The sequence below is a fragment of the Ornithorhynchus anatinus genome, chromosome 16, assembly GCF_004115215.2.
Source record: "Ornithorhynchus anatinus isolate Pmale09 chromosome 16, mOrnAna1.pri.v4, whole genome shotgun sequence".
Lineage (NCBI taxonomy): Eukaryota > Metazoa > Chordata > Mammalia > Monotremata > Ornithorhynchidae > Ornithorhynchus > Ornithorhynchus anatinus.
Genome location: NC_041743.1, coordinates 18,349,651 through 18,463,819, shown reverse-complemented (window position 1 = coordinate 18,463,819; position 114,169 = coordinate 18,349,651). Strand labels below are relative to the sequence as shown.

Below are 114,169 nucleotides of genomic sequence, written 5' to 3'. Positions count from 1 at the left end.
TATGTCAATTTAGCAGGTGTGAAACCCTTAAGGGGTTATGTTTTCAGTTTCTGACCAGTATGAAGAATTCAACTTAGAATGTTAGATTTTAGCAAGAATCAAAATGCCTACCTGAAGAGAAATTTGAATCAGTTCCTTGGGATCTCTAGAAAACCCATCAAATGCAGCCTGAATTAATAAATATTTTTATTCATTTGAGTAAAAATAAGACTTCTCAGAAAAGTAGTAATATTATTGGTCTGAGAGCCCGATAATTTATTTTTTAGCTAATGAGGTTTTACTTTGGGTATTTCTTGGATCACAAGTAATTACAGTAAAAATTAATATGATTTCTTTCAGGGATTCTGAAATTTATCTACTGTAAATCTATGGGAAAATGTACTACTGGAGGCCTCCACACCAGCCTCCAAACTCAGGATGGGGTGGAAGAACTTTGAAGGAGATGGACTCTTTTCATGTGCCCCCTCCCTGAAAGTAGTTCAACTGAACAGATACTAATGCCTTATTTCAATCAATCGATAATATTTATAAAGCACTTACTGTGTGCAGAGCACTGTACTATGTGCTTGGGAGAGTATGGAATAACAGAGTTGACAAACATGTTCCCTGCCCAAAATGAGCTTACAGACTAATACCTAATTTGGCATTAATACTAGGAAGGGAAGGATTGGGAATAATGTAGGGTGAATCAGGTAGTTGGGGAAGGGGATATTTTGAAAGAGAAAGTGTTGGGCTGTGTTCATGGGAAGACCCATAGATACGACCCTGGTGAGGGATCAGAGATGATCCCGGAGGATTAGGGTAGCAAGAAGGTATAGAGGTCCAGAGGTTAGGACTCTGGAGGAAGGAGTAGGAGGAGAAATGACACTGAGAAACGCTGTCATATGAAGGATTCAGAGAGGGTGAGACTGGAATCTGGGATACCTCGGGAAAAGAAAAGACCAGAAGAACGTGAGCCTAAAGGAAAGTTCAGAGAGGCCTAAGGGGAAAATATTGGATTAGAGAAAGGCAGTTTAGATTGGAATTCCATTTGTTTCTTACTAAGGATTCCCGCAAGGTGCTTATTAAAACATTATTAATAATGTTGGTATTTGTTAAACGCTTACTATGTGCTGAGCACTGTTCTAAGCGCTGGGGTAGACACAGGTTGTCCCACGTGGGGCTCACAGTCTTAATCCCCATTTTACAGATGAGGTCACTGAGGCACAGAGAAGTTAAGTGACTTGCCCAAAGTCACACAGCTGACAAGTGGCCGAGCCGGGATTCGAACCCATGACCTCTGACTCCAAAGCCCAGACTCTTTCCATTGAGCCACGCTGCTTCTCTATCATGCAATTCATTCAATCATATTCATTGAGCACTTACCATGTGAAGAGCACTGTACTAAGCTCTTGGGAGAGAAGCAGCGTGGGTCTGGAAGTCGGAGGACGTGGATTCTAATCCCAGCTCTGCCACATGTCTACTGTGTGACTTTGGGCAGATCACTTCACTTCTTTGGGTCTCAGTTCCCTCATCTGTAAAAGGGGTTGAAGACTGAGAGTCCCTTGTGGGACAGGCACTGTGTCTGATCTGATGACCTTGTATCTACCCCAGTGCTTAGAACAGTGCTTGGCACATAGGACTTAACAGATGCCATTAGTATTATTATTATTACAATATAAAACTATTATCAAGATCCCTGATTTTCCCCGCTAAATTGTAAGCTTGCTAATAATAATAATAATAATAATAATGATGTTGGTATTTGTTAAGCACTTACTATGTGCAGAGCGCTGTTCTAAGTGCTGGGGTAGATACAGGGTAATCAGGTTGTCCCACGTAAGGCTCACAGTTAATCCCCATTTTACAGATGAGGTAACTGAGGCCCAGAGAAGTTAAGTGACTTGCCCACAGTCACACAGCTGACAAGTGGCAGAGCCAGGATTCGAACCCAACATGTCTGCTAATTCTGTTGAATTGTTCTCTCCCAGGTGCTTAGTATAGTGCTCTGCACATAGTAAGTGCTCAATAAATACAATTGATTGATTGCTCTTGGTGCCTGTCTGCAGTAGGGCTGGAGGAGAAGCGTGGGGGGCCAGGGAGACACATGGAGCTAGAAAGCAACGGAAGGCAGTGTGTTCTCCATCCTTTCCTCACCACCCTAACTGCAACCACATTAATCCAAGCACTATTCCTTTCCTGGCTTGATTACTAAATCAGCCCCCTTGCTGACCTCCCTGCATCCCGTCTCTCCCCACTCCAGTCCATACTTCACTCTGTTGCTGGGATCTTTTTTCAAAAAAAGTGTTCAGGCCATGTTGCCCCACTCCTCAAGAACCACCAGTGGTTACCCATCCATCTCCGCATCAAATACAAACTCCTTCCCAACGACTTTAAAGCAGTCAATCTCCTTACTCCTATCTCACCTCACTACTCGCCTACTATAACCTAAACTGCAGGCTCTGCTCCTCTAAGGCCAACCTACTCACTGTACTTCAATCTTGTCTACCTCCCCATTGACCTCTTGTCCCCGTCCTGCCTCTGGCCTGGAACACCCTCCCTCTTCATAACAGACAATTATTCTCCCCACCTTCAAAGCCTTATTGAGGGCCCATCTCCGCCAAGAGGCCTTCCCTGACTAAGCCCTCATTTCCTTTTTCCCTCTCCCTCCTGCATCACCCTAACTTGCCTCCTTTATTCATCACCTCTCCCAATCCCACAGCACTTATGTACATATCTGTAATTTATTTATTTAAATCAGTGCCTGTCTCCCCGTCTAGACTGTAAGCTGATTGTGGGCAGAGAATGTGCCTGTTTATTATTGTCTTTTACTGTCCAAGCTCTTAGTACAGTTCCCTGCACACAGTAAGTGCTCAATAAATACGACTGATCGATTGATTGTTTAACTGAGATTCCTGTAGCCAGTCCTGGGCGGGGAGTAGTAGGCTAATCCTTCAGTGGTCTCCTTGCCTTCATGGGGATGTCTGGGCTTGAAACAGGAGGTGGTGGCACATTAAGTATGCAAAGACCAAACTTGCCTTTCCAGGAAGGGTATAACTGGAAGGTTTTAGGACTCAACAGAGGATAATGGGGGTCTTGCCACTCCTAAAGTGACTCTGGGAGCTGTTTCAGTCAGGATTTAAAGCTGAGAAAACCCTGAAGCTTCACAGCACCGAGATTAAAAAGTTCAGGATGCAATGACATTTTCAAGGAAAATAACAGGTATGTCTGTACTTCCTTTTTTTAGCAACATAGAGCTGAGTTAATAAAAACACTTTTATTATTTATCTGTCAACTTGAAGGGAGACAGTTATGACGCAGGATGATGAATTTTCCACTAGTAGTAAAATAAAAGTTAATAAAAAGAAACTCCCCAAAACCTGAAAAAAAGCATCCTTACCTACTGATTTCCCTCAGAGTTTCTACTGCAGTCTAGTGCAATAAAACGGCTATGGAAATAAAGGATACAGACCCAAAGAGCTTCTCAAGTAAAATCAAACCAAAACAAAGTGATTTTTTCATGAAACATTATACGAAATTGAGGAAATCAAAGCCGAAGTATTCCAACCAAAGGAAATGCCTTTGTGGCACAACTGCAAAAGATACAGGTCAGAACTGGAATAATGCACAGTAAAATTCAGCAATTCTCTATAAAAACTAGAAAATTACTTGTCACAGAAGGAAAAGATATTTACCTCCTAAGAGACCCAGTAATAGTTGACCAAATGCTTTTAAAGAGAAAAGAGCGAAGAATATCTACAAATTATTTTGGGGTATTTTGGCCTCAATCGTCAAATACGGTAGTATAAATAATAGTAATAAATAATAGTAATAATAAGAGTAATAGCAGCAGCACCAGAAGCAGCAATAGCAATAAAGTAAGAATAATAATAATAATGTTGATATTTGTTAAACGCTTACTATGTGCCGAACACCGTTTTAAGTGTTGGGGTAGATACAGGGTAATCAGGTTGTCCCACAGGTTGTCTCACAGTCTTAATCCCCCTTTTTCAGATGAGGTAACTGAGGCACCAAGAAGTTAAGTGACTTGCCCAAAGTCACGCAGCTGACAAGTGGCGGAGCCAGGATTAGAACTCATGACTTCTGACTCCTAAGCCCGGCTCTTTCCACTGAGCCACGTTGCTTCTCTACTGGGTATTTGGGAAGTATGGAATAACAAAATGATATATTCCTTGCTCACAACAAGCTTATACTCCAGTGAGGGAGGCCAACATAAAAACATAACTAGAGTGTTATTTTTAAAAGGGTGAAGCCCCGTGCCATGTCATACTGTACTGAGGTTTTAGTAGGAACTTTCCCTCAGGTTGGTCTCTTAGTTGCAAAGATTATTGAAGCAGGAACCAGAATTTTTGTGGGGACTGTGCTTCTGTGATGTGTAATATTTCATAGCTCCCTCACAAAATGTATTCCGATGACCAACGCCAGCCTCAGCCAGAAATTCAGTAAACACTAAACGAACATCTCCGCCGCCGTATAACTCTCCTCCCCTAAGAGACTTTTCGGGCCAGAAAGTAGTGATCGTTGCATGAATTTGAACAAGTTCTTTAAGACACCCGATGGCTACCTTGTTTAGAGAGAAAAATGTGTAGTAGTAATGGACTACAAAATCACTCCATTTGAAATCCACAAAACCCTCCACTTGCTTTTTATGGAATTATTGAAACAACAGTGGGGAGCTTTTATTCCCTGTTTTGTCTTCTCTGAGGTACTCTAGATTTGAGAAAACAAACTCCCAAATTTTCAGGATGGGCCTATTTATCAGTGAATCCATTCGGAGCTCCATCTTGCTGCGTGTGAACCCAGCTCGGCTCCATATTGAGCCCAGCTCCTGTCAGTCAGTCAGTCGATTGTATTTATTGAGTGCTTGCTGTGTGCAGAGCACTCTACTAAGTGCTTGGGAGAGTACAGTGCAACAATAAACAGACACATTCCCTGCTCATAACGAGCTTACAGTCTAGCTCCTGGTGTTCAGCTTTACCCCAGATACTCTATCCATTGTTATCAGAGGAAGCAGACAGAGGACTGACCAAAGTTATGCAAGCTTATTGTGAAGGCAAATGAAAATGATTGTTAATTGCTAGGAATGCCAAATAAATGCTCAATTGTGTGACGACGATGATAATCCACCGAAATAGCTTGATGATGATGATCATCAAACAACTAAAATCAGCAGAGTTTTTGATCACCAACTGTGTGCCGAGCATTGTGCTAAACCCGTGGGAGAGTATTAATCGGCCTGGTCCCTGATGATGATGGAGTCTCCCACTGAGAATAAGGGATAAGCTTTGGTACTAATGAGAACATAGGTGAAGGAATTGATTTTTAATGTTAGTGATTTATGCAGTCCCACTCACACTCTCTCTTGTCTGATTACAATGTTGAGAAACAGCATGGCTTAGTGGATAAATCAAGGGCCTGGCAGTCAGATGGACCTGGATTCTAATCTCGCTCCACCACTTTTTTGCTGTGTGACCTTGGACAAGTCACTTCACTTTTCTGTGCCTCAGTTACCTCATCTGTAAAATAGGAATTAAGACTGTGAGCTCCATGCGGCACATGGACTGTGTCCACTTGACTGATTTATACCTACTCCAGCGCTTGTAAGGTAAGGACTTAAATACGATTTCAAAAAGACATTTGAAAAAAATGCAAGGGCATGTAAAGAGTGATTCCTGAAAAAAGCTTCCATCCTGCTTTTCTCACAGTTCCAGTCTATTGCTTTCAGTTAAATGATCCCTGACTGTTCTCAGATGAAAACCCAAAGGGAAAGGCCCATGCCTGTGTACCTGCTTTGGGCAGCAGGTAAGCGGAGTCAGGAAATGAGGGAGCAATACTCTTCAGCAGTGACGGATTAATCAGGGAGAGGTCGATGTGCCCTCTGAGTACTTTGAAGAGAATCACTGTGATTTCTGGCCTTCAAATCCAGAGTTAGCCAGGAGTGCAGTCGAGGGGGCTAATCACCTAGAAGTGTGGGGGAAATCTTCTGAGTTTGCCAAACTCACTGGATGCTTCCTAATGGAAATGAATCACCCTTTCATGAAGCCAAATCCATACTCAGGCTTTCCTCTGTCCCGTCCCCAGTGAAATATTTCTTCCTCATTAGTGTCAATTCACAGACAGCAGCAAACATGGCATGATTACACCAGTCCAAAGTGGCAGGCTTGCTACTGGTGGGTCCGAGCTACTCGTACGCTGTGAAGATCCCACATCAAATCCTGGTCAGTTCGGGTCTGACTCTTCATAGGACTGAATTTAAGGGTCCCCCGACCCAGAATCTGTTCTTCGCTACCATCCGAACTGGCCTCATGCAGGCCTTTGGGGTGTTTTGGGGTTGCTAGCTCCCCGTCCCATTTTCTGCTTTAAAAAAATATTTCCTTAAAAAATTTGGCAGTTTGAATTTTACATAAATCCACTGTTAGTATTGGCAAGGGGAAAGATGTGCAAATATTAAAGGTGAACTGGTCAAAAAAACCTAGTGAAGAAGTAGCGAGGCCTAGTGGAAAGCGCAAGGGCCTGGGAGTCAGTGGATCTGGGTTCTGATTACAACTCTGCAACTTGTCTGCTGTGTGACCTTTGGCAAGTCACTTAACTTCTCTGTGCCACAGTTACCTTGTCTGTAAAATAGGGATTAAGCGTGTGAGCCCCATGTTGGACAGGTACCTGTCCAACCTGATTAGCTCGCATCTCCCCCAGTGCTTAACAAGCAATGTAATAATTATTATTATTATTATTACTGAGCACTTAATATGGACAGAGGACTGTTTCCTCATCTAATAATAATAATAATAATGTTGGTATTTGTTAAGCGCTTACTATGTGCAGAGCACTGTTCTAAGCACTGGGGGAGATACAGGGTAATCAGGTTGTCCCACGTGAGGCTCACAGTCTTCATCCCCATTTTACAGATGAGGAAACTGAGGTCCAGAGAAGTGAAGTGACTTGCCCACAGTCACACAGCTGACAAGTGGCAGAGCAGGGATTCAAACCCATGACCTCTGATTCCCAAGCCAGGGCTCTTTCCACCAAGCCACGCTGCTCACCCTGTAAAATAGGGATTGAGACTGTGACCCCCATGTGGGAAAGAGACTATGTCCAACCTGATTAGCTTGTATCTACCCCAGCGCTTAGTGCAGTGTCTGACCTAAAGTAAACGCTAACAAATACCATGATTAAAAAAGAAAGAAAAAAGAAAGAAAGAGCAAAGGGGAAAAATTATATTTAGGGAGTATTTGCAATCTGCAATTTGTGTAATGGCCTGTAGGTGGTGCTACTCGCCCACGACCACACGGTCCTCAGTGAGATGCCTAGAATTTGCCATTCTCACTAATGACTAGCCACAAATTCCAACTTCAATAAGCAGAGAAGGGCAGAGCACAGCTAGGATCAGGCCCGCTGGAAATCCAGATCCACTTCTTTGCTTCGTCCTCCTTTAATTACGGTGCTTGTTAATTATGCTAATAATTATGGTGGCATTTGTTAAGCACTTACTGCATGCAAAGCACTGTTTGAAGAGCTGGGGGGGTGGCGGATAGAAGGTGATCAGGCTGTCCCACGTGGGGCTCACAGTCTTAATCCCCATTTTTCAGTTGAGGTAACTGAGGCCCAGAGAAGTGCAGCGACTTGCCCAAAGTCACACAGCTGGCAAGCGGCGGCGCTGGCATTAGAACCCATGAGCTCTGACTCCCAAGCCCAGGCTCTTTCCACTGAGCCATGCTGCTTCTCAAATAATAATGATGGCATTTGTTAAGCGCTTACTGTGTGCAAAGTACTGTTCTAAGCTCTGTGGGGGCGGTAGAAGGTGATCAGTCTGTCCCACGTTGGGCTCACAGTCTTAATCCCCATTTTCCAGCTGAGGTAACTGAGGCCCAGAGAAGTGCAGCAACTTGCCCAAAGTCACACAGCTGGCAAGCGGCGGAGCCAGGATTAGAACCCATGACCTCTGACTCCCAAGCCTGGGCTCTTCCCGCTGAACCATGCTGCTTCTCTATGGTACTTGTTAAGTGCCAAGCACTGGGGTAAATACCAAGATAATCAGGTTGGACATAGTCCCTGTCCCACATTGGACTCACAGTCCAAGTACGAGGGAGAAGGAGCTAATCCTCATTTTTCAGATGAGGAAATTGAGGCCCAGAGAAGTTAAGTGACATGCCTAAGATCACCCAGCAGGTAAGTTGGACGATGGGGGCTTGAACCCAGACCCGCTCCCAGGCCCTTGCTATTTCCACTAGGTCACGCTGCTTCTGAAAAAACAAACCAAAGCTGATTGATAGTAATAATAATAATAATGTTGGTATTTGTTAAGCACTGGCAATGTGCCGAGCACTGTTCTAAGCGCTGGGGCAGATACAGGGTGATCAGGTTGTTCCTCTTGAGGCTCACACTCTTCATCCCCATTTTACAGATGAGGGAACTGAGGCACAGAGAAGCTAAGTGACTTGCCCAAGGTCACACAGCTGACAAGTGGCAGATCCGGGATTAGAACCCATGACCTCTGACTCCCAAGCCCGGGCTCTTTCCACTGAGCCACGCTGCTTCTCATACTGTAGGATTGTTCTTCACCTCACCTGGAGGCAGGTGAAACAACCAGAAGTAGGGGGAGTCCTGCTGGGACAACCCCAGAAGTTGTCCAAAACGTGGCTTGGGAGCCATCGGCTGCTCTTCTTCGATTGCAGTTCAAGTTGTTTGCAAGTGCTCTCTTCCTTAACATTCCACCATGGCTGCTGGTGCTCCAGTTCTTATGGTGAGGACAACCGCTCCCCTGCCCACAGAGAACTTGGCCGGGGTGGGGGCTGGCAAGAGGGGCAGAACCCACCCACAGCCCTTGCTCCCGGTGTCCCGTTTGCCACTCTCACTGCTCAGCTTCCCCACCCCCAGGAACACACGTTCTCTGCCACACTCCTCCACCGCCTCCTGCTCGCCATTCCAGCCCCTCTGGCTCTTGGCCGGACTGGGTTTACAGCTGGCAGCTCATCAATTCACAAGTCTTGATTGCCCTTGTCCTAGATGAACTAGCTCGAAGAAGCCTGAAAATGACTCGCTGTATCAAATAGCGCCGAGGGAGATGCATTTGGCTAATGAGTCCATCTTGATCGATACCTTGCAGGCGTAGGGTCATTTAGCAGGGTTAGGTGTGGGGACAGGGTTAATGACTTCCATGAGGGCAGGTTCCAAGTTGGAGGGAGAGAGGGGCAGTAAAGGGAGAGAGACCCAGAAAGTGACAGAGACAAGAGGAGGCGGATAAAAAAAGATGAGGTAAGACCTCACGCGTGCACATACTCACACGCACTTTCGCTCTTCCCTGTATGCTTTCGCACTGGGCATAATCAGCAGCAGCAGCAGCAGCAGCAGGAAATACAGAACAGGACCAGCCTTGCCACAAGGGCCTGGCAGGGGATTGTCTCTCTTTATTGCTGTATTGTACTTTCCCAAGCGCTTAGTACAGTGCTCTGCACACAGTAAGCGCTCAATAAATACGATCGAATGAATGAATGGGTCTGCGTGGAGGGTGGGCTCGGGGCTCCAGGAGACCCACACGGGTGCCACAGCCTCGACTCCTCCGTTCATTCATTCGATTGTATTTATTGAGCGCATACTGTGTGCAGAGCAATGTACTAAGCACTTGGAAAGTACAATCAGCAATAGAGACATTCCCTGCCCACAACAGCCCAGAGCAGGAATTAGCTCCGACGGTAAGGGCAACTTAGTGGCAAGAGCACGGGATTGGGAATCAGAGGCTGTAGGTACCAATCCTGGCTCCGCCACTTATCAGCTGTGTGACTTTGGGCAAATCACTTAACGTCTCTGTGCCTCGGTTACCACATCTGTAAAATGGGGATTAAGACTGTGAGCCCCACGTGGGACAACCTGATTACCTTGTACCTACCCCAGCGTTTAGAACAGCGCTTGGCACATACTAAGCACTTAAAAAAGAGATCATCATTATTATTATTTCAGCTCCTCATCCCAGTTTATTAGGCTGCCCATCAGCTACACCCAGCATAGAGGGACCCTAATGGGGCCCAGCAGACCCGGCCTAATTTATCTCCAGCCTCAGGGGCTCAGCCATACAAGGAACCACAGCCACAGTCCCTCTGAACCTCTGGAAAGAGAGCAGAGACCAGTCCCTTGGGAGCCCTAGACCAGGTCTGTGCAGAGTACAGGGAATTTGTTCCCACTCTCTCCACTGTGGGATCTAGTGGTGGGGAGGGAAAGAAGGAGGCAGAGAGGCAGAGAGGGCGGGTGGGCTGCTCGGTTGTGAGAGGCAGAACCTGGAATCTGACTGATAATAATAATAATAATGTTGGTATTTGTTAAGTGCTTACTATGTGCAGAGCACTGTTCTAAGCGCTGGGGTAGACACAGGGGAATGAGGTTGTCCCACATGGGGCTCACAGTCTTATTCCCCATTTTACAGATGAGGTAACTGAGGCACAGAGAAGTTAAGTGACTTGCCCACAGTCACACAGCTGAAGGTGGCAGAGCTGGGATTCGAACCCATGACCTCTGATTCCAAAGCCCATGCTCTTTCCACTGAGCCACGCTGCTTCTCATAGCAGCGACTATGAGAGACTATCATAGAGAGACTGATAACTCTCCCTTCGGCGGCCAGGGTAAGAAGCATTCATTGAACATAAAAGAAAGAAGACCCTGGACAGGTCCTGTACGCTTGCTCACTGGTGGTCCCGTTGTATTCCCAGCAGGTAGTAACCTCTCCCATCTCCACCGGCTTCCGTATTCCCTGAACGTAATTTTCCAAACATCCTATCGATGCTGCCAATGGATGTACCTTTGCTGGCCTAGTGGGTAGCGCATGGGCCTGGGAGTCAGACGGACCTGGGTTCTTTCTAATCCTGGATCTGCCACTTGTGACCTTGGGCAAATCACTTGCTTCTCCGAGCCTCAGTTCCCTCATCTGTGAAATGGGGATTAAGACTGAGACGTCATGTGGGACAGGGATTCTGTCCAACCCCAGTTGTTTGTATCCACCTCAGTACTTAGTACAGTGTCTGGCACATAGTAAGCACTTAACAAATTACGATCATTATTATTACTATTAATTATTAACAATCCAGATTGTTCTAAATTATTTTTATCTTGGCTTCAAATCCGAACAGCCCAACTCAAGGTTCCACAGACACTTGTTTCCCCTGAGGCAGTTGTACAAAGCATTCTATTGGCTTTCACAAATTGCCGAGATAATTCTAAGAGTCTCTCCTTACCAGAGCGATTCCTTCCTGAGACACTCAGGCACTTTTAATTAAAGTCTACTCACTCCATGAACATGTTTAAGAAATATTTAAAGTGAGTCTGAGTTCTTTTGGTTCATTTTAGAAGAGATGTCTTAGCGAATCTAGTCACGACTTTGAAATTGCCATTCCCAGCTCATTTGAGAGTTACATGTTTCCTTTGGCTGAATTAAATTCTCTTGCCCACGCTTCTTGACTGTCCAGTCAATGTTGCCCCATGTACCCATCTAACATATTTCTAAATCCCCGTAAGCCATATAGCATCATGTCAATTCTCTTTGGAACTTAAAGAGGCGGTTTCCAGTGAGTTCAAGGTCATTTCACTACACATTATGGTACCAAACCTAGTTCATTCATTCATTCAATAGTATTTATTGAGCACTTATTATGTGCAGAGCACTATACTAAGTGCTTGGAATGTACAAATCGGTAACAGATAGAGACAGTCCCTACCCTTTGATGGGCTTACAGTCTAATCGGGGGAGATGGACAGACAAGAACAATAGCAATAAATAGAATCAAGGGGATGAACATCTCATTAGAACAATAGCAAATAAATAGAATCAGGCGATGTACATTTCATTAACATGTTTTCCTTTTCCTTAAAAGTTTTCCTTTTATGTTTTCAGTTTAATCAGGATCCAGAGCCTGTAATTGTTTCAGTGAGTCATAGGGTTATGCATGCTTAATCCTAATGGAGACTACTTTCTCTGGACGTCAAAGATTCCATACACAGAGCAGCGGTGAACTTTTTTTTAGGGAGATGAACTTTATTAGAAGATGAAAGCCTCCATTAGGGTACGGTTTAGTCGGTGCTTAGTGAGCTAAAGTTGTTTTCTGTTTCCATTCAGGCCACGTTTACTTGACCGGCAAGAAGACAGTTGCCGCAGCAGCCAGTCTCTCCCGAAGGGGAGCCTCACCTTGCCCTAGTCTCCTCGGCTCCTGGGGACAGGGGTGGGGTGAGGGGAGAGTTGCCTTTGGTGGCACTTTGGCACCACCGGAATTATTTCTTCTTTAAAGCCCGTGTCATAATAATAATAATAATGATGGTATTGGTTAAGCACTTACTATGTGCCAAGCACTGGGTAATCAGATGGTCCCACGGGGGGCTCACACTTTAATCCCTAGTTTACAGATGAGGTAACTGAAGTACACAGAAGTTACGTGATTTAACCAAGGTAACACAGCAGACAAGTGGCAGCAGTGGGATTAGAACCCACATCCTCCGACTCCCAAACCCGGGCTTTCCACCAAACCACGCTGCTTCACATCCCCCTCTACCACCCACCTTCAACTTCCTCACCAACCCCAGCCACACTTCTGCTTTCCAGAGTAACTTTGTCCCCTTTCTCTCTTTTTCCTTTCCTCTCCTGATCTTCAGGAATGACACTATCCACTTGGGCATTCCCTTCGATACTCCAGCGGTCAGCTTCCTCTTACTTCTCAATTCTGTAGACAGCCCTCCTCCGCTGCACCCATCTCACCCACGCCTCTACTTGGATATTCACTAAATCCAACCCAGAGCCCATGAGGTTGTGATGCGAGTCATTTGGCCTGGAAGGAGGGGAAGTGGGGCAGAGGAAATTTTATTCCTAAACTGTTTTCCTTGCCCTGGTTCTAACTCTCAACTAGGAGGTAAAGTCAGAACCATGAAGTACGCTAAAATAAATACCTCTGCCTTACTCAGAAGCAGTATGACCTTGTAGAAAGAGTACAGGACTGGGATTCAGGCCTAGTGGAAAGAGCATGGACCTAAGGAATGAGAAGACCTGGGTTCTAATCCTGGCTCCACCGCTGCCTGTTTTGTGAACTTGGGCAAATCAGTTCTCTGTGCCTCAGTTTCCTCATCTGAAAAATGTTCTTCCCAGGCACTGCTGCCATCCCACACTGCCCCACTGCCCCACAGAAACAGTGTGGCTCAGTGGAAAGAACATGGGCTTGGGAGTCAGAGGTCATGGGTTCTAATCCCAGCTCTGCCACTTAAGACTGTGAGTCACATGTGGGACAACCTGATCATCTTTTATTCCCCCGCCCTCCCCCCCCCCAGCTCTTAGAACAGTGCTTCGCACATAGTAAGCATTTAACAAATACTGTCGTTATTATTCTTTATATCATACATAGCACATATATATGTACACACACACATATATTAGTGTTGGTATTTGTTAAGCGCTTACTATGAGCCAAGTACTCTTCTAAGCACTGGGGTAGATACAGGGTCATCAGGTTGTCCCACGTGAGCTCACAGTTAATCCCCATTTTACAGATGAGGTATCTGAGGCACAGAGAAGTTGTGACTTGCCCACAGTCACACAGGTAACAACTGGCAGAGCTGGGATTCAAACTCATGACCTCTGACTCCCAAGCCCATGCTCTTTTCACTGAGCCACGCTTTATATATATGTATATATGCCTTGCATCTTTCTCACATCTCCTCCCCAACCCATCCTTGTCAAGCCACCCCTCGTCCCCCTCTCCTTGCGGTGGTCCTGGTCAACTCACTCCCATCCAAACCTCCCCATCTCTCATGCCGTACTCTCCCCCCAAACTCCCCTCCACAGCCACCACCTAGTGTGGCCTGTTCCTAATAATAATAATAATGATGGCATTTAAGTGCTTACTATGTGCTAGGCACTGTACTAAGCGCTGGGGTGGATAAAAGCAAATCAAGTTGGACACAGGCCCTGTTCCTTGTGGGGTTCCCAGTCTCTATCCCCATTTAACAGATGAGGTAACTGAGGAACAGAGAAGTGAAGTTACTTGTCCAAGGTCACACAGCAGGCAAGTGGCAGAGCCAGTATTAGAACCCAGGAGCTTCTAGATCCCGGGCCTCTGCTCTATCCACTACACCATGCTGCTCTTCTTGACCCAAGCGTTACTGTTCCTCATCATCATTGAAACCTGACAACGGGGTCACCCCTGCTGGTTCTCTCCAGAGGGGGCCTCATCTTCTCCCACTCCCCCAGACTCACTGGGAAAGGAGATTCTCATTCCACAATGCTGCTTTCGCACCATTCTACCTCCCCCATCCCGTTCTTTCCCTTCCTTGGAATCATCCGTCACTACCACCCACACCAGATTCTAGTAATGGTTATTTCTGGCTGACTTTGTCCACTTCAAGTTTCTCCTTGCATGCATTTAACTCTGCCCTGTCCTCTGCCTGGAAAAATGATTTCCCCACCCTTATTGACTCCCAAGCCCATCACCCTCGCCAGTCGTTCCAGACCTTTAACTCCCTCTTCAGGTCCTGCTCCCCCAACCACCCCCACCCCAATCCTTTGCCCCCAGTGACCTGGCCACTGTATTAAGAAAATTGACAACATCAGGGTCTTCAACTCTCCCTCTTTCCTAGCAGCATAGATGTCCTTCTGTCTCTCAAAATCTACCCACTCCACCTACTCATCCAACCCCATCTTATTGAAACTCTCGCCCCCTCCCTTCTTCCCTCCCTAATATCCTGTTTGCTCTCCAATGGCTTTTTCCTCACTGCTTTCAAACATGTTCATGTCTACCCTAAAAAAAAACCTCCCTCAACCCCATGGCTCCCTCCGGTTATCACCTCATCTCCCTCCAACCATTTCTCTCCATGAGTTGTCTGCTCCCGCTGTCTCAAATTCCTGTCCTCCGATTCTTTCCTTGACCCCCTTCCAATCTGGCTTTCGCCCCCTTCACTTCACAGAAACCAACCTCTCAAAGGTCAATCTCTTTCTTGCCAAATGCAAAAGCCTCTGCTGCATCCTAATCCTCCTCGACATCTCAGCTGCCTTCGACACTGCCGACCACCCACTTCAAGTTCCATTTTCCTGTTGTGTGGTGGTTCTCTCGTTCGTTCGTTCATTCATTCAACACTACTTGACTGCCTAATGCTCAGTAGGTGCTTGGGAGAGTAGAGTGGATATAGAACATTTCTCCTGCTCTCAAGGATCTTACCCATATTGAATGGTGGAGACGGGTAATCAAACTGTATTTATACAGCAGGAGCAGGATTCAACTGGTACCACTTCAAGAGCATGTACAAGTGAATAAATGGAGTACGTAAATCAATATAGACCCAAGTGCAAAAACAGAGACCGTTGGGATGACGGGACCGGGGTAGTGGAAATTAGTTGGGAGTAGATGGGATTCTCAGACTTTGAAGATGTAAAAGGTGGAGGGTTTCAAAGGCCAGGGGGTTCTATGGAACCTGTTAGATGTAGTTTCCCCATTGAAGGAAGAAATCCAAGGATCAGTGTGGTACGGTCACGTACACAGGGAGTTAAAGGGATGTGGGAAGGTCGAGAGGCTGGAAGCAAGACAGATACTCTCATGCTTGAGCTTATGGAGTTCTGGGGAAGGTTGAGAGGCTGGAAGCAAGGAAGATGCTCTCATGGTTGAGCCTACGGAGTTCCGAAACATTCCTGCCACCTCACTCCAGCCCATCTCCCCTGAGCCACCAGAATAGTGGGTGCGTTCAAGGGTTTGGAAGTGGCTATGAGGTGGAATGGGTGTTCGTAGGGATGATGGGGCCAGTTGGAGGGTGGTGGAGGAGCCGGGGTGGGCAGAGGAACTGGGGAACGGAAACCCGCGTACTTGTTCTACATAAAATATACTCTTTCCATTTCGAAGGAAACAGGAACGACATCCCGAAAGAAAGCGGCCACTATTCGGGTATTCAAACTAATTTATTGACCATTCAAATGTGTTATATCTACAAGAAATGGCACAGGTTTGAAAATAATTTAACCATTTTCATAGATTTGAAAACCTAGTATTAGGTGACCCTGACAATTACCAACCACAAGAATACTTGTCCTATGCTACTGAACTACCAGAGCAGTTCTATTAGAAAGTCCCTAAATGGAGCTAAAAGCTTGGCCGCCACCCATTACGTTAAGCTGCCAATACCAAAATATACCAAGATGAACATGCAGTGTAAAAGCTGTACCAAAGAGAGTGAATTTCGGTTTTAAAAGTACAATAAAAACATTAATGCAAAATATCACATGCTCATGAAAAGGAGTATTTCAGAAGAGCTATTATTCTTTATCCAACATTTAAATCTGCTTTATTTAAAACTGGCTAAAAGGTTCCATTCTATGGTTAGTTTTCACATGTAGTTAACAAAGGACATTTTCTTTTAATTATAAATAGAACACAAAAAACAGGTTAGCTTATGATTATGACAACTGAATAGTTCTTCTGTAATCTGCTTTTTCAACTGAAGTTTAGTCTACCTTGGTTTTGGAAAGACTGCTTAACCTTTGGATCGCAGTCTTTTAGTAGACAACTTATGTCATAAGTCCAACTTAGAAAACGAAACTTTGGGACAGAAATCTATTAATTTCCAAAACAAGTCGTATTGCCAAACTAAAAAGTTTGAATCACAAAAAAAAGCAGCACATTAAATTCAAGATTTTGTTTGGTTTAGGCAGGCATCTTTCGAGATTGAACCACAAAATAGTACATGCTCAATCTAGACTTAAAATGATCCTATCTAATTAAACATTGTAATTCAAAGGTTCTTAAATGGAGTTGTTTGCATTTATGACACCCCCATGTGACATATAACCTGAATTATATCTGAAAAACATACATATTGCACAGCTAGCAGATGCAATGCCAGCATCCTGGAATTCCCCTAGCGGAAAAAAACAAAAACAAAAACATTAATACCTTAAATAGTCTTACACAAACTTTAACTTTCAAAAACAATTTAATCCCAAGGTTTAAAACCAGTAAAGTAGAACTGTACACACATCAATCTCAAAATGTAAAAAACAAAATGAGACGACACAGGCACTTGAATATAGATTATTAGTGCACAAAAATTACAGGCCACAATAGTAGGATTATGAACAAATGTTCATCATCTGTCATGTCACTCCAAAAAAATAAACTTGAGGTCTTTCACTGATCCAAATATAGAAAGAAGAAGTGTTCACAAAACATTGATAAGAAAATTAAAATCTCTCAGAAAACAGATACCAAACAATAGAATTTTTATTATTTCATAAGTAGTAACTTGCAAAGCCTGACAAAATACAATATAAAATCTAGTAGTAAGTTCAAATATCAAAGATGCAGTATTTTGATCTCCTTTAAACCCCAGGCCTCAACCCATTCCCCTCAATCAAAACACTTGGTGGTCCAATAGGATTCAATGTGCAAAAACTAAAAATCAAAGACAAAGAAGAGCTCACCGCGGGAGAGTGGTGCGCATCAAAAATATTTTTAAATATCGGAAATAGTAACGCTAGCTTCCTAACGCAAATTTTAAAGCACCTCTGGCAAAATTCTAAGTAATAGAGAAATCTTGGCCTGCCGATGCTTCCAGAGTAGAAACTAATCAGAACCTACATAATTTACTGTGTGTGGGAACACACACACAAAATAGTCAAGCCTATCTTTTTTTTTAAAAGGATTAAAAAAAAATCCCCAGGTGTGCTTTAACATTCTTATAATATATTTAGTGTTGAAACCGACTCATTTTTTCCACAGATTGAAACCTATAGTAAAAATGGTCAAAAATTGTAACTGCTCAAATGAGGCCAGAAAAGCTCTACAGATGTTGGTACCTAGACACACTCAAGAACTGTATGCACTGCATGAGTGAGGCTCCTCCCCCATTTTAAGGTGATTGATCACCAGGACAGGGAGAAAAATACAATGTCCATTCTCCATTCGAACCCACCAGAACCCATAAATGTATATATCTATATATCCACACAACATTGCATTTCCCCCCTTTTCTTTTTCTTATTCTTTGGCTAGAAACCCCTGGGCCCAGAAGTTATTGAAGGACCCTCGGGTAGATCAGTCTCTAAGCATTTCCTCCACTACACATCACTAACTGGAAGGCTCGCATCATCCAGATCCACTGGGCCGAAGTTCCGTTCCGGATCCCCGGGGTCAGAATCCTTTTCCTGAGGGCCATTTTCACTTGGCGGTTCCAAGGGGCCTTGCCCAGTCACTTTGGAAGCTGGTTCTCTTGGAGAGACAGTCTGGACCTTGACGTTCCCTGGCTTGGCCTTGGCAAGAGATTCGTAAAATCCTCGCTTCTCCACGGTAAAGCTTGAGACCAGAGAGTTGTTGCGAGAGGCTGCGGAATGTGAGGGGGCTGCTGTGGCACGGAAAGCAGAGGAGTCTGAAGGACAGCTGGAATGCTCCTGTAAAGAGGAGTGTTGATCAGACACACCATCAGTCAGTCACCAGTGACAGGTTAGTAACTCAGTGTGAGACTTTATTCTCTGAAAAACAACAACAAAAAACAGAGAACAAACACACTGCAAGCTTCAAGCCACGAAAGCAATAAAGCAGGGTGAGTGTGTAGCAGACAGCCAACACCCATTTCAGCCAAGAGACAGCTTTCCTCATTTGGAGGATCTAGAAAGCCCAAGCTGAGTTTTACTGAATCAAGGGTTCCATTGGCAGTTGAACTGTGCTTAAAGAGATGAGTTTTAAAGGATATTCACAGTCTTTTCATCTTATCTTAATCATCAACCACATTCTCATTCTACTGAAGCGTATGAGAGTATCCGATCGTCATGCTACGGGGAAAGACAGGGTACCTGCTTTCCCATTCTTCTTCCCCTCGCCCCCCGAAAAAAACATCGTAAAAAGTCTACAGAGGATTTCATCAGGTAGTTGAATGCCTCAGATGGAGCTTCTATTTCTTTTATTTCAACATCGACTTCAATTTGAGGTAAATTTTAAATTCTGATAGCACAAAATGAAATGACGCAATGATATAGGCCATTTTACTATAATTCTTAATTAAATCTCACCCAGTGATTTTTTTTAAGCATGATTATTCTAACTGGTTGTAATTTCACAGCTCAGGTAATTATGACAAGAATGGCTTTGAAAGCAAAAAAGCTACAAATGTCTATAAAACAAAAGCATTTGCCATTTGGAGGCTACCTTTCCACCTAAACTTTACAAATGCCAAGCAGGCTCTCGTACTGTGCAGTTTTTAAGGTAGATTTGCATAGCTGAATTTGCACCCATCTGGTCTCTAGTTTGGAAGTAGACTTGAATTACTTGCAACACTTTTCAGTAGGATGGATGAATGGAAATAGGAACTCCCAAAGGAACTAAATTCAATTGAAACTAGAGTCCAATTTCGTTTTACAGATGGGCAACTTTTACACCACATCAGATGGGGGAATCGTCTTACATCACAGAGCCAATTTGAAGGTTTTCGATGCGTACGTCAACCCGCTGACTGGTGTAAAACAGTGGATGAGTTAGTGTTAACAAAGGAGGTTATGGTAACTGCAAAAGAGGGTTGAGTTAACTCAACTTTATGTAAGTTGTTAAGTAGTGTTGTAAGTCCTAGCCCTCTCCTAAGAAGGCAAGTTTACATCAGACCCCACATACGTGCTGCATTCACCAGTTCTTGCTGTATACCTCTGTATACAAGGATTCGACAGCCTTCTGGCCTGCCGCATCTGGAACACAGTGCAAAGCTAAGATTAGAGTTGACCTATACTTGGGAAAGGGAGGAAGAGAGAGAGAGAAAGTGTTGCTGAGAGTCATGAGCTGGATTACCCAGTTTGCCCCCACCACAAAGCACAAACACGAATACCCTCGCCATCCTCTCTTCTCCCCAACAGTCACTGTTTTTGCAGAGAGTCTCATACTGGAATGTTGGAAAACGTTACACGGAGCACTAGTCAATTATACAGTTATCATCTGTAAAAGAAAGAGCTTAGGTAGTCAAAAGAACACAAGGATCAAATGATTTAATGTTGAGAAGAAGGTAAAAACAAGTCCACTGTGTTTCATGCACATCTGCTGCTTGCGAGGGTGGGGAGGGGAAAGAAAACCATCCCTGATGAAACTCTGACCTGAGAACATCCCATGGACAGAAAGAAGCAGGACACCACCTTACTGAACTCCCCAGATGAAGGTTCAGAAGTTCGTGATACTTGAGAATTTTCTCACCCTTCACTGGGGACAGATCACTAGAGGAATTAATTCCTCTAGGAGGAATTAAATAACCATTCTCCATCACAGATATGTGTGTGTTCTTCTCTCACCCTGATCTTTTCCTGCCTTTCTTATTTTCTTTTGAGCCTCACAGAATGATCATTCTCTGCTTCCTGCCCTAACAAAATGAAGTGTTATTCTCTCCTACTTGTATTCTGGCTTTTCTGATTTTTTTATTCCATTCACTTTGCCTGTTCTCTATTTTCTTGAAACCTCTAGAGCCTAACCCCCACAATCTATCTGTAGGCTCTTCCTTCTTTGCTGTCAACATCCTAATACTAACTACTGCCAGGAACAACTTCACTTTTATTAATGACAAGTTGTAAAATCATTCTCTTGCATTTTTCTCTTTCAGTCTGTCATTATTTCTGCTCTTTCCCTTTTCTGATTGCCTCACTATCCCTCTACCCCCACCCTCTCTGTGACTGCTTTTCAATTTGTCTCTTGGAGAGATTAAGCTGGTTAATGGGCAAGGAACATGTCTCCGAATTCTGTTGTATTGTACTCTCCGAGCTGTTAGTACAGTGCCCTGCATGCAGAAAGCACTCAAAAAATACAATCGATTGATTTTTGGCTTTCTTGGGAATTTTTCAGTTGTCTCCTCTTTTTCCCAATTCCTACTTTCATTTTCCCTTACTCTCCCTTCCCTCTAACTGCATTCTGATCCTCTGTCGTCAGAATGACAGAACAAGGACAACACATTGATGTTTGAGCTGCAACTATGCTCAGCATACACTGGACCCAGAATAGGAATCAAAGCTGCCATCGACCTTCAGTCTTCCTGCCAGATATTAGCCATTGGATGAACGCTGTGGTTCTCTGACACCCTTAACGCAAATGGCTACTTGGATGGAAACATACAATTAAATATATTTTCTAAGAGTTTTGTTAAAGCCCCCAGTGTATTGCTGTTATAATAGCACAACAAATTAACCCAAGCCCTTGGAATGAAAGGAATTAGGTCAAGATTAAAAATCAGGCTCTGAACAAAACTGAAAATAGCACAAGTACAAATTCTGTTATTCAACAGGTTCCTTTTGCTCAGAGCCTCTTTATTCTTGGTAAATATGGAAACAGTGAAAAAATGGTGAGCTTGGTTTTTTTCTTCAGTTTTTCTTAAAGGTCTTTTATATAGTCCACAAAGAAATTTACAACATTATTACAACTAATGCTCAACCCTGACATATTATTATTATTATTATTTTTACAGTGATTAAATCCTTATCTTCTATAATAAGCACTCTCGTCCCGTGCTCAGGTCCCGTTTGTGAATCTGTATGTTTCGAGGACCTGGAATAGCATAAAGGACCTCTCAAAAGCCACGGGGGTGGTGGCTGAAGGAGAGAGGAGGTAGAGGGGGGACTTTGCGGGGGGGGGGGGGAGGAAAGGAATACAGTGAGGGTGAATGGCTGTGGGAGAAGGTGTGGTCTGCAGGAACTTGAGGGGCAAAATATTAGAAGGGCCCAAGAGATGAGGCTTGAGAAGCTGGCCCTGATTTCCTGTTGAGCTAGGTTGGGAAGAGCTAGTCTCTTCCTTGCCCCTCATAGTGGAATTTTCTCCCAGCCACTCCTCCATAAGGCTCTTGTGGGCTAGCTCAAAACCTGATCTAAATGCCATCCCTCAAGAGATTGTGGCATGATTAATTTTGACGGGCTATCATCTCTTGACATATGCATGGCAGGTCGGGATAAACAAGAAGAAGATACCTGTCACAAATCGCTTGGGCATTAATCATGGTGCAGACTGCCCAAAATGAATCTTTTAGGCAGGCTCTGCTAAGCAGAAAATTTGGGTTTTTTCTACATATTTAATAACAGCTTTCTAATGAAAGCCTTCCTGCACCTGTAGGTCTTACTAAAGCCCTCTCCTTTTTAATCACAGTTCAAGACATGCCTCTTCCCAAAAATTTCTCTCATTAGCTCCACTCACTCTCCAACTTATTTTCACAACTTAAGGCCAAATCCTGGACGGAATTCAGTGGTTCTCTACAGAATAAGGCTTCTAATTCACCTTTTAATAAATAAATCCCACTTTTCTTTTGCAAGGAACATGAATATATAGCACCTCTACCTCACTGACTAAAAACTCTATTCAAGATGATAATTGATTCTAAGAATATTAAAATTATTTCCTGACAAAACTACATTTTCATTAATTTAGTTATGAATTTCAGTAACCTTTATAAGAATATTTAGAATTAGTGAGGTTGATTTTTTTCAAACCTAATGAAAGTTAGTTCCTACTCTTAACTAAGTTCCTACTCTTAACTAAGCCAGGAAAAATGTTCACACTCAGCAGTTGCCCTGCCTGTGCATTGAAGGCAAAACAATGCACAGCAGAAGGTAAATACAGATAACACTCAGAGGAAGTATTAAATCAGAAATGCATTAATTTTTTGCTAGTCCAATCGGTAAGAAAGACTTCATGCATATATACTTCACCACCAACGGAAAGGCAAGAAAGAATAGTTAGAGAGAAAGGAAAGAAAACCACTGGATTTAATGGGTAAGTGGGGAACCATCTAGAAGAGTATTAAAGGCTCAGGAGACAGAAAACATACAGAAGTTGCTGATCTTCCAGGTCCCCGCTGTGCTACAATAGCTCCAGAAATCGCTTTAATCCAGCTATGCATTTCTTCTGGACTGTCAGCCTAAAGGAGATTGAAGGAAAAAACAAAAAAACATTATAAAAGGCAAGAGATGCAGCTGATCACATAGTTCCTGTGACGATTTTTAAAAAGTAATACAGACAAGTGTAAAATAAAAATATATTCAGACCACTTCTGAATAATATTTTTGGAAGTACTATTAGTTTAGTTTCTTAATTTAAAGGTGAGAATGGTGCTACAGCCAAACTCTACAGATATCACTTAGTGACAATTCAAAGAAAAAGAGTCACAGAATCTGTGCGAGTCCAGTGATATCTAACTCATTAACCAGACACAATTTGACATCAGCACTCTTGAGGCAATTTAGTGTGGAAGAGCCGAAGAGGGTCGATCTGAGCTGGTGCACAGCCAATTGGCACTTGCTGCCGGCTGCTACGATAGTAGACCTACACTTTTTCCATCCCTTGCTAAAGCAATCAATCAATCAATGTTTTTTATTGAACACTTACTGTGTGCAGAGCACGGTATTAAGCACTTGGGAGAGAAAAATACAAGAGTTGGTAGACAAGTTCCCTGCCTACAAAGAGCTTACAGTCTGGAGGAAGAGGCAGACATTAAAATATATTAAAGATATGCAAGCTGTGGGGGTGAAACTGAGGTGATTATCAAATGCTTAAAGGATACAGAACGAAGATCGTAGGCAACGAAGAAGGGAGAGGGAGTATGGAGATGTGATTTTAATAAGGTTTAAAGGCGGTGAGAGTTGGTGATCTGTCATATACAAAGGAGGGAGTTCCAAGCCAGTGGGAGGACAAGGAATCAGTTAGAGGAGCAAACTGTGCAGACTTGGTTGTAGTAGGAAATCAGCAAGGTAAAGTAGGAGGGGATGAGCTGATAATGTCTGAAAGCTGATGGAAAGAGTTCTGCTTGATGCTGAGGGGGATGGGCAGCCTTTGGAGGCTCTTGAAAAGTGGGGGAAGATGGACTTAATTTTTTTTTTTAAATGATATGGACAGCAGAGTGAAGAATGGATTGGAGTGGGGAAAGAAAGGAGGCAGGGAGGTCAGTGAGGAGACTGATGCAATTGTCAGTGGGATATAAGTGGATCAGCAGTTTGGAAGGGAGAGGAAAGGGCAGATTTTAGTGATGTTGTGAAGGCAGAATCAACAGGGCTTGGTGACAGAATGAATACCTGGGCTGAATAAGAGAGAGGAATTGTGGATAATGTCAAGATTATAGGCTTGTGAAACAGGGAGGATGGTGTTGGCTTCAGTGACTTTCTCCTTCTAGACCTTAAGCTCACTGTGGGCAGGGAATATGTCTGTTTGTGGTTATATCATTCTCTCCCAAGCACTGAGAACAGTGCTCTGCACACAGTAAACGCTCAATAAATGATTGAATGAATGAATGATTGGAAAGATTGGGGAGGACAGGGATTGGGTGGGAAGATGAGTTCCCCTTCTTTTCCTTTGACACTTTACTTTCCTCTGTTTTTGTTGTAATTCACATTTCATCTCGCCTCTGTTTTTTAACTTCCTGGCAAGCCTCTCCTTATACATTTTTCTCCCCCTCTGCTGTTCATTCTCCACAGGACCGGTTTTCCCAGACTTTCGCTTTTTCTGCCTCCCACCCCTAACAGTGGGAGTCCCTCAAGGTTCATTTTTGGATCCCCTTCTATTCTCCATCTACACCCACTCCCATGGCTTCAACTACCACCTCTATTTAATAAATCCTAAATCTACATCTCTAGCCCTGATCTCTCGCTTTCTCTACAGCCTCTCATTTCCTCCATGGACATCTCTACATGGATGTCCTGTTGACAGCTCCAACTTAAGGTGTCCAAAACAAAACTCTTCATCTTCCTACACAACCCGCCCTCCGCATGACTTTCCCTGTCATTGTTGAGAGTACCACCATCCTTCCTGTCTCGCAAGCCCATAACCATCTTCGACCCATCTCTCTCATTCGACCCTCATAAGTTACTCTAATTGCCGTCAGTTCGACCTTCACAACGCTGCTAAATTCCACCCTTTCCTCTCCGTCTAAACTGCTACCTTGTTAATTCAAGCACTTACCCCATCCTGCCTGATTACTGCATCAGCTTCCTTGCTGACCTCCCTGCTTCCTGTCTCTCCCCACTCCAGTCCATATTTCACTCCGCTGTCCATATTAGTTTTCTAGAAAAACATTCAGTCCATGTTTCCCCACTTCTCCACAACCTCCAGTGGTTGCCCATCCCCCTCCACATCCAACAGAAACTCCTTATCATCGGCTTTAAAGTACTCAATCGCCTTGCCTCCTCCTACTTACCTTGTGCTTAGTACAGTGCTCCGCACACAGTAAGCGCTCAATAAATGATTGACTGACTGTTGCTTTCCTACTACAGCCCAGCCTGCACACTTTGCTCCTCTAATGCCAACCTACTCACTGTGCCTCAATCTCATCTATCTCACTGCCAATCTCTTGCAGCGAGATGACATTCTCCAGGCAGACGATCTCTCCCAACCTTCAAAGCCTTATTAAAGGGACATCTCCTCCAAGAAACCTTCACTAAGCTCTCATTTCCTCTTCTCCCTCTTCTTTTTGCACCATTTATGGGATTTGCATCCTTTATTCACCCTTCCCTCAACCACAGCACTTATATATATACCCATAATCTAGACTATAATCCCGTTTGGGGCAGGGAACATTTCTACCAACTCTGCTATACTATACTCTCCCAAGCGCTCAGTACAATGCTCTGCACAAAGTAAGCGCTCAGTAACTAAAACTGATGGATTTTTCTTTCCTTTTTTTGGTCAGCTACTCTGCTTGCAACTCATCACTCCTGATTTCTTCTTTTTCCTATCCCACCTTCTTTCCCTCTGCTCCGCTTTCCTCGCCATTCCCTGTCTCACATGTATCCCTCTTCCCCATCTATCTATATTTGTCTTATCCAATTGCAGTCTGTTCTTTTTCTGCAAAATGCAGATACGGTTAAGTCAAGAAGAGGAAGCGAATGAAAATTTGTGCCTGTCTTTTGCATGTTTCCCTGCCCTCTCCGCTCGGAATGAGAATCTGTACTGCCAAAGGACATGACCCGCCAGCCTGTAGCCTGTATACGCCATGCTGCTGGGGAAAGGCGTGGGGGTTGGGGAATATCTATGCTTAAGACTGTGAAACCCTGGTGGTCCCTGCCATGTGGCTTTGCCTTATTTGTTAAATGCACAGAGTTAATATTTAAAGGAAAAAGTCTTGCCTAGCTACTTTGATGGTTAGAGTCACCTGAAATAGTATTAAACAAAAAATGTTATTTTAAGCCCATAATTAAACCAAACCATACATTTTATTGAATGTTCCAGAAAGTATTGAGATACATCTTTGCCACAAACTGATCAAACTTGCATCACCAGGAAGAAAAAATACTTTCCTATTTTGAATGTTTCAAACATATCTCTTATTCTGTCAACTGCTGGTCTGTACTGTATGTTCTAGGAGCTCCTTCTTATGGAAAAAAATCAATAACTGATTAAGTTTTACCTGAACAAAGAAGGTGCGAGATGTTGTTACAATTTCAAAGAGATTGTCCCTCATCATAATATCACTGTGGACACAAAAAAATCCAGTTATTTTCACAGAGCAGTGAATTGCGAGTGTTATTCCTTTCACTTGTTCAATTCTGCATCAAATTAAAACTTAAAGCACATAGAACATTTTAAAAGAATCTCCTTCACAATAATTTATAATTTAAATTAAAAAAAATCAAATGCAGCAACCCCAAATCACACTATAACTCATTCTACTTTGTTCAACATCCAACTTGAGCCCAGTAGGTCTAAATACTCAGATTTGTCTTCAGAGAAATTTTCTGAGATAAATGTAAAGAAGGCTTTCAATATTTTAAAAAATGTATACTGATTAATCTGTTATTTTAAAATTTTCTGATTGAATTTTGGAGAAACACCAGCAGAGGTGAGAATCTATTATTTCTCCCCTATCTAGCATTTTTTTTTGATGGTATCTGTTAAAGGCTTACTATGTACCAGCCACTGTACTAAGTCCTAGGGTAAGTACAAGATAATTGGGTTGGACATGGTCCTACATAGAGCTTCCAGTCTTAATCTCCATTTTACAGATGGGGTAAGATGCAGAGAAGGTAAGTGACTTGCTCACGGTCACACAACAGACAAGTGGCAGACCCAGGATTAGAACCCAGATCCTGTGAGTCCCTGGCCCATGCCTTTTTACTAAGCCAAGCTGCTTCTGACCATACATAAATTTAATTAAAGGTAAAGCTTAGATTACCGTTGAAGCAACTTTAGGCAAGTTATACAATGAGTATTCCTCACCTTTGTTTACATTCCTGGACTTTATGAACCTCTTTAAGTGGTATTATCCGGAGAGGTTCTTTTTCCTGTGAAAAAGAAAAAAATACAACCAAACAAGAAACCCAAGATATTACTCTTTGAAAAAAATACATTTTAAGATTCAGATTCATTAACTGGCATTGTGTGTTCAAATTGTAATTTTGCTGTTAGTCATTCAGAATAACATGAGTAACATCCTTAAAAGGTCAGAACTAGAATACCCACTGTTTGTGGACCTAGATGAAGATACATTTTCTGGAATATTTGGGAGAGCTAACATGTAATATTCACAGCTCTAACATTTAATGAATTTGTAATCTATAAAATGTGCAAGTATCACAAAAAAAACCCCTCAGGAGGTAAACCTAGAACCTTTAATGCCTTTTGCTACCTCAGAAAATAAAAACTCACTTCTGGATTAAGGGAAGTGGGGCCTGAGCATTAGTGAAGCCTAATTGAAAAAACTAATGTTTTTATGCAGTTTTATTACCTGGTCTGTGGATCTGTTCCTCTGTGAGTGTACTTTCTGGCATATTTTTCTATCTTCAAATCAATTTATGAGGTACTCATAGATTTACACACTGCTCTTTTCCCCATGGGCTCTGCATATTCCCCTGTCAAGCAGGTGGCTTAACTATGGCTTTATTAACCACTGCAGTCAAAAGCTTCTGAATACAGAACACCACCTGCCAACCCTAGGGAATGTAGCAGGCCATGGTTTCCAAAGCCCTCCTTTTAGTCCAACTGGCTACTGGAGTTCTCGGGAGAAGGCTAGGATATCCAAAGCTATTTAATTAGGGCTTACTATGTGGCAAGCACTGGGGTAAGATATACTATGATCAGGTGGGACACAGTCCCTATCCCACATTGGGATCACAGCCCAAGGAGGAGGGAGAACAAGCATTAAATCCCCATTTTACATATGAGGAAAGCAGAGAAGTTGAGTGACTTGCCCAAAGTCTACCCAGCAGGCAGGTGGCAGAGCCAGGTTTAGAACCCAGGTGCTCTAACTCCCAGGTCCGGGCTCGAAGCCTAGGAGCTTGCAGGATCCTTAAAGCCCTCTGGGTTTTCCCTACCAGGAATGGGGACCTCTGTCAAGAAAACCCCAATCCTCCACCTGCTTAGGCCACTACTCCCACATAATGGGTCTCACACAGGCACTTTGAAATGGCAAGGGGATCATTTGGGTTCCAAACAACCGCCCTCCCTCACAAGATTAAGTTGTTGGAAGCTCAGAGAAGTCTTAGCTCCTTCCCCACAACCAGGACCCACCCAAATACTGACATGAAAGTCAAAATTTTCTGGATTTTTTTCACAAAAAACTAAACTCTCAAATAAATAAGGTATCAAAGATAAGAGAGCTCCAATCCAAAATTCCTTCCTCTTTCCTTTACCCCATTTTCTTCGGGAACTCCGCATTCTGTCCCCCATGATCCTTTCTACTTTTCTGCAAGCATTCTGGTGCTTATGTTCCTCTGGTCCAATCGCCTTAGGATCTCTTGGGGAATTCCAGGCTGACTTTTTCTTTTCTTTTTACAGTATTGGTTAAGCACTTACTATGTGCCAGGCACTGTATTAAATGCTGGGGTAGTTACAAACTAATCAGGTTGGATACAATCCACTGTCCCACATGGGGTTGGTTCATATTCTTAATCCCCATTGTACAGATGAAGTAACTGAGGCACAGAGAAGTTAAGTGACTTGTCCAAGTTCACAGAGAAGACAAGTGGTGGAGCTGGGATTAGAACCCAGGTCCTGACTCTTAGGCCTGTGCTCTTTCCACTAGGCCACATTGCTTCCCAATTGATATACTCTGTACTTGTTCTGTTGACAAATCATTATGTTAAAAAAAAAAAGACCATTTTCAAAGTGGTGACATATCTTCACTCCAGTAAAGCTGCCTTTTCTTAAACCTTGAATAACATATTTCCAGTTTGGAAAATGGACAACATATTTCCAGTTTGGAACGTGGGCCAGGGAGCTCAAAGGACATGGGTTCTAATCCCAGCTCCGCCACTGGTTTGCTCTGTAACCTTGAGCAGGTCACTTCACTTCTCTGGCCTTCAGTTATCTCATCTGTAAAATGGGGATTAGGATTGTTAGCCCCAAGTGGAACATGGACTGTGTCCAACATGATTACCTGTATCTATCCCAGTGTTTAGTATAGTGCTGGGAATATGGTAACCAATTAACACAAAATAAAATAAAAATGAATGAATGAATTTAAGAACTGGACAAGGTTCAGAGTGACTTAGATTTATGCCAATGGGAAAAATGGTATTTCAAAACAGGATGAAATTGAATAGGAACAAATGCAACATAGAACAATGGGGGGGGGGGGAACCCCAAAAACCCTCATAAATGGGATGGGGAAAGAATTACTAAACAAAAGTCCAGCAGAAAAAGATCTGGAATTCACCAGTCGATCAAAAATTAGATGAGTCAGCAATGAGATAACATAATATGATCTTACGATACATCAACAAGAATGATGGGCAAGAGTTGGGAAGCAATCCTTCAACTAAATCCAGTTGAAGGTTTATATGAAGGTTTATAATATAGGTTTAAATAAACTAATATTTATCTTCAAGTACACGAAGGGGCTTTATGCACCATTACAGTTACCCATTCCTACTGACAACAAAACTAGAAGAAATGTATTTGAATTAAAGCAAGAGAGATTCAACTGGATATCTGGAAGGAAAATTTGGAGAAAAATCTGAAATGGGTTATCTGAAAAGGTGACAATTCTTCTCAACAATAATTTGTTATTCACTTACAATGTGCAAACTATAATAAGCCCTTGGGTAGATGCAGATAATCAGGTTGGATACAGTCCCTGTCCCACATAAGGCTAATAGTCTAAATTAGAAGGAGATTATGGAACCCCTATTTTACAGATGTGGAAACAAACACAGAGAAGGTAAATAACTTGCCCAAGGACACACAACAGGTAAGTGGTGGATCCAGGGTCAGAAACCAGGTCCTCTGACTCTCGGGCCCATGTCCTTTCTATTAGGCCACACTGCATGGACATTATCCTTAAGAAAATACTAAACAATCTTTGGTACTGGATGGTTTAGTTGACTAGCATATCTCACAATACAGTGGGGTTATGTTCTTGGAGAATGAATTTGTATCATGAAAGGTTGTTGGTGGAGGTGTAGTTTCCACTGGAATTACAAATTAGGATCTGATCCAGAACCTCAGGAAAAATCATAAGAAATTCTTTTGTGTGCTATATACTGAAATAATAAACAGAGCTAGCCTACTGTTTAATTCGTCTAAGAGTAATTCAAAGCATACCACAATAATAGTAACTGAAAGAGTAGGTATAGGGTGGTTTTGAATCTGCAGAAGACCACAGAACTAGAAGCTAGTTCTGGTGACTGTTAGTGGCTTTTCAACTTTATCGTAGAATTTGTCCCTTTTAGTCTGAGCACTCTTCTTCTCTTCATGAAGTACCTTGTATCTTCCCCAGGGCTTAGTACAATGCTTAAACTCCATATGGTGTTAACATGGTAGTACAGAGGGCGATTTCTAAATTCAGTGGCCTCCCCAGAGCAACCCCTTCTTTGTTTATTGGTTTAGAGGTCTCTTCTACACTTTGAAACACTGCTCCAGACTCAGGCAAAGCTTCCTCCACGATTTATTAATGGCTGTTTAATTTCAGGACAGGTGTGGAAGAGGCAGGGGAGGGATTTACTTGCTGGTGGTACTCAGCTGAAACATCAGGACTGTCTACATCAAATAACACCAGTTGTATCTCTGGGAGTGCCTGAAACCTGGGTATGGCTTCAAACAATACTAGCTCTAGCTGTGGATTCAGTGGACTGGGGCACGGCTGTGACCCAAATAGAGTTGTTCACCGAATATTCTTCCCAGACTACACCGGAAGCTCCTTGGGGGCAGGTACGGCTCATACAACTCTATTCTCCTAAATACTTAGTACAGTGCTCTGCGATACCTACCACTGATTGACTGTATTTATTGAGTGCTTACTGGGTACAGAGCACTGTTCTAAGCACTTGGGAGAGGCGTCTCCTGGCCACAATGAGCTGACAGACCAGAGGGTCACTTCTAATACGATTTAAGGCTTGTACAATCTACCAGCTGCAAAAGAGCTCTGCCTGCCATCCTACTGATGACACTTACCTCTCTTACAGTGCTCTTACTTGAAAACTGTACCTTCTATTTTTAGGTGCACTCGTTCTGGGCTCCAAGGGGCCTTTGGGACAAGGGGAAATTGGGCGAGAGGCTTAAAGTTTGGGATAATATTCAATTTACCTACAGTGACGTATGCTGATCACACATATTTCAGTCTTACTGTATCGGGAAGCAGCATGGCTCAGTGAAAAGAGCTTGGGCTTCGGAGTCAGAGGTCATGGGTTCGACTCCCGGCTCTGCCACTTGTCAGCTGTGTGACTGTGGGCAAGTCACTTAACTTCTCTGTGCCTCAGTTACCTCATCTGTAAAATGGGGATTAACTGTGAGCCTCACGTGGGACAACCTGATGACCCTGTATCTCCCCCAGCATTTAGAACAGTGCTCTGCACATAGTAAGCGCTTAACAAATACCAACATTATTACTATAGTCCATCTTCAGGAAAATTCACCACAATGCAATTTATCAAGAGGAAAAATACAGTTTAAGACAAATGTATGTCTATAAAGCATACCAGTTCAGATTTGAAGTAGCCTATTGTATTTTCATCTAATTGAAAATATCTTCTCTTCCAGTTCTTCATCTATCAGAGAGAAAAACAGAAATGTCAATATTGAACTCTTTCATTCCTAATCTAACAAATAGAAATCAGAAATGCAGAATATCGGAAAAAAAATCTTATCTTTCAACAGATAACTAAACATGTTGAGTCAGGGGAATACATCTGATAACTAGAAGCAAGGGCAATAATATCCCTTCTCCACAAGCCCGGCATCTCAACGATCTTTTCAATATTTTGTCAAGATTGGCTTCATGCTAATCCAGAAATGTATACCAATAAATTTTAGGCATCTCTAATATTACATACATTTTAGAATGATTTTTTTTAACAACCAATTTAGAACAAGAATGCTGGAAAATCTAGTAATGGGCTGCCAGAATATTTAGAAATATTATGTATATCATATGGGTTATGAACAATCTAAGATGAGTGAAAGTGCTGAGGAGTAGTGAAGAATAGAGCTAGCTAGCATTTCCTATTAGGATGCTACAATATAAATATGACTGAGGAACTTAACTGTCAAACTTATTATTGTTATATTGTAATATCTTAGTGCTTAGTAGAGTGCTTTGCACACAGTAAGTGCTCAATAAATACAAGTGACTGACTGATTGAGTCACCTTAATAATGCAGAACACAGTATGAAAACATTGAGTTTACTCAGAAAATCACATGACATTTGTGAGTAGCAGGGGCTGGGAGTCGGGAGACCTAGATTCGAATCCCAGCTCCTCCACTGGCCTGTTATGTGACCCTGGGCAAATTCACTCAACTCCTCAGTTGCCTGTTTCCTCATCTGCAAAATGGGGATTCAATACTTGTCTGCCTCCCCCTTAGACTGTTAACCCCATCTGGTCAGGGACTATGTCTGACCTATCTTATATTTACCCCAGTGCTTGGGAGTCAGAGGATCTGGGTATTAATCACGGTTCCACCACCTGACTGCTGTGTGATCTTGGACAAACCACTTAACTTCTCTGTACCTCAGTTCCTCATCAGTAAAATGGGGATTTAGGACTGTGAGCCCCACAGGTTGGACTGTGTACAACCTGATTAACTTATGCCTACCTCCAGCATTTAGTACGGGGCCTGGCACATAGTAAGTGCTAACAAATACCATTAAAATACAAAACTAAACACATAGTAAGCACATACATCCTCTTATTATAATTATCCTTAATTGCAAAAAGATTGATTGGAATAGGAAATGCTTATTTTACAATACTTACCACTGCTCCTTGTTTAACGCAGTATCCAGCTTTGATAACTGCATTATCTGGGGGAGGTTTAGGAGTGAAGTACGGAAGATGACTTTGTGACCGTTTCAAATTGTTTCTGTCCATCCCATCTGCACACTCATTTAAATCTTCTTTCTAAAATTAAGCAAAGAGCAGATTCTTCATGTGTCTTCCTGTATCTTCGCCAAACAATCCCTTAACTCTTCCTGTTTCAGACATCGTCTGAATCAAACTAATAATAATAATTATAATAATAATTGTTGCCTTTGTTAAGTGCTTACTGTGTGCCAGGCATTGAACTAAGCACTGGGGTGGAGACGAGCAAATCGAGTTGGACACAGTCCCTGTGCCATGTGGGGCTCGCAGTTTCAATCCCCATTTTACAGATGAGGTTATGAGGCCCAGAGAAGTAAAGTGACTTGCCGAAGGTCACACAGCAGACAAGTAGCGGAGTGGGTTTGGAACCCATGACCTTCTGACTCTCACGCCTTTCTTTACCCATTACAACTAGGTGCTTCTCTAAGAGATTCTAATTGAAACTACATTACTACATCAATTTAACTCAAAGAAAAGTGAATCTCTTCAACTGAGAGTGGGTACATGCACATGCCAATATTCCCCCATTTTTTTTGCCATAATTTCCTCTGGCACATGTTTACAGACCATTTTAATTTTCTTAACATTTCCCTTTCAAGTTACACAGTTTTTAATCTTATAGTTTCAGATCTCTTTTCCTCCCAACTTTCCAATAAATAATGACCGGTCTTTGTTCCTTTCCGTTAGACTAACCCTTCCGGGACCTACTCCTTACAGTATCCGTCTCAACCATTTCCACAAACAGAATTCCATTTACTGAAATCCTTCCCTTGATACCTTAAGACCATCTTCAGGCTTTATAAGGTGCCCTCCCAAGTCCTAAAAGTTTCTAAGGGCTCTTGAACTTGTGATTCTTCCCTCTCCCCGCAAACCTTTTGTCTATCAAAGCCTGGGAATTAAGAATGGGCTTTGATAAAGCACAATGGCAGGGCAAAGGCACAGTCAGGAAAAGTGAGGGGCAGTTGTGGGGTGGGGGAGGGCTCAGGAGTGTAGCTATCTCTTGCAGTCCCTTCTGATTTTAAACTGCACAAGATTCATTCGTTCATTTCATTCAGTCGTATTTATCGCACGCTTATTGTGGGGAGAGCACTGTATTCAGTGCTTGGAAAGTACAATTCAGCAAATGAAGAAAGGCAATCCCTGCCCACAATGGGCTCACATTCTTGAGGCGGGGCACTGGAAGGTAGCAGATGAGAAGAGATGCTGTGCTGGAAGCTTTATCCCACCACGCAGGTGGACTAGTTATTGCACTTGTTCAAGATAATAATAATAATGATCTTGGCATTGTTAAGCACTTACATGTGCAAAGCATTGTTCTAAGCGCTGGGGTAGATACAAGATAATCAGGGTGTCCCAAGGAGGGCTCACAGGCTTCATCCCCATTTGACAGCTAAGGGAACTGAAACCCAGAGAAATTAAGTGACTTGGCCAAAGTCACACAGCTGACAAGTGATTAGACGGTAAGCCCGTCACTGGGCAGGTATTGTCTCTATCTGTGGCCGAATTGTATATTCCAAGCACTTAGTACAATGCTCTGCACATAGTAAGCGCTCGATAAATACTATTGAATGAACTGAATGAAAGTGGCAGAAGCGGAATTAGAACCCACAACCTCTGACTCCCAAGCCCAGGCTCTTTCCACTAAGCCAGGCTGCCTCTTCAAGATACAGAGTGTGTCTGCAAAGGACCAGATAAATGATTTATAAAATGGAGCTCAGAAATGCCCAGAAAAATCCAGAGAAATGGGAATCCTGCTGTGACCCAATTTGAGTAACAAGGGCTGAGTTCTTAAGCCCTTACTTAAGTAATTTGCATATATTTTCAGGGCCAGTCTTCTGGTCAGTCTCATGACAGTGTTCTAAACTGATGTTCAAAGTTTCAAAGTCTTTGGACGGAGCTCAAGTTTGAATCAATTCTTTAAAGTTATCGCTGAAGTGCCACTATTCTTAATAAGAGCCAGATGGCAATTTAAATGGCCACTGGAAACACAGAGGAGGTTTTTAGGCTTTAAATAGAACAGCCAGAAAGACCACTGAAGGAGAACACTTCTCTTAGACTGAGGTTTCATCTTTGTTACATGGACAACTTATAAGTGGATTGTACTAATAATTGTGGGACTTGTTAAGCACTTAATATACGTCAAGCCCTGTTCTAAGCACTGGGGCAGTAACAAGATGATGAGATTGGACACAATCCCTGTATCTGATGGGGTTCACAGTCTAAGAGGAAGGGGAACAGGTACTGACAGATTTTACAGATGGGGACATTGAGGCACAGAAAAATTTAAGTGGCTGGACCATGGGCACACAGCAGGCAAGTGGGACAGCCTGCATTAGAACCCAGGTTCTCTGCCATCGAAGACTGGGTTCTTTCCACTAGGCCGTGGTTCTTCTCTGTCTTCAAGGCTCAAAACTCCTCACAATTGGCTTCAAGGCTCTCCACCATTGTTATTGTTCTCTTTACCTATTTCCCACCTCGCTCTCTTGGTTCCTCCCAAACCAACCTTCTAGCTGTACCTTGCTCTCGCCTCACCCACCTCCATTACCTTGCTCCTGCTATACCCCTAGCTTGGAATTCTCTCAACCTCCCACCTCAGAGAGAACACAGTTCTCTACATATTCAAAGCCCTCCTTGAGTCCCACTTTCTACATCAAGTTTTTCCCAATTCATTTCTCAGCCACGTCATCCCTTCAGCAAACTCTAGCACTTGTGTAAATATTTATATTTTCCCTAGCATTCATTGTTCATAGGACCACTCTATTTATTTTGACCAAGTTGTAAATATTTTTATGCTTATCTCCTCCAGAGAGTAGGCTCCTTGTGGCCAGGGAATGTGTCACTTCGTTAATCTATTGCCTTTTTAAATGCCTACTAGAGAGCACCTCGCCAAATGAGCACTTAATCATTACTACTACCGAACACAATGTAGACATAGATATTTCCAACTCATATTTTAAAGTCTGAGACAGCACAAAGTGCTAGAAATTCAATCTAGCTACTGCTTTAATTATAAAATCACACTAGATAGCTGCCTCTGGAAAAGTTCTATAATCCTGGACTGTCTGGTTCCAGACACGGGAGGAGGGATGTAGGTTAAGAATTTTCTCTGCTATTCTCCCCGTCTTGCAAACAAAGCCTGAGAGATCCAGCGCAGAATGTAATTATGAGCTATTCTTCCTCCGTTTACTACATCGTTGGGAAGTTTGGAACATGTTAACTCATGACTGGCAAGGCCAAAACATGTCTTTTTATAACACTTTATGACACACGCATCGTCCAACAACAAACAGGGGTTTATGTTTTTTAATGCAAAACTTGAACAGCTTGATCTGATTATGTGTTTTTTAAAGTAAGAACACCTTGAAAATAATTTTGCAAACATGCTGTTCAAAATTCAGTGAGCAGCTGGCTCTTAGTATTACCTTCATTTTACAGAGAGAAACTGAAAAATAAAACAAAAAAACGACTTGCCTAAAAATAAAAGTTAAGCGATCTACAGCACAAAAGGCAAAGTACCTGTGTCAGTCTTTGCTGAGCAGGCAACCATAAAACTAATCAAAAGAGCATACTCCCAAAAGACTTTAATTGTGCAGCAAATGAAGTTGAAGATCAACTGGTTAACGACGTGGATACATTGCAAGGTGAAATCCAAAATTTAAGTCAGAGATAGTTATTTTTAAGTTACTACCTGAGTAGGCGTAATGATAGGTACTCCACCCACAATTTCAGTTCGATATGATACTTGCTTCTTTCCACCCGGATTTTCAACTTGGCGATTTACGTTATCTGAATGAGTTTGAGGATCTGGTTGCTTTGGTACCTGAAAAGTTAGGGTAACAGGATTACTCTGTGGGTCTTCATTTAGAGGTCACACCTCTAAATCCCGAAATCCCGAAATATGTAGGTAGCTAGGTTACTTGTCCAGGTTTGATACCTAGATTTCACTATCAAGTATGTAGTGATTCATCCACATTTATAAACCAAAACTTTTGGAGGGGAAAATTAAAAAATAAATTTGAAATACCATGCAACAAAAATGGTCACCCGGGATTTCATCAACGAGAACTTCTAAAAATGAGAGTTTCTGAGATCACCGATATATGAAGGGTGGCTCGGTGGAAAGAGCACGGGCTTGGAAGTGAGTTCTAATCCCGCTCCGCCACTTAGCAGCTGTGTGACTTTGGGCAGGTCACTTGACTTCTCTGTGCCACAGTGACCTCAATCAATAAAATGGGGATTAAGTCTGTAGGCCCCACGTGGGACAACCTGGTTACGTTGTATCTACCCCAGCGCTTAAGACAGCGTTTGGCGGACAGTAGCACTTAAATACCATTATCATTATTACTATTATGAACAATCTTTGCTGATAACTGCCTCTGCCCACCTGGAGACATGTGTAATCATCGGAATAAGTGTAAATCTTTCCCCAGAGGTAGGCATGGGGTGGAGAAGAATCAAAACCTACAAATTCTAGTGGCGTTGCCTTAGGAAATAGACAGTAGTAATAATAGTATGTATTAAGGGTTTGCTGTGGGTAGAACAATTTATTAGGCCCTGGGAGACAATACACAGGTGGTAATTAGACACGGTCCCTGTTCCTCAGGGAATTCACAAGGACAGGGGAGGCAAACCACATGTTCTCCAGAGGCAGCATCCCCACCAAACAGCTAAATCCTAATTCTGCTTAAATTAACCAGTTTCTGTAATCAACCAACTTCTAGACTGTGAGCCCGTTGTAGGCAGGGATTGTCTCTCTTTATTGCTGCATGGTACTTTCCAAGCACTTAGTATAGTGCTCTACATGCAGTAAGCACTTAATAAATATGATTGGATGAATGAATCAATGTCTTTTGCACTTACGGTATGCAGAGCACTGTGCTAAATGCTTGGGAGAGTACCATGAGTAAACAGACCTGTTTCCTGCCCTCAAGAAGCTTGCAGGAGGGAGAAGCAAACAAGTATAAATAATAATTGTCTATTTTATATTATTTATTATAATAATTATGGTATTTTTTAAGCCTTACTATGTGCCAGGCACTGTACTAAACTCTGGGGTGAATACAAGTCAGTCAGGTTGGGCACAGTCCCTGTCCCACATGGGGCTCTCAGTCTCAATCCCCATTTGACAGATGAGGTAACTGAGGTCCCAGAGAAGTGAGATGACTTGTCCCAGGTCACACAGCAGGCAAGTGGAGGGGCTGATATTAGAACCCATAACCTTCTGACCCTCAGGCCCATGCTCTATCCACTACGCATGTACATAAATGTCATGGGGATGCAGGGTAGAGTGAATAAGTCAGCCCTCAATGGGTATGGACTCAAGTGACTAGGTGGTGCAATAGAAAAGCATATGCCTAATGAATAGAGCATGGGCCTGGGAGTCAGAGGGATCTGGGTTCTAATCCCAACTCCGCCACTTGTCTGCTGTGTGACTTTGGGCAATTTACTTAACTTCTCTGTATTTCAGTTTCCTTATCTGTAAAAGCTGATTAAGAACGTGAGCCCCAAGTGGGACAGGGACCATGTCCAACCTGATTACTTTATATCTACCCTAGCACTCAGTACAGTGCCTGGCACATAGTAAGCGCTTAATACCATGAAAAGTGTTGGGGGGGGAAATGGGGTGGGAAGCTGGGAGATTAGTTAGGGAAGGCTTTCTGGAGGAGAGAGCATCTGAAATTTTAAAACGATAAGGGCAACTGCTCCTCTCAATAAGAGAAGTCTCTGGGTGCATGAAAGAAGGGCTCTGCTGGCTCACCTGGCTCCCATCTCCCACCCTTCTTAGCCTAGTTGTCGTGTCTGGAAGCTAGAGTGTGGGGACTGAGGCTTCGGGAAGGGAAGCGGCGTGGCTCAGTGGAAATAGCCCGGGCTTGGGAGTCAGAGGTCACGGGTTCGAATCCCGACTCTGCCACTTGTCAGCTGTGTGACTGTGGGCAAGTCACTTCACTTCTCTGTGCCTCAGTTCCCTCATCTGTAAAATGGGGATGAAGACTGTGAGCCTCACGTGGGATAACCTGATTACCCTGCATCTACCCCAGTGCTTAGAACAGTGCTCTGCACATAGCGCTTAACAAATACCAACATTATCATTATTATTATTCGAGGTCATGGAAGAGCCCCGCTGGGTGGCTTAGAGCCTGATTTCACGGCTCCAATCTGTCTCTGGCTGAATGATGAGTTTATGGGAATGGGACAGGAGGGCCTTATATGCTCCCACATAAGGAGAGAGCTGAGAGAGGAAATACTGAGCAGCAATCTGTATTTCACCTATTCCCACTGGGAATGGAGAGCAGTTAGGGGTTCAGACCACTACAGATGAAGGACAATTGATCAAGGGTATTTGTTAAGCAATAACTGTGGGCAGAGCTTTGTAATAATAATAATAATGATAATAATTAAGGTATTTATTAAGCACTTACTACGGGGCAAGCACTGTTCTAAGCACTGGGGTAGATACAAGGTAATCAGGATGTCCCACGTGGGGCTCACATTCTTAATCTCCAATTTACCGATGAGGTAACTGAAGTACAGAGAGGTTAAGGTTACACAGCAGACAAGTGGCAGAGCTGGAATTAGAACCCATATCCTCTGACTCCCAAGATCAGGCTCTCGCCCCTATGCCAGGCTGCTTCTCTACTTCTCTGTACTAAGTGTACATTCCAAGTGCTTATGTACATTCCAAGCGCTTAGTACAGGGCTCTGCACATAGTAAGCACTCAATAAATACTACTGAATGAATAAGTGTTTGGGTAAATACAATAGTAGAGTAGATACATATGATCCCTGCCCTCAAGGAGCATATAAACATCAATAGATGGTCTGAGCGCCACTGACCATTATAAAATGCAGAGAAAAGGTAAGAAAAATAATGGGAATTTGCATCAGCGGGCCAAGTGAAGAATCCCAATTGAAAGGGAGACTTCTCTCAAAACAAATATTAGCTCTCATGCTCATATTAAATGAAATCAGGGTGAGCCTAAATGAAAATCACAAAGCAGACTCAATTCAGACTAAGCAGCAGATCTAAAATACCTCAGCTTTTCTTCTAATTCCTTGTTTGGTTTTCACAGAACTCTTTGGGAATATGGGATTGTGAAGGAAGTGTGGGTGTACTGTATAGCCTAGGACACAAGAGGAGGTGGTGGCAATGATTAGGAAGAAGGGCAGATGGGAGTTGGGACTATGGTTTTGTTGCAGAAGATTGATTTTTGAACTCTTTGAAGATCTGAATACCTGAATACTGACTACTTTAGGATTTTTTATTGTGTTTGTTAAGCACTTATTACTTGTCACACACTAATCTAAGCACTGGAGTAAGTACAAGTTAGGACACAGTCCCTGTCCCTCATGGGGCTCAAGGTCCAAGTAGGAAGGAGAATAGGTATCCTAATTTTTACTGTTGAGGAAACTGAGGCACAGAAAAGTTAAGTGACTTTAGCAAGGTGACACAGCAAGCAATTGGCAGAGCCAGTATTTGAACCCAGGTCATTCTGACTCCCAGGCCCATGGTCTCTCCTCCACTTGGCTTCTCCAGGAAGCTTACACTCTTAGCCCCTCCTCCTACCATGTAAAGATGAGGAAAATGAGGCATAGAGAAGTTAAGTAACTTGTCCAAGGTCACACAGCCAACAAGTGGCAAAGCCGGGATTAGAACCCAGGTCTTTCTGACTCCCAGGCCCGTGTTCTATTCACTCAGTATGCTGTTCCTCTAAATACTCAGTGATAACCCCCAAGAGGCATTCAATGACTAATCCCCCACCTTCCTAATCATAATATCCCATTATCCACCTTAGCATTCATATATTCATTCATATTCATTTCTGTTCTATTTATTTCACCATCTACTTTTTTTAAAAAAAAACTATCCCTTGTAACTGTGATCTTCCTAAATTGGGGTTTCCAGCTAGGGACCCTGGCAGTTGGATGTTTGGGTCCTGGTTTTGCCCTAGGGATGGGGACCTGGCTTGGCATGTCTGACATCACCTCCTTTTTGTCTGCTGGCCAGACAAGATAAACTTCTACGCCTTCCCGCGTACATCTCCCCCCGGCTCCCTACCGCCGGTGGGGGCATATCCCCATTAACAGGAAAGCAGAAAGTTTTCATCTGTAAAACAGAGATTAAGACTGTGAGTCCCACGAGGAACAACCTGATCATCTTGTATCTACCCCAGTGCTCAGAACAGTGCTTGGCACATAGTAAGCACTTAAATACCGTCATCAGAAAGGGTTAGCAGCCAAAGGACACATAGGTGAACAAGCATCATGGCCTACTGGATAGAGCACAGGGAGGCCTGAGAGTCAGAAGGACCTGGGTTCTAATCTGGCTCTGTCACTTGTCTGCCGTGTGACCTTCGGCAAGTCACTTCACTTCTTCTGGGCCTCAGTTACCTCATCGGTAAAATGGGGATTACGATTGTGAACACCATGAGGGACACGGACTGTGTCCAAACTGTTAAGTTTGTAGCTACCCGAGCACTTAGAACAGTGATTGGCACACAGTGAGCATTTAACAAATACCATTAAAAAAAAAGTGGTCCCTAGAGGGATTCCCATGGCTGGGGGACTTCAGAAAAGGGGAGGCTTCTCCCCAGTGGCCCTAGGGAGAAACGTCCTCTCCGGCCATCTGACACCGCACGCTGACCCCAGGCACTGCCTCCAAAATAGGAAGCTGGAGGGAACTGCAAATCAGCATCCCGCCGGGACTGAGCATGTGCTCAGGACACTACCAGGTCAGGCTAATGGCGATGTGGAGGGCAGCTGGCTGGACCTGGGAGAATGGGCATTAGGGCAAAAGCAGCCAGCAGCAGAACCCCTCATTTGACAAGAAGCAGATACTCAGAAGGGTCAAAAAGCAACCAGTAAACACCTCCCTCCCCAGCTCAATCAACAAGCCAGAGGCCCGAGACCAGGCTTCCTATAAACCACAGACCAGAAGACAGAAACCAGAAGCTCTCCATAGGGTGATAAAGCTAATGGTGGAAAGAGGGGCAAGTTTTAAATTCAAGGGAATCAAACAGTCCTCTTTAGCATGTTGAGTCAAGACCTGGCACCCTGCCCTCCCAGGATGGGAGTGGGAAAGAAATAAGTGCTCAAACCTGCTTCTGAACCCTTAATCTCACCTGTTCTAACCTGAACTGGTCACGTTATCACTGAGAACTCACTGGCTTCACCCTTACCTACTGCAAAGTTGGCAGTAAGTGTGTCCACTTGCTAGGTTCATTAATTCTGGGGGCAGGAACGGGGTCTTTTCCTTCTATTGTACGCTTCCAAATAACTCTCACTGTGTGCACCTTGGGCAAAAACTCCAATGCCTTTAGACATCTCAATACAAAAATGTGTTTAATTCAAGTACCATACTGGCATGTAGATGTTTGAGAATACCTATGCAAATCTGAGCTCTACATAGTAAAAATTATTTGACAGTTTTCTTACAAATTCTGATGGCAAGCCATAAGTAGCAACTCCAAAACAAACTACACTTCATCACTGTAGACATTAAAATATTGTTGACTGATACTGAACTTTTACTCAAGGACAAATGGTCTCAAATATCTTCACAAGCTGAAGTCTTTATAAAGTATTTCAATGTCACATTTCCACTGCATTACTGAAATGGTTTAATCATTTTTTCCCCACATTTTACAGGAGCAGTGACAACTGTGATATGTGTTAAATAATTACTTTATGCTAAGCACTGTATTTACTGTTGGGGGAGGTACCAGGCAATCAGATCAGATACAGTCCCTGCCCCTCATGAGGCTCACAGTCCAGGAGGAGGAGGGGAGCAGGTATTTACACATAAGATCGGTGATTAGGCTGAGGTCACATAGCAGGCAGATGAGGAGATGGAATTAGAAGCTAGGCTTCCTAACTCCCAGGCTTATGGTCTTTCCACTAGGCCATGCTACATCATGACAAACCATCTTAAGAGTGTAAGTACACTATAGTGCTGACTGGATGACTATTCCAGCTCCTATGTTTATTATTATTATTAATAAATATAATGATGGCATTTGTTAAGTGCTTACTATGTGCAAAGCACTGTTCTAAGCACTGTAGTAGTCCAAGGTAATCAGGGTGTCCCACGTAGGACTCACAGGCTTCGACCTCTGACTCCCAAGCCTGGGCTCTTTCCACTGAGCCATGCTGCTTCTCTATTTATTGCCCATATATCTACTGATCTGTACAATATTTACCACCTTAAAAGGACAACCTTTCTATCTCCTGCCTGCAAATTGTTCATTCATTCATTCATCCAATTGTATTTATCGAGCACTTACTGTGTGCAGACCAGGTACTAAGAGCTTGGGAAATACAGTTCAGCAACATTAATGTCTGCCTCCTCCCCTAGACTGTAAACTCCTTGAGGGCAGGGATCAGGTCTAGCAACTCTATTATACTCTCCCAAGTGCTTGGAACAGAGCTCTCAATACAGCAGGTGTCCAAAATGATTGACTGATCTTGCATACCACCGCATGAACTCTGAGTCTCAGTAATAAAGGCTTTTATTAAGCAACTACTAGGCACTTGGGAAGATACAAGGAATTTATAATCTGATTAAGAAATATTTGCTTTGAGAGACTGAAGTGGTCACTTCAACTAGCTCCCATGCTGGGGAAGGAAAAGAGAAACCCAGGAGATTCACTCCTAAGAGCCCCTCCATACGGGAAGCTTAATGAAAGCTTTATTTGACATTATTTACAACTGAGCCAATCAGAAGAAAGGCTTGGGAAGGGCCTGGAGGGGACCAGGAAGTTGGGAATGAAGACCCCCAGCCACTTCGAGGGGAGAGGGTAGGAGCCATGTTCCTGGGAGAGCAGGACACAGGACAGAGGAAGGGACTGGAAGTGATCTGGATGGAGAAAGGGATATCCTGAAGGTTCGGTGGTCCAGGACTTCAGAGGGACAATGCGGGAGAAATGAACAGAGGAACCTGAACCCCAGGATGCCTAAAGGAAAGTGCAAAGGGTCCTGCGGAAAGAGTGGGAAAAGATGACTTGAAGGGAATTCTGTTTGTTACCTGATTAAGAACAATACTTGCAAGAATACTATCAAATGTCACTGAGAAGCAGAGTGGCCTCGTACAAAGAGCACAGGCTAATAATAATGGTATTTGTTAAGCGCTTCCTATGTGCCACGCACTGTAGTATGTGTTGGACCCTCAGCTCTGCCACTTGTTTGCTGTGTGACCTTGGGCAAGTAACTTCATTTCTCTGGGCCTCAAGTTCCCTCAACTATAAAATGGGGATTAAACACATGTTCTCCCTCCTTTTTAGACTGTGAACCCCACGTCTGAAATGTCGTAATCCAATTTCTGTGAAGAATGTTTCTCTTTTGAATACATTTTGAATACACAGAGAAGCAACATGGCTTAGTGGGAAGAGCAAGGGCTTGGGAATCAGACGTCATGGGTTCTAATCCCACCTTGCCACTTATCTAGGTGACTTTTGGTAAATCACTTAACCTCTCTGTGCTTCAGTTACCTCATCTGTAAAATGGGGATGAAGACTGTGAGACCCACGTGGGACGAAGTGATTACCTTGTATCTTCCCCAGCACTTAGTACAGTGCTTGGCACATAGTAAGTGCTTAACAAACATCATCATTATTGCCATTACTATTGTTACATAGGATACTAATAAGTTAGAGATGCTCAACTGTTCACCACTATTATTTAATATGTCAATTTGCAAAAATCAAATACAGACATGCAACAGGATACATGCATGTAACACTCCTTGAAAATGTGGCTGTATTATGAAAAACTGCATCAGGCCAGGGGACTGGGCGGTACATTTTCCCAAAAGTTAGAAATTGGGATCTATTTCAGAACCTCTGGAAAAGGAATACAAAATGCTTTCATGTGCTGCATCGTATGTTAAGCATCACTCACTACACACTATTATTTAATCTTTGATAAAGTAGTTCAAAGCAAAACATCGTAACATTAACTAAATGAATAGTTGTAATATGATTCTGAGTCTTTGTAGGAAGCTGCAGTTCTAGGTTGACTACGGCAGTGGTTTTTCAAAATTACTGAAGAATTTGGGCCACTTAGTTTGAACAGCAGCATTCATCTTGCCGTCAACAAGCACAAAGTAAAAACTAAATGAATTGCTGTACCACACTAACACCTTTTGAAAACCTCTCCACATCTTTGAACACCCCTCTTCATTGGTGATTTTCTTCAGTCAATTTGCTTTCTTGAAAACCGATGCACGATTTACCCGCAAATTTTAGCACATAGTAGAGAGATCATAACTTTTTTTTATGGTACTTGTTACATGCTTACTATGCTTCAGGCACCGTACTAAATACTGGGGTAGAAAATCAGGTTGGACACCGTATCTGTCCCACTTAGGGCTCACTGTCTGAGTTGGAGGGAAGAGGATTTAATCCCTATTTTATAGATGAGCTAGCTGAGGTCCAGAGAAGTGACTTGCCCAAGCCAAGTGGTTCCCCCCGCCACTCCGAGACTACAAGATCCTTGTGAGCAAGGAATGTGTGTATGCATCTGTTTATTGTTACACTGTACTCTTCCAAGTGCTTAGTACAGTGCTCTGCACACAGTAAGCACTAATAAATATGACTGACTGACTGACAAGATTAGAACCCAGGTCCTCTGACTCCCAGGCCCAGGCTCTTTCCACTTACACTGCTTCTTCATTCATTCATTTATTCAATTGTATTTATTGAGCGCTTACTGTGTGCAAAACACTGAACTATTACTATCTACTGTAGTAGAGAAGCAGCGTGGTTCAGTGGAAAGAGCCCGGGCTTTGGAGTCAGAGGTCATGGGTTCGAATCCTGACTCTGCCCCTTGTCAGCTGTGTGACTGTGGGCAAGTCACTTCACTTCTCTGTGCCTCAGTTCCCTCATCTGTAAAATGGGGATGAAGACTGTGAGCCTCACGTGGGACAACCTCATTCCCCTGTATCTACCCCAGAGCTTAGAACAGTGCTCTGCACGTAGTAAGCGCTTAACAAATACCAACATTATTATTATTAGTGTTACTGCATCTGTTTCAGTATCCTGCAGTGCCGCACTGGATTGCTGAAGTTTGACAATTTTTTTCATTAAACACTCCTCCGAGATGCAATTCCCGCACTGACGTCTGCATCAACCAACTTCGGGATGAAGCCGAGGCTCCTCCCACCATCCCCTGCCCAAATTCAATGACTTCTCTGGTCATCTGCTCAAGGGGATCTCTTCTACACCTTGAAAATGTGATGACCTGTGGGTGGAGTTTCCTCCAAGATCTTCTCATGATTCATTATTGATTGCTTAAAAACAGCTCCCCTGCCAGGTGTGAAGAAGTGTGGGGAATTTACTTCCCTGTAGTGATCGACCAAAATTTCAGGATGATCAGGTTTTTGGGGCGGATGAGGCATCAAATCAGGTAGGTTTTGTCTCTGGGATGGTTATGTAATGGGCTGCTTTTAACCCAGGAGAGAATATCACACGATGCCTGATCTCTCCACCGGATGTACGTGTCGGAGTAACCAAAGGTGAGGTAGACAGTGCTAGATGTAAACCTGGGTCACAAGTATTGTGGGGAATCCCGAAACCATGGGAGAAGTATCAGACAATCATGACTGTGTCCCCAGTCTGTATATTTTGTGGGGTTGCTAAAACCTGGGATAGGCTTGTATTATGGAACTGCAATGGAAAATTTAGATTACTGTAAAAATAAGACACCATACTAGTTTACCTTTTTTTATATAACAGTGAGATAGAATGCATAACGGAAGTGGAATAAAATATATTTTTTCCCAGCATGTACTACAAATTGCCTAATTAAAACTGATCAAACACAGATCCTGGGAAAAGTTATTTTCCTGAAGTAACCCAAAATAGGGACAAATTATTTTGAGTTAAAATGTGAATTGTAAATATAGCCAGTTCTCCTCCGATGTGGGAATTACATTCTTGAAGAAACTCCATTTACAGGAGAAATCATATTATAGTACTCTCATTTTGAATGACGTTGCAGATATATGCCCAACTGCTTCATCCAACAACCGATGTTGGAAAAACTTTCCCTAATTACTCAACAGCGCTCTATCCAAAATGTGCAATGAAAATATGCTTTAAGAGAACTGGCTACATCTGAATCAGGTTCAGTTTGAGTCTCGCAAGAATATACACTTTTGATTCAGCCCATGAAATTGCTTTTCTAAAGGTGCACAAAGATAAACACCCTAAAATAGCTTCTACTTCATGTAGAGATCAGATGTAACGTGTGGGTGTTTTCTGCTTGTGGTAACAAGCTGTTCTGGAGCAACATACATAAAAAAAGCAATCTAACCTCTGAGAACAGATTTCACTAACTTAACTCCTTGGACTTTGGATTTTAGCTCAATATATTTTGAAGAAAGGATTGAATGCTGTTATTTTTGGATATACAATGGATTTGGGTTCTAAAATATAGTTTACCTTCCAATCATTTTTAAGGAACGCACGAAGAAAGGTACACAGCAAGGATTTTAAAGACAAGTAGAAAATGTCCCAATGCACTCAGAATTTTAGAAAATAAAAGATAAAGCATTACAAAACAAAGTAAATTTCTTATAAGTAGATTTCTTACTGTTATTTTTGTAGCTTTGTTCAAAACATTTACCCATTCTACTAGGTCTTGCTGATCATTTGCTTGTAGGAAATATTTCCTCATCCCTGCATTCATAACTGTGAAGACAATAAAGGAAAATTTACCACCGCTAAACCCGCATTCTCATGGGAGCAAAAGGAAGAACCTGAACAGTGTTGACACATACCTGTTTGAAGCAAACTGTACAGAATGGAACACCAGAATCCTAGTGGCCAGTTACACAAATCAAGGTGACTTCCCCCATAAAAAACAATTTACCCAACAGCAAGGTAGTTTCTTGCTTTCTTGAACTGGTCTTAAAAATGAAGTTGGTCAGAAAGAAGAACTAAGCATATCTAAAGTGAAACAATAATAATAATGGTATTTTTTATGCACTTACTATGTACCAAGCACTGTTCTAAGCGCCGGGGCAGATACAAGATAATCAGGTTGGACACAGTCCCTGTCCCACATGAGGCTCACACCTCATGACAAATGGCCAAGCCGGGATTAGGACCCACTGATTCCCAAGCCCATGTTCTTGCCATTAGGCCATGCTGCTTCTCTGTTACAAAAGGCTACAGAACAATTGGTCAAAGATAACCAACGTTTATAACAATGATTACTGTGCTACACTGATTAAACAGTAGTGGGGATAGTGAATATAACTGCATACTGAGTGCAATAAACTGTATTAAGCACTAGGGAAAATACAATAGTACTTGCTGAAGAAACTCCCCCTGGCCACAAGGAATTTACACTATAAGGGGGCGAAAGACATAAAAATATCTAACAATATTCTCACTACTCTACGTAGGCTTCTACATGTTTCCCTTTGTTTTAATTCTCTATGTGAATGAGAGGTTCAATTATAAATCAAGGACTAGATTACAGTCACTCGGTCATACTGTACTCTTCGAAGTGTTCAGTACAGTGCTCCCTACGATTGACTGATGTTACAGAATTCTTTGTGTAACTGCAGGAGGATAAATATACTACACATTTTTACTAACACTGCTAAGAAACACCCTGGTAAATCAGAGAAATGAAGTTGAAATTTCCCCCATTTCTGCCCAGAATATGGGTTTTCCCTGCACATTTTAGCCAGAACACACTTAGGGAATTAACAGCTGTCTTCCAAGATGCACCTGTTGGGATATAAGACGTCAAGCAATCGGCAGTAACTGCTTGTGTGCACGTGCAGAGAGACAGACACCGCAAGTATCACAAGGGTTTTCCACGAATGTATCCTCCAAATTTCAGGAGAATTGAGTGTGATCAAATTTCGGTTAGTGCCAAATGAAGAGAAACTGATTAACTCTGTTAAATGAACCATTCAAACCTATTAACCGAGGAGAAAAAAGTTTGAGAAAACTGAAAAAAATGTTAATGTTAGTCATTATCTGTGAGTTATTTATTTAATATTGAAATAGTGAATGCTTCATTAGTCAAATCCCAGTAACAAAATGAACACACGTTTTTTGGAGAAGATACTTGGGTTTAAGAGTCATTTTTAAAAAGCAAATACATGAAATACGCTACGTCTTATTTACTTGGAACTTAATCTCCTGGTAACCAGGAGACAGTCAAAGGACAAAGACGGCCTGGGAAGAAAAACATGGAGAAGAAGAGAGACAGCCCAGAAAGAGGATGCAAATCTGATCGATATTTGAGAGACAGACTTTCCAAATTAGGTCATATAAACTATTACAGCTCAACCTGCTGCAATTTATAAAATAATCAAAGTTATAAGCAAAATTTAACTTTAAAAGATTAAATTACTACCAGTAATAAATGATACAGGATTCAAAATATGTCCCTGACTGAGGGAAAAAAACCTTGAATAAATGGAGGTACAAAATATTACTTACCAAAGCAGAATTCTGCCTTTGGCCTTAGTTTAGTTGCATCGCTAACCTACAGTGTAAAATGAAATGTGTCAATGTATTTTTTATGACAGGCTAAACAGCCAACTTTGTGTAAACTCAAAGTTTTTTTCCTAAGCAATTATTCATTTCTGACCAAGGAAATGTAGTTACAACTACAGCTGACCTTTGAAAGCAGTAAAAGCAAAGGAACAATGTAACAAACAAAAATTCAGGGTTCCATCTATAAGAAGTTAAAAAAATAGTCAATGTTTTGTTCAGGCAGATTTGTTTTTTCCTCAAGGGAAATGTGAGGGGGAGGAGAAAAGCAACTATTAGCATTAATGTCAAACGTGTTGATAATTTTGGTTTGGCGAAATTTAAGTCCACCACTGATTGCATGAAGTTAGACATTTGAAATCCTCAATAGTAATATTAAAAAAAATCTTTTTCCGCAATATTTTATTTTTGTAAGTTAATTCTGTACTGGTAGGGAAGGAAAAACTAATAATTTTGATGTTTGGAACTTAAGAGAGAAGGAGAAATAATAGATCTTGTATATTAAACCTATTATTCCTATGCTACTTGGAATTCTTCTTTTCCAATGAATGAACCTCCCCCCTCCCACATACCTACCAAAAATATTGAATCATGACTTCAAAAGTGCTTCATTCATTTAAAAAAGGCAGACCAAAAAAAGACCTTCTTGCAGATTTAAAAATAAACATAGTTCTTAAACATCTGTTTAATTATGCTTAGTCCATCCCTTCCTCCCTTCCTTCCTCCTGTAACTTGTGTTAGAGTTATACTGGAAACACACAAAGAGCCTTGGCGTTGCTAATCTTAGTTCCAGAGGCAAAGATGAAATTAAAGGGAAAACAAGCCCTTACCTGATTAAAATCAATCCATGCTTTCCCAACTAAAATGATCTACGTATTTTCCCCAGAGCAAATTCTTCAATAACCATTTAAATGCTTCTGACATTACCTTCTAAATAAGATGAATTAACTACAAATAGCTGAGCACCATGCTTTCAGTTCTTATAAGAAAAGCTCTCAATAAAAATGGCATGAGACAAGGGAAAATAAATGTGTTTTTTTTTTCCTAGTTCATAACTGCTGTAGTACCAAATTACATTTTCTTTTGACCACTCCATCTGCAAAAAAACTCACCCACCTTAAATGGATACAATTAGGCATTGTATCTATTCAGAATCACATTGAAATACAGAATATATAGTCTGTAACCAGAACTATCTGCTAAACATAAGTATTACATTTTTGGGTAGGAAGGACAATGACAATATAATACACACCTTTGAAATATAGGTAAGCTTAATAGCTCCAACAGGCTGTGATCCAGAGGGAAGGTTCTGAAAATAAAAAGTGATTAATAGCAACACTCATTTAGTTTAATATCATACTGGTGAGCAAATATTCTTCAAATGTTAGTAAAAAATGCAATTCTGAAACATTCTGGAAAACATTTTGAGCAGCTTTTTCAGGTGTCTTCCCAATCACCTATCAATGGTGTGGTAATTTGTCTACAGCAATTCTTTTTTTGCCTTGCAAGATGATTTTAGGAGTTTTAACCATTACTATATTTCCAAACTTGGGAGTCCTATTCTTTTCAACCCAAATTACAATACAAAACCTTCACTTTGCTCCTCTAACACCAACCAATACTCTAACACCAACACTCACTGTACCTCAATCCTGTCTACCTCCCCGCTGACCCCTGAGCCATATCCTGCCTCTGGCTGTGAATAATACTGATAATTGTGCTAATTGTTAAGCCCTTACTGTGTGACAAGTACTGTAACTAACACTTGGGTAGACATAAGAAAATCCAGTCAGACATAGTCCCTGTCCTACATGGGGCTCACAATCTGAGGAGGAGAAAGAGCAGATATTGAATTTCCATTACACAGATGCACCGAGAAGTTCAATGATTTGCCCAAGGTCTCACAGCAAGTAAGAGGTGCAGTCAAGATCAGAACGCTGATCCTCTCTCAGGTCTGTGCTCCTTCCATTAAGCCACGCTGCCTCTCATGACGATCTTCAAAAAAGAAATATTCTTGTTCTGGGCCCCCTCTTCATCACTTTATTCTTATTCCTCTTGGGAGCTCATTTGCTGCCCTGACTGCAACAGATGACTCCCAAAACTACCTCGCCAGAACCAACTTCTCTTCCCATCAGCAATATCACCTTTCTTCTTGCTGGCAAGACATTTGTTTCCCTATGGATGCTCTGCTGGCAGAACATGCAATTCAAGGTAGGACATTAAATTCGATGTCTGAAAGCAAACTCATCTTTCCTCTCAAATACTCCCCTCCACCTAACTTTCTAATCTAATCACCACCGTCACTGTCAAAGCCCACAAACTTGGCATTACCTCTTTGCTCTTTCAACTCTCACATTTGCTAAATCATGTTAGCTTTTCTTCCACGACAATTTTCACATCCACTACTTCTTCTCTATTCCGTCATCACCCTGGTTCAGGCACTCTCCAAATCCCAGCTAAATTATTAATAGCAGCTTGCTCACTGGTTTCTTGCCTTTGGACTTTCCTTTCTCCAGTCTCTGTTTCACTCTGTTGCTTTTATCGTCTTTCTATATACATCATAATACACACCTCTCCCCTCACTTCAAAAACTTTCAGTGCTTACCCTTTCTTCAACAAAAACTCCTGCCCATAGACTTTAAGGGACTCCACCAGCTCCCTACCATTTACCTAATGTCTTCCCACCCCAACTTTACTCCCTGCCTGTCTCCCACCTTTCTCATCACTTTAGACACCAGCATTCTCCGTCTTAGAAGCCTGTAACCTTGGCATTATCCTCAACTTCATCTCTCATTCAACCCGCATATTCAGTCTGTCACCAAATCCTGTTAGTTCTTCCTTCACATCATCTGTAGAATCTGCCCCTTCCTCTCGATACAAACTGCTACTGTGCTGATCCAAAAATTTATCGTATCTTACCTCGACTACTGCTTCAGCCTCTTTGCTGACCTCCCTACCTCCGGTTTCACCCCTCTCCAGTACAGACTGCACTCTGCTGCTTGGATCATTCAAAAAAACCAAAAACAAAAAAAATTCTGTACATGTGTGGATTACTAAATTGTACTCTTTCCTGGTGCTCAGTACAGTACACACTCAAACACCACTTACTGATTGATTATCCACCCTGTTATATCCTTTGTAAGACCCAGTTTTCAAAACCAGGCATAGTATTCCAGATGTCGATTTTCCTGTTTTTAACGTATTGGTAGAATTACATTTTTCATTTTAGGTACCCTTCCTGATGGCCAGTAATTTGTTAGCTTTTCCACCTAGCACCACGCTATGATTTGTGAGTTGGCAACACTCCAAGATCTCTTTCCTATGTTGTGCCTGAAAGAAAACAACATAGTTGTTTATATCATTTTTTTCCTAGATATACTATCAGCCAATCTATCAGTGGTGTGAGTGCTTACTACACGCAGAGCACTGTACTAAGCGTTTGCACTTACTTGCTTACACTGCAGTTTATCTGCCATTTTTAGGCCACTTCCTCTGCTTCACGAAGCCTTACTGCCCTTTACCCTCAAAAACATGGCATTTCATCAACCAGAAGAACTTAGCGCCTACTCACAGGCCTACTGGCTTTGAGCTTTTGACATATTTGAAAATGATAAGGCCTGCCTAGTTCTCAGATATAAATATTGACACTCAGTACATGCAATTATTCATTCAGATTTCTTCTGACATTTCATCCTAGGAATATCTGTTTTACAACACATCTGATCCTTGCTCTTTATGTTCTATGTGTAAATATTTTGTATGCCTTTCTCCTCCATTAGACTGTCAGTGCCTTGTGAGGAGGAAACTTGTCTTTTGTACCTTCCAAAGCATTTAGTACAGGGCCTTGCTTTTAACGTATCGTTCCTAATACCACTCTCTGGTTTCCAGAAGCTGTGTTAGTGCATTAGATGATTTTCATTCTTATCAAACTTACCCCAGATTCAAATTTTCTTTTAAGAAATGAAATTACTTTGTGGCTCCAAGAAATTAACCCTACTTTCCACTCACGGGGAAATTCAGACAGCAACCATCATAATCTCTACTTCTGGTAAAAAGTAACTTCTAAGAATAGCATGAGACTTCTGTTTTAATTTCCTTTTTAGAGGAAGTTCCGGTTCATTGTGGTTTAAATTTCTTAGAGTAGAAAAATAATTTCAATTTTCTGTCTGTAGGGTAGTGAATTTAAAGAAACATTCCAATTAGAGAGGACAAACTGTACACTCTATAGATTTTTTTCCTTCATTTTTGAAGTGGCTCAGTTAATCAAGAGCATTTATTGAGCACTTACTGTGCTGCGTGTAGTGAAGCGTTGCCAAGTAGGAAGAGCACAGGCCTGGAAGTTGGAGGACCTGGGTTCTAAACCTAGCCTGCAGTATAACCTAGAACAAATCACTTAACTTTTCGCGGTCTCAGTTTCCTCATCTATACCTGTTCTCCCTCCTACTTATCCCTACTCCTCCCTTATCAACTGTGAGCTCCATGTCGAACAGGGACTGCGTTCAGCTTGATCAAATCTTATCAACCCCAGTGCTTGATATATAGTAACTGCTCAAATAGATAATAACAATGAAGTACACAGTGCTTGGGAGAGTGCCCTAGGTCTCTGAGGCAAGACCCTGGCACACAAGAAGTTTCCAGTCTAGCAGAATAATTTACAGACTGGAGGAAGACGTTCTTAAAAGCAGACTACGTAACCTGATAAGTACATAGGTACTGCTGAGGTTAAGAGGACGAAATCTGGGGAGGAAAAGAATTAATCAGGGTAAGCTTGGAGAGGTGGAAATTCAGAAGGGCTCTGAAGACGGGAAAAAGCGGGAGTCAGGCAGATTTGAAAGGGGAGGTAGTTCCAGGGAGAAGAGGATGTGAGCAAAATAGCAGCAGGAGAGATGAGAACCCGACACGGTGAGAAGGATAACTTGAGCGAAACACAAAGGAAGCTGGGGTTTAGTGAGAAAAGGAAGTAGGTATGTAGAAGAGAGAGGCGTAGTTGAATGCCTTTGGATTTGCCTTTGGTAACCATTGGAGACTTTAGTATGTCTTCAAACACTTTACTCTGCCCCCTCAGCATGTATGTGCCGCCTTTCACTTCCCCATATGCCACCTGGGTATATGACTCTAGAGCAGAGTCATATCAATATTGCAGTTTCAGAACCAATGTCTCAGACTCTCGAAGATACTCGCAGCCTTTCGGCAGGACTTCCACAGATTGGGAGCATATCCCCGACTTCTGTTCCTATACCTACAATTACATCTTCAAGCAAGGTGACATGGAATAGGTTGAGACGGACTGTGGTTGCTGCTCATTCTTGCTGCCCTCTGACAGAGATGGAAAAAGGCTCAGACAGCATACTCTGACTCGGCGAACCACACCAAATGAAGAAGTTTAAAGATCATGGTGAATTGCACAAGACGGATGCTGCTGCTTAGCAATTACTAGAGTCCGGATCTACTGATGGTTTCAAATGCCTCTTTTTAAGGTCAATTAAGGCAGTAGAGAAGTCCTTGTGTTGCCTTTTGTACTTTTCCTGAATCTATACTCCTCCAAAGCACTTAAGCGCTCTGTTGAATTTTAGTCTGAAGCCACATTTTAATTCAGGTGGTTCACACTTGACTATGTTCTTCACAGTTTTGTTCAAATTATTGTATAACACTTGCCCACAGTGGAAAGGAGAGGTATTTCCTATTTGTTTACAGCCAGTTACTTTCTTTTTCTTCTAATAGTTAATAAACAAAGTTGTTTGTCCACCCATCTCTTTCCCTCGGTTTTATATGCCCCATGAGGCCCATGAGGGACAAGGGACTAGATCTGATCTGCTCACGCGATATCTATCGCAGAACACGGAACAGTGTTTGGTACCCATTTAGCACTTATCTACCACTATAAAAATGATATAAAACTGATTTCTGAACATATGTTTCTGAAACCCTCTAACTACATCCCAAGTAACTTTTCAAGTCAGAATAACTGCCTCAATCTGTGTGGCCCCTAACCTCTGTAAAGCTTTTGGGTCTTTCAAGAGCTATTAAACTATCTGACTCCCAGATAGTTCTCTGCTACAGAATGAAGTACGGACTGGAGAGAGGGGAGACTGGAGGCAGGGAAATTAGAGAGGGGGCTGATGCACGAATCAAGCCAAGTTAGTACCAGTGTCTGGACTAGCGTGATGGTCGTTTGGATGGAGAACAAAGAAAGAATCAAGCAGCAAATTGGCACTGTTCACATTGGGTATTGTGGTTAGGGTTTCCTGTTCTAACAGGATGGATTACGTTTTTTGTTCAACATACAGAGAAAAAACAATTAATTTTCCTATGTCTAATTCTGAAGATATTGACATTAAAGTGGTATGACTAATATTTTTTTTTGTATGGACTTGGAAAATATGTAAAACCAAAAGCCATCCATCCCTGCGTCCAATTTCATATTCACAACCACACATCTTCTCTCTTTAGTTGGGTGGCATTTTTGGGCAGTGAAAGAGGGGTTCTTTCTTTCCTGAGGTAAAAAGCTGGGAGGAGAGCAAGCAGGTGTCCAGGAGGAAGGAGACCAGCTGGCAAGTGATCTTCCCCATATTTGTGAATTTTAAGGGATCTTGAAATGGGGGGAAGGGTACTCACATCTCCTCTCCCCATTTCCCATATGAATAGATCTTTATACACTATCGCTTCCACTACATGCAACTTATTTAAGTTCTATCTCCCCTACCTAATCAAAAGTTCCTTGAAGGCAGGGATCATGTCTGCTAATTTTATTATACTCTTCCAGGCTCTCAATGCAGTTTTCGTCCCAGAGCAAGAATTTAATATTATTGATTGAAAGGCATAAATAACTTTACAAAATATTAATAATAATAATAATAATGTTGGTATTTGTTAAGCGCTTACTATGTGCCGAGCACTGTTCTAAGCGCTGGGGTAGACACAGGGAAATCAGGTTGTCCCACGTGGGGCTCACAGTCTTAATCCCCATTTTACAGATGAGGTAACTGAGGCACAGAGAAGTTAAGTGACTTCTCTGTATTAGAGAAGACAATTTGGACAACAGCGCATTTCTCCAAAAATCGCTTTTGGTGAAAATTCCTAAAATTCTAAAATTTAGTTTTAGATGAGTTAGACGGGGGATCAGAACGAAAGTGGTGGGCTTTAAACACCTTTCAAACAAACTTGGCCAGAAGCTGGCTGCCAGAGAATTAAAGGGAAAGAAAGCAAGAAAAACTACCCAGCCCAGGGGGCAAAAGGGTTGGATTGCATAAGTCTCCAAAAGGCCACTGGCATCTCTTGGGAGGAGTCTGTTTTCCCCCACCCAAAGTGGAAGAAGTCCATACCACCTCTGGGTGGATCTGAGGCTTCCTCAGGAATTACGCTGGGACAAGCCTCGATCTGGAATGTTTCTTTCTGAAGACTGTAAGCTCTCTGCGGACTTTAAGCTCCTTGTGGGCAGGGATGACGCCTACCAACTCTGCAGTAATGCGCTTTCCCAAGTATTTGATAAAATGCTCTGCGAACAGTGAGCGCCCAAGAAATGCCACTAAATCTTGCCAGCTGCTCTGCTTCCCTGCTACAAGACCTGTTCCAGCCTAGGTCTTTGCAAGAAGTTGTCCACATGGCGGGGTCATTTTCTCTCTTCTTAAGTTATACTTTAGGTAGGTGGGGATAGGGTGAGCTATTTTGAGACTATTTCAGTCCTAAACCTTTCCCACCTCTTTCCCCAAGCAAAAGCCTCGGGCTCAGGATGTCCACGTGACCAGGACATATTGAATAGCTTTTGTAATCAGGAAATCGAACTTTACACCTCAGTGCTATAAAATATTCTGTAAACCTCTGTATTTTTACCTCTCTGTAGGCAGTCTTTCCAATTTGTAATCTTAACCAAGTCTTTCTTTTGGCCATGATTTTGATTAGGAATCTGACTCAACCATGATTACTGTGGTCTTTGCAAGGATAGCAAATGGATCTTTAATATCTATACAACCACATTTCCCCTTGGACCGTTCTGAATAGCTGTTGGGGGAGGTGGGGGGACGAGTTCGTATTTGTTTTATATTTAAATTCAGCTTACAGTAAATGAGTTAAGCTTCATCAATCTCTCAAAATTTCTGAGTCCGTCAAAAATTTAAAGATGCTCTCTGTAAAGGATTTCCCCTAAATTATTTCCACAATTCTACTGACCTGTGGATTATCCATGTACCACACCAGACTATCTTCTCTGGTGTCCAGTATGAAGTATCTCCGCAGAAACTTGCCACTGTTTTCATTTTCTTCAATGTCTAGAAAGCCACAGATACGATTCTGGCGATCAACATAAGGCATTTCTGAGCCGGAACATTACACTGCAATACAAAAAGTCAGAACCGATGAGTTACTTATGAAGGAGGTTTAGAATAAAAGTATATTAGTTTTCCCTTATTGGTATCAGGAAGATATGCCGATGTATTCAAAACACCTAAATCCATCAATCAGTGGTATTTATTGAGTGCTTACTGTGTGCAGAACTGTACTAAATGGTCTAAATTGACAATAAATTGGCTTATATGCAGTTTCAGTTGTTACATGGAAAATCTAAACAACCCTGAGAAGGAGGGGAGGATTTTGACAAAAATGCAATGGAAATCCAGAGATAACTAAAATTACTTTAAAGTACAGAATGAAATTACACAATATATATAAATCCTAGTGATGAGAAAAGGAAAAATGCACTACTGTGAATTATTTTTCAACTTCTTAAATATCCCATTACAATGTTAGTACTCTGATCTTATTTACATATTAACATCATTTCAAATTAATAATGGAGACAAGGGGACACAAGAGCAAAGGTATATGGGAGTGCCAAACAAACGATTTTGCCCTCAACCATCTAGATGATTAACCTGACACCCATCATACTGTCAAGTTGGCCAAGTTCAGAGCAACCTCTGGACTCGCTGACTTAATCTGACAAAATTAATCAGGCCAGATGATTCCGGACAGGAAAGCAGCTTGCCCTAGTGGAATGAGCATGGGCCTAGGAGCTAGAGGACCACATCCCACAAAAGAGGGACATTCCTGTATTCTGGCTCTGCCACTTGCCTTCTGTGTGACCTTGGGGAAGTCACTTTTCTGCACTTCAGATTCAAATGTAAAATGGGGATTCACTACTTAGACGGTGAGCTCCATGTGGAAACAGGAACTGTGTCCAACCTGGTTAACTTGTATCTACCCCAGCGCTTAGAACATAGTAAACACTTAACAAATACTGTTAAAAAAACAAACACCTACAAAACCAGAAATTCTGGCATTCCCTAATCCAATCAGCCTGCTAGGAGAGATAAAGTATTACATTATCATTATTAAGAAATTCCAAAATTAATTAATTAGACACAATCCCTGCCCACAAGGAATTTACAATCTTGGACACAAACATTAAAATTCTACTAGAAGGAACAAATAGAATATTAAAATATGTAACAAGGTGACAAAGAGGTTACGTGCTCAGGAGGCAAAGAAATGGCATCTGGGGAAATGATATGGGGAGAATAGAAATGACTCAGGAGAAGCCACCTGGAGAAGTGATTTCAAAAAGGTTTTGAAGTTGGACAGAGTAGAGTTGGCTCCAAAAGGGGGAAAAGGAGTTTCAGACAAGAGAGAGGATGTGAGCAAGAGGTCAGCGGCAAAAGAGACATGATTGAGACACTGTGATCAGGTTAACTTGAGAATAATAATAATAATAATAATGATGGTACTTGTTAAGCGCTTACTATGTGCAGAGCACTGTTCTAAGCGCTGGGGTAGATACAGGGGAATCAGGTTGTCCCACGTGGGGCTCACAGACTTCATCCCCATTTTACAGATGAGGTAACTGAGGCACAGAGAAGTGAAGCGACTTGCCCACAGTCACACAGCTGGCAAGTGGCAGAGCTGGGATTTGAACTCATGACCTCTGACTCCAAAGCCCGGGCTCTTTCCACTGAGCCACGCTGCTTCTCTAAGAAGAACAAAGAGTATGAGCTGTGGTAGCTGAGGGAAAAGTCTGAGGAAAGAAGACGGTACGTTAATAGAAGGGAATAAAGCTGAATATTGGCTTCACGGCACTCAAAGCTTTCTGAGGGGAATGCACAACTATGGGTGGATTTTGAGAAGTCGAGAAACTTGTACAGCGTAATGTTTTTAGGATAGGGGGCACGATGCAGTATGCTTTAGGGCCTCTAATATGTAGGGAAGGTTAATAAACCATCATATAAATCTGGGTGTACTTTCAGATACTGTAAATTCATAAATAAAATTTCCCATGAACTTCAGTCCTATATAAAGTCTCCTCGGTATCTACGCAAAAATATTAGAAAAGATGCATCACACTACAATTCTGTCAACTTTGTTCGAGTAGGACCTCCAACATAAATAATTCACAAGGCTGAAGAAGCTTTTCCTGTTTGTCAAAAGAGGGAATAGCGGGCTGCCCATCACCTCTTCAGCTGTCAGGTTCTTACTAACCCTGAAAGATTCCTGCCTTCAGATGGGAGGGCAGAATCCAAAACAGGTCATACTCCTCTCCCAAGGACATACGCTCCCCACTTCTTTCCTAAACACACCCAATTCTGGGGATGTTCCTCCAGGGCCAAGGTTAATGTTCAGGTTCACACTTGGAAATCGCCCACTGAGAGGGAAACAGTTCTCTTCAAATAAACTAAAAACGGACATATGCGTAGATAGGCCAGCTGGAACTGGAACTGTCACAAAGAGCAATAGAGGGGTTTCACCTATGGAGGACAGGATTTTATATCATATGGAAGAAGGGTTTGGGGAGGGGTAGAGCTCCACCCTCACAGAAAACAGAGGAAGCAAGGGGTCCAAAGTGGGAGAGTTGAGTGAAAAATACAATTCAATACTGGATAAAATAGGAGCCTGGGAGTCAGAAGAACCTGGGTTCTAAACCCTGCCTGCTATGTGACTTTGGTCAAGTCAGTTAACTTCTCTTTGCCTCAGTTACCTCATCTGTAAAATGGGAAGTAAGACTGGGAGCACTGTGTGGTACATGGACTGTGTCTAATCAGGTTATCTTGTATCTACCCCAGCGTTTAGTGCTGAGCCTAGCACATGGTAAGTACTTAAATACTACAATTATTATTATTATTTTTATTATAAGAGGAGTGTGAGCTGGTGTAGATAAGCTGAAAGGAAAATACTTGCAAATTCACTTGGCAAATCAAATCTGATTGTTGCCCCGATTGAATAGAGCACTGTGGATCCAAACTGGGAAGGACATAAAATCTAACTCAGAATGGCTTTGGGACTCTTAGCTCAGTTAATCCCTGATTCAGAAATTCTTTCATCCCATCTCACAGTGGACTCAGATCATCAGGTTAACCTCCATCTAAAACTGTACCCAGAGCTTTTATGGACTCAGGGACATTTCAGAACTACCCCCATCTCTTGAGATCATACCAAACCTGATTCTTCACCACAGACTTTGGGCCCAAATTGTACCAGCCTCTCGGGGTTGACAGAAGATGAAGTGAATCTCACTAAAGCATTCATCTGGAAGGAGTCTTCTCTAAGCTGGAAAACAGTCTTACTAATTGTCAAAACTCTACTAAACTGAACATATTCCCAACATAGTTTACGACCCATAATCAAATATACTGATGAAAAATGCTGATTTTACTGAAAACCTCTTGAGGCCAGGGATTGGTTCTACAAACTCTACTGCACTGTTCTCTCCCAAGCACTTAATACAGTAAGTGCTCAAGAAATACCATTGTTTGATTTATTTAGGCCACTTGCTAGGATATGAGAATATCTGGGGCAAAAACGCAAATATTCTCAAGTTCATTTAAAATGTTTCGGGTTATAATTCATCCTTCCTTAGATTCACCATTCATCTTTGGTGATTAAAGCATAGATTTGCGCAACTAAAGGACATTTTCGTAGTCCAATGACTTTACCCGAACGACAGCAGATGGAGGTGGGGCTTTCTGAGAGAGATGTGTCCATGCCATCGCTATGGGTCGGAGAAGCCTTGACGGCGTAAGACAAGAGGCCTGCCACACACGCCCATTCACAAGAGACTACAGGAGGTAAAATTTGGAATTGCCATAAAGAGCAATAAAGGAACTTCATCTGCTGGGGGAGGGATTCTCTCTCACATGCAAGAAAGGTGTGGTCCTGATTTTGTGGTTTAGAAGGCAGCCAATTGCTTGCTCATCATCTGTTCACAAAGTTGAAACACCCAAAAAATACTTTTAGAAAATGAATTTTCATAAGACTAGAGCTACACATATTGGTTTCTCACTCAAGGGATAGAAAAAGATATGTTAGTAGTGCTTTTCTAAAATCACTGGGTTTGATACATTATAAGCAAGTAGGGCAGTCCCCATCCCACAAAAGAGGGACACTCCTGTAAAAAATAAATAAATAAGCTACAAAACTTGAATGGCCTATGGAAAGATTGAAAACAATAGAAAAGAAACATGAATTCATTGCAACAATTTCCAACTCCTGCTTATACAAAACACTTACATTTAAATTGGACCCATAATGACAACTGTCATTTCTGTATCAAAGACTTTGGTGAAATAAGGCAATGTAAAATGTAAATTCTAAACATCTTCTTAAAAGAATATTTAAGGTGGCATTTGGCCATTTTAAGAGATTAAAAATACCATTTACTAACCTTAAAGAGTAGAATAAAAAACAGAAGGTGTGACATGAAGTTTGTAAATATGACCAAATAAGGGACAGAACAGCAGTTGGCTTGGCTACAAGTTTAGAGATGCTTTGAAAAACCTCATGGCAGAAAACCAATGCCAAGGACTGCAATTTCAAATTTACAATCCGTGGGTGAAAGACTCCTGATGGTATAAAAATTGCAACCTGCTCTTACACCCACTTTATCATCACAGAGAAAAAGCATAAGAGATTACTGGTCCAACCCAAATCTTGATTTAATGTTTGACAAAATAAGTAAAGGAAAAATAAGAACTAAATGCCGATTACGTCTCCCCATACAAAGGACCTGATGCCGAGTATCATATCCAGGTGCAAATTTTTAAAATGCCATTCTGAACAAGTTAAAACAATTTACCAGTTGCCTATTCTTAAAACTGACTACGCTTTTCTCCCTTCAGTCTACATAACTGTCCTCCAGGTTTAAAGATGACGTAACTGACAGTGAAATTTTGTCGGCGAGAGTAGATGTGGCTGTTGAAATTGAAATGACTGAAATCATTCTGCAACAAGTGCATACTGTACTTCAACAATCGAGCAGTAGTATTTACTGAGCACCTACAATGTGCCAGGAACTGAATTGAATGCTCGTGAGAGAACAAGAGTTAGTAGGCAAAAATGCTGCCCTTGAGAGACTTACAATCTTGTAGGGAGACAAATGCTAAAATAACAAAGGAAAGTAGACAGGCAGGAAAGCGCTTAATCACTACTTCTACTAAAGTACTTTCTGTGTATAAGCACCCTGTGGGCAGGGAATATGTCTACCAACTCTGCTGTACTGAACTCTCCCAAGTGTTCAGTAGTCAGTCAATCATATTTATTGAGTGCTTACTGTGTACTCAGCATTTGGGAGAATACAATATAATAGACATATTCCCTGCCCCAAACCACTGATTATGTGCAAAGCATTATTCTAAAGACATAGCTTGATAGGGGTTAACGTTTCTCCTAATTCGGTTGTACTGTACTCTTCCAAGTGCTTAGTACAGTGGTCTGCACATAGTAAAGACGCGGCCTAGTGGGTAGAGCACAGGCCTGGGAGTCAGAAGGACCTGGATTCTAATCCCAGCTCTGCCACTTGTCTGCTGTGTGACCTTGGGCAATTCACTTCACTTCTCTGTGCTTCAGTTACCTCATCTATAAAATGGGGATTAAGAATGTGAGCCCCATGGGGGACAGGGACTGTATCCAACCCAATTTACTTGTATCTGCCCCAGTGCTTAGTTCAATGCCTGGCACATAGTAAATTCTTAACAAATACCACAATTGTTAAATACCACTGACTGATCGCTGGGATGGTGTCTACCAATTTTATTATACTGGGCTTTCCCAAGTGCTTAGAACAATGTCTGCACACAGTAAATGCTCGATAAATATCACTGACCAATTGCCTGGATGAGGTATGGACCCCATCTCTGGCCAAGTAGCTAATAATCTAGGAAAAGGGTGAGGAGGCGGGGTTGGTGAAAGGCAAGTAAGAAAAGAGAACCAAAATAAAAGCGACAAAGACGACGATAAATATGAAAGGAGCAGCAGGATTTCGGGTCCCTCAGAGCTCAGGCTAACGGTTGCAGGAGTCACAGCTGTGCATATGGCGATGACCTACTGAACGGTCTAAAACTTCAGTGGGCGGGCAGCTGCTAAAGCATAATGCTAAAGCAGGGTTTCTCCCATGTAGCTAAGCCCCAGAGGTGGGGTATTAATAATGTTAGTATTTGTTAAGCACTTACTATGTGCAGAGTACTGTTCTAAGCGCTGGGGTAAACACAGGGGAATCAGGTTGTCCCACGTGGGGCTCACAGTCTTAATCCCCATTTTACAGATGAGGTAACTGAGGCACAGAGAAGTTAAGTGACTTGCCCACAGTCACACAGCTGACAAGTGGCAGAGCTGGGATTCGAACTCATGAGCCCTGATTCGAACTCATGAACCCTGACTCCAAAGCCCGTGCTCTTTCCACTGCGCCACGCTGCTTCCACGCTGCTGCTCTAATACAGCCACGCTGCTGTATTAGAGGAGTAGGGGACGGCCCATACTGCTTCCACTGGTCAAATCCCTAATTCTGCCATTCCAGCTCTTGACTTCAAACCCCAGGCTGAGAACTGAAAACTGACCTTTCTGAAGTGGAAGGAGGGAGGGAGGGAAAGAGAGAAATGGTGGGAGGGTGTTGCACAAAAGAGAGAGTATGATGATATGGGAAGGGTCTGTAGCCTCAGAGCGCACTCCCCTCATCCTTTGCCACAGAGAAAAAAGTCTGAGGAGCAGGGCATACATCAATTAATAGTATTCATTGAGCCGTGTGCAGGATACTGTCCTAAATTTTTGGGAGAGTACAACATAACAATACAACAGACATATTCTCTGCACACAATGAACTTACAGGATAAAGGATTATGCTTGACCTCCTCACCCTTCCCACCAAGGGTTCAAGGAAACTCTACTGACAATGGGCAGGGAATGTGTCTGCTAATTCTATTGTATTGTACTCTTTCAAGCACTTAGTATACCTCCCTGCACATAGTTAGAGCTCAATAAATGTGATTTATTGATTGAAAATAACAATTTGTCCAGTATGTGCAGCTGACAAGACACTGTACGTTCAATAGTCCCCTCCCCACTGTGGAAAAGTAAAGACTCCTTGATGTGTTGGAGTCCAAGTTGAAGACGCTGGCTTTATTTCTGATTTTGCATCTCACAAGAATGTTCTTCTTGAACTCCTTAAGAAAACCGCTCCAATTCTGAGTGCTTCATGCCAGACTGATCTTTTGTTGCTATTATGCATCTCTATGCCCTATAACAACATCTGTAACACATTTATACTATATAATGCATTGTATTAAACATGGAAAAAAGTCAGGGCGATATTCAGATCCAATCCCCGGCTTACGTGGGACCTAAAAGAAGAGGCCAAGGAAAGACAACAATAAAACTGAACAGCGCAATCTCTTAACTGCCACAGACTGCACAAGTTTTCCAGTAGTCTAAATGTTGGGAAAGCAGGCATGGCTCCCACAGTTTTGGGCAGGAAGATGGAAGAGGAAGATGATGGTTGAAGAGGCCCTCAGGGAACCATCTGCAGGGCCCAGAACTCCCCTGTTTATGAAACTTCTGAAACTGCTGAAAAAATGTTTTATGGCCTTAGAGAAAGTTGAGCAAACAGCTATTTTTGCATACTATCAGTTCAGTCTGTAGTTCGATCCATTCTCTATATTATCCCAAGATCACCCGGGGTTTGGGGATTCAACTTTCTACTTTTTTTTTTGTCTATCCATTAAATATACGCTGCCAGAATTGCAAAGTGATTATAGTATAATGGCACTGTTCCACAGGCATGTAGCAAATTGAAACCTTAGTTCTAGCATAGGGTTTGCTAGGTCTAGGCATTGCATCAATAAGAATAGTGATGGTGGTGGTTTTTAAGGGGTTTTATTTGTTCTCAGCACTGTATAAAGCACTGGAATGGAGAGAAGACAATCAGGTCCAATAATCCCTGGTCTCCCTGGGGTTCACAGTCTAAGGGGGGAAAAACAACAAGAATTTAATCTACATTTTTCCAGATAAGGAAATTGAGGCAGAGAAAAGTTAAGTGATTTTTGCCCATGGTCATATAACAGGCAAGTGGCAGAATTGGGATTAGAATCCAGGTCTCCCGACCCCCAGGCCTGTGCTCTTTCCAGGAAGCCAAATTGCTTCTCCTGTTTTCTTCAGGCCAATGGTTAAACTTCAAAAATTAGTATCTGGAGAGGGGGGTGGGGGTAGGGGAGGTTTTTTTTTTTTTAAAGTGGTTTATAATCATTTGCATATCTTCTTACACTTTCCAGAACCTGGCCTTCAACCCTTAGCACCTCCTAAAATGTCAGAAGTACATGTGAACTAATTTGATGACTACTTCGCACATTTTCCAATACAGCAGCTCAGCCCACACACTTCACTCCTGTAGCAGTGGGATTGCCACATCCTCCCTCTGACCTGGAACTCTCTCCCCCTCCATACATTCCAGACCAGAGTTAAGCACTTACTATTTGCCAGGGACTAAATGCTGAGGTGGAAACAAGCAAATCGGGTTGGACACGGTCCCTGTCCCATGTGGGGCTCACAGTCTCGATTCCCATTTTGGAGATGAGGTAACTGAGGCACAGAGAAATGAAGTGACTTGCCCAAGGCCACATGGCAGACAAGTGGTAGAGTCAGGACTAGAACCTATGACCCTCTGACTCCCCGGTCCATGCTTTAACCATTCTGCCATGCTGCTTTTCGCTTAAGTACTTGATACGCATCCCACAACATTTTTGTACATATCTACAATTTATATTGTCCGTCCTTCATTCAGTCGTATTTATTGAGCGCTTACTGTGTGCTGAACACTGTACTAAGTCCTCCCCTCTAAAATGTAAACTCATTTTTTTTAATGGTTTTTAAGGGTTTACTTTGTACCAAGCACTGTTCTACGCACTGGCGTAGATAGATACAAGCTAATCAGATTGACACAGTCCATGTCCCACACGGGGGCTCGGATTTAATCCCCCTTTTACAGCTGACAACTGAGACACAGAGAAGTGAAGCGACTTGCCCAAGGTCCCACAGTTTCCATGTGGCAGCGCTGGGATTAGGATTCTCCCCCCTAAACTGTAAACTCATGTGGGAAGGGAACATGTCTACCAACTCTGTTGTATTGCACTCATCCAAGCCCTTAGTAGAGTGTTCTGCACTCAGTAAGTGCTCAATAAATACCACTGATGATGATGATGACCTCTTACTCTCAGGCTTGTGCTCTTCCACTAGACCGCTCTGCTCCTCCACATTGTGGGCAGGGAATGCTTCTACCAACTGTTGTACTGTACTCTCCCAAACGTTTAGTACAATCTTTACACATAGTAAGCACTCAATACCACTAGTTGATTGACAGCAGCACAGAGCATGTTTAAAGCAAGCAATCTATTTACTGAGCTCCTACGATGTGCAGAGATCTCTACTAAGCGCTTGGGAGAATACAACGGGATTAGCAGACCCGTTTCTGTCCATAAAGAGTTTACAATCTAGAGAGACATGCTTCACGTGGGACATGGACTGTGTCCATCCTGATTATCTCGCATCTACCCCAGAACTTAATACAGTGCCTGGCACTTAATAAGTGCTTAACAAATACCATTAAAAAAAAAAAAGGGCTGGAGCCCTGAAATTCAACTGCCCTGATTGGCCCTATACTATTGATGGCCCTTGACCCTTCAATATAATGATCTTCAAAGGCTGTGGGATGGCCACTTTGTCCTACCTCTCTGAACCTCATTGGCCTTTTAGAGGAAAGGAATCAGAGCCTGGCTGAAATCCAGAATTCTTTTTTGGCCCAAACCAACAAATGAGCGAGGTAAGTTCAGACCAGTGGGCTACCTAAACCTATGCGGGGGTCTGCCATCCAAGACACAAGCAGCACCACTTACGCCTGCAAGAAAAAAAACTGGGGTCAACATTTCTTTATAAATGCCACAGATAAAGTACAAGCAGACAGTAATCCTCTCCTAATGCTTCTCCTGACCCTACATCAGACACCAAGGGGAAACTAACAGAAGGTAGCCCACAGAAAGATTCTGGTTTGTTCTTGGAAAAGAAAAGTTAGCTCTAACTTGTCAAAAAATAAAAACTAGCAAGAAAGTGGCATGTAAAATTGCTCACTACAACATCGTTATCTCTAAGCTAAATCTTCACATCTGGGAAGAATTTGTTCACATCCTTCTAAGAATAATCAATGCTGAACTAATTTTTCCTGATTGGGATGCAAAAATTCAAAATAAACAGAAAACAGAGAACGAAAAGGGAATAAAAAACTCACCTCTCTATAGATGTTCTAACTTCTTTCTGTCCCGTGATCCTTTAACACTCTCAAATATAAAGCTCAGTATTTTGAAAAAAATCGGTGGCGACATCTAACTTCCAGTCATTCTGAGAAAGACAACTCACTGCTGTCTTTTCACTAGATTGTGTGAAGATCATAAATTGACAGATTTTATCCTTCTGCGAAGACTTCAACTTGTTCATGTTAAGGAGCCTAGACCTGTTACGGTTTACCCTTTTAGTGATGGGGAAGGTTTGATAAAGTACCCTCAACTCTGAGACAGTAGCTCTAACATTGTGGTATTTCTGGAGGATGTCTTACAAGACAACCAAACTTACTCAGCAGTACCCACGGTCCAGCCCCACTTGAAGGTGTCAAGTGGCCGTTTAACGGCTAGGAACACTGTAGGCTGTTCTGGAATTTATCCTGAATAATCCAAAGTGAAGCAAAAATCATGTCTATGAGGCCATTTTGTGGCCTACAGCCAGATTCTGATTAGGGAGCACACGTTAAACAATATTCTTTATTACCGGAAGAACTCTCACTAGAAGCAGCGTGGCCTAAAGAGGCCATGGTCTGGGAGTCAGAGAACCTGGTTTTAATCCCGGCTCTGCCAACGGCTTGCTGTGTGGCACTGGGAAAGTCACTTTGCTTCTCTGTGTCTCAGGTTCCTCAACTGGAAAATGGAGATTAAATACCTGTTCTCCCTCCTACTTGGACTAAGAGTCCCACGTAGGACAGGGACTGTGCCCTACCTGATTAGCTTGTACCTACCTTCACCCACTCACCAACTTGGACACATGCTCAATCTCATCATCTCTAATCACTGTACAATCTGAATCCTCACCAATTTTGACATCCCTCAATCTGACCATACTCTGCCTTCTCTCTCACACGCTCAATCCCTGAAAATCTGTCCTGTTCCCCCACAGGGACCTCCGACCTTTTGATCCCCTCCAACTGTCTCGAGTCATCATGCCTCATTTAATAATAATTACGGTATTTGTTAAGCAGTTACTATGTGCCAGGCATTGTACTAAGCACTGGGGAAAGATACAAGAAAATCGGGTTGGCCACAGTCCCTGTCCCATGTGGGGCTCACAGCCTTAGTCGCCATTTTACAGAGGAGGTAACAGACACAGAAGTAAAGGACTTGTCCAAGGTCACAAAGCAGATGACTGGCAGAGCCGGTATTAGAATCCACAACCTTCTGACTCCCAGGTCCGGGCTCCATCCACCATGCCATGCTGCTTCCCATTTGGTCTCCATACCCAAACTACCTTCTCAACACACAAACTGACAACCTCAATATTGCCCTGTCCACTGAATTCCCTCGCCCCCGTCCCTCTACAGATCTCATACCACTAACCCAAAACCCTGCATAACCACCACAGTATGCACGCTCCACTCCTGTGCTCAAGCTGCAAAGCTCAGCTGGCTGAAAACTAGAAACCTGGCTGACAGCTATCTCAAATTCATCCTCATGTGCTTTAATTTTTCCCTCTCCTCTGCCTGACAATACTTGTATATCGTTATTGAGTCCCATAACCACTGACCATGCCAGCTGTTTCAGGTTTTTAACTCCTCACTCAAATCTCCATCTCCTGCCCCAAACATCTCTTTCCCCTAATGACCTGGCCACGAACTTTATCGATAAAATTGAAATCATGTGTGTTCTCCCTAAAATTCCCCATTCATCTCCAGTCTCATCCTCTTCCTGCGCCCTCTTCAACTCTCCCATCTTTTCCAGCAGTATCTCAAAAGGAGACCTCTCACCTACTTTCAAAATCGATCTCCTCCACCTGCTCACCTAACATCATCTCTTCACACCTTATCCAGACACGACTGCCATCTTTAACTGTTCACTTGCCAATAGCTTCTTCCTCACTGCTTTCAAACACACTTCTGTCTCTCCCTTGACCCCACAGATCCCTCCAGTTATCACCCCATCTCCTTCCTATAACTCCTCTCCCCACTCCTTGAGCGAGTTGCCTACCCCGGCTGTCTCCACTTCCTCTTCCAGTTCCCTCCTTCACCCCCTCCAATCTGGCTTCCACCTTTCGCTCCACTGAAACTACCCTCTCAAGTCACTAATGATCTCCTTCTTGCCAAATCCAATGGCCTCTACTCCAACCTAATCCTCCTCGATCTCTTCTGCTGCCTCCAACACCGTGGACCAACCCCTTCTCCCTGAAACATTATCCAACCTTGGCTTCTCTGCCACTGTCCTCTCCTGGGTCTCCTCCTATCCCTCTGACCGCTCCTTCTCAATCTCTTTTGCAGGCTCCTCTCTATCTCCCAGACTCTATCAGTGGAAGTCCCTCAAGGCCCAGTTTTGGATCCTCTTTTATTCTCCATCTACACACACCCCCTTGGAGAACTCATTCACTCCCATGGCTTCAACTACTATTTCTCTGCAGATGATTTCCAAATCTCTCTCTCCTGCCCAGTCCTCTCTTCTTCTCTGCAGTTTCACAATTCCTCCTTCCTGCCTTCAGGACATTTCTATCTGGATGTCCCACTGACATCTCAAAGTAAACATATCCACAACAGAACTCATCTTCCTACCTAAACTCTGTCCTCCTCATCTTTCCCATCACTGTAAGGAACACCACCATCCTCCCTTTCTCATATGCCCTTAAATTTGCAGTTATCCTCGACTCATCTCTCTCACTCAACCCACATATTCAATCTATTACTAAATCCTCTTGGCTCTATCTTCACAACATCTCTAAAATCTGCTCTTTCCATCTAAATTGGACGCTGATCCTATCATTTACATCCTGCCTTGACTTCTGCAGCAGCCTCCTTGCTGACCTCCCTGCTTCTCATCACCCCCAACTCAAGTGCATACTTCATTGGATCATTTTTCTAAAAAAAACCAAAAAACCCTTTCAGTCCACATCTCCCCACTCTTTAAGAATCTCCAGTGGTTGCCCATCCAACTCTGTATCAAACAAAAATTCCTTGCCATTGGCTTTAACACTCTCAATTAACTTTCCCCCACCTTACCTTGTTGATATCCTACTTCAACCCAGTCGGCACACTTTGCTCTTCTAGTGCCAGGTTGTTCACTGTGCCTCGATCTCATCTACCTCGCTTTCCAACTCTTGCCACTGTCCTCCCTCTAACCTGGAATTCCCTTTCCCTCTATAATGTGACAGTCCACCATTCTCCCCACCTTTAAAGCCGTATTAAAAAATCACATTTGCTCCAAGAGACCTTCCCCAATTAACCCCTCTTTCCTTTACTCCCTGTTCTTTTAACTGGCATTCACCCCACCCTCAGCCCCACAGCACTTATGTACATATCTGTAATTCATTTAATATCTACCTCCCCCGCCCCCGGATTGTAAACTCCTTGTGGTCAGGGAATGTGTCTACCAACTCTGTTGCATTGTACTTTCCCACACACTTGGTACACAGTGCTCTGTACACAGTAAATGATCAGTAAATACCACTGATTGATTCTGAAGCAATTCTATATGCCACCTTTTTACCCCAATATGTTTTTCTTTCAACTCAATTTATAGCTAATGTATTAAAAGATTCTTTTAGCCCTGACCCTTCCATTCTCTATCTTCATCCTCCTGCCCTCAAATTCACCATCGGTAGATTACACACAAAGAAGCCTATGTAAAACCAACCTGATTCATTTGTATCTTCCCCAGCACTTAGAACAGTGCTTGACACATAGTAAGTGCTTAACAAATACCATCATCATCATCATCTCTAAAAGCGTAATCTGGATTCACCCAGTTCTTCTATAATACAGGTGCTGCATTCTTGCAACACTCTGCTTGTGCTATACCTGGATCAAACACCAGCAGGCAAAAGGGTAACATATTGCAATGTGTCCAAATAGGCACATATTGTCAGAGGAACATTCCCATATCTATCTTTGAGTGTTCCTGTAAAAATGTGTAATGAAAGCATATGTTATAACAGAATTGAGTGTTCATATCTCAACAGGCTCTTCGATCTCAGGCTTCCAAGTTTCATTTACTCATACTTCAAGGAAATCCATGGTGAAAATATGGCCATATAAGGGCTGTGTATATCATCGCCTACATTTGAGGAACTAAATTTCTTACATTATCTGAAAACCACACTTTATGTGATATTCTTAATACAACTCCACAACACAAACCTACAGCTTTCCTATAACTGTATGTGAGACGGTTACACACTCAACATCAGCAGTGCAACTTTCTAATCTTGGCAAGTCAAGCCTTCAGGTCTAATCCTGATTTGCCCATTCAATCTCTATGCTCTTTTCAACCATATTGACCTTTATCCCTCTTTTCTCCTTGCCACCTCAAGATGTCAGGATCCTTTTAGCATTGTGGGGCTGAAAATCAGAAGCAGCACTTTGGGAGCCTGGAAATAGCAGAACAGTTAAGCCTTTATTCTGCAGTCATTTTTCCAAAAGAAGGACCTAATGAGTTTAAGCCATTGATCAGACTACACTTTGCAGCCTCTTCAACTGACCTGGCTCCACTCCCAGGTTCCCTTGGCACTAAAAACGTTCAAGTCACCAAACTAACATCTGAAAGATGGATGGGTTGATGGCTAAACCTTGGCCTACAAAAACAGGAGGAGGATCTGAAGCATGGTTCCTAATGGGCAGTTAAAACTACATCCCAGTTTAGAATTCTGGTGAAGCTATACTGCACATGCACAATGAATGTTCAGCTCCACCGCAATTTTAACCTTGAATATTCTAATTCAAAATGTATTATTGCCAACCACTTTTGAAACCAATGTAATGCAAAAGTTATGGAGCAGTTAATTGACCTCTTCACTCACCAGATTCAGACCCAGTCCTTAATCCCACCTGCAGGCAAGGATGTAAAAGAATGAGCCAACCTCAGACTAGGCTGGAATCCCAGTGGTATGATTTCCACGGTAACTACTTCAGTTTCCTAAGGCCTAAGCCAGAGCTACAATAGAGAACATGGCAGAAGACGTCTAGCAAGTACTGGCTTCTGATTTTGATTCTAGATGACAGGAGAGTAGAGAAAGAAAATGGGAACATGAGCAGAATATCAATACTGAATCTCTCTTTTTCCTCTCCCAATCTATCCCTGCTATGCTCCTTTCCCAAGTCCTGTGTCAACTTGAATTCTGGCTCCTCAGTCCCTGCCCAGTGCTTCAACCAATCAAAGCAAATCAATGGCGTTTATTGAGTGCTTACTGTGGGCAGAGCACTGTACCAAGTGCTTGGGAAAATTCAATACGACAGAGTTGGTAGACACATTCCCTGGTCTCAAAGAGCAAGTGGATGGAGAGGAGCCAAAACTGAACAGCGGAGTTCAGGAAAGAGTGATGTCTTGGCCGAAACAGATGTCTTGAAGGCAGGAGGAGATGCCAGAATGGAGAGAGGGAGAGAGATCAGGACTGGAGATGTAGATTTTGGTATTATCTGCCTAGCGATGGTAGTTAAAGCCATAGGAGCGAATGAGTTCTCCTAAAGGGTGGGTGTAAAGAGAGAATAGAAGGGGACCCAAAACTGAACCTTCAGTGACTCCCACAGTTAGGGGGTGGGAGCAGAGGAGGAGCCCGCAAAGGAGACTGAGAATGAACGGCCAGAGGAATAAGAGGAGAACCAGAAGAGGACAGATTCAGTGAAGCCAAGATTGGATATCGTTTCCAGGAGAAGGGGTTATTCCATGGTGTCCAAGGCAGCTGAGAGGTCAAGGAGGATTAGGACAGAGTAGAGGCCACTGAATTTGTCAAGAAGGAGGTCACTGGTGACCTTTAGGACGGTGGTTTCTGTGGAGTGAAGGGGACAGAAGTCAGATTGAAGGGGTCAAGGAGAGAATTGGAAGAGAGGAAATTGAGACGACGTGGGGAGACAACTCGCTCAAGGGTCTTGGGGAGGAATGTTAGGGGGGAGATGGGGAGATAACTGGAGGGAGCCATGGGGTTGAGGGAGGGGTTTTTTTTTTTTTAAGATAGGGGAGATGGGGGCATGTTTGAAAGCAGTGGAGAACGAGCCACTGGAGAGCAAACGGTTGAAGATGGCTGTCAGGGAGAGAAGAAAAGAAGGGATGAGAGTTTTGATAATGTGTGAGGGAACTGGATTCACTGCGCACGTGGAGGGGGTGGCTTTTGAGAGGAGGCAGGAGACCTCCTCTGGAGAAACTGCTGGGAAAGATGGGAGAGTTGAAGAGGGGGCCGGAAGGGGGAGGGATTGAGGTGGCACAGGGGCGATTTTAGGTGGTGACGGTATCTGATGATGTCAAGAACTGGTTGGGTGCCTTGAAGCCAACAGTCAGGAGTTTCTGCTTGCCAGGAGAGAAATAAGCAACAGTCAACTCTTGTGGCCCTGCTTAACCTCACTCATTCCCACTGCAGCCGAGCACATACTTCACGCCCCAAATGCCAACCTATTCACTCTACCGTACTAAGTGCTTGTTGGGAGAGTACCATAGAATTAGAAGACGCGATCTTTACCCTCCAGGATTTTACAATCTAGGAGGAAGACAGTCATTAAGATAAACTACAGAGAAGGGGAAAGAACTGGTTGTGTTTGAAGACCTGTACCATGGTGCAGAAAGTCCAAAGTGACAGGTGGGGGATAAAAAGTGGAGAGGTGAGAGATTAATGGAGGAAGGCCTCAAGGAGGAGGTGTGATTTTCGTGGGGCTTGGAAGATGGGGAGACCTGTGGTCCGTCAGATATGTGAAGGGAGAGGGGGTTTCGGGTAGGGAGGGAGCAAGTTGATGACAGGGAAAATGAGACACGGTGAGTAGGTTAGCCCAAGAAAAACAAAGAGTGGAAGCTAGGGTTTATGGAAGAAAGGAGCAGGAGAGGTCTTTTGGTGCTTAAAAGCCAACGGCCGAGAATTTCAGGATGATAAAGAGGAATGGGTAACCACTGGAGGCTTTGAATTTGGGGTCAGCACGGTCTAAGGATGTCCAGAGCTCTCTATATATGACTGTGAGGGATCCTCTTCATTCTATAGATGCAGCGTGGCTCAGTGGAAAGAGGGAAAGTGGAAAGTCATGGGTTCAAATCCCGGCTCCGCCGCTCGTCAGCTGTGTGACTTTGAGCAAGTCATTCACTTCTCTGTGCCTCAGGTACCTCAACTGTAAAATGGGCAATAAGACTGTGAGGCCCACTTGGGACAGCTGATCACCCCGTATCCTCCCCAGCGCTTAGAACAGCACGTTGCACATAGTAAGCGCTTAACAAATGCCATCATCATTATATCGGCCAGGCACTCCCTAGGTAAGTGCTGCCCAGGGCTGGGGGCAGGGCTGGGGTGGCCTTGCAGCTGTCCTCTACCCAGTGCCCGGCACAGCTTTTAAAATTTCTGGCATGGCAGAGTGGAAAATGGTACAAGCAGGCTGGAAATTCCTGGCCAGGGAATTAAGGAATGTTTGTCTGATATTTCAGGCCTGTTTGGATACAGTGCACCCTGGTGTCATTTGAAAGATTTGTATGTAGGTGCAAGGCACCAGAACAGGTGAGAATTAAATCAGAGATTCCTTCATGCAGGCTTCTCAATAATAATAATAATGGTACTTATTAAGTGCCTACTATGTACCTCACATTGTCCTAAGTGCTGGGCGTAACCTTCAGGTTTTAGAAGAACTGGGTGTAAAATAATGAATTTTACTGGAATTTCACCTACTAGGACAAAGGATTTTTAAATGACAAGTATTTGGAAACATTAAAAGCAGGGCTGTAAATAAGTGCATGAAGTTTTAATTTCATTTTGTAAAAAAATCAATGCAGGTTCATATTCATAACTGAAATAAAATAGTTCAAAATGATTTGGATAGTATTCACTGCTTTGCACGTAACATATATGAAACACAGTCCCAAGTTCTAAATTTATCGGTTACTTTTGTTCCTCTTATTCCTTAAATTACCATATTAAAATTCTTAGATGGCAAATCCTAATCATTTTGTTGCAAAAAAAGCATTAAAAAAGATTTTCAAGCTACCACAAACTGTTTTTATTTGAGGAAAATCCAGATAATTCCACTATTTACTTCTGAATCTTTTACTAAACTACACACCCTAATTTTTAATCACCCTTAGGGATGTAGCTGAAGCAGTTATATTACGAAAATGCATTTTAAGATGTTAAGAGATGATACTACTTAGGTCACAAGTGTGTTTTCACAGATATGTGATACTGACTAAATAACCTTGAGTAAATCATAACCTCTCAGTTTTGCAATAGAAATAAAATATGCATTGGGATAGAAGTAACTGTCATACAGTAAACAGTACTCAACCAACAGGTTTGTATAAGAAGTCACAGATTGCTATGCAAGAGATTGGCGCATGAAAAAACGGATATCTCTAGCTGAAACTCAGAGAACTGGGCTCTTTCCTTCTTAAAAGACATTCTTTAAATATTCAGAAGTGGATTAGAGGCCCCAATTTGACATTTAATAGGGTATATCAGCATGGCTCAGTGGAAAGAGCAAGAGCTTGGGAGTCAGAGGTCATGAGTTCGATTCCCGGATCTGCCACTTATCAGCTGTGTGACTGTGGGCAAGTCACAACTTCTCTGTGCCTCAGTTACCTCATCTGTAAAATGGGGATTAAAACTGTGAGCCTCATGTGGGACAACCTGATTACCTTGTATCTTCCCCAGTGCTTAGAACAGTGCTCTGCACATAGTAAGGGCTTAACAAATACCAACATTATTATTATTATTAATTCCACCTTAGGAGCAACAATTCAATATCAGCTCAGGTGGAAAGGTACTATATGCAATCATTAGTATCACTTCTATTGTAAAAGAGGGACTTATTTGGAGATCTTCCACCCCAATACAACCTAAATAAAAGGCGGCGGGGGGGGGAGAGAAAAAAATCTACATTAAACAATATTTCATTAGCACTTCAAATAGACCACCCTTAAAAGTAATTTCAGTTTTTTTCGGGCTCATAACTCATTTCAACCCAAAGCGATCTTTCAAGGTAAAATATAACAGGAAATACTAAAAAATTGGCCAGTAATTTATAGTCTTAATTCAAAGCACCTTGCTAAACAGGAAAAAAAAGGTTTCCAGAGGTAAGCTTCACATAAAAATTAGAGTACAAGGTAAAAGAGACGTGTTTAACTCCTAAAAAATAAAACCACACATTCTTATAAAATTTACAGGGAAAAGAATTTTCAGGGGCAACAGTTTTTAAAAAGCTTCCTTCTTAAAAGTATAAATTCCTGCTGCCTGAACTAGCATTAAAAGGAAGATCTTATTTCCAAGAGAAATGTATTCCATTCAGATTTAAACACTCATCCCAAATACAGCAGTGTTAAGTCTATCAAAAATTTTCAGGCAAGTAGTATTTCAAGAGTCTGAAAGCCAAATTTCTGATTTTTTTTATTATACATGGCTCATCTTCAAAAGGCTTGTGAATATAAATGGGGTCAAAAGCCAAAAAAAAATTAAATTTGAACAATTTCAGTTATTCATTTTGTGTGATAAAAGTGAAAGGGGTTGCTCTGCTTCCTAGTATTCCTTAAAAATAAAATATTCTTATATTCCCATATTTAAAAAACTTTGATAAATTATAAACATCTCCTAGGAAACTGAGTTGGTGATTGCCCACAAAGTTGAGTGCTGGTACTAGATAATGCATTTTAATTATGATACTCAAATGGTTATTAATTTAAGCATTTGCATTAGTAGGACAGGTACAAGCTATTATCTGAAATCAAAGGGCACTGTGAAGATACTTATCAATAAATAAGAGGGAGTGTGGCCTAGTGGAAAGAGCATGGGCCTGGGAATCAAAAGACCTGGGTTTTAACCTTGTCTCTATCACTTGTCTGCCGTGTGACCTTGGGCAAGTCACTTCACTTGTCTGTGCCTGCAGCGTGGCTCAGTGGAAAGAGCCCGGGCTTGGGCGTCAGAGGTCATGGGTTTGAATCCCAGCTCTGCCACTTGTCAGCTGTTTGACTATGGGCAATTCACTTAACTTCTCTGTGCCTCAGTTACCTCATCTGTAAAATGGGGATTAACTGTGAGCCTCACGTGGGACAACCTGATTACCCTGTATCTACCCCAGCGCTTAGAACAGTGCTCTGCACATAGTAAGCACTTAACAAATACCAACATTATTATTACTTCATCTGTAAAATGGGGACTAAGACTGTGACCCCTCCCATGTGGGAAATGGACTGTGTCCACCCTATCTTGATTCTACCTCAGCGCTTAGTACAGGGCCTGGCACAGAGTAAACGTTTAACAAATGTCTAAAAAAAATTGGTAGCCTGAGGTTAAAGGTTAAAAAAAGTCCAACAGTGAGGATGAAATAGTACCTGCCACCTAATCTAGATGCTAAGATGACTATCTGTTATCTAGTATCACACTATTCATTTTGAAAATTTTCTCTATTCTTTCCAGAGACCACTTATCTTTCCCATTCTCAAAATGATACAAACATTTAAATTAGATCTACAGAGCTATTATGGCAACGCCATTAAGGATCTGGAGGTCAGAAGTAACTGAGTTCTAATCCCGGTTCCGCTGCCTGTCTGCCGTGTGACCTTGGGCAAGTCACTTCACTTCTCTGTGTCTCAGTTAAGTCATTGTAAAATGGGGATTAGGGCTGCGAGCCCCATGTGGGACTTCGGCTATGTCCTTCTGATTAACTTGCATCTACCCCATCGCTTAGAACAGTACTTGGCACATAGTAAATGCTTAAGTACTACCTAAACGGCCCCTGCCCCCCTAAAAAAACCACCATGAAAAAAAAATTAGCTTCAAAGCTATTTTCATTATAAAGATCACATTTATTATTTTTATTATTGTATTTGTTAAATGCTATGTGTCCGGCATTGTTCTAAACGCTGAGATAGGTTCAAGTTAATCAGGTCAGAAACAGTCCCTGTCCCACATAGGACTCACAGTTTATGTAGGAGGGAGAACAAGTACTGAATCCCCATTTTAGAGCTGAGGAAACTGAGGTTAAGATAAGCTAAACGGCAGGGAAGTAGCTAGACTATAAGCTCCTTGTGGGCAGGGAACGTGTCTATCAGTTGTGTTATACTGTATTCACCCAAGCGCTTAATACAGTACTCTGCACACAGTAAGCACTCAATAAATATCACTGACTGAAACAAGAATTGAATCCCTATTTTATAAATGAGGAAACTGAGGCCAGAGAAGCTGTGACTTGCCCCATGTCATACAACAGGAACCTGGTAGGAGAATTAGAACCCAAGTCCTCTGACTCCCAGGCTTGTGTTCCTTCCATTATTAGGCTATGCTGTCCTATAATTTAATAGCTCTGTATGGTTAAATAAATCATTTTTCAAAGAAGATATCCAACTTGTAATAAGACTACTCCAGTTCTGAAATAATACAATTATTTTGGAAAATAAAGGCAAAGAGGTAGCACGGCCTGGTGAAAAGGGAACGGGTCCGGAAGTCAGGAGACCCAACTTCTAGTCTGGGTTCCGTCATTTGCCTGTTCTGTGACCTGTTCTGTGTCACTTAACTCGCTTCAGTTTCCTCATTTTTAAATGGGAACAAAATAGATCTCCTCTCGTTGACTGTGAGCCCCACTTAGGTCAAGGTCTGTGTCTGCTCCATTCAGCACAGTGCTTGGCACACAACAAAGCAGCAGGAGTGGCTTAGTGGAAAGAGCCCAGGCTTGGGAGTCAGAGGTCGTGGGTTCTAATCCTGCCTCTGTCACTTGTCAACTCTGTGTCTTTGAGCAAGTCACTTAACCTCTCTGTGCCTCAGTTACCTCATCTCTAAAATGGGGATTAATACAGTGAGCCCTACCTGGGACAACCTGATGACCTTGTATCTCTCCCAGTGGTTAAAACAGTGAGTGGCACATAGTAAGCACTTAACAAATACCATCATTATAATAAAATATCAGCATTTGCCTGATCGCTGAAATTTTAGGAACAGCTAGATGGCCTCATGCTCTTTAAAAAAGGCCCAACAATATTACATTACTGAAAAGAACCTTTTGTGGTGTTTATTGTATTTTCAGCAATTGAGACAATATACTGAGCATTTTCTGTGTGCAGAGGACTATGTGCTTATAAAGATACAATACAAAGGAATAGGTATAGATAATCTAAACTGGGAAAGGGAGACTTCTGCTACTGAAGCTCCCCCCCCCCCCGATACAATGCAAAAATTTGCAAGATTAAAATTAAAAGGTAAAAACATTTTTAACTGCAGATGAAGCTAATTCTTAGGTTTACTGAAATTATGTTACTCAAGTTGCAAGGGTGACGTAATGCCCTGATTCCATGCAGCAAAGTAAGCTAAATTAGGCATCAAACATTCTTAGAAACTAAAAAAAAAAAAATTAAGCCAGTGTTTAGAGCTTTAAGATGAATGAATTGACCTAATGATAATAAAGCAGGATAGGTGGAAGACAACTATATTTCGGGAATTTCTGCTTGAAATTACTTCTCTCACACTCCAGTACACACACTGAAATTGCCTTAGGGCACAGGGCATCTGTTCTGTCGAAATTAATTCACTGAACGTAGATTTTTAAAGTATTTAAAACCCAATGTGAATAAACCCACTGACACACAGGCAAAATAAAAAAGAAAAGTGATAGTTTGATGAGTAAAAAATATTTTCCCTCGTTACCGATGAGAAAGTAGCACGACTGGATTCAACACGATTAATACAACCTCGAGAGAAATACAATGTTAACTATTCTGAAGACGACTGGCTACAAATTCTGGGATTTACCAAAACCAAAACCGGTTGAACAGAGTGCCAAATCCATGAAACTCATTTTAAAAGGTCACTTTCTTCGCAAAAGTTAAAAGAACTCAACTTTCCTGAACGCGGGGGCCAATGGAGGGTGAGGGAGGCAAAGAAGCCACAGCAGGAAGGAGAGCATCCAAAGTGACAGTCGCTTGGAATGAAAGAAAAGGGGAAGGAGGTGGGCGAGTGGGAGGTTTGGGAAAAAGAATCACCAAATCTCCCCCACCAAATCGTCTCTCCTCATGCACCCCTCCTTCAGGAATGAAATGCCATCCAGTTTGAATTCTTGGACATTTCCTTCTTGGGGAAACTGAGCTTGGCAACCCGTTTCCTTCCTAATGAACCATGAGCAGTCCACCACCAGGAAGGCCCCGTTTCACATGTCCAACTTTTTTCCTCCAAATCCCCAGTTTCTCGGAGAAATAAAAAAAATCTCTCGACCCACTTAAGATGGCTCCTGGAGATACAAAATCCAATGGACTTCCGACCAGCTTCCCAGTAGATCCGATTCCAATAAGATGATGGGACCGGTTTCCTTTCCAAGATAATAATAATGTTGGTATTTGTTAAGCACGTACTATGTGTTGATCACTGTTCTACACGCTGGGGGAGAAACAGGGTAATCAGGTGGTCCCACGTGAGGCTCACGGTCTTAATCCCCATTTTGCAGATGGGGTAACTGAGGCAACGAGAAGTGAAGTGACTTGCCCAAAGTCACACAACGGACAGGTGGCGGAGCAGGGATTAGAACCCATGACCTCGGACTCCTAAGCCTGGGCTCTTTCCACTGAGCCACGCTGCTTCTGAAGGTCCACTCAATGGTAGTTATTGAGGGTTTACCCTGTGCAGAGCAGAGCAGTGTGCAGAGCACTGACTAAGCCCTTGGAAAGTACGATTCGGATCGTGTATCTCTGCGTCGAGGGCCCCTTTCTGAACTCACCTTGTAGGGGTAGGCGACACCCTGTTTGACAGGCATCTCTCTACAAAGCCTCTGCTGAAATCTTCGTTCCCGTACTAATAACAACAACAATAATGATGATGATGGCATTTGTTAAGCGCTTACTATGCGCCAAGCACCGTTCTAAGCACTAAGGTAGTTGCAAGGTTAACAGGTTGTCCCACATGGGGCTCAGTCTTCATCCCCATTTTACAGATGAGGTCACTGAGGCCCCGAGCAGCGCCTTGCCCTGAGTCACCCAACTGACAAGTGGCGGCACCGGGATTAGAACCCGCGACCTCTGACTCATTCATTCAACCGCATTTACTGGGCGCTTACTGGACGCTGAGCACTATCCGGAGCGCTTGGGTAAATACAATTCGGCAAAGAGAGATCATTTCTCACGCTGAGAAGCAGCGCGGCTCGGTGGCAAGAGCTCGGGCTTGGTAGTCGGGGGTCCTGGGTTCTAATCCCACCTCCATCTCTGGTCAGCTGTGTGCCTTTGGGCAAGTCCCTTCGCTTCTCTGGGCCTCGGTCACCTCACCTGGAAAATGGGGATGCAGACTGTGAGCCCCACGTGGGACAACCTGATCGCCTTGTAACCCTCCCAGTGCTTGGCACAGTGCTCCGCACATAGGAAGCGCTTGTCAGCTGTGTGGCTGTGGGCAAGTCACTTCTCTGTGCCTCAGTTCCCTCATCCGTAAAACGGGGATGAAGACCGGGAGCCTCACGGGGAACCACCTGATAACCCTGTATCTCCTCCAGCGCTTAGAACCGTGCTCTGTACATAGTAAGCGCTTACCAAATACCCCCCAAAAAAGACAAATCGTTGTCATCATCATCATCATCCCCAGCCACAACGGACTCTCGGACTGGAAGGGGGGAGACAGCAAGAGAAGGCGAGGGGCATCAGCAGCAGTGATATCAATCAATAGAATGATAGATCTGTAGACATTATTGATAAAAAGAGACTCCCGAGGCGGAAAGCAGCAGTGTGGCTCAGTGGCAAGAGCCCGGGTTGTCAGCCAGAGGTCATGGGTTCGAATCCCGACTCTGCCCCTTGTCAGCTGTGTGACTGTGGGCGAGTCACTTCACTTCTCTGGGCCTCAGTTCCCTCATCTGGAAAAAGGGGATGAAGACTGGGGGACCACCTGATGCCCCTGGATCTCCCCCAGCGCTTAGAACAGTGCTCTGCACATAGGAAGTGCTTAAAAAATACCAACTTTGTTATCTGGAAAATGAGGATGAAGACTGGGAGACCACCTGATGCCCCTGGATCTCCCCCAGCGCTTAGAACAGTGCTCTGCACGTAGTAAGCGCTTAACAAATACCAACTTTGTTATCTGGAAAATGGGGATGAAGACTGGGAGACCACCTGATGACCCTGGATCATCCCCAGCGCTTAGAACAGTGCTCTGCACGTAGGAAGCGCTTAACAAATACCAACATTATTATTATTAAAGAGTCCGTTTTTAATCCCTGAGGCGCCTAAGGAAGATTTTCTTAGGAGTAAGGGTATTGATGGGGCGCTTACTGTGTGCAGAGGAGCGGGCCGTGCGGTGGGGAGGCTGCGGGGTGTCCGGAGAGGGGGGAGCGGAGGGGCCCAGGGGAGGAGCGGCCCGGGGGGCGGGGAGGTGGGCGGGGGGCTCCGGCCCGGGCCCCCAGGGGCTCCCCGCGGGACGGACGGCGGCTCCGGCCCGGCGGCGCCCGCGGGACCGGCCGAAGGACCGATCGCAGGACCGGCCGCAGGACCGGCCGCAGGACCGGCCGGGCCCGTGCAGCGGCGGGTACCACCCCTGGCCGGCCCCCCCCCCGGGGTCGCTCGGCCCCCACCCTCCTCTGGACTCCTCTTCCCCCGTCAGGAGCTTGTGCTGCGCGGTGCGGTGCGGTGCGCTCCCCTCCGCTCCCCTCCGGACGGCGGCTTCAGCGGCGCCGGCAGAGCACCGATCCTCCCCGCTCCTCCACGGCCGTCCCAGACGGAGCGGCCGGCCCGCTCTGCGCAGGCGCCGCCCCCCCCCCCCCCCCCCCCCGAGGACTACATATCCCGGCAGGCCTCGGACCCCGACAGCCCGGAGCCCGCCGGCTTGGCATGCCGGGATTTGTAGTTTTCTTCCAGCCGGGGGCGGGAACTCTCTTAGGAGCGGTGACTCCCCCTTCGAGCGCAAGCCGGGAGGAGAGTACCGAATGGCTTGGACCTCGAGCGCAGAAGGAGAGGTACCGAACAGCATGGACTTCGAGCGCAAGAAGATTTACCGAACGGCTTGGACCTCGAGCTCACGAAAGAGAGTTACCGAACAGCCAACTGAACATTTATTCTTGAATATAAAAGAGAAGCTCAGAGTGGAAAGAACCCGGGCTTGGGAGTCGGGGGACGTGGATTCTAATCCTGCCCCCGCCGCTGTCTTCTGGGTGACCTTGACACTTCACCTCTCTCGGCCTCAGTGACCTCCTCCATAAAAGGGGGATGAAGACGGTGATCCCACGTGGGACAGCCCCATTACCTTGTAAAATATAATGATGATGATGGCATTTGTTAAGCCCTTACTATGTGCCAAGCGCCGTGCTAAGCGCTGGATCTACCCCAGCCCTCAGAACAGCGCTTGGAACATAGTAAGCGCTTAACAGATCCCACCATTATCATTATCGTTAATAATATACAATCCATCCATGTGAGAGATATATTTTGATTATAGGCACATGTTTTCATTGACCGCCGAGTGTACGCAGAAGCCTCTCCCGAGTACCTGGGAGAGTTCAACAGTCAGTGGACACCAACCATCCCAGCCCTAGAGGCTCTTTCAGTCTGGCCGAGGAGAATGACGTGAAAATAACTCTTTAGCTAGACAGAAAAAGGAAGTAGATATTTAGGGTGGCGCTTAAGACACGGGATGTGTGCAGAAGTGGTACAGGTGGCCGCGAATACAGAACTGTGGGTTCGGTACAGGGCGCCGGGACGGTGGTCGGAGGCATAAAAACAGGGAACTGAAGGAATTAAGGCCTCCTGAAGGAGGTCAGCATTCAATAAATGTGATTAAAACTGCATGCGCTCAGCGTGCTGCACGCTGTCAGCATTCAATAAATGTGACTGCTCGACTGAGGTTCAGGCAGGAGGAAGGGAGTGAACGGGGCCCAGTCAACTCCGTACTGAAATCCTTGGATTGTTTTTGCAATTTTGGATGATACTCAGAGGCTGATGGGTTGGAAGGGTTTCCCAGAGGGGACATCGCATATAACAACCCCTGCATTTGAGTCCCTTGCGGCGTCTTCCAGCACGGCTGCATAGATTAAATTGACCAGGACCAGGCCCGTCACGCAGGCCTGTTTTACTCCACTGGCACTGGGGAAGAGATCAGAGGGGCAGCATGGCTCAGTGGGAACGAGCACAGGCTCGGGAGTCAGAGGACGTGGGTTCCAATCCCAGCTCCGCCACTTGCCTGCTGTGTGACCTTGGGAAAGCCACTTAAACTTCTCAGTACCTCTGTTACCTCATCTGTAAAACGGGGATTAAGACTGTGAGTCTCATGTGGGACAACCTGATTGCTTTGTATCTACCCCAGCTCTTAGAACAGTGCTTGGCACATAGTAAGCGCTTAACAAATACCTTAATTATCATTATCAGAAAGACCAACTTCACCTAACCAGATCAACCATGGCATCGTGAAATAAGGCTGAAAACTTTTCAGGACTTTTCTGAATGGCCAAATTTGTTTAGTAATTTTCTGAGTCCAGATCTATTGATGTAATCAAACGCTTTAGGAAGGGCCAGGAAAATCGTTCGGAGGTCCCGACGCTGTACCCTACACTTTTTCTGTATCTGACTCACAGCAGATATGGGGTCCATTGGGCGACACTGTGGCCTGAATCCACCTGTGATTCCAGGACCATGCTCTTAATAACATTCTGGAGTTGCCAACCTGGGACAAGTTACCTAGGTTCTTCCTGGCAGTGGAGAGCGATGAGATGCTTCAATTTGCCCCAGTGAGATCTTTCACCTTCTTGAACTTGGTATCTGATATCGTGTGGCATTTTCTCAGTGGTCCGTAAGGCCAAGGAAGAGTCCGTGCAGGTGTTTGAGCAGGGTGTCCCCATTTGCAGCTCTCAACAATTATGCCTTTGGGTCCAAGTGCTTTTCCATTTCCATGGCTCTGACTGCTGTGGTGACTTCCCCGATAGTTGGGCATAGTAGTAATGGTATTTGCTTGTATCTAACCCAGCGCTTAGTACACTGCCTGACAGTAAGCGCTTAACAAATACCATAGTTATTAAGTGCTCAGTTCTGTACTGAGTACTGGAAAAAAATACATAGGGGGGGATTTAGACATGGTCTACTCGCTCTCCAGGGGTTCACAATCGACCAATATTTTAGCCCCATTTTATGGATGAGGAAACCGAAATCCAAAGATGGTGAATGACTTGCCCAAGGTCACGCAGCTGGTACAGTGGTACCAGTGTGGCTTAGTGGGTAGAGCTTGGGCCTGGGAGTCAGAAGGACCTGGGTCTAATACCGGCTCTGCTACATGCCTGCTGTGTGACCTTGGGCAAGTCACTCAAGTCCTCTGGGCCTCGGTTACCTCATCGGTAAAAAATGGGGATTAAGAACGTGAGCCCCATGTGGGACAGGGACTGTGTCCAACCTGATTAACTTGTATCTACCCCAGTGCTCAGAACAGTGCTTGGCACAGAGTAAGCGCTTAACAAGTTCCATTATTATTATTATTATAGTAGTGCCAGGTCTTCAGCTTTTGGGAGGTTTAGTATGTTTAGCAGAACCTCATCTTCAGTAGTACAAGGGGAACTTTTAAAAGTTCTTACCAACCTTTTAGGATTCCCTTCTTGTTGATACTCTTTAGGGGTACTGGGTTGGCCCGCATTAGGCCCGACAATGTTTTTTCACATTGTATAGAGGGTTTGGGTTTGGAACTAGTCTGCAGAACCTCAGATCTCTCTGCCCTGGCACACTCCTGCTCGTGGCATGGGTTCCTCCATTTGGTTTGCAAGTCATGAATCGGGTTTCTGAAAGCCTCGTTGCTGTCTGTGTTTTCAAGTGCTGCAAGATAGGCAGCGAATAGGCTTTTAATCTCCAGTCATTTCCATTGAGCCAACCTCGATGCCTACTCTTGGCCGTGCCTAATAGACAACTAATGATTATGGCACTTAGCAAGCTCTTTCTACGTGCCAAGGACTCTATTCAAGCACTGGGGTAGAGAGAAGGTAGTTAGGGCAGATACAGTCAATCCTATTTATTGAGTGCTTACTGTGAGCAGAGCACCGTATTAAGTACTTGGAAGAGTACGATACAACGGAGTTGGCAGAAATATTCCCTGCCCACAACAGTGCTCTGCACACAGTAAGCGCTCAATAAGTACGACTGAATGAATGAACGAGCCCACGGGGGTCTAGCGACGCAGTACCTGTCCCATATGGGGCTCACAGTCTGAGGAGGATTTAATTCACATTGTGCAGATTAGGAAAGTGAGGCACAGAAAATACAAGTGACTTGCCTAAGGTCACCCAGCAGGCAAGTGGCAGAGCCAAGATTAGAACCCCAGTCCTCTGAATTCCAGGCCTGTGCTCTCTCCACTAAACCATGCTGTATTAGCACTTCCTGTGTGAAGAGCACTCTACTAAGTGTCGGGAGACAATACCTAGGTGCGTGGACGTGATCCCTATCCCTCGGGAAGCTCAAAAGGACCGGATAGGCAAACCACGTGTTCCCCAGAGGGCAACCCCACCAAATACCTACGTAGGACGGTAGACCGTAAGATCTGGTCATGCTCAAATCCCCGGCTTCTGAAATTAACCCGTCAATCAGCGGCACATTTTGAGGGCTTACTGTATGCCAAACACCCTGCTAAGCACGGGGGAGAGTACAACAGAGAAAAAAGAGGTGATCTCTGCCCTCAAGAAGCTCACGGCAGGAAGCAAGCAAGAATAAAGGCATGTACATAAGTGCGGTGGGGTTGAGGGTGAAGTGAGTAGCTGAGCGTTGAGAGAGTACAGACTCAAGTAAATAGGTGATGTTATAAAGAGGGAAAATAGGGTGGGAAGCTGAAAGAATGTAATGCCAGCTCATTGGAATACAGCACAGAGAAACACTTATTCACTCCGTTTGCTGGTGTTGTGAGTGTAATTTTCTTTTTTCCTCTTCTACACTGTAAGCTCGTGAGCAGGGAATGTGTCAACTGATGTTATTGTATTGGACTCTCCCCAAGTGCTAAGTATACAGCAAGTACTTAATCAATACCATTGATTCATTTTTTTTCAACAGAGGTGCCATGATGTTGTTTCTATCCCAGCGCTTAGTACAGTGCTTGGCACATAGTACACATTTAATAAAAACCACAGTTGTGATGATGATGATGTTGCTGCAGAACTCCTTGCAGGGGTCTTCATTCTCCAGGTGCTGAATGTTTAGGTTTTTTTATGGCATTTGTTAAGGGCTTATTATGTGCCAGACACTGTTCTAAGTGCTGGGGTAGATGCCAGTGAATTAAGTTGGACATAGTCCATGTCTCATGGGGCTCACAGTCTTAATCCGGATTTTACAGATGAGGTTACAGAGGCACTGAGAAGTTAAGTTGGCGAAGCAGTGTGGCTCAGTGGAAAGAGCACGGGCTTGGGAGTCAGAGGTCTTGGGTTCTAATCCCAGCTGTGACTTTGGGCAAGTCACTTCACTTCTCTGGGCCTCAGTTCCCTCATCTGTAAAATGGGGATGAAGACTGTGAGCCAAACGTGGGACAACCTGATCACCTTGTATCCCCTCCACAGTGCTTAGAACAGTGTTTTGCACATAGTAAGCACTCAACAAATGCCATCGTTATAATAATAATTATTATTAAGTGACCTGCCCAAGGTCACTCGGTAGACAAGTGGCAGAGCTCTCACTAATAATAATAATAATAATGTTGGTATTTGTGAAGCGCTTACTATGTGCCGAGCACTGTTCTAAGCGCTGGGGTAGACACAGGGGAATCAGGTTGTCCTACATGGGGCTCACAGCCTTAATCCCCATTTTACAGATGAGATAACTGAGGCACCGAGAAGTGAAGTGACTTGCCCACAGTCACACAGCTGACGAGTGGCAGAGCTGGGATTCGAACCCATGACCTCTGACTCCAAAGCCCGGGCTCTTTCCACTAAGCCACTAGAACCCAGGTCCTTCTGACTCCCAGGTCCGTGCTCTACCACAAGGCCATGCATCTTCTCCAGTTGCTTGGTTGCTCCCCTCTAAATAATAATAATGTTGGTATTTGTTAAGCGCTTACTATGTGCAGAGCACTGTTCTAAGTGCTGGGGGAGATACAGGGTAATCAGGTTGTCCCATGTGAGGCTCACAGTCTTCATCCCCATTTTCCAGATGAGGGAACTGAGGCACCAAGAAGTGAAGTGATTCGCCCACAGTCACATAGCTGACAAGTGGCGGAGCTGGGATTCGAACCCATGACCTCTGACTCCCAAGCCCAGGCTCTTTCCACTGCCACGCTGCTTCCCAACTGTCAGCTCATTGTGGGCAGGAAACATGTCCACCAACTCCATTATATTGTACTCTCCCAAGTGCTGAGTATGTTCCTCTGCACAAAGCACTGATTGATCGATCGGGAGCTTTGGAGGCCAGTCTTCGAGTGAGTTTGGCGTACGTGAGACGATGGTGTGTCCAACCTTGCTTTCCACTCATGGCTGGGGGGGGGATCTCTACATCTTTGAGGCCCCTTTGCTGCACTATGAAGCTTTCACTAAGATGGCAATGTTTAAATCGTGTTTAAATGTTTTCCTATGGTTGGGAAGGTTTGTGAGGTGATGTTTGGAGCATTCGGGCAGCCAAAGAAGGCTGTGGCTGTTGAGTTTGCCAATCGCACGCAGCCCAACAATTAGGCATCACATGAATCTACCCGTTAGCATTGTTCCTCTAATTAGTTTGTCTAAACACTGATGCTCCTGTGACGCATTTGTCTAAAACTCTCTAGAAACTCCCATTATGTTCATCGCAGTTTATCACCGTCGGGGCAGAAGCGCTCACGATGATTGGCAGAGCTTTCATTTCAGAGTCAGGCACAGCCTCATCAGGTGGTCACGAGGCAGCCCGGGCGCACAATATTAGTGATTTTCCGATAACGCTTCCGATCCCTGACCATTGTTCAGAAAAGCGAACACCTCTCTCAGGGAAGGTGTAGCCAGCATCCACCTCTGGGAGTGGTGTCAGGGAGAAGCAGCTCAGATGAGAAGCACCGAGGCCTAGTTGGCAGAAGACGGGCCTGAGAGCCAGAGGACCCGGGTTCTAGTCTCAGCTCTGCCGCCTGCCTCCTGGGTGGCCTTGGGCAAGTCACTGAACTTCTCTTTGTGTCAGTTTCCTCAACTGTAAAATGGGGATTCAATACCCTTTCTCCCTCCTACTTAGACTACGAGCCCCGTGTGGGAGGGGGATTGTGTCTGACCTAATTAACTAGTATCTTCCCAGCATTTAGAACAGTGCTTGACACATAGTAAGCACTTAAACTATATAATAATAATGATAATAATAATAGTTTTACTTAGTGCCAGGCTATTGGCACTAACCAAGAGAAGCAACGTGGCTCAGTGGAAAGAGCACGGGCTTGGGAGTCAGACGTCATGCATTCGAATCCCAGCTCTGCCGCTTGTCAGCTGTGTGATTGTGGGCAAGTCACTTAACTTCTCTGTGCCTCAGTTACCTCAACTGTAAAATGGGGATGAAGACTGTGAGCCTCATGTGGGACAACCTGATTACCCTGTATCTACACCAGCGCTTAGAACAGTGCTCTGCACATAGTAAGCGCTTAACAAATACCAACATTATTATTATTATTGACTCCATACCTGTCCAGTTCATGTGCTCTTATTAATTGTACTTCCCAAGTGCTTGTACAGTGCTCTGCACACAGTAAGTGCTCAATAAATACGATTGAATGAATGAATGAATAAAAATAATTGATAATAATTATGGTATTTGTTAAGTGCTTACTACAAGCCAGGCACTGTACTATGCACAGTGGTGAATACAAACAAATCGTGTTGGGAGCAGTCCCTAGCCTGCACAGGGCTCACAGGTCTTCATCCCCATTTTACAGATGCGGTAACTGAGGCCCAGAGAAGTCACTGCCACACGGCAAACAAGCGGCGGAGTGGAATTAGAACCAATGACTTTCTGATTCCCAGACCTGAACTCTATCCACTATGCCATGCTGCTCCTCTCTTCTTCTAAGTCAACGACTGTTTTCATCATCACCAGATGTTTCTTGACCGGATGGTGATTTTCTGAACGTGTATCTTTTTTCTGTTAGTTTTGGCACCACAGTTCTGCAGTTCATCGATAGTATTTACAAGGGAGCTGTCTATGGGTGAGCCACGTCACTGTAGGAATGCCATTTCTATTATCTTCCTGCACTTGGGGTAAGCAGCGAGCACCTATATAGGACTGTAGACCGTAAGCTCTTCGTGGGCAGGGGTTTTGTCTACTAACTCTGTTGTACTGTACTTTCCCAAGCACCGAGTACAACGCTCTGCACTCAGTAAGCGCTCAATAAATACCACCAATCGATCGATTAGGCTGCTCAGACATGCAGGTGGCTGCCCAGCAGTGCTTGCTGCTTCTTCGGGGACCAAGTGACCAATATAACCACGCAGAAGCAGCTAGGCTCAGTGGAAAGAGCCCGGGCTTGGGAGTCTGAGGTCATGGGTTCAAATTCCAGCTCTGCCACTCGTCAGCAGCTATGTGACTGTGGGCAAGTCACTTAACTTCTCTGTGCCTCAGTTCCCTCATCCGTAAAATGGGGATTAAGACTGTGAGCCTCGCGTGGGACAATCTGATTACCCAGTGCTTAGAACAGCGCTCTGCACATAGTAAGCACTTAACAAATACCAACATTATTATTATTATCCTGGACCACCTAAAATCAAAACCCTCCTAAAATCACATCTCCTCCAAAGGCCTTCCCTAACTAAGCCCTTTATTTCCCATATCCGCTCCCAGCTCTGTGTCGTCACCTAAGCGCTTGGAGATGTATCCTTAAAGCACTTTGGTAGTGACCACGGACTGTCTCTCTTTATAGCTGAATTGTGCTTTCCAAGCGCTTAGTACAACTCTGAACATAGAAAGCGCTCAGTAAATATGAGTGAATGAACAAACGACCCCAGCCCCCAAACACCTGTGTAAATATTCCAGTATCCTAATGCTTCCCCTATCCCTAATTCATTCATTCATTCAGTCAGTCAATAGTATTTATTGAGCGCTTACTATGTGCAGAGCACTGTACTAAACCCTTGGAATGTACAAATCGGTAACAGATAGAGACAGTCCCTGCCCTTTGATGGGCTTACAGTCTAATCGGGGGGGGGGGTGGCGGACAGAGAAGAACAATAGCAATATATAGAATCAAGGGGAAGAATGTCTCATTAAAACAATAGCAAATAAATAGAATCTGTTTAATCTGTATTAATCTGTGTAAATCTGTGTAATCTGTGTAAATGTCGGCAACCCCAGTAGACTGTGAGCTACTGGCAGGCAGAGATCACATCCACCAACTTTGCTGTACTGAACTGCCCCATGTGCTGATTGCAGTGCTCTGCACACAGTGAGCGCTCATTAAATGCCATTGATTGACTGATTGATTAGGGCTGCTCAGACTTTCAGGTTGCTTCCAAGCAGCACCACTCTCTCTAGACCTAGCGACCAGTAGCCTGGACCACCTACTCGCGTACCACGTTTCCGGATGCGGATATGAGGCATCCCGCCATCAGTAGAACCTGCGTTTGAATTGTGCGCCATTAGCGGTGATGGTTTGCGCTGAGCCATCCCCACTCTCTTTTGTGACCTGGCCCGGCCCTCACAACCCTGCACCTTTAGCAAGAACCAGGCAACACATCCGGTGTTGAATTTAGAATAAATCACTCAACTCTGTTAGTCACTTGATGCTATCTTCCGCCAGGAGCTGTACACCCCTCCTGAGCTCAGTGGAAAGAGCCCTGGCTTGGGAGTCAGAGGTCATGTGTTCTAATCCAAGCTCCGCCACTTGTCAGCTGGGTGACTGTGGGCAAGTCACTTAACTTCTCTGTGCCTCAGTTACCTCATCCGGAAAATAGGGATTAAGACTGTGAGCCCTGCGTGGGACAACCTGATTACCTTGTATTCCCCCCAGTGCTTGGCACATAGTAAGCGCTTAACAAATGCCATTATTATTATTATTAATAAAAGGAAAAACACCGGGAAATAACTTCACAACCTAAGTGAGAGAAAGGGCTTTACCTAGTCTGTGGCTCTCCCTCTGCCTGGTTCTGGGTCTGGGCATCAGTGTATGTTTGTGAGACAATGCCTACATATTGCAAACATTTAACCAAGCAAGCGATAGATTTGCAAGCCTCTTTTGTGGACCCAGCTTAGTATCGAGTGAGAGCTCACCTCCTCCAGGAGGCCTTTCCAGACTGAGCCCTCCCTTTCTCTCTGCCCCTCCTCCCCTTCCCCTTCCCCCTACTCTCTCCCTCTGCTCTTCCCCCTTCCCCTCCCCACAGCACTTGTGCATACTTGTATATATCATCTATTACTCTATTTTATTAATGATGTCTATATATCTATGATTCTAGTTACCTTGACGGTATTGACGCCTGACAACTTGTTTTGTTTTGTTGCCTGTCTCCCCCGTTTAGACTGTGAGCCCGTTGTTGGATAGGAATTGCCTCTACCTGTTGCCGAATTGTACATTCCAAGTGCTTAGTAGGTCATGGGTTCGAATCCCGGCTCCACCACATATCAGCTGTGTGACTGTGGGCAAGTCACTTCACTTCTCTGGGCCTCAGTTACCTCATCTGTAAAAAGGGGATTAACTGTGAGCCTCACGTGGGACAACCTGATGGCCCTGTATCTCCCCCAGTGCTTAAAACAGTGCTCTGCATATAGTAAGCGCTTAACAAATTCATTCAATAGTATTTATTGAGTGCTTACTATGTGCAGAGCACTTTACTAAGTCCTTGGAATGTACAATCGGTAACAAATAGAGTCAGTCCCTGCTCTTTGACAGGCTTACAAATACCAACATTATTATTAGTACAGTGCTCTGCACGTACTAAGCGCTCAATAAATATGACTGAATGAATGAAGTGCCTGAGACAGTAAAATTAAGTAGGAGGATAATAGGATAACAAACACATGTACTTGTACATTCATTAATCACTTTTATTGAATACCCACAGTTCACCCAAATCTTTACAGCAAGGAAGCGGCATGGCCTAGTGGATAGAGCACGGGCCTGGGAGTCATAAGGACGTGGGGTCTTGAGCTGGCTCTGCCACTTGACTGCTGTGTGACCTTGGGCTAGTCACTTCACTTCTCTGTGCTTGTTACCTCCTCTGTGAAATGGAGATTAAGACTGAGCCTCATGTGAAGCAGTGTGGCTCAGTGGAAAGAGCCCGGGCTTGCGAGTCAGAGGTCATGGGTTCAAATCCTAGCTCCGCCACTCATCAGCTGTGTGACTGTGGGCAAGTCACTTCACTTCTCTGTGCCTCAGTTACCTCATCTGTAAAATGGGGATGAAGACTGTGAGCCTCACGTGGGACAACCTGATTACCCTGTATCTACCCCAGTGCTTAGAACAGTGCTCTGCACATAGTAAGCACTTAACAAATACCAACATTATTATTATTATGTGAGACAACCTGATTACCTTGTAACTACCCCAACTCTTAGAACAGTGCTTGACACATAGTAAGTGCGTGCTTAACAAATGCCATTATTATTATTATTATTATACTTTATTCACTCAGCACTTATGTACATATCCAGAGATTATTTTAATGCCTGTCTCCCCCTCTTAGAGGGTAAACACCTTGTGGGAAATGAACATGTCTATCCACTCTGTTATACTATACTCTGCACACAGTAAATGCTCAATGATCGATGATGATGATGATAATGAAGATGATTAAAAGATCAAGTCTAAAGTTAAATTAGATGTGCTAAAGTTTCTGGGCTTAGGCGAGCATCAAATCAATGAATGTGAAGCTTTAGGTGAGGACAGTTATGTGTTTCATTTATCCAATCATATTTATTGAGCATTTATTGTGTGCAGAGCACTGTGTTTGAATATTTATTCTTGCTTGGTATATGTATGTATATAAAATTATCACTGTCTGAAGTCCTCTGGCTTCTGGCAAGACTTTTACTCCCGGTGAATGGGTCTCCACAATCTTTGTGCTACCCTAGGAGGCCAATCTTGTATCTATAGCCAATAAACGCCAGTGATTAATTTATCGTTTCAGCGGAAATCCCATTTCTTCTCTTCACACCCCGGTGAAGTTGTCAATAGCTAATAATTAATAATGATAATTATGATATTTGCTAAGCACTTACTATGTGTCAGGCACTGTACTAAGCCCTGGGGTGGATACAAGCAAATCGGGTTGGACACGGTCCCTGTCCCACACGGGGGTCACTTTCTCCTCAATCCCTATTTTCCAGATGAGGTAACTGAGGCCCAGAGAAGTGAAGTGACTTGCCCTAGGTCACACAATAGACCAATGATTAGAACCCATGACCTTCTGACTCCCAGGTCCGTGCTCTATCCACTACGTCATGCCGCTCTTCGGTATGATATTCCTTCTTGTAGGTGGAGAGCATTTAGTCTTCCCTTAGCTAGGCAATTGAAACCCTTGACCTTGCCTCATTTTCCTTGCATTTCCTCCAGTCTCCTCACTAAAATAGCCCAAATCTGGAGCGAAAGGAACCCTCCACCAAAGAGGATGCGCAGAAGAAATAAGGGAGATAGAGGAAAATTCTGGGCACATCTTTTGGAAAGTTGCAAAACTCAGACTGAACATGACAGAGAGAATGTCCAGACACAGTGAACGCCCGCACACGATATTTTCCTCTAAAAAATGTTCTTGAAAAAGGATGCAAGAGAAGAGTCAGCTTGAACCCTTGAAGTCAGAAATAAATCAGAAACCAGAAATCCAGGAAATCTTCCCCTTCTTGTTTTGACTAGCCTTTTCCACAAGAATTGTTTCAGTAACGGAGAAACTCCTTACCAAGTTGTCTACATACAGAAGTTCCTTGGAAAAGGGATAACTAAAATCTAAACTATAAGACCCACATATCACCCACAAACCCATATTTTTCTGGCCCACTTTGCAACAACCATTAAGGAGAAAGAGGGAGAGAGAGAGAAGGAGAGATAGCACCAGCTTACCACATTGAAGATCTGGTTCCAGGGCAGGGATAGCAAACACAGGAGTGAGAGCAGAAAGACACCCAGAACCTGGTTACACCCTTTCTTGCAAGAGACCTCTAGGAGACTGGCTCTGCCCAGGCAGTCCCTTTACTGTTGTGAAATGTCATGAATTACCCCATGTGCCCTTCCTTGGTCTGAAGTCACACTGTGATTCAGAAAGCACCAACTTCCCTTCCTTTTGTTTTTTTTTTTAATGGTATTTGTTAAGCGGTTACTAGAAAAGCAGCGTGGCTTAGTGGCAAGAGCAAGGGCTTGGGAATCAGAGGTAGTGGGTTCTAATCCCGGCTCCGCCACTTGTCAGCTGCGTGACTTTGGGCAAGTCACTTCACTTCTCAGTGCCTCTGTTACCTCATCTGTAAAATGGGGATTAAGACTGTGAGCCTCACATGGGACAATCTGATTACCTTGTATCCACTCCAGCGCTTACAACAGTGCGTGGCACACAATAAGTGCTTAACAAATACCATCACTGTTATTATTATTATTATTACGTGCCAGGCTCTGTATTAAGTGCTGGGGTTAATCAGGTTGGACACAGTCCATGTCCCACTTGGGGCTCACAGTCCTAATCCCCATTTTACAGATGAGGTAACTGAGGCACAGAGAAGTGAAGTGATTTGCCTAAGGTCAAACGAATGGTGGAGCCAGGATTAAAACCCAGGTCCTTTTGACTCCCAGGCTCGTGCTCTCTGCACTAAACCATGCTGATCCTTTGTTTGTGTCCTCAACTCTGTCCTCTTTACCAAAAGCAAGTCTATTACTCCTCAGTTCCTCTGGCTCTCTTTCACTCAACCTCCACCCCGCGACCACCCCTACGATTTGCTTCCTCCACTCTTGCACCCAACTGCAGCTGGATGAGGCTGTCAAAAATACCAGCATTGGACTGACATCACTTCAAACTCATTTACTCCCTATTATAATTTAGCTCTCATTCCCACTAGGTATAACAATTAATAATAATTATGGTATTTCTTAAGCATTCACTAAGTAGCAAGGAATGTTCTAAAAACTGGGTTAGATACATGTTAATCTGGTCAGATACAGTCCCTGTCCCCCATGGGGCTCACGGTCTAAGTAGGAGAGGAACGGGTATTGAATCCCCCCATTGTACAATGAGGAAACTGAGGTGGGCACAGAGAAGTAGAGCGACTTGCCTAATGTGACAGAGCAGACAGGTGTCAGACATTTTTGTTACCCAAGGAGCATCTTTCCCCTCTTTATCCATAGGTTACAAACCCCATGAGGGCCAGTGACCATGGCTCACTATTGTCTGTATATTTTTTCTCAGCATTTTTGTGCAGTACTTTGCCCATAGTGGGCTTTGCACATAGTAGGTGTTTATAACCTAATGAGGGTGACAGTCTGACATAGATTATATGCATCCATTGGGAGCAAGAGGTAAAATATAGCTACCATCGGTAACAGCAAAAAACAAACCACTGTGTCAATAAGTGGAATAAATGAACCAACACATACGCACACAAACACACACGTACACACAGCTTAAGGTTGTGGGAATTACCTGGGAATTGCCTCCTGGAAATGTGGGACATTGAAGAACAGTAATGTGCCTTAACCAATCTGAAAGGGGAAGAAGTTTTTTGCAGGGGGAAAGGCAGGAAAAATGGGCTGAAATCGGAGAACCGAAAGTGAAGCACAAAAAAAATGTGATCCTGGGAGGAGCAGTGAGTGCCAGCCAAGCATGATGCTATTCAGAACCCATCATTCCCCTCCTTAAAATCCTCCACCGCCTAACCATTTCTACTTCAAGGCTCTCCATCATTTATCTCCCTCGGGGCCTTGTCTAACTCCCACGGGCAGGGTGGGCCGGGCTGACTACGGTTGGCCGAAAACTGTGGGGACAAAAGCCAGTCAGTCGGTTGATTGTATTTATTGAGCACTTACTAGGGGCAGAACACTGTTCTAAGCACTTGGGAGACTTCAGTACAACAATAAACAGACCTATTCCCTGCCCACAACAGGCTTAAGAGAGTCACCCCATTGTGCCTAGCTCAGGGGGACAGTGTAGTAGATACCTTTGGTTGTGTTCTCCTCATGCTCCACAGCTTCACCTCACACTGCGGGCAGTAGATTAAGGACAGCAATCAGGAGTCAGAGAATCATTCCCCAGGTTTCCACAGAGCTGAAAGCACCAAGGGATTCTAAGTTGATGGAGACAAACAGCCCATATATTGTATTTGCTAAATTGAGGGTACTTTCTCTTTCCCTCTGTATTTTTTTAGCTCTATCAGTCAGAGGTATTTATTGAGCACCTACTGTATGAAAAGGTTGTACTAAGTGCTTGGAAGAGTACAGTATAATAGAGTTGGTAGACAGTCACTGCCTGTAAGGAGCTTACGGTCTAGAGGGGGAGACTGACATAAAAATAAATAGAGAGGAAATGGCAGAGTATAAGGGTATATGGTTAAGTGCTGTGAGGTTGAGGGTGGAATTGGTAGAACACATTTAAAGGGTACGAATACAAATGCAGAAGTGACGTGGGAGTCAGTAGGTGAAATGAAGACTTAGTTGGGGAAGATCTCTCCAAGACATGTGAGTGCATTCTAAGCTTTTTAACAGGTAACATTTTTTACATGATTTTAGGTGCCATCTATGTCTCATTCTCTCCATCTCATTTGTAGTAATAGTAATAAAAATCATCGTAATGTTTGCTAAGTACTTACTATGTGCCAAACACTGTACACGGATTCAAGTTAATCATGTCAGACACAGTCCCTGTCCCACATGGGCTCACAATCTAAGCCGGAGAGAGAACAGGTATCGAATCCCCATGATACAGTTGAGGCAACTGAGGCACAGAGAAGTTAAGTGGCTTGCCCAAGATCACATGGGATGCATGTAGCAGAGCTGGGATTAGAACCCAAGTCCTCTGACTCCTTGGCCCAGGGAGAGAAGGCAGGTGAGGAGGTTGTGGTTGGAGTTTAGGATTTCAGAGTTGGTGAGGTTGGAGATTGTGGTTGGAGATTGGTGAGGTCATGAGGAGACTGAATGTGTGTCCAAGGTGGTGAGTGGGTGAGGTGGGGTGGAGGAGGAGGTTGCCGGAGTTGAGGAATGAGAGGAAGCGGGCAGCTGGGTAGTTGTCAGGAACATAATAGTCATGATGATGGTATTTGTCAAGCGCCTACTATGTGTCAGACACTGTACTAAGCGCTGGGGTGGATACAAGCAAATTGGATCGGACACAGTCCTTGTCTCACATGGGGCTCACAGTCTTAATCCCCATTTTATAGATGAAGTAACTGAGGCACAGAGGAAGTGCACTGACCTGCCTAAGGTCACACAGCAGACAAGTGGAGGAGCCGGGATTAGGACCCACGACCTTCTGACTCCCAGGCCCCTGCTCTGTCCACTACATCAAGCTGCTTCTCCTGCCAAACTGCATGTGTATATTGAAGTCACTGAGAAATGATCACACTGGTAGTCATTACTGGTGATAATAATAATAGGGGTATTTATTAGTTACTATTTGCTGAGAACTTCTAAACCTTGGGACAGACTCAGGACAATCAGATTGGATAGAGTGTCTGTCCCATAGGGGAGGGAGAACAAATATTTTACCCCCATTTTACAGATGAGGAAACTGCGGATCAATAAAATCAGTAACTTGCCCAAGATTACACAGTTGGCGAGTGGCGAAGCTGGCATCGGAACCCAGGTCTCCTGACTCCCAGCCCTGTGCTCATTCACGGGGCCACAATGGCGCCTTATTGTTTTCCCCGAGCAACCTTCTTAGCAGTTCTGGCTCACTATCATCTCTACCCAGCAACCATCAACGTGCCAGGTTTCTGGGGGTGGGTGGGGCCCTCAAGCTATGTTTGAGAAAGACCCAGTTGGGTTTTAGACCCAGAGCTTAGGCCGGAAGACTGAAAGCACAGGCTTTCTCTGCCACTCACTCACCCCCTCCAACGACTTACTGCTCCTAGAGGCCTGCGTTTAAATGCTTTCACTGAGGACCGTCCAACATTCCTGTCCACATTTTCGAAGCTCCCCCATCCAGCCTTGAAACTCACCTTCCAACCCCGGTACCTGGGCTTTAGCAGTGGCTTCCCCTACCACCCAGCGGGGAGGAGATGCCGAGACTGTGTGTGATGTCAGCTCCCTGGGGGCCAGAGCCTTTGGGAATCTGCAGGAACAAATAGAGCAGCACAAACTTGTCAGGATGAACAGAAGGCTGTCCAAATCTCGGGTGTTAAACTCATCTGGTCACCTACTAACCGATATAATTACTTAAAATGCCGATCAATCAAATCAGCGTATTTAATGAGCACTTACTGTGTGCAGAGAATTCTACTAAGTGCTTGGGGGAGTAGAGTATAACAGATTCAAAGCAACATCTTCCCAAGGAAAGAAGACACAAATCTTCTAGGAAGTTCCAGAATCCATTGAACAGGAAACATCTCCTCAATCAGTTCCTGCCATTCATTCATTCACTTAATTGAGCACTTACTGTGTGCAGAGTACTGTACTAAGCGCTGGGGAGAGGGCAATATCACGATAAAAAGACACATTCCCTTCCCACAATGAGCTTACGGTCTGCGACATGGTTCTGCAGCATGGCTGATCTTATATGCCAACCACTCAGGTTTTTGCTTCACTTGAAATAAAATGTCTGTCAACCTGTGGGGAGTCTATCACAGAGCCCAAGGGATGTGGGGAGGCAGATTTTCTGAGGCTGGCCTTGATGCCTGGACTGGACCCCAGGCTGATTAGCAGCTCTTGTTGGGTCCTGCTCTAACTATTCCTGTTTGTTTCTCACTGCTTGTAAGCTGCAGCCCACGGATACCTACCCTCAGCCAAACAAGTAAACTCTTGCCCCAGGAGCTCGGAAACTTGAACGACAAGATTTCACAAATCTAGGCTACGCATCTTGGGCTGGTTAAAATTTAAGACTACAACAAACTTAACTGTAGAATTTGGGAGATATTATCAAAATACAACCAGAAGAAAGCCTCGCCTATGGATTGGGACACCAAAGCTCATTATTTGCTTTTGACTTGGTTTCAATAAAATCTCATCTCAATTCCTCTCCCTCCTAAGTAGAACTGGCAGCTCTCTCAACTTGTACACAGAGCTGTGTACCTCTTTAACCTCTGAGCTCACCTCACCAAACCTCTTACACGTTGATTTTTCCTTTAGAGCAAATTTGATCTCAGTAGTATTTAATGGTGTCTTATTTTCACCTTTTGGTAAGAGGTTATTTTCCCTAATAACATAATACCCAGAGCACCTGGATTCTAATCCCATTTTTATCACTTTTGCTGCTGCTGTTGTTTTTTATGGCACTTGTTAAGTGCTTACTAGGTCTCAAGCACTGTTCATTCATTCAGTCGTATTTACTGAATGCTTACTGTGTACAGAGCATGGTATTAAGCGGTTGGAAAGTACAATTCAGTAGTGATGATGGTATTTGTTAAGTGCTTACCAGGTGCCAAGCACTGTTCTAAGCGCTGGGGTAGATATAAGGTAATCAGGTTGTCCCACGTGGGGCTCACAGTCTTAATCCCCATTTTACAGATGAGGTCACTGAGGTGCAAAGTCACCCTGCTAAGTGGCAGAGCCAGGATTAGAACACACAACCCTCCTACCAGGAATAGGGCTTGTGACTCCCAAGCCCGTGCATTTTTCACTAATCCATGCTGCTCCCACAATAAAGCAATAAAGAGAGAAAATCCCTGCCCATTGGGGGCTTAACGATCTAGAAGTCTACAGTCTATAGTCTACACTGTTCTAAGCCCTGGGGTAGATACAAGTTAATCAAGTCAGACACAGTCCCTGTCCCACATGGGGCTCACAGTCTGTATCTGCTGTGGGACCTTGGGTAAGTCACTTAACGTCTCTTGGCCTCATTTACCTCATCTGGAAAATGGGGATAAAACACCCGTTCTCCTTCCTACTTAGTCTGTGAGCCCCATGTGGGACAGGGACTGTGTCCGAATGAATACCTTGTTTCTACCTTAGCATTTAGCATGGTGCTTGGCATATAGTAAGCGATTAATAAATACCACAATTACTCAACACTGCGATTGTTACTATTACCAACCTCTTATTTGTTGCCTTTCAATTATGAAACCCTTAGGTTTTTCATTCAAAAGTGGGAAACGGCCTCCCTAAGCTGCTGGAATGGAAGTTCGAAACCTTTTCTTACATTTTTTTTCTTTTCCGAATGTAGGTTAGAAGTTAATAAATCATTCTGATGGCTGGGTCCCATATGAAACCTCTAGCTTTTTTTGAAGCTGGTTCACTCCGAAAATAATCAATCCTAATTCAATTTTATCCCCAGGGCAGAGGGAAGTTGGGGTCAATGTATTTGAGGGTATTCATGGCACGAGAAAGCATAAATACTTAAAGGATTCGACATCTTTCAACATCTTAGAAGCAGCGTGGCTTAGTGGAAAGAGCAAAGGTTTGGGAGTCAGAGGATGTGGCTTCTAATCCCGGCTCTGCCACTTGTCTGCTGTGTGACTTTAGGCAAGTCACTTCACTTCTCTGTGCCTCAGTTTCCTCATCTGTAAAATGGGGATTAAAAGTGTGAGCTCCAGGTGGGACAACCTGATTACCCTGTAACCACCCCAGCTCTTAGAACAGTGCTTGGTACATAGTAAGCACGTAACAACACCATTATTATCATTATTATTATTATAGAATTAATGGCAAAGTATAATTCTTCTCCTCCTCCTGCTCCTCCTTTTTCTTCTCCTCTTCCTCCTGCTCCTTGAAAATTTTCCCCAAAGACCTGCCCATGATTTCTTCCTAACTCTCTAAGACTAATACTTATTAAGTCGGTGAGAACTTTTAGCCTTAGAACAATACTTGGTATTGAAATCTGACCAGCTCCTGACATCAACTGCTACTGATCTCAACCACATCAATTTTAATATCATTTAATGTAAATTACCCAAGCTAGCAAATCACAAACCCTTTTATTTTTCCAAGCTTAAAACAGTGACATCTCTGAAAACAGCCTTCATTAACTCATTCTCTGTTTGTAAATACATCTTTGTTTCAGGCTGGCATTTAATAACTGTACTTTATAGTCAAACAAAGGCCATAATCAGATTTCAACAATGAAAGCTGCAGTCAGTGCTGAACAATACATAAATTCCTATGGTAATTTCTTGCTCCAATCAAACTTTCATGGGTCATACAATCCACAGCTGTGTGAACCAGAAGTTTCAATCATAAACTCCATTCACGATTATTCATCCAAATTTATGAGTCTTGCTAACGTCTTTCTTTTTCATTAGCATTTCTGAGGGGACAAGAAGCGGGCAGAAACCTTTTTTTTGTTTTTTTCTGCCCGTGGAACACACTGCAGGTGCGCTCAATAGGGGAAGCCCCATATGGAGTCTATCAATGCCTTCATAGAAAGACCCCTTGGGTTTAGAAACTTAAATATAGTAATCTCTAGTACCAATGTTTCATGTGAGACCTCCTTTCTCTATGGTTTGTGATTGTTTCAGGGATACAGTCCCACATGTGCTACAGGGACAGTTTTCTGTAACTGCTTAGCGTTCGTGAGCACCCTGTGGGACAGGAATCCAGTTCAATCTGATTAACCATTCAATAGTATTTATTGAGCGCTTACTATGTGCAGAGCACTGTACTAAGCGCTTGGAATGTACAAATCGGTAACAGATAGAGACAGTCCCTGCCCTTTGATGGGCTCACAGTCTAATCGGGGAGATGGACAGACAAGAACAATAGCAATAAATAGAATCAAGGGGATGAACATCTCATTAAAACAATAGCAAATAAATAGAATCAAGGCGACGTACATTTCATTAACAAAACAAATAGGGTAATGAAAATATATACAGTTGAGCAGACGAGTACAGCGCTGAGGGGATGGGAAGGGAGAGGGGGAGGAGCAGAGGGAAATGGGGGGAAAAGAGGGTTAAGCTGCGGAGAGGTGAAGGGGGGTGGGAGGAGTAGAGGGGGAAGAGGAGCTCAGTCTGGGAAGGCCTCTTGGAGGAGGTGAGTTTTAAGTAGGGTTTTGAAGAGGGGAAGAGAATCAGTTTGGCGGAGGTGAGGAGGGAGGGCATTACAGGACCGCGGGAGGACGTGGCCCAGGGGTCGACAGCGGGATAGGCGAGACCGAGGGACGGTGAGGAGGTGGGCGGCAGAGGAGCGGAGCGTGCGGGGTGGGCGGTAGAAAGAGAGAAGGGAGGAGAGGTAGGAAGGGGCAAGGTGATGGAGAGCCTTGAAGCCTAGAGTGAGGAGTTTTTGTTTGGAGCGGAGGTCGATAGGCAACCACTGGAGTTGTTTAAGAAGGGGAGTGACATGCCCAGATCGTTTCTGCAGGAAGATGAGCCGGGCAGCGGAGTGAAGAATAGACTGGAACGAGGCGAGAGAGGAGGAAGGGAGATCAGAGAGAAGGCTGACACAGTAGTCTAGCCGGGATATAACGAGAGCCCGTAATAGTAAGGTAGCCATTTGGGTGGAGAGGAAAGGGCGGATCTTGGCGATATTGTAGAGGTGAAACCGGCAGGTCTTGGTAACGGATAGGATGTGTGGGGTGAACGAGAGGGACGAGTCAAGGATGACACCGAGATTGCGGGCCCGAGAGACGGGAAGGATGGTCGTGCCATCCATGGTGATAGAGAAGTCTGGGAGAGGACCGGGTTTGGGAGGGAAGATGAGGAGCTCAGTCTTGCTCATGTTGAGTTTTAGGTGGCGGGCCGACATCCAGGTGGAGACGTCCTGGAGGCAGGAGGAGATGCGAGCCCGAAGGGAGGGGGAGAGGACAGGGGCGGAGATGTAGATCTGCGTGTCATCTGCGTAGAGATGGTAGTCAAAGCCGTGAGAGTGAATGAGTTCACCGAGGGAGTGAGTGTAAATGGAGAACAGAAGAGGGCCAAGAACTGACCCTTGAGGAACTCCAACAGTTAAAGGATGGGAGGGGGAGGAGGCGCCAGCGAAGGAGACCGAGAATGACCGGCCAGAGAGGTAAGAGGAGAACCAGGAGAGGACGGAGTCCGTGAAGCCAAGGTGAGATAAGGTTTGGAGGAGGAGGGGATGGTCGACAGTGTCAAAGGCAGCAGAGAGGTCAAGGAGGATTAGAATGGAGTAGGAGCCATTGGATTTGGCAAGAAGGAGGTCATGGGTGACCTTAGAGAGAGCAGTCTCGGTAGAGTGGAGGGGACGGAAGCCAGATTGGAGGGGGTCTAGGAGAGAATGGGAGTTAAGGAATTCTAAGCAGCGATTGTAGATGACTCGTTCTAGGATTTTGGAAAGGAAGGGTAGTAGGGAGATAGGGAGATAACTGGAGGGGGAAGTGGGGTCAAGAGCGGGTTTTTTTAGGATGGGGGAGACGTGGGCATGTTTGAAGGCAGAGGGGAAGGAGCCATTGGAGATTGAGTGGTTAAAAATAGAAGTTAAGGAAGGGAGGAGGGCAGGGCGATGGTTTTAATAAGGTGAGAGGGAATGGGGTCCGAGGCGCAGGTGGAGGGGGTGGCACTTGCGAGGAGGGAGGCGATCTCCTCTGAGGATACTGCAGGGAAGGATGGGAAAGTAGGGGAGAGGGTTGGTGGGGGGGAGGGGAGAGGCAGAGGGGTGACTTTGGGGAGCTCAGACCTGATTGTGTTGATTTTCGTGAGGAAATAGGTGGCCAGATCATTGGGGGTGAGAGATGGGGGAGGGGGAGGAACAGGGGGCCTAAGGAGAGAGTTAAAGGTCTGGAACAATTGGCAGGGGTGACGGGCATGGGTGTCGATGAGGGAGGAGAAGAAGTTTTGCCTCGTGGAGGAGAGGGCAGAGTTAAGGCAGGAAAGGATAAATTTGAAGTGTGAGGTCGGCTTGGTGCTTGGACTTTCGCCAGCAGCGCTCGGCAGCTCGAGCATAGGAGCGTAGGAGGCGGACAGAGGAGGTGATCTGGGGCTGTGGGTTAGTGGAGTGAGAGCGGCGGAGGGAAAGGGGGGCGAGAGAGTCGAGATGAGTAGAGAGGGTGGAGTTGAGAGCGGAGACCTGATCATCGAGAGTGGGAAGTGAGGACAGGGCGGCAAGGTGAGGAGAGATGCTTTTGGAAAGACGGATGGGATCGAGAGAGCGGAGGTCTCTGTGGTGCAGTAGCGAAGATTTGCAGGGGGAGGGAGTGTGAGAGATGAGATAGGTGAGAAGGTTATATCTTGTATTTACCCCAGCGCTTAGTGCTTTTTTAATAGTATTTGTTAAGCACTTAGTATGTGCCGGGCACTGTATTAAATGCTGGGATAGGTACAAGCTAAACAGGTTGGACCCAGTCCTATCCTAAACAGGTTGGACAGAATCCACGTCCTTCATGGGACTCACAGTCTTAATCCTTCTAGGCAGTGTGGCCTAGCAGAAAAGAGAATGAGATTGTGAATCAGGAGACCTGGATTAATAATACTGGTACTTGTTAAGCACTTACTATGTGCCAAGCATCGGTCTAAGCACTGGGGTAGATACAAGGTAGGCAGGTTGTCCCACGTGGGGCTCACAGTCTTAATCCCCATTTTACAGATGAGGAAGCTGAAGCAGGGAGAAGTTGAGTTACCCAAGGTCACACAGCTGGGACTAGAGAATCCAAGTCCTTTGATGTCTCAGGAGTCCCACTGCTTCTCTCCTAGTGTTTGACACATAGTAAACACTTAACAAATACCATAAGAGTAATAATAATAGTTATATTAATTAAGATAATGATAATAACGATGGTATTTGTTAAGCACTTGCTCTGTGCCAAGCATCGATCTAAGCACTCGGGTAGATAAAAGGTTATCAGGTTGTCCTACATGGGGCTCACAGTCTTAACCCCCATTTTACAGCTGAGTTAACTGAGGCACAGAGAAATTAGGTGACTCGCCCAAAGTCACACAGCAGACAAGTGGCGGAGCCGGGACTAGAAGCCATGACCTCTCACTCCCAAACCCGTGAGCTTTCCACTAAGCTTCACTGCTTTTTATTCAACCTGGAGGGTAAAGTAATGGGAATATCGATTGAGCATGTACAATTTTCTCAAATTACCTTTCATTTAAATGTTGATGAAGGTGAGTGAACTAGACTGTGAGCCCCTTATTGGGTAGGGATTGTCTCTATCTGTTCCAAGTGCTTAGTACAGTACTCTGCACACAGTAAGTGCTCAATAAATACAATTGAATGAGTGAATGAAATAGAGATCACTATTTGGGGGCACTATGGTTATAAGCCACTGTTATTACAGTATTTCAGATGATTGCCATACAATAACTAATCTGCAAGTCAAGATACTGCCAAGTCAAGAAACCGCATACATTGCAGTTGAGATTTCTTGCTTTGTTTGGCTTGAGATGGCACTGTTTACAATAGCAATTACGTCAGTGGGGTTGAGGAGAGTAGTTTGAGCTAAAAGAGGAGGAAATAATGAAGGGATACGGGATGTGGCTCCCATCCTGCTAATTGTGGGAATCCAGTTCAGGAAATAACACCGTTAGCAACGTCATCCTTAAATATGAAAGACAATTCTACTTGCAAACATGTATGTAAGATGATATAGACAAGGATCAATATGTATAGATCCTTAATTTCCAAGTCCAAACTTGCTCCTATAAACATATAATCTGCATATTGAGGTACATTGGTGTACACATCCCCCAAGGCCCAGGAATCACTCATCTACAGTCATGAACTGGGAAGTCTTTTTGCCCCTCGTAGAGTGGGGGTCTGCCTGTGAAATTCCCTCCCCGTCTTCCTCGCCCCAGTTGACAACCTCTTTGGGGTTCTCCTGAGGCAGCAGATATGCACTACTCACTGAACTGGACAAAGTGCCTTACAGTGGTTAAAAACGAAATAGCAAACCCAGCAAACAGAAGCCAGAGGTTACGCAAAATTTGAGGGTCCTGTTGAAAGTGATGTCAAATCCTAAGGTAAGGTCTAGGAGAATTTGCATTATTTTGGAAAATAGGCCAGGAGAAGATGCACTCTAGGAATAATTAGAATAACTGTGATATCTGCTAAATGCTTTATTGTGCCAAGCACCGGGATAAGCACTGGGGTAGGTCCAAGATAATCCGTGAGGCATGGTCCCCATCCCACATGGGGCTTATAGTCAATCTTATTTATTGAGTGCTTACTGTGTGCAGAACTCTGTACTAAGCACTTGGGAGAGTACAATCTAACAGTCTCATTCCCTGCCCACAACGAGCTTACAGTCTAGAGGCTTGTCATCCAAGTATAGAGAGAACAAGTATTGAATCCCCATTTTAAAGATGAGGAAATTGAAGCAGAGAGAAGGTAAATGGCTTGCAAGTGATGGAGGCAGAATTAGAGTCCTGTTCTCAGCAGTCCATCCTATGCGCCCTGGAGAAGATATCTTCTCTGGAGGATTGAGGAAAGCAAGGTGTGAGAGAAAAGGGGAAAGAAGAGAAGAAGGGAAGAAAATAATAATAATAATAATAATGTTGTATTTGTTAAGCACTTACTATGTGCAGAGCACTTTTCTGCAGAGCACTGTTCTAAGCACTGGGGTAGGTATAGGGTAATCAGGTTGTCTCACTTGAGGCTTACAGTCTTAATGCCCATTTTACAGATGAGGTCACAGAGGCACAGAGAAGTTCAGTGACTTGCCCACAGTCACACAGCTGACAAGTGGCAGAGCCGGAATTCGAACCCATGATCTCTGACTCCCAAGTCCGTGCTCTTTCCACTGAGCCATAAAGCAGCCCCCAGAAAGAGGGAACTGATCCATGGAGGCTCAATCCTTCTGAGCTAGAAGGCTGGGAATAAGGATTTCTTTCTTATCACCCTCACTTCCACAGCCAGCAGGAAGTCCAGGAGGACGGGCTACATTTTTTGATTTTGTCCCCCTTTGTTGTTAAACTTTAACTAGAAGCTAAGAATAACTCTTTGCCTCTGTAAATGAATAGCAGAAATGCTATCTTCCTGCAACTAGCAGTTGAAACATCATGGTAGGGGACTTTATTTCTACCAGAAAAGCTCATACAATTTTCAGTTTTGGCAGGAAGTGGTCAGGAGCTCAAGGATTAAGCACAGCTGTTCGGCAGTTGTGGGGCAGGGTGGCTTTTTAAACAATCAGCTCCTTTCCTTTCATCTTTTCCTAGCATAGGCGATCACTTTCCTGCAGGGGACAGTTCCTGAGTTGGCTGCCTTTCATTTCCCCCTATTAATAGAGATACCGGATTCCAGGGAGTTTTCTGCCCCCCCAAAAAGATATCTATGGTGTATCCCCAGGAATTCCAAAGTACTTGAAATATGGTTAATAAATATGGAATCGGAAATTAATGTGGTTCTAAATTCATTAGGCTAGCAGAGAGATCTCTGTTCCATTCGAAGCGAGGCGGAGAAGGTGAGGGAAGGGTGCATGGATGCAGAGAGGATGGCCAGTGGTTCAAGTTAAGTGACAGGAAAAAGAGACTGAGAAAGTTGGGCACTCAACAGTTACAGCAGCGTGGCTTAGTGGAAAGAGCCCGGGCTTGGGAGTCAGAGGTCATGGGTTCTAATTCCGTTTCTGCCACTTGTCAGCTGTGTGACTTTGGACAAGTCACTTAACTCCTCTGGGTCTTGGTTGTAACATGGGGATGAAGTCTGTGAGCCCTACTTGGGACACCCTGATAACCTTGTATCTACCCCAGTGCTTAGAACAGTGCTTTGCATATAGTAAACGCTTAACAAATGTCATTATTATTATTACTACAGAAAAGGAGGTGGGAGGGAGCAACAAAACCGAGACACAGGGACTGAGAGAGGGAGAGAGTGGAGAAAGAGAGCCGTCAGGCGGATATGACTGGGAGACGGCCCAGTTTCTTTGAGAAGAAGCTTTCCAGAGATTGGGAATACCACAGACAGTTTCAAATAGACACAGGCATTACATGTGACAATCACATCACCACAGCGAGTTATTACGTTTACATGACCCGTTGTCAGCTGCCCATCCACACTGTCCAGCCACATTTGCAATCAGTTTTTCTCAGATGGACATCATTTTTCTTGTGCCTTAGCACTTCCCCAGTAAAGGACATTTGGACTGTAAGCTCGTTGTGGGCAGGGAATGTGTCTACCAACTCTCTTTTATCATATTCTCCTAAGCATTTAGTACAGTGCTCTGTGCAGAGAAAGTGCTTGATAATTATGATTGATTGATTGATTGACATTTGGGATCCTAACCTAAGCCTCCAAGGAGCTAGCTATCTTCATCTCTTATTCTGTGTCTCTTATTCTGTGTCTAATTCCCACCAGTATAACTTCTCCCAGTGCAAGTGGAGTGCTCTGCACACAGTAAGCGCTGAATAAATACTCTTGCTACTATTACTAGTCAGTCATTCATATTTATAGAACGTTTATTGTGTGCAGAGCCCTGTACTAAGTGAATACAGAGAGTATAATATAACAATAAACATATTCCCTGCCTATTCCTCCTCCTACTAGTACTATCATTCCTGCTCTTGTACGCCAAGTACTTCACTAATTGGAACTCATCTGTAACCTCAGTAAGCCTTTTTTTCTATTCTACCCCCAAAGTTGAAAATGTTAATAATAATATTAATAATGATTATGATGGTATTTGTTAAGCACTTACTATGTGCCAAGCACAGTTCTAAGCACTGGGGTAGATAAAAGGTAATCAAGTTGTCCCATGTGGGGCTCAGAGTCTCAATCCCTCTTTTACAGATGAGGGAACTAAGGCACAGGGAAGTGAAGTGACTTGCTCAAGGTAACACAGCAGACAAGTGGCGGAGCCGGGATTAGAACCCACAACCTCTGACTCCCAAGCCCGGGATCTTGCCACTACTGACCCCTGCAGAACATCACCCGATTGGTCCCTCCAGTTGGCATGGATTCACTCTCGGAAAAAAACTGTCTAGGACCATATAACAGTTGGTTCAGTAGACTTCCAGATAATCTAACAGCTAAAACTACCCAGTCCTTAAATTCATTTTTAAGCCTATACTTCTTCGTCTTTTCTGTTACCAGTGTGATGGAACGGCCTGATCGTCTGAGTGCTTATGTATCCCGCTGAAACTTTTTGAAAACAGTCCAGAAATTACAATTTGAGTTACTGCGAGTACTGAGATCATCTTTGCACACAGTGCAGGAAAGACCTTGGTTATGAGGATGGACTTCTTTTAATAATCATGAAAAGATAAGGGAGTGACTCAGGGCAGCTGGCATTCCACCCTTCTCCATTCCCAACTTCTTCTTTCATTATATTTCAATCTGTGTCGTGGTTGCTTTCTTGACTAGCATGGAATGGGGGGATTTATTTGTTCAGAACATTTTCTCGCAACCACTTTCAGATGGAATTTTCTTCTTTACAAAATATATGAATCGTTCAAACAAGTTCCCTTTCTGTTTTGGGAAAGAACCACCCACTCTAAGGGCTTTAAAACCTCCAGGTTAGGCCTTTTGCTTGAAATCATTATGCTCCATAGATCACAGAGCATCTGAATAACTCTACTTCTCTCAATAATGAAGTACCTGTGGGATTGAACTCTCCCATGCATGTAGTACAATGCTTTGCAATCAATCTGTGATATTTATTGAGCACTTACTATGTGCAGAGTTCTGTTCTAAGCTCTCAAAAGAGTACTACAGAATTAGCAGTCACTCTTCCTGCCCCTAACAAGTCTAGAGGTGGGGGACAGATATTAAGATATAAATCAGTAATTTATAATAATAATTTAAAGTCTGTACATAAGTGTGGTGGGGTTAAGGAGGGGCAAATATCAAATGCCCAAAGGTCACAGATCCAAGTGTATAGTAAATTCTCAATAAATACTAATTGACTGATTGATACTACCCTTTTAATTTTTGAAATAATGTTATCATTTTCTCTTTCTAGTAAAGGATCTATTCCTCAGTCAGATGGAAGAGGAATTTCTCTTTTGGCAATTTTATCCCTTTGGCAGTCTGTGTTCAATAGCTTAGAGGGTGTACTATTTCCCTCTTTCAGTGAATTTACAGTAAGCACTTATGCTAAGGCTACTTTTTAATGATAATTAGTAAGAAATTCTCTGTAAGAAGGAAGAAGCCATGGTGGTTTAGTGCCCCAGCCCAAATCCAATTTTCAATCATCATCATGAAAAATAGTGAAAAGCCTATTTTCTGAACAATTCGTGGTCAATCCAGATAACAGAGACTAGTTGGAGAGGTAAAAATTTCTGAAGAATCAAACCACAATGTTAGCTCCTGGGTTATTTGAACTCTTAGTGATCTAAACTAGCTTTGATCCCAATTACATTAAAACAATTGACATTCTAATGATGTGTGATTATTTGTTACTGCGTGCAGCTGTTGAGCTGGGCACCATAGAAACCAACTTAAACAGATACAATCACTGCTCATATGGTCAAAAATAATTTTTGAACAGTTTGCTAATCACAAACAAAAGTGGTGCTACAAATAGTGATTTGTGTGTGTGTGTGTGTGTGTGTGTGTGTGTGAATTTGGCTAATATGATGGATGTAGGACCCACAATATGGCCCTCTTTACTAAGAATTTGAATTTCATTTCTCATCATGCCTCTGCAAGAGTGAGATGAAGTGGGGAAGCAGTATAGCCTAGTGGAATCCTCACTGGCTTGGGAGTCAGAAGGATCGGGGTTCTAATCCTGGCTCCGCCTCTTGTCTCCTGTGTGACCTTGGTTGGATAAGTCACTTAACCTCTTTGTGCCTCAGTTATCTCATATGCAAAATGGGGATCGAAATGGTCAGTCTCATGTGGGACAGGGACTGTGTCACTGTGATTATCTTGTGTCTGTCCTAGTACTTAGAGCAGTGCCAGGCATATAATAAGCTCTTAACAAATACCACAATTATTACTTTTATTATTTTTAAGATATGTTTGCCCATATCTTTGCTTAGCCAGGCCTCTACCCAATTCTGTTTGGCTCACTGAGATTTGCTGTTTATTGTTTGCTTTTTCAAGATCCTGTGGTGTTCTTGGGAATTTAGCCATTAGGGCAGCTGGCTTTCCCCTGTACCTGAATTCCTTTACTTTGGACACTTGAAAGGGAAGACCCCCTCCGAGGACCCAGTTTCAGAAAACATGGAAACTAGATGATACTTATTTAGCTAGGACAGTCCAGAAATACTTAAAAAATATCCAGGTCTCTCGTAGACCTTTGTAGTGAAATTCCATAGCAATAGACTGTTTCTTCTGGAAAAATACCTCATAAGTCTGATGAAATAATTGGATTCAGGGACAGTGGATGAGAGTCTCTCTCGGTGCAATTTCGTTGCATAGGAATGACTCACAGTTTCAGTCTTCATTTGACAGATATATCATTTTCTCCAGAAAAAATACCATTTAGTTGTGTAGGCTGGATTTAGAATGGGGAAAGCATGAAAATGTTCAACTCTATAAATGGCATCAAATATCAGTGAAGAAATGCACTTTCAGTATCATATATAAGGCAAAGATAATAAGTATTAAGTGTCCACAGGGCATTGTACACGTTAATAAGCTCTTGGGATGGTTCGGTAGAAGCTAGAGTTCAGCCAAAATCAACATTATCCTTTTGGGAAGGAACTCTTCTTTATATATTCTGGGAAGCAGTTTGGCCTAGTAGAAAGAGCCTGGGCCTGAAAGTCTGGTTAGACCTAGGTTGTAATCCCAACTCCTTCACCTGTCTGTTGTTTAACCTGGGCAAGTCAAGCAACCTTTCTATGCCTCAGTTTCCTTATCTGTAAAATCTTACTTAGACTGTGAGCCCTATGTGGTATAGGAACTAGTAACTTGTATCTACCCTAGTGCTTAGACCAGCGCTTGACACGTTTTTGTCTTATGCTGTCGAGTCATCCCCGACCCATAGTGGCGCCATGGACACATCTGTCCCAGAATGCTCCATCTCCAACTGCAATCGTTCTGGTAGATCCATAGAGTTTTCTTGGTAAAAATACAGAAGTGGTTTACCTTTGTCTCCTTCTATGCAGTAAACTTGAGTCTCCACTCTAGAGTCTCTTGGGAGCTGCTGCTGCCCAGCACAGATGAGTTTTGACTTGTAGCAGATTGCTTTCCACTTGCTAGCCACTGCCCAA

The 114,169-nt window shown here is 43.6% G+C and overlaps 1 protein-coding gene across 8 annotated transcripts; it reads right to left on the bottom strand.

Annotated features, from left to right (window-relative positions):
* Positions 1 to 15,888: 15,888 nt before the first annotated feature.
* On the bottom strand, positions 15,889 to 83,537 carry PLEKHA1 (pleckstrin homology domain containing A1). 8 transcript variants are annotated; one of them, XM_039914285.1, is made up of 13 exons: positions 68,272 to 68,636; positions 57,912 to 58,072; positions 50,998 to 51,054; positions 49,689 to 49,734; positions 47,851 to 47,915; positions 36,920 to 37,051; positions 33,127 to 33,270; positions 31,850 to 31,918; positions 27,153 to 27,217; positions 26,344 to 26,407; positions 22,777 to 22,866; positions 19,635 to 19,675; positions 15,889 to 18,391 (listed from the first exon to the last, which is right to left on the bottom strand). In XM_039914285.1, exons 2-13 carry the CDS (start codon positions 58,050 to 58,052, stop codon positions 18,193 to 18,195), a joined length of 1,113 nt encoding a protein of 370 aa, XP_039770219.1. In that variant the 5' UTR covers positions 58,053 to 58,072; positions 68,272 to 68,636; the 3' UTR covers positions 15,889 to 18,192. The 8 variants fall into 8 exon arrangements, with proteins under 8 accessions (XP_039770219.1, XP_028936394.1, XP_028936395.1 ...); XM_029080561.2 differs by having other exon boundaries at positions 19,605 to 19,675; positions 47,818 to 47,915; positions 68,272 to 68,634; XM_029080562.2 differs by having other exon boundaries at positions 47,818 to 47,915; positions 68,272 to 68,633.
* Positions 83,538 to 114,169: the final 30,632 nt, after the last annotated feature.

Bases quoted from the DNA above. Each gene is read 5' to 3' on its own strand.
- PLEKHA1 (XM_029080558.2), bottom strand. From the start codon at position 58,052: ATGCCTTATGTTGATCGCCAGAATCGTATCTGTGGCTTTCTAGACATT. The intron at 33,271-36,919 runs GTAGTAACTTAA...GCTTAATTTTAG, and splicing joins CTATCATTACGCCTACTCAG to AAAGAAGATTTAAATGAGTG. The intron at 31,919-33,126 runs GTAAGTATTGTA...TCTCTCTGATAG, and splicing joins GCGTTAAACAAGGAGCAGTG to ATGAAGAACTGGAAGAGAAG.